Genomic DNA, 144179 nt, shown 5'->3' on the forward strand with positions numbered 1-144179 from the left:
CTGCTGTGTTAATAGTGCACTGTTCAAAATAAAAAGGATTATCCAGAAACAGATTATTATGAACCACCCCATTCTTAATATAATTGTAAGGTTATTATAGAATTTCAGGGTCCGATCAAATCAGTGTATCTCCATTCAGTAAAGCTATGCTGATTTGCCACAGTTGAGGGTATGATTTTATGATAGGATCTTAATTTTATTTTTGAGTAAAACTGTATTATAGAAACTATATTATAGAAACACAAGAAAGCATTAAACAGGTTTGTACCTTACTGCAGAGATCCAAAAAGCTCAAGGATAACTTTCATGTAACACCAAAACATGACAGTGTGGATTCTAAACACCTCCAAATTGAGAAAAATTATGATTTGCACAAGCTAGTTTCGAGTTACTTTTTTAAAGATGAAATTATTGGTATTTTATATTACAAAATACAAATATAGACAGAAAGAAAAATGAGACAAGATATCTAATATATTACATAGCAGAGCTGCAAAATATAAGGTAAATTGTAAAAAAAAACTTCCAATTTTTTCATTACAGATCACTTTTCTATTGACCATGGGTGTTTTTTGTTTGTCTAGTTTTGCTTCATTTTATGAAACTTCTGTAAACAACCCTAATAAAAATTGCTTTCAGTAAAACATGCTAGCAAATGACAAAGCACATGGGTCTCCCAGAGAGGAATAGACTTTTTGGAGGGGAAAAATGGGGAAGCAGTGAAAAAAATTAAAAAGAGATTCTAATGGATGAGATCTGAACTCTTCAAGGAGGAGGAGCAGATGAAACCAGGACAAACAAGAGCATAGGTTAGTTGAGGTTCTTGGAACTGAGACATCTAATCAAAAAAGCAAACTGAACACTGAACCTTTGTGTTTCAAAATCACTTTAGGTATCCCATTTTGTGTGCATTTTACCTTTCTAGCTCAGAAAGAAAAACTTTAAAAAAAGTAAAAACCCCAAACACCCTTTTAATGGAAAGTAAATGGCATACTTTAAAGTCTCACTAAATCAAAATTCTTTTGTTGTTTGATTAGGAATGCGTTTGAGAGTCTGAACACTTTCTTTCAAACATGTTTGCTTATTTCCCCTCCTCTCCACATTGTCTGTCTCTGATGCCTGGATTTTGGAGCACTCTTTTTACTCCTTAAACAGCTGCTGTCAAGGACTACAATAAAAAGGAGAACTATAATAGGCAGAGTATTCTACTGAGTCTTTTTCTTTATATACATAACCATTATATCTTCTGACAGCCCTTATGATTAATACTGTCATTTTAAGTCAATGAAATTGATCCTGTCATCACCTTTGAAAAATGAAGACAACCAGAAAAAAAAGTTCATTTCTAGGGTTTACAAAGGAGATGTAGAAATTTAACAATGGGTCAAATGTGGATGTCAAGCAAAAAGTAAATTCATTCTTGGTATGTTGTTTACCACAGACCTCTGTCAACTATGCCTAATTACATAACAAAATACCTTGCACTTTATCACAGTCTAAATCTATAGTTCCTAACACACATTGGTCAGTAACATTCTTCAACAACATGGAGAGTATTTGCACACAGTTCGCAGTGAACCATATGTTGTTAGTCATTTGTCATCCCTAGTTTAAAGCCTCAAATTCTTCTGCTCCTATACAGAACTAGTGGAATTATCAGGCCATGTCAATTACCAGGAAATGACACAGAACAACCTTCAAACTGAACAATTTTATTAAACATGAAAATATTTGTAATTAAAAGTAACAGGGAACCACACACTGCATCTTTCCCAAATTTTTCTTTCCTTCTCTCAGGCTACATCTAGACTGCTGCTTTTTCTCGGAATAAGCTACACAAATTGCACACCACAATTTGCATACCTTTTTCCATCTACACCGGACCAAATTTTGGAAAAATCTCCTCTTTCAGAAGAGCCTTTCTTCCTCCTGGAATGAGGAAGACAGAGCTTCAGAAAGAGTGCGTCCGCTCTTCCACAAAAAATGTTGGAAGAGCAGACGCGTTTCCTGTACGCAGCGGAGTTTTTGGTATCCCAGAAAAACTCCATAGTCTAGACATAGCTCAGTGTTTTTTCATCTTTCTCACAGTACATAAATGTCCAGAGGAAGTATATCTTCTTTGGCTTTAGTCACTGGGTGCTTTTTTCAGTAACAACGTGTGTCTTCTTTCGATTTTCTTTTGCTGCATGAGTGAAACATTCTTTTTGAAAAATTGCATTTTTGACTGAATTGATAGCCCAAGCCTTTAATTCTAATGTTTCAGTACACGAGCTTCTGGCTATTATAGATGTGTATTGAGTTTCATAGACTTTTGGTTGTGATAATTTAGGTTTAGATTGCAGATAATGTTAGAGCATTAGACAATATATAGTCTGACAGCAGTCATAAAAAAGGCATTTGTTACAGCATTGTTTCGTGTTAGTAAATGGTGTGTCCACAAATGTTTGCAAAACATAAAAAATGCCAATATTTTAATGATGCAATAAGATTGAATCAAATAAAAAAGCCCATATCGCTGTGACAAGAAAATTTATTCCAGAACAAAGGCAGTAGAATTTAAATTAAAAGTTTTATGGAAAAGAATAGCATGCTTAGAGAAAGAGAGAGAGAGAGAGAGAAAGAGCAAGAGAGAGAGAAAGAGAGAGAAGAAGAAGAATGCTATTCTTTTCCATAGATATAAAAATATATCTCTAACTATAAGTGTGTGTGAGTGTGTGTGTGCTACATTGATTATATATAGTACATGGCATCATTAGTATATATTATTTCAATCATTTCCAGATGGCTTAAGATTTTATTTTGACTTTGCAGTTATAAATGTTATTTGGATAGGTTTCATTGAGGGAAAGGGATAGAAGGAATGATTACCTGAGTAATAGAACTATATACCAAAGTAATAAATATTTGGCATCATATAGATGAAATGCAAATCCAAAGTCCTGAACACTTAACAGTAATTAAAAAATCTATGGTATCACAAGAATCGGGTGATCATTTGAATCTGAGCACTACTTAAATGGCCCTTATTACCATAGTATGGGGAAGTGAGGCTCACAATTGCTAATGTATCTTAGCCCTCACAACATCTTTTTTTGTGTTATTCTCAGTTTTTACAGGTGGGAAACTGAAGCCCGGAGTATATCACGTTTCATAATTTCATAGACTTTAATGCTAAAAAGGACCAAAGTCATCTCCTTTGACTTCATGTAGCACTGGTCTTTACATGTCACTCTAATCTCCCTATATGGAACCCTATGACTTTAGTTAAACTAAAGCATCTCAGTCGTCAGAAGAGTAATCTGTGTGTCACAGGGAAAGCACAGGAGGAACTGGAGTACCACTAATCTCTGAGGTTCCTGCAATGGCAGGGAATTGATTAGCTGTGATATAGACAGCAGGCAAGCCACACTCCATGCTGCAGAGGAAGAAAAAAACTTCAAGATCCTGGTCAACCTGACCTGGGGGAAGTAACTTCCTGACCAGGTGAGGAACTAAAGCAAGAGGTTATATTATAATAATTGTCTTAATGCAGAGCTGTGTTGTGAATGCTGGGGACAATGCAGGCCATTTTCTTTTCCCTGTGGTCCATGAAATAAAGGAATGAACAGGGAGATTCATAAATTCACAGATCCCAAGATCAGAAGAAACCATGACAACTATCCAGCCCAACTGCCTATCCACACAGACCATAGAATTTCTCATAGAAGCTGAATTGAAACATCTCTTTAGATTTAGTATGCTATCTAATCTCATTTTAAAGACTCCAAACAATGGTGGATCTACCACCAACCCTGGTAATTTGTTCCAATATTGAATTACCTTCACTGCAAGGAGATTCCATCTTATCTGAATTTATCTAACTTCAACTTTCAGCCACTTGGATCTTGTTATGTCTGTATCAGCATGACTGAAAAGCTCCTCACTATAGGATATATTTTACATGTGTAAATTCCTATATACCACAATCAAGTCACCTCTCAATCCTTGATTCCATAAGCTAAATAAGGTGAGCTCCTTAATTATCAATTTTATTAAAGCTTGTTTTCCAGCCTCTGTATCATGCTGTGCCCTTCTTTGAATTCATTCTGGTATTCCCACTTCTCATTATTAAATGACTGATGAGTTTTCAGGAGTATTTGCAAATTCTGTACTGGATAAAGTTAGTCCAGTATCTATTTTAGTTTTTCTACATAAGCCCTGTGACCTGACACCCTAGAAAGTAAGTAGGTCACTATTGGTACCTGTTGGTGAAGAGCATCCAGAGTTGCTTCAGGGCTCCATGTAAACAGAGGATCCACATAGACAGAGGTTCCATGGGGGAGGGAACTGTCTGACGGCATCTGTAGATGTGCAGAGAGACGACTAAAAAAGGTCAGTTCTCATTTGCCTTGTTTTTTGGAGCTTTATTGTCAAAAATCAATTACATTTTAAGTGTTTGAGTAATAAAAAGTTGTCCTCACTGCTGGGTAACTGAAGGCCAAGAGAACTGTACCACATGTACCTGGATTACCTTGCCCGATGCCTCCATTTTCCACACCTGGGTTGTGGAGCTGGGAGCAAAGGAGCTAGACTTCAGCTGGGAGTGCATCCCAGGTAGTAAGAACTCTGGCTGAGGGTCCTGTACACCATAGATCCCCCTCAAGGTCTGTGAACAAACTGGGGCCTTTAGGCTTAAGCCGAATGGAGAAATAGAGGCACATGCCTTAAAGTAAGTGACAATGGTACAGGTAGTTTTACTAATATCCGCCATACATCTACTTCTGTAAAACTGCATTTGCACAAGTTGGTTCTCAAACCAAGAAACACCACTTTAGTGTTCCCTCAATAAAAAACAAAGGGTGAGTATGTGCTTCCAAAACTTAAAATATGAGCAGCTTTATGTTCTTCTCCAATTGCACAGCAACTTTCTTTCCCTCTCCACTTTGAGGAGCCAGCTGTGTGTTAACAGGCGCGTTGTGTAGAAATAAGATTTTAATCAGTAAGAAATGTGAACTTCAACCAGCAGAATGTACAAACTTTTGCATGCTTCGAAGGGGAGACCTGTGGAATAACTGAGTAACAGGCACTATCTAGAGTGAAATTTGTTCTGAGTCTGATTGTGTTGGCATCTGTAAGAGAGAAAGAGATCTTTAAGCATCAAAATCATACTTTAAATGTTATTTTTGTTTTCAAAAGACTCCCTAAAGACTGAAAACAGATAGCACAGGAAGATGGATCAAGCAATAAAATATCCACAAATCTAACTGTCAGCCAGAATACTGACCCTCTGATATTTTAAATTATTCAAGGTCAGTCATTCTCAAAATACCACTTTTCAAAGGTATGTTTTCTCCCCTTTTATTTTAATTAAGCTAGCAGGTGAACTTTTGTGCCTGGAACATACCTTCAGAAGTTAAAAAAAAAACAGAAGAAAGTGCCAGAGATCTGTGTCTAGAGAATGGGTTTCTATGTACTTTAAAACCTGCACTAAGGACCACATCCAATGGGCTACTCCCAGTCTTACACAACCACCTTAAAGTATCCCCAAAGTTACAATTTTGTTCAACTTTCAGTTAAAAGCCAGCACTTATAAGCAGCCCATTTTTACTCAACCATTTGGCTGTTGCCTGAGACATGCTTCAGTTGATACCTCAGAAAAATAAGCATGCTTGTAGGGTGAGTGTTCATTAAGTTTCCGTACCTCTAATGAAAATTAGAGACTTGCAAATGTCTCATCTAGTATTTTTTTCATATTGAGAAATTAAACCACATTTAAAGTGCTATAGTCTGATGGTGTGTATTTTGGCTAAGAAATAGGAAATAGACTGTTCCAAATACAGTCAATGGCAAAACTCCCTCTTACTTCACTGACAGTAAGATTGGACCCAATAGTGTTGTCATAGCAGATTCTTTTGCCATTTTGTAGGTTTAAATGTGTGTTTAGAATAGTCAGCTGGGCAAAAGCTCTTACTTTTTAAGACAGCTTTTTCCCATCTTTTTTATTTTAATTCTGAGAGAGGATTGAGAAATGTGTACACAAAAAGCAAGTTAATGACACAAAGGTGATGTACACAATATCAATAGCACTCCAGAATGCTAGTTTTAAGAGTCATCAATAGCCAAATACTGCAAATATCCCACCTATTCTAAATTAAGATATCAAAACTTCTTTAAGAAAGGCAAATCCATCTGCAAAATGGTAGCTGGTAAGATTGTTTCAGAAACACCAACAATATCACAATTACAGCTAGATAAAGAGGCACAGCAAACACACTCCCATAGTCTCAGAAAGATCTGAGCTTACAAAGATTAAGGAAGGAAAACTCTGGGAAATGCAGTTGAAGAAATATCCTTAAAGATTATTCTACTTCACATCAGTTGTGGAAAAATCAATAGAAAACTACACATGAACAAGTTCTGTGTGAAAAAATCCTTATAAAAATAACCTGGAGCAAATGCAAGCAAGTTTGAAAACCAGCCCCATGATGTTGGTTGTCATTAAAATGCTACCAGCAGTGGATTTAAGTCCTGAGCTCAGCTGACTTTCAGAAGCATTCTACAGAGGGCGGGCTGGAATGGAACATGTCAGTTTCTATTAGGTGGTGAGAAAATGCAAGGCACGCATGATATTGTTCAGGTTAACCCAAGTGATCATATCTCATATGACAGAAAATGACATCACCTCCTGAACCTTATTTCAGTATCAATGGAGAAAATAAAAATGCTGCTGCTTTTGCTGTATCTTTCTGTTTTAGGTGTTCAGGAGTGGTAGCCTGGAGTTGGAATTCTTACTACACCTTGGCTTCTCCCCAAATCAGATACAGTGCATACCTACAAAGGAAAAAATGAACAATTATGTTTTTTCTATGAGTTATCTCTTATGTTATGTTTTTAAATATTTTAATAATATTGTGCTGGTATATATTTGACAAATCTCATTGAAATACGCTCTCTTGTGGCTGAATATGACTAGCACAGTTTTGTTAATAATAATCCAAATTATTGTAAAATCTTGGAGCCAGGGACTATCAGTCGGTTGATATTTGTATAGTGCCTAGCACATTGGAGCCTCTAAGTTAATTGGCCTCTGCAGTGAGGCAGAGTGGAGAGCAAGAGACCATTTCACTCCTCCTGGTAGCAGAGCTAAAACCAACTCGGCTCCCTGATGCTTAGTTGGGGCTGGAGCACTGGAGGGAGTAGACAACATATCCAGATAGCTGGGATCTCAACAGCATCCCAAACTAGGCCCTAAGTGGATCTGCACCCTGTGGCTGGAGGAAACAAATGAGTTCCCAGAGAAGGTGACAGGACTCATCAGACAAATGCCCTAAGGAGCTGTGGAGCTGTGCCAGCAGCTGAGTATCCTAAGGAGACAGAAGACCTTTGGATTGCAGAGACCTACAAGTAGACTGCGGTAGCAGGTCGCCCAGGGGAACCAGACTCTGGTCCTGTTTTGCTGATGGAGTGTGAGTCAGTGTCTTGTGGTGGTATTCCCCACTGAGCCAGGGTGGAACACTCTACCCATTGCTAGGGATTTTGGCTGGCATGCAGTAGAGTCAGCTGGGCCCCATATACCTATCCCTATTATGCGCCTTAGGCCCTAGAGGGCTGTGTTCATTTACTTACCTACCAAGCCAGGATGCCAGACCCCAGATTGCTTTGTCTGCTGTGCTTGCTCTGCCCCTGCCTAAAGGGCCCAGAGCTGATAGATTGTGAGCTTCCCTGCCCAGGGAGCCAAAACTCCATTATAGACTGTTAAGTACTGTTGTTCCCAACCAGAAGGTGCTGGGCTATAGACCGTTTGTATTCTAAAATTTCCAGAGGGCTGGAATTTCTCCTACAAACTTGACTTGCAGTCTGCCTGTAAGTGAGTCAGAATGGCCTCCCTCCCCTACTTGAGGGTGAGGGACCACTACAGCCTCCTAACACTACTGCAATATTAGTAATAACTTATATTACTAATAAATTATCCCTTCAAATTTTACTCACTTGAAATCCCTATTCATCTCAATGAAATTTTGGATGAGTAAACACTTCAGGATTTGAGTCATAGCTTATTAATCTGCGAGTGTATTTTTTAAGATTTATGGCCAAAATAATTCCAGATAAGTGATCACATCTTACAGTACTATTACTGGATGAAGAAGATCCAAGGATAAGCCATTTTTCATCCTACAATACAACTTGATCATATATTGTTTAGGATAGGGATGGGAAAACACTTAGTAAGAAGATTTATTCATTGCAAGTCTGTTTTCCATTGGCTAGCAACTATGATTCTATGTCACATGATCTCATGTTTCCTGGCAATGTTTGAATCTTGTACTTTGCATGGACTTGCAAAGAACATGATGAGTATGAATATGGATGGCAGCTTGATGGACCTGAAAGATCCTTCTCCAAGTTCTCCAAGACTATTTCTTCAACTGTTTTTCAGTCAATCTCAGGAGAGTTTTGTTTTTCAGCATGAAGCCCATTAATATTATTTTTCGTTGCAAATGTTAATAATGTCAGGGTTCTGATTTTTTTAAAAGTCAGAATTACAACTACATGAGCAAAAATGCCTGTGCATTTTGTGATTCATTTGTGTTCAATTACTACAAACATAAATCAAGTTTATGTGCATGTGAATGACCATAAAAAAATTAGGCATATATATGTGTATGCAAATACTGGCATTCTGAAAAAAATCAGACTTTGAAGATGTGTGGTAATTTAAGATCTTCCAAAAGTGCAATCACATACAAATTACAAGGTAGAGTAGGCTTCCTGTGAAATCCTGGGCAAGTCACTTTAGTCCTGCAAACAAAAGCTTAACTGTATGCATGCAGGTAGCCCCAATGAAATTAATAGTGTTCCTCTTTTGCATAAAGTTAAGTGCATTTCCTAGTATTTGCAGAATTGAGGACTTAGTTTCTCTGTGCTTCTTTTAAAGTGGCATAAAATAATAATCCTCTACATCACAGGACTGTTAAAAGGGTGTATTTATTGTTTGTGAGGTAAAAATATACGATGGTGAAGTTCACTCTAGACCAGTGGTTTTCCAACTATGGGTCGTGACACAGTACTGGGTCATAGATTATCAGGCACAGGAACTCATTGCTGCAGGATGATCAGGTGACTAGTGATGGTGTAAAGGCAAACTACCTCCCTGGCCTGGCACCACAAACTGTGCTGCAGCCCAGAAGCAGACAGCAGCAGGCTGAATTTCTACATGGTGGCAGTGGGAGATAATGTGGGTTCTGTGCACTGACCCTTATCTGAGCACTAACTCGAACTCCCATGGGCTGGAATTTACTGCTGGCTGCTTCTGGGATGCAGCATGGTCAGCGGTGCCAGGACAGGCAGGAAGCCTGCCTTAGCACCTTCTGCTGACTGGGAGCTGCTCGATGTAAGCCCCTCCTGCACCAGCTCTAACCCCCCCACCCCAAAGCTGGAGCTCCCTCCTATACCCCAAATCTCTCATCCTCAGCCCCACCCCGGAGCCCATAATCTAGTCAAATTATGTTGGGTCATGGGCATCAACAATTTTCTTCAACGGGGTCATGAGAAAAAAAGTTTGAAAACCACTGCTCTAGGCAAACTGATACCGCCTCTCCCTGCCAATGAAAACAGGCCAGAGATACTTGGACTTACCTTCAAACACTTCACATTGAAGAAAAGCTGTTACTTTGGACCTTAGAATTGTTGTACATCTTCTGGCCTTTTAGGGATTTCTCCAGGGCCTCTTTCACAATTCTTTGGATGAGGACTGACTGCAAACCACCCTCATCCCATTGTAACAATGAAAAGAGAATAGGCATGATGGGGACAGTAGGAAAGAGAAGATGAAGATGGAAATCACTGACTATTTGGCTGAAAAATTATAGCCCCTTTAACCCACCAAGAACAAAACATATTGTTGAGAATGGGGCAAAGACAAAAGCTAAGACATTTGGACTGCATTAACTGTTCAGTGGGAGGGAATTTAAAACAAAAGGTCTCTTGCCAAAGACTGCATGTTTGGCTGCTTTTTAAAAACCTATGGTTGTCATAAAGCTTAATGTTATGATGTTTTCAATTAGTTTAAAAGCTTTTTTTATTGTTCATTTTTATTATAATTTAGTTATTTTGTAACTTTTATTGGAATAAGTCTAGATTTATTTAAAGGGTTTTGAAAAAAAGTACTATACGGAGTTTTTTCAAGTAATATAAATAATGTATGAAATTGTCTTGGTGTATATGGTTTAAGTTTTGAAAGTCTATTTATAATTTCATTGAATAATATTCATTGAACACTCATTATTCATATAGGACCTGTTCTTGCAAAATGTGAGTTTTATCTGACTTCAGTGGGAATTGAGGACACTCAGAAGCTGCAGGATTTAGTCTCTGACTGTGATGCAAAAAATTGAAATACTTAAAATTTGAATGGATTTCTGTGCATGTCAGATTTTATATGGGGATTTCTCTCATCTCTTTTTAGGATTTTGGGTAGTTTACTGTAGACTATTCAAGTTGTGTTAACTTTCTTATATAATCATTTCATTTTCAGATTTGCATTTCTATTTTGTTTTAACACTAGGTTTTGTATATTTCATTCATTTTCTATTTAATTTATGGTTTTAAAATTCTGATAAACAACTAGAACAGCAAGAATGTAGTACCATTATGCTTGGGTAACACAAATCACACACTCTATAGCAGTGGTTGTGAACCAGCATAGAAGTCTTCCTGGTGGTACATCAAAACTTTGCCTAGTTTTACAATTGGCTACATAAAAAGCAATAGCAAAGTCAATACAAAATACATTTTGATACAGACAAAATGAGAAAGTAAGCACATTTTCAGTTATAGTGTGATGTGACATTTTTGTATTTTTATGCCTGATTTTAGAAAGAAAGAAAGAAAGAAAGAAAGAAAGAAAGAAAGAAAGAAAGAAAGAAAGAAAGAAAGAAAGAAAGAAAGAAAGAAAGAAAGAAAGAAAGAAAGAAAGAAAGAAAGAAAGAAAGAAAGAAAGAAAGAAAAAGAAAATATTTTTGTGAGGGAGGAGCAGAAAGAAGATAGGAGTAGGGAAGCGGATAAAAGGAATGGAGTGGCTGAGGTGGCGGAGGATGCAGCTGAAGACGGAAGTGGGGACAGAAATGTCCACATTTGGGGATAATTTACTTGGGATGATGAATGAAGATTGTCATGCTAATTTATACAAGTTTTGCTCAAGGAACTGAAACATGCTACTTGTCCTATGTGCCCAACCCAATCCAATTAAAGCATCTTAAATTCAGAATGCTGAATGACATACACTCTCACTGAACTTTTTGTAAATGATCTACAGGCCAAGGATTATTTATTTTAATTATTCACCACATAGTAAATTCGAGAAGATTATAAGCTTCCTATGGACAATTCCCAAATGGAAAAAGAGGCAAAACTGAATGAAAAATTAGTTGCATAATTCTACAACTGTTATGTCTCATGAAAAAATGAATTAGAAGGATAAACTTGTTTTGTTTTAGCTTCAAGGCCATAAGAAGACAGGGAATTTTACACTTCCACTAATGCACAAAAATATTCTTTTTTTCCCAACCCACAAATAATATTTACTCTGTTTTTAGTAATGCAGGGATTTTTAAAAAAAAACTTCTTGAACTAAACAAGACAACATACAGGAAAGCACTCAAAAACCAGCACCTTGACATAGTAAAGCTACATACCAGGATTGACAGCCTCAGTGTTGGAAAAATGCAAGTAATAAATCCAAGGATAAGGAAACATTAAAAGATTCAGAGTCTGGTTTTTCTAAGCATCCAAAGAAGCGGATACCCATTCAATCTCCTGGCCCTCCATCTCCAAATATCACCTGCCCCCTACATTCCACAACAGGCAATATGAAAAATTTTGCCTCTTCCCCCCAACATCCCTCAGGTCTCCCCTACCTGGTTTTATCTTCTTCATCCTATACCTGCCCAGAATATATCATCTTTTGAAGGCGTATTTTCTTTTTCACATAGGCCTGAAATAACAAGAATGTAAAGGGCTTTTGATGACCCTTCTGATCGCATGGAGCAGGCTCAAGTAATCAAGGAATTGGAAGAAATATGACACTGACCATGAGATGAAACCCAGTTTTCCAAGTTTGAAACACACTGAACGAAGCTTCTCTAAAATTTTTGCTGATATCCAGAAATGGTGGCTGGTGCAGTTTTCAGAGAGGAAGGAAAAAGATTGCATCCATCTTTTAACATGAAAAAATGGCATAAAACAGTGTTTTGATGGAAGATCTGCAACTCAGCAGGGACACATTTGAATGTTCACATTTCTGCAATGCATTTCCTGCCACTCAACTAGTTTTGTACAATACCAAGAAAGAAGCAGCAATATTATTAAAAGTGAAGGGGTGAGATTTGTTTAAGATTTCAAGTTTGCTAAAACAGAAAGAAAGAGTTCAACAGCACTGTTTAAAGCAAAGAAACTACACGCTTAACTTCACAGTGTCCTTATTACTGATTGAATGCTTTAGCACTCTGATTTCCTTTCCCAGAATATGAAATCAGATCACAGAAGGGAATAAAAGATCCCAGAGAGAGGAAGAGAGAAAGAGAGAGAAAGACCATTACTGACGGAAGCCATGTGTCATTAATTCAGTTATAAATTATTAGCTGAAAGCAGCCTCTCAGCATTTGTGTTTGATGAACAAAAATTGATTGCTTCAAGGACATTTCAATCCTTTTGATGTTACCATCTTTTAGTCCACCACGAATCTGAATCCTTAACAGAATGATTATAGCATTATAGTAATCCTAAGAGCCAATACTAAAGGATTTGGAAGAGAAACAGAGATCAATAGTTTGAAAAAAGCATGTCTTTTCGAGTTGACAGAGCTGTCTAGTCTGATAGTGAACCTGAAAAAAATAAGTGGGGACTAAGCACACAAGCAATCGTGCAGACTGAGCTAAGCTGAGATGATGAGCCATTTTTCTGAACTGTTGAATACACCATGGAGAGCTGAATATTTCCAAAGGATTTAAGCAAAACTAATGGCAACGAAAAGGATATTTTACCAACAATAAAAGAAAAGTTTTAGAAATATGTTGGGACTGTTTTCAGAGCTTTGTGGGTTATTCTGGAGGTTGGCATGTTCTGTGGGGTCAACATTTGTGCTTAGACTTGGAGATTATTTGAACTGGGATTTGAGGGAACATTGTCTTAATGACTGTCTTCCTTTTAGCCTCTTTGAAATCTAGAATCTGGGCCATATTCCAACACAGAGATGAAAGCTTAGTTCTCTCAACAATCTGATCATGAGATATACAGTAGACAGCAAAACCATACATCCTTACGCTGTAATTTCTACCAAAGTCAAAGAAGTGTTTAAACCATGCAAACAATTGGTAATATCTATATGATAACCAGGTTGTAAGTAACTACGTTTTTTCTCAGTTCTTGTGCTCGCAAATGAGTCAAAAGCTAAAGCCCTCCTCAGCAGTTCAAGGATTAGCATAAATTTATACTTTGAAGGAGGAAAAGTACAGCAATGCAACAGTGGGGTATTGTTAAAGATCATCATTAAAATGGAGGGAAGAAAGTACCAAAAAAAAAGAAAAAAAGCTTCACAACAGAACACTGCAGACCCATATGATGTTTAGTAGATATTCAGCAATTCTTTTGGTGTGCTAAACAACAGATTAACTTGATAGAATTCACGTGAAAAATTCAGAGAACTTCATAGGCAACACATCTGGAGAGCATCCAGGGGCAAATCATGAATAGCTAAGTAATATATTTCAATAGAAAGACATGTAGTGATAATTTATTGTTTGTAAGAAGGGCTGTGAACCAACCATTAATTCTAATGTGAAAACTTTTAAAAAAATTATTTGAAGGATAAATACAGGACTCTTTGCAATCACATTTCTATGGTGATACATATACCAAGACACATTCCCTCTCCATAAAATATGCCATTATAAACACTGTTTTAAAGGGTTTTAAAAAAATTCTATGTGCTCCTGCATAAGAAAATGAAAGAAAAAAAAGTGCATGCTGTACCTTCTAAGCTACCACAGATGCTTCCCTTTATGGTACATAGTTTTAAAACTTGGCTTGTATTTTCATATTTCTTACATCTGTAAGAGTAGCACAAATTAAATGCACATTAAAAACATGATTTCTGAACATTGTGTTGGAGCAGATTTCACCCATTTATTCTGAAGCTGTGCCCGGTAATATGCAAGCTTTATGTTTAACCCTTATCTCAAGCTGTTTAAAATGTTTTGTAGCTGTTCTTGTCTAAATGAATAAAAAGGAGGAGAAGCAGGAGCAGGCATAAATAACAGCTGCCTGAGAGCAGACAGCAAAATTGATAGAACTACAAATGGTAGCCACCTGTATCAGGGAACTAAAAGAAAAGTATTCATTGGAGGAGAGTGACAGGGAAACTGACAGCAAAGAACAGAAATAGCAATGGGAGGCATCTTTAAAAAGCTTTTCTTTAATCATCAAGTGCCACCTTAGAACCATGAATGAAGGCTTTTGAACATAAATAGCAGGACACATTCTATATGCAGCCATAGTACATCTGACTTCAGTGGGGTTGTAAGATGTTACTGAGGGCAGAATTTGGCCCACTGTGTAAGTTATATGCTTCATGCCTGATTTTTCAGTATGTGTTCCTTTGCAAAGTTGTTCTTCTTCCCCCTCCCTCCACTCCCTGCATATGTAATTTCCATTCAGGAGAGCTAACAGGATAATTGCCAGGCCTCTGGACAATATGGGGGTGGAGGGGTCCGCTCTGGAAGGAGTGGGGCCTAGGGTGAAAGGGGAAGCCTGGACAGCTTGGCAATCCCCCCCACCCCCAGCCCAGAAGCCATCCAGAGCACATGGCCTGGTGCTCCTGCAATGACTCTAAAGGGCTCGGGGCTCCAGCCAATGGCATCAGGGAACCCCAGATGCTTTAGAATCACCGGGCTCTGAGGCAGTTGCCCCCTTTATACCTTCCCCCCTCATCGACAGACCTGCTCACATTTGAATAGGAGAGCCTCTGATGACTGTGACTGTCAGTGGGGTACCCATAACTGACATTCATCTCATTACACCTGCCTCGAGAGAGAGGAACCTTTTTGATACCACCAGCCTTTCAAGCACTCTCCTCTGGGCTATGCTAGCCCTAATTTATCCTTGCAGGCGGACATTAGGTGTATCACAATCCATGAGTCCCTTTGAATCATCCCGTGATAGCTAGTCGATTAAATTGGCTACTCACAAATATTCCAGCTTGTCTGTACCCAAAGGTGCAGTGTACCTCAACTAATTATTTTTACCTTTAATCACCGTTCCTATAAACCACACACAACTTGAAATAAAACAAAAGTTGATATATTTTTAAAAGAATAAAGACTTTACTAGAAGAGAGAAAAAATAACGGAAACAACTAACTACAGCTCAGAACAAAATAATAAAATGCAAACCTCAGTCTATACTTATCAATAGTCGTATTTTCTATATACTCTCTGGTGTGAAATTCTCTAGTCTAGCAACATCCATGGTCTGGTGGGACCATGGATATTGCTGGACCAAAGAGCCCAGGTGGCTGGGAGTGGGGGGTCAACTGGGAGTCCAGCAGCAGAGAGATCAGCAGACGGGGGCCAGTGGTTGGGACTGGAGCAAGGTCGGCATCTGGGAGCCCAGCTGAGGTCAGGAGCATAGATGAGTTGGGGGGGTGTAGCTGGCTGGGTGCAGAACTTGGTGGCTGATGCCAGGAGTGGGGTCGGCAGCTGGGAGGGGAACCTGGCACTTGGGGCCAGTGGCTAGGAAGGGAGCCCCACCAGGAGGCTAGGAGCCCCTCAGGAGAGCCCACAGGCCAACTGCAGAGGTGGAAGGCATTGACCTCCCCTGATCCAATTCTCTTGTTTGGGACCAGTTAGGTCCGGAGGGTGCAGACCAGGGAGGCCAAGTCCCAGGGAGGGGATGAGAGGATGTTGATACTGAATTCAAAGACAAGAAGCCAGGTTATACACTCATAGGGCTATGGAGCACAGGCATAGAAGTACTGTGGACAACTGCATTAGAACCTGCCCTTCTAATGCTGGGGGTTTAGGGAAAGCCATATGTTATCCTGTGTTAGTGTTGCTGAAACTAATAGCTGTAGTTCCACAACATCTCAGTTTAAGGTCTGAACATTGTAGTCAACAATTCTCCTCTCCTTCTAGCCCCCTGCTCACTGTGTCTCAAACTCAATCTCACACACACACATACGGAACCAAAATACAGGACTATGTAGCACTTTAAAGACTAACAAGATGGTTTATTAGATGATGAGCTTTCGTGGGCCTGACCCACTTCCTCAGATCAAGTAGTGGAAGAAAATAGTCACAACCATATATACCAAAGGATACAATTTAAAAAAATGAACACATATGAAAAGGACAAATCACATTTCAGAACAGAAGGAGGTGCAGGGGGGGAAGGAAGGTAAATGTCTGTGAGTTAATGATATTAGAGGTGATAATTGGGGAAGCTATCTTTGTAATGGGTAAGGTAGTTGGTGTCTTTGTTGAGCCCCCCGCGGTGTGTTGAATTTTAGCATGAATGACAGTTCAGAGGATTCTCTTTCAAGTGCAGATTTGAAAGTCTTCTGGAGTAGGATGCAGGTGATTAGGTCATTGAGACAGTGTCCTTTCTGGTTGAAATGGCAAGAAACTTTTTTCTTTGTGATCCTGTCTAATGTCTGTTTTGTGGGCATTGAGCCTGTGGCGAAGTGTCTGAAACATTTTGTTTTGTTTTGTTTCAGCTACACCAGACTAACACAGCTACATTTCTATCACTATTCTACATACGGAACCAGAAGGCTTGTTATGCTGCTACTCAACAGAAGCAGCTTTCCAGATGGCCTGACTTGATATGCGACCCTCCCCTTTCCAATTATATGGTACCATATCCTGCAGCCCAGACACAGAACCAAGCAAATTGACTTTCAAGCAAAACTCTCACTGACATCAAAGAGTGCTTACCCTAATTTTTCCTATGTAGTTTTCTTCCCTTCTACAAATGGTTCCTATGATATTTTGTCATACGTTACTCATATCAGCAGCTGCTGCAACTATGGAACTCCTTGGGGTTTATAGTTCCCACCATGCCCCCTTCCCAACTTGGTCTTCCATTCAGAGAGGCAGAAAATGCTACTCCTTAGCAAACATAGCATGGCACCAGATCCTGAGAGATGCATAGAAACTTTCCTCCACATATTTTCTGCAGATTAGCACCTTTCTGTCTCACAGTCTGGCATCACAGCATTTTGCCTTTACCTGACCCCTATAGCATAATGAGTAGCTGTTAGTAAAATTCTGCAGAATACTGCTGGGCAGGTCTACAGCCCCATATGATTTTATTATAAGTCCCTTTGATCCATTTTTTTAATACTGTGAGTGATATAATACATGTTTTTAAACAGTCTTTTATGTGTACATAAGCTAGGTTTGCATTCTGGCCAGGACAGTTTCTCTTCCAAAAAAAATGTATACCATTTCCACGGTATCTGTTTAAACTATTCCTCATAGACAGTCATATATTCTAGCATTCACTTCTATTGCCTGCAGTGGGAGCTTATATAATTTGTTTTATAAATGAAGGAAGAGAAAGAAAAATAAAATACCTATAAAACAAGAAAAATCAGTTACTGGCAACTTAATTTATTCCATGACATTGACAGATTATTATTTTAATTATATATATAATTAAAGATGCTCTGTGCCCTATGGAACTTGCCATTTAAATATTTGAGAAGATTCTTTTAAAAGATTACTTCCATAAAATATCTTAAAGTAGTCATTCTGCAGAAGAGTTTAGTTAAACTACATTTATTCCTGAGAAAATAGTAACACTCATGGGCTGTGTCTACATTGGCACCCCTTTCTGGAAAAGGGATGCTAATGTAGACTTGAAAGTAGGAATAATAAATCCTCCGGAAAAGGCTTTATTTTCCGGAGAATAACGTCTAGACTGGCGCTTTTCTCCGGCTTTTCCCCAAGCCGGAAAAAAGCGGCAGCCATGTTAATGCAAATGCTGCGGGGGATATTTAAATCCCCCGCGGATTTGCCTATTCCAACGTGCTACATTAGCATCCCTTTTCCGGAAGGGATGCCAGTGTAGACGTAGCCATGTTGTATATAAATCCATGTATTTTGATGGTACCAACTGATGGAAAAGTAACATTTGAAATTTGTAAAGAAAATGCAGAACTTATACATGTACATAATTTAGGAGCCCATCATTATGTGTGCATAACACCTGCAAAAGTCAATTATTTGTGCAGTCAACACCGGTAGGGCAGCTCTATGCAAGGTATGTATTAAAGTGTACTCCTCCAGCAATGTCTTTGAAGGATGAACTCGGCAAGATTTCTTCACCACTTTGAGTTTGTATCATCACCCACTGTGATGATACACAGACAACCATTAAAAGTCAACATTAATCTGCAAATAGCACATGGTATCTGAGATACATCCGTTATCCCTTATTGTATGCATACTTTTGGTTAACTTATGGTCATTACATCAGGGTTGTACTGTAATACTTTACCTATTTCTCAGACATATTGCATGTGTCTTAATATTGAGATTTTACTTTGAGATTTCCAGCTGAAAGGAGTTATGTTTTATGTGTGAAAGGTGTTATTGAATACTGCTGTACATCATGCAATTATGGGCAATATGAGATGCAGAAAATGTGTAATCAAAACACAACCACTCATCTTCAGAAATATGTAACAAGTGCTTTTGATCCAATGGTCTCTGAGAGCTTCATGTAGTTTTTTGTTGCTGGGAATTTGGAGCATCACAAGTATTTATTTTGGGGGAAAATTATGTTTCTTCATCCACTTTTGTTCACTATGAGTTAAAGAACAATAAACTATATTCACAAAAAACTTAATGGTTGATCCACCAACTAGGAAAAAAAACAAAAATTGTCAGCAGTATGAAAAAAGCTTTAAAGTCTGGAAGGGATATAAAATCATAATAATGAAAAATAAAGTGTTTCAGCTGTGAGATACTGACTTCATGCCAGTACTGATGGAGTCTATAAGGCTCTACAGGGAGAAAACTCAGAGTTTCTGAATCAGGGATAAAAAATTAATAGAATTTTCATGTACCACATTCTTTTTAGGTAGTGCCAGGTTACTGAAGTGAAGGTCAATTAAAGGATTTTGGAGAATCCACTCTGGTACTGTTTTATTTGGAATAAAGGGGAAATTCAGCATATAATGTATACTTCAGTAGGGTCTGTAGCATATTTCAACCCGTATTACCAGTTTGGTGTGACAAGCCGTTTTATCCATTATTTAATAAAAACTATGCAACTAAGTATCGTATGACTATATACATAGATAATATATAAAGAATGTACATTAAAGTAATGTTAAAGTTGGAAAGTCAAGCACTCAGATGTTAAGAAATGCTAGAATTAAGGTTGCATGTGTAACCTTAAATCAGCCCTCTTATATATCTGCATTATAATAAATCTTTAATTATATAATTTCCATAATACCTATTTCATTGAATGTATAGACTGGACAATGATCACTGAATATGTAGCCATTCAGCATTAATTTTTATCCTCTTCATTCAATGTGTAGCCCCTATGCCATGTCAATAGAACACCAGCAAAACTTTGCTCAGGATACAGATTTATTGTAGGCCTGTTAAGCGATTCAAAACTTAACTGCAATCAATTGTGTGCACTGCCCCTTTGAAACACTGCAGCATTTCAAAGAGGCAGCTTGTTAGGAGCTGGGGATCAGCTGGAGTGCTCAGCTGATCCCAGCTCCACATTGTGCTACGTCTTTGAAGCATCTATCCTGATTATTCAGAGTATTTGGTATTTTTATAGGATTTTACATGTTCAAAGCACAGCTCCAATTGACCTCAGTTGCAGTTTGTGTGCTTCTGCACTTCTGCACAGAAAGCCTTCAGGGTCTCAAAGGCAGCAGAAAATTAGGGACTCACTATTAGTGACACCCTGGAGAAATTTAATTTACTTGACTACAGGAATTCTGTAGCAGAGATTGAGATAGAATCCAGTTCTCAAGGCGGCATTCAATTGTCATAACCATCAGACCTTCCTTTCTCTTCCAGCAATCCTTTGCCTCATTCCCTACACACCTTCTAAATTTTGGCAAGACATAAGGCGGAGGATATAACAAACAGCATCAGTCACTACAGAATTTTGATTGATCCCCTATGCATTGTGTAGCCACTGCAATGAATGAGGTGGGCATCTTATGGAAACAATAGCATGTGATCATGTAATTAAAGACTGAATCATAATGTGTATGCACATGGTGGCAAATTAATGCCTCAGAAGCAATTTTATGGCATTTTCTAATTTTTGAATGGTCAGATTTGCAATCTGTGTTCTTTTACTGTATTTTGGGGCATCATTTCCTCCATTTTAAACAAAGCAAGTTAAAAAAACCAGAAATTCCATGATGTGGAACAATATTGAGATTCACCTAGGTCATCAGTAGGAGATTGCCATTCTGTCTATGGACCAGCAGTAGAGAGAGATGACACAATTTTTCAGTGGGGTTTTCAAGGCAGGAGAGTAACACTGGGATTTAGGAATCCTGGATTTTGTTCCAGATTCTGGAGGGAAATGTGCCCTAGTGATCTGTCTTTCCATCCCAGCTTTCTTGCCTGTCCCCTCTGTTCCTGTCTCCTAGTAGGAATTGACATACATGAATAGCATAGCTGGAGTTGACATACCTTAAGTCGAGTTATTGTGGTCTCTCCACTGTGTGGGGCTAATGGGAGAAACTCTCCTGTTGATTTGCCTTACTGTTCTTGTTCAAGATGGAGTAACAGGATCAACAGAAGAGTGATCTGTGGTTAATTTGGCAGGTCTTCACTGGATCTGTTAATTCGACCTCTGGTGGATCAATCTCAGAGTGTCAATCTGGGCTGTAGTGTACATGTAGCCAAAATCTTATAATGGGAAGTATCCAGAAAACTTAGTTGTAGGGCTAAGTGTAAGCATTGATATCCTGCATCACCACCACTGCCAATCATATAGAATCAGGCTTTATAGGCTAGATGTGTCTTAAAAGCCCTATGTCTTTTAGGGCATGTCTACACAACAGAGATAAAGCCAAAATTAGCTACGCAACTTGAGCTACATCAATTGTGTAACTTAAGTTGAAATAGCTTATTTTGGCTTTTGGCACTGTCTACATAGGAGCAAGTCCAAGAAAGAGCATTCTTCCTTCGACTCCCTTACTCCTTTAAAATGAGGATTACAGAAGTCAGAGTAAAAAGTCCTCTAGCTCAACATTATTTTGACATTATGTTGAAATAACTGCTTGTAGTGTAGACACGGACTATGTTATTTTGGAATAATGTCAGTTATTCAAAAATAACACTGCTGTGTAGATGTACCCTATGAGCCATTCTACTACCTCCTGTGGCTAGAGGGAATCCACCATTAGCTGCATCTGAGCTCCTGCTACCTCAGGAGACAAAGAGCTGAAATCTCCTAATTTGAAGTGCTGAAAATACACTCTTGACTGTCTTTCTATGGCTCTTATTGAGTTCTCCATGGTTAGAGTCCACCCAGAGAGATCCAACCAGGAGCATTCTAGTCAGAGAGACAAAATCCGTGGAGCATAGCTTACCTACCCACTCATGCGCATGAACTTGGTGCTATGGCTAGAGCAATAGCTAGCAGCATTCAGAACAATCCCCAGCCCAATGATAACAGGCAGGAGCAACTAATGCTAGACATCCAGCTATGGGTTAGCAGTTCAGCCAGACCATCTGTCAGCTGACTGCTAAAAGCAGCCAGAGACTACTCCTGGCCCAAAGCAAAGCCAGAGGCTAAATACCCTGCCACAACTCATCGCCCAGAAATATCTTCAAAGAGACATTAGAATTACAGTAAAACTCCAATAGTCCGGCATCCAATAGTCCGGCACTCCTGATAGTCCGGTATCAAAATGGCAAGTACCTAGTGAGTGAGCTTCGGCAAAAAATGAATCACAAGGTAACAGCGGCAGCAGCTGAACTGAGCAAAAAGGGTAAAAAAGGCTTAAAAAAACTAAAACATTACAGTATACTGTATACAGTATGTACAATAAAAAAAGGTTAAGAACACTTTATATACAGTATATAATGTATATAGTATATATATAACCAGTTTATAGTACCTCCTGATAGTCCACCATATCTGATAATCCAGCACCACCTAGGTCCCATAGGTTCCGGATTATCGGAAGTCTACCGTATCTGGACAGAACCCTAGGAAAGTGCTTGAACCAGCTAATAGCATACAAATTCCGGATTTTCTAATGCTTGAAGAAGCCTTATTAGTCTAAAATTCTAATAATTGGGTTATTTGCTGTAATTTGTGCATGCATGTTCATCAACTGTACAAATTAGAACATCAAGTCAGCTGCATAAAAATCTAGATTTCTGAACCTTCAGCTGTAATAGGCATGTTATACACTTTGATCTATACAAGGAAACCATATAATGCCAATGAAGGCATGGGCATATGGACTAAGGGCAAAGTATGGCTCCCTATATTGTCTAAGCTTCAGGGTGTAGTCAAGTTAGACTGTACAGGATAAACTTTAAAAACAACAAATGGTCTGGTAACACTTTATAGACTAACAAAACTTGTAGATGGTATCATAGACTTTCATGGGCACAGCCCACTTCTTCAGATGATTAGAGTTTTGAGTTTAGGATGTGCAGACCTAGATCTGTTGTGAGCTTCCTCTTAGAAAAGGTGCCCTCCTAACCAACTTTACATTCTAGGTCAAAATCTCAGGTGGTATAAACTGTAGTCAATTATTGTATTCTGTGGTGATACATTACTTCACAATTGTTGAAGAGTCCTTTATCTAATTTTTAAAAGATTTATCTAAGTCCTGAATGACAGCAGTGGGTTGATACTCTGGGTAGTGCAGCATTTGTGAAGTACAATATTTTGGAGGAAATTACTCTTTCTGAAAGAAACTCCTAAAATATTTCATAACTGTAATTTCAATTAACTGAAAATTAAGTAGAAATGTTGAAGAATGGAAATAGACAGTGCTCTTACCTTCTTAGCAGATCATTCAGTGTGACACTGATACTGAAATAGTATTTTTCATTTTTCTAGCCATACAAATGGAACTAGTTAATTTGCATTAGAATTCATCTTTTCATTCTGTGAAGTATATTTCCAATGGGTAAAAGAGGTGGCATGGACCTTTTGTTACAAATGGGGGATAGAATCAGATGTAGTGTTGTTCCCCAGTCTTTATCCAGTGAAGATGAGTTTATTCTTTTATCCAAGGTCAACTATGATTTTTTTGCAACGTTGCAAGTGATGTCATAATTTGCTTTAGGCAAATTTTACATATAGTTAAGCACTAAAATTGGTAAGGTAGTGGGCCATATACTTGTGCTGATATTCAGACAGACACTGACAGAACAGATACCATGAGAAGAGGCACCAGAGTCCACATCGGTTACTGAAGCTACTAGAGCACAAACACAGAAGTGCAGAGATCTGCAGAAGATCCCGAAGCCATTATTACTTTGCATGCTGATTAGCTCTTACTGATTTTCTGAGGGAAATGATTGCATACTGCAGCTGTCTTCCAGCTTCATCCTTTTGCAGTTCAGACCCATCTTTAAAATCTCTTATGGGAGCATGATCCCATGGAAGTTTCCTTTCCCTCTGACAAGGTATATTCTTATTTCATCTCTTCTGTTCCAAAAATGTATGGTCCTTCATGCTTTCCCCCTTGATTATATGTAACAAAAAGAAGCAGACACCATGTCAATGACATATCAGAACCAGTGATAGAAATGTAGACATGTTAGTCCTGGGCAGCAGGCACGCGATGCACGCGTGTCTCCGCCCCCGGGCGCACAGCCTATGTGTGGCCCCATCTCCCGGGGCTCTGCGTGACCCCCGGCCCTGGGCGCACGATGCCTGATGGCAGCTCTAAGGGGCGCCGCATGGCCCCCGGACCCAGGCATGCAGCGCCTGATGGCAGCTATAAGAGGCTCCACACAGCCAGGCGCGCTACTCCCCTTACAGCTGCCATGAGGCACCCCCCATAGGTTGGCACCCCAGGCAGCTGCCCGGCTAGCCTTCCCTTAATCCGGCCTTGATCAGAACACCAAACCAAGACTCAAACCAGAAGCATATTCGGCTTTTATATATCTCATAGTTATCTTCTTCCTAGGGTTAGAAGAGTTACTTTTTTTCCCCCAGCCTCCTACAATTTATCCCTCTACTTTGGGGGATTATCTTTGAATATCACATTCAATCTGTTGCAATTCTCTAGTTACCACTGGAAAAAAAATTATCTTCCCCGGGCAGTTTTGGTATGTTTTCCATCTGTCATTAAAAAGAATAATATTATGATGTTATCCATTCTATTTTGCATAAATCCTTTGACTTCAATGGGTCTGATTCTCATTTACACTTTAAGACCCTTTTAAGCTGCCAAAGCAGTATGAAACGACCTTAATATACATAAGAATCAGGCCCAGTAAATTCATCAATTTAATACTTTAATACTTTTCAGTTTGCTAAAGTTTGTTGCATGGGAAAATCAAGGTTAGCACTATCATTGTAAGAAAGAGATAATTATATTTTAGTGATTAAATCATAAAAGACCTATGGGCAAAATGACTGAATCAAATACATTAATTGTACAGTACAGATTGTACAATGATGTTTTATATAATGCTTTTTGTTCTCAGGTTGTCTCACTGCTCTTTCTGAAGTAATTACGACGCAAAAGGTTGTATTAATATGGAGTTAAGACTGCTAATGTCTGTTCCTAATACAAACTACAATTTAAAAAAAAAATTTTTTTAAATCTAAGATTCAATCATAAACTAGAAATCACGCTCTTTTTCATTAATAATATTGCAAGCAATACAAGCCCAGAAATAGGAATACATATTCAACATTTAGCATCCAGAACATTCATACAGGAACTTGAATGCGTTGAGATGTAACTCAAAGAGGGAAAGTTGGCAGAATATGTCATAGAATTTCTAACTTTTCCTGGCAAACCACAAGAAATTGACAGTTTTTTATTTGATGTCTCAGTGAAAGACAAAAAATAAAAGCTTCTACAGTATTCATTGAACATTTTTTTGTACAACAAATATGTGTGACATCCTTCTTTTTATGATACCATATATGCAATATAAAACTAACCAACTGATAATAATATCTTGTTTAATAATTATATTTAGAACTCACCGCATTTGCTTTTCCATTTGCTAACAAAAGGCTAGAAATATTGTTTGCTGTCGGTGAAGTTTTGACCCACAATAAACAATTCAATGTGTGTTCTGTCATTGACTTCAGTGGAACAATGATTTTACACTGTAATACTGAAGATATTAAGGAAAAAGTTTAACTGGTGGAGTGCAAATGATTAAACAGTGTGTGCAGTGTTTTCTTTTTTAGGCCTTTTCAATGAAGAAATCAGGATAAATATCATTCTTCTGCAACAATTAGATTGATCGGCAAAGAGCCAGACAAATTCTTGAGTACTATGTACATTGAGGAGTCAGTGATGAGGATGTTCCACCCTATGCTGTGATTTTGTGCTATCCATCAGCATGAAGAGTAGGGCTGGCCAACTATTATTAATAAGAGAGAACATTTTCGGAAAATATTATTTTTCATCAAATAAATTAGCTAAATAGTTTTTCTAATCTTCAATCTGATCTAGCAGAACTGTTTCCCCTTCTATTCTTGCTTAACTATTTTCACAAGAATTTTTTAGTAAGTTCAATTTGTAGAATCTTCACGACTGGTGATGATGTGACATACAAAAATAACACAATTTGGTTTTCATTACTTGGGTGAGTTTTACACATAAGGAATTTGATATAGAATTAATGAGACACAATAAACATGAAACTCTACTTTAAATTGCAGCTAACTTAGATTAGATTGCTTACATTGTTCATGTCAGATTGACCAGTATATCCACCATGAAAAGTTATATATTAAAGAAAGAGGTATTCCTTTTTTTTATTTTCAAATACACTTTCAATAGATTTCCTGCAGGAAGGGAACTTTTGTTAGTTTATCTACAAAGAAGAAAAAGTTTATTTACAGTTTCTTTTGTATTTGTTTATCAGATTTGCACAGAAGCTACATGATGTCTTTGGATGAAACCTGTTGTAGCAGACTAAAGTTATCTATGCCTTTCTGGAATGCAAAGAGTTTTGAGTCCATTTGCTTGGATACAGCATCTAGGGCTGAGTGAATCTGAAAAATCATCCAAGATTTAGAAAAGTTTGAATGAACCCACAAATACAATTAGAGTAATTAGCTACTGGAATAGTTTACATAAGGAATGTGGTAGATTCACTATCCCTTGGAGTCTTTAAATCAAGACTGGATATTTTTCTGAAAATATACTTTACCTCAACCACAAGTTATTGATCCCAGTGGAGGAATTAGTAAGTGAAGTTCTATGGCCTGTTTATGGAGGAGATCAGGTTAGATTATTATACTGATCCCTTCTGGCTTTAAAAATCTATGGAAAACATTTGGATCTTTATCCAAATTGCATTTTTTTATTTTCTATCTTGCTGTCTCACTAGTCCCATTCACACATGGCAATGTTTAAGTCTTGCTTCCAAAAAACACCCATGCTCTGCTTCTCATACTGATGATCCCTGTGAAAATATACCATAACTTCAGGAATAAGAGAAAACTTCACTAGCTGGAAGAAAAAGAGATGTACCCTACTGCATTCACATGTAAAATATACTACTGCTTTTCAACAGAAAACATGATGGAAAGATCCTATTAGAGAGTGAGCTCATCAGTTCAGTGGTGGCCAAGTATTCACATATAAAGTAGCTCCTGGTAAAGGGACTGAACTCCCACCATTCTGGGGTCCAATGATCTGTGTAAAAAACTTCCTAGAGCATGGCAAGTCTGTTTGAGTTACACAACTTTTGTTTTATTTGGATATTGTTTCTAATCTAGATGCCTTTTGGATTTATGCTGCTACCTGTGCTTTCAGTTTACTATCTTCCACTGCTTAATATCTGTTCTTTGATCAGTCACTCTGTTTGCACTAACCTAGAAGTGCTTCACCATTTTAGATGATAGCCTGATGACCTTACCTTGTCTGGCAACTAGTGACTGTGAAAGAGCTAACTGGCTAGTGTTCTCTTGTTGGTCCCATATTGCCCTGAAGAGTCTCCAGACAAAAAAAGTCTCAGGGCATGTCTTTCAGTAATCGGGTTTGGTTCTTTAAAGGATTTGAAACCACAGACAGAGGAATGCTTCTTTTTAGGGTTAAACAAAGATTTTTATTTTCTATTTACTTTTATAATTAATTTTTCATTTAAATCAATTCGCTATCTTTGGTTCTTTTAAGATAGCATAACATACAAATAAAAAGTAGAAGAACAGTCCAGTTAAAAAACAAGAAATAATAACTCCTCCTACAACTATACCCTCCAGATTTACCTTTGAATAGTTTGTGGAGTTATCAAACATATAATACTCACATTAAGACAGATAGAAGCATTGTTTAGATTCAGGAGATATTCTTTTCTTTCTGTCTTTCCTTTTGGATTTTTCGTTGCAACTTACGACCGGTGTTCCCCTTTTGGAGCTTATGTGCGGCAGTGAGATTCAGTGCCGGGGAGGGAGCCCTGGTTGATCAGACCTGGCTTTTTGAATTTGCAACCCGTCCACTCTTGGTCTGTTCCGTTCAACCTTATATACCATGTTTCCGGTATTCCTCTACCTTCCTGACAATGCTGACGTTAGATTTTTGTTGTCTCATTCTGCCCTTTCAAAACTTTCGTCTGCTCCATTTGGGGTTATCAGCATTTTGTTGTATATTGCAGTCTGTGTTACTTTACTTCCCTAAAAATGGGGTTATTGTTGGTCATCCAATCAAATTTTGGTTTTTTTTGCTTACATCTCCTATATCTCTATAATGTATCCTTGCTTTACACTTTAAACTAAACCGGTGCTCATTTGACATATTCTGCGTAGGTCCCAATACTTTCCCTTCACAATGTCTACATTAGAAACATGACAGCCGAACACGTGCAGCATTTCAGTTGCATTGCTGTGGCATAGAAACTTACTGCAGTGAAGGAAGGGGCTCTTCCATCACTGCAGTAAATCTACCTCTCTAAGAAGCAGTAGATAGATCAACAGAAGCAGCCGTCCATCAGCCTCGCACTGTCTGCACTGGAACTGAGGTCAGCTTCACTATGTCTTTCAGGGATGCAAGCTAGGTCAACCTAAGTTTTAAGATATAGACTAGGCCTCAGATTCCTCTTCTTGGAAACAATGCATTTGTGTTAGTGGATCCCTTATCACTCTCAAGGGGCAATCAGAAGACACTGTATTCTCTATGGTGGTCACTTGAACCTTGTTGAGTAAGATAAAAAGAGATAATCAGCTTCGGATTCTTTTTCTATTGACAACCAATGAAATCTTCACTTTTTAATGACATTGGATCTATGGGTGAGTCGAATCAGAGTAGGGAGTGTGAATGCTGTTGTTGCCAACAGTCTATGGTACAGATGGAGAGATTTATTTTTGAATATGGTCATTGTCCTCTGCCTTCAGCTGGAACAGATTATTTCCAACAATTTTGAAAGGTCATTTGGTGCGTTTTTGTGTCAGCATTGTCAAGGATTTATGGTTAGGAAGAAAAGGTCAATAATGCACACAAAATGGCTTGCCAAGATGAGTTGTGATCCACTAGTGGATTGTTCTCCTACAAAGCTCCACTGAACTGTGGATAACATACAAAAATCCACTTATTAAATTGCTCCTATACTTGACCAAAGGGTATTTTCCCACTAAAATATAAAACAATAAAACTAGATTAAAACTGAACAGCAAATACATTAAAGGACATTATCCCCATGGTAATGTTTTATTTCATATGACCCACCAATGTGAAAATATGGGATTAAGCTAATTTTCTTCATTGCTATAGATATATATGTATGCATCCAATTCTACTTGATGTGACATGACAATGTCCAGCTCCTGTCTTTTGCTCTGCTTACACAGACTTGGAGACCTTCACTTGTTAAGCACCGCAGTGCAGTTTATTTATATTTGCTTTTCCCGTCATGTTACTGATTCATACACCATATTATTTACAGTTTCTCCTAAGTCCTTCACCAAGAAGAAGCAAGAGAAGGGATCTTTCTCCTCAGACCTCTTTTTTGGTTCTGCCTCTGCTAGCTTGTTTCCCCTCTTCAGCACTTCCTTTGTGCTTTCTTATACCTCCTCAGTTAATGGACCAAATGGCTTATTAGTCTCCCCTCTAATTCACTTCTTAGGCCCCATCATGTTCTCTTCGGAGGGAATTAATTGGTGTTTACATGACCCCAAGTGATGGATCAGGCATTGGGTCCAAACACTCTGTCACACTTCACCATGAGGTTTCTTGTAGCACTAGTAACATATTGCAGTTTATCATAACAACAGATTGGTGTTACAGTATAAATTTGGGGTGGCACCTATACAACATGGATGTCAATGGAATTGTAACATCTTACTCCAGTTGAGAATCTGCTTCTTAGGGTCTACTTCTGCTGTCACTCACACGGTTGTTATTGGTGCTGTACCATAATTAGCTCAATGTAATAAAGAACAGAATCAGGGCTTTACTTTTTAGGGTCAACCATGGTTTGACTGTCAATTTGCTTTAATTAGGTTTATTTTTTACCATCCCAAAGAAACGAAAGAAAAGCAAGCATAAGTAACTGACACTCTATGATTCTATTTGCATGTGTTATTCAGGCTTTACTTGCCCTATTTCTATAGTATTTATTATTTCTTTATTAAACTGGAATGAAGAGAGGTGCATTATAGAGCTGTCTGCATTTAGTCATAATTCTTAAGTGCTCATTTAAATGTCAAGCAAATGTTGGTGGTTCAGTTTGGTCCAGATAACCCATTAAAGGTATGCTATAAAATTAATACAAGAATTTACTTTGAAATTGGAGAATGTTTTCCAACTACCAGTATTTCCTGATTCTATGTGATAAATATTGTGATTGTGGCATTTTGATATTTATTTTGGCCAATAGAAGTAGAAAGAAGGAAGAAGAGAAGCACCCATACAAACAAAAGAAATTATTTTGAACCACAAAAAAGACTCACTTCAAGTTTTGGAAAAGACGAGATTTTATTCTTTGCTTTACCCAAATGGATTTTCCTAGTTCAAATGTTTTAATTGGATACTCTGAATCCACAAAGTACTTCGAGATGTGCTTAACAGTGCCTTAATTGGGCCTGAAGTGTGTACTTAAAGGTAAGGACATACTTATTTGTCTGAATGCCTGTAGCAGGTAACTGTCATTGATCAAGGACATCCATAAGCTGGCCAAAAAGATTGACCCAGGAAAAAGCTTGTTTTGGTTTAGATAGGAAGTGTCCTTGCTCACAAAGAATTGGACACATAAGTTCTGTTTCTGAAACCTCTGTTCATACTGAATAGTACTTTACTGTAAGAGCAGTCCTATTAATGTCAATGGGATTACTTATGGAGTAAAGTGCTAACCAAAGTGAGTAAGAAAATCAGAGTCTGGCCCATAAGTTAAAAACTCTGCCATTTCTTATAATAGTTTTGAAGCAGATCTTAACCAGTCTGGCTTCAGACCCTGTTGATGTTTTTCTCCAAGGTAAATAACTGTATATTGCAGTGTTTTCTTAATAACCCTCCCCTTTTCTGAAATCTGGTTAATTAATGTCAAGTTCAAAACACCACCAAAATCTTCACCCAGCCATCCTACCTGGCTCACAATCTCTAGTCCTGTCCCTATTCAAGCTTTCCTCCAGCAGACACATATCTTTGTATAACACAACTCACACAGCTCTTACTCAAGTCTCTATGGGTACGTCTATACAACAGGGCTATCGTTGAATTAAGCTACGCAACTTCAGCTACATCAACTGCATAGCTGAAGTCAAAATAGCTTAACTTGGCTTTTGGCGTTGTCTACACAGCAGGAAGTCAAAGGAAGAACAGTCTTCCTCTGACTTTCCTTACTCCTCATAAAACAAGAGTTACCATGAGTTGGAGTAAGAAGTCCTCCAGCTCAACGTTATTTCAAAATAAAGGCTTGCAGTGCAGATAGCCCTTTTTATTGCCCAGGAGACCCAGTTTTGAATCACATGCTCCTGTCACAGAGACTTATTGCTTTCACCTGGGCTAATCCTGACATAGGTGCAGCTGAGCCCCAATCCTCACCCCCTTAAAGGACCAGCTCCTCCAACCTACCATGACAAACTTATTTATAGAGTTTCTGTCTGCTGCATTATTAATGCAATCCGTGGTTTGCTGTGTCTCTAACTCACTCTCTTGAGGAATATAAGCAATTGAATAACAAATTATAAGAGAAAGAATGTTTGGGAGATATTATTAATATACATCTGCATTTGCCTTTTAGAGACTGGTGTAGGAACAGAGAGAATTCTTACCTTTTATTATTATACATCTTATGGAAAATAGGCGAACATGGAACTTTTGTTTTGTTTATTCAAAGCAGAGACTGTTTCACCTTTGAGCCAGAAAGCCCTGCATAGCCAGGAAAGGCAGGAAGAAGTCATGTTTCCACTTTCAGGACTGAAGACAGAATGCTTTGTGCATTTCTAAGAAAAAGCTATCAGTCTAACTTGGCCAAAATACTTGCCTCAGATCTACCCATGACAGTTTAAAAATTAGTAAGGATAATCTGATCAATTAAAACCAGCTGTGGTTTGATTTACAATGACTGTACAACATCTCAGAATTAGAGTGCTCAGTGGGTGTTGTTGTCAATGGCTGGTTTACAGTCATTGTGCATGCATTACACACATTGAATCTGAGTTATTGTTTTTTACACAATCTTAAATCAGGAGTAATTGAATTAATGTCAATGGAGCTAAATTGGAATAAAACCAATGTCAGACTTGAACCAGTTCATAAGTGTATCTAGGCGGATGGATTCTGAAGTCAGTGGAGTTAGTCCAGATTTACATTAGTGTAACTGAGATCAGATGAAGCCTCATTTCCTCTGTCATATGATAAAGAATAGCATTGTCTTAAATCATCCCTGCTGATTGCTGTCATCTCAGTGCCGTATCCCTTAGCCTTCCAAATATTAACCATAGATCAGTGAGGAGACACTCACAGCAGCTGGAACTAAGAAAAAAAAAGCCAGGCTATAATTTGAGTCTTCAAAGACACATTTGTGGAGAGCAAAAACAAAGGCAGATTTGGTTTGACATGGAAATGTCGTCAAGTTATTATGTAAGAAAAATAAGGAATTCTGGTGGTTGATTCAGACAGCCAGTTTAGAACATGTTGTAGCCAGGCACCATTTCTACAGCTTTGAGTCTGTACTAGAATGTGGCACCAGTTTGTCCAGCTTACAATTGTGGGTCAGAATTAGCCAGAATTTGCTTGAAGTAGAGTGGAAAGTTCCAGCAAGGCCCACTTCCCACAGCCACAAAGAGCTACAGATTGCAATACCTAAGCTGAATTCTTGAAAAGCACCTGGGATATATAACCTCACCCCTGAGATGCTGAAGACAAGTGAGAGTATTTTTGTACCATAGCTACATAGGCTCACCCATCTGGTACACTGATACCTTCTGCTGTGACTGGAAAAGGGTATTGTTTGGCCTCTTAAAAAAAAGTTATTCACAGATTCATAGATTCTGAGGCCAGAAGGGACCATTGTGACCAACTGTTCTGATGATATAACACAGACCACAGAATTTCTCCAGAATAATTTGTAAAGCAAATGTTTTAGCAAAACAGACAGAGTTGACTTGAAAATTGTTAGTGATGGAGAATATACTACAACTCTTGGTAAACTGTCCCATTATTTTTTACTGTCACTACTAAAAATGAATGCCATATTTGTTTAACTTGAACTTCCACCCATTGGGTTACATTATACATTTTTGTTAAATTTAAGAACCCACTCTTAAATATTTCCCCATGTACATATCTATAGACTATAGAGGTTGAACTATCAAGGTGTTGTTAGAGAAGAAACAGGTGAAGGGGCAATAAAGCAGTTCCATTTACCCCATCCGCTCCTAGGTTGTCTGTTTCTTCTCTAATATCTAGCATCACAAACAGGATCCCAGGGGAGAGTTGTGCCCGATCATCACGTCCCGATGGATCGCATGGGTAAGTCTGATGGGCTTTTTACTGCAACAACTATTAGGGATTTTATTAACAAGTTGGTGGGGAAATGGGAGGGGATCCTTATGTGGATCCCTCAGGGGATCCGAGATTAATATGCATGGGCAATAAAGCAATTACTTTTATCTCTTCTGCTCCTGGGTCACCTGTTTCTCCTCTAACAGGTATCACACACTGTTGCACAGTGCACAACACTTTTATAGACATCCTTCCAACCTTTGCATCTAACAAGCTTCTATGATCTGAGAAGGAAACTTGGAAAGATCATGTCAGTGATAGAAGAGTTCTGTAATGAAACAGACAGTTGTGTATGAGTAAATTGCAGATAAGTGGGATAGTTTCCTGGGAGTTCAGCAAGGCTGCATGCTGCCACCATCATTGTTCAACACTGGCAATGATTGCTTAATGGATAAATTTGAGGAGGCAGCTATTGATGGCATTCAGCTGAACACAGGTTTGCTCTGAGACCTCAAATGTGCCAATGACACTGCTTTGTTGGTTTAGTTTGATTAAGTTGCTTGTTGGGCAAGAAGGGTTGGTTTATGTGGCTTTTGCAAGAAAAAGCACACATTGGTTTCACTATAAATCTGATTAAAACTAAGTTCCTGGTCATTACCTGGTGTGACAGACTGCTGACTAAGCCAGAGCTCTGCCACTACAGCCTGGCTAAAAAGGCCAATTGCAGGCAGCTGAGCAAGCCCAGGCCTGAAGGGCTAATGGAAGCAGATGTGGGCCTCATTAGCCAAAGGACTATCTAAGGCAGCTAGAGGGGAAGTGAAGAGAGAAGAGCCAGGGGAGGAGCTGGGAGCCAGGATGTGTCTGAGTGTGCTAGAAGGAGAGGCTGACTGAGTTTACTGCAATCTACAACTCAGTCAATAGAAGGTGGTAGGAAGCTGACTATAAAAGGCACGGGTGACTGTGCCAGAAAGGGATGATTTTTGGTATCCCAGGGCAAGGTATCCCAGGGCAAGGGGCCTGAGCGAGGACTTTGCTACTCTGGTCATTACCATCCATCACTCTCCAACTCTAGATTACACACATGGTCAAACCCAGTGCTTACCTCTATCAGTAATGGGTCACTTTTGGCAGCTTTCTTGATGCAGACATATTATTAGAATGGAAGACCAATGAATTACAACTTTTTTTTTTATTACCAAGAGATGCTGCTACATGGGCAGTTATCATATGGTCATCAAAAACTTCAATGATGTGAGTTTATCACTAATGATGGACACAGACTGACTAGCAGTCAGTTAAGAACCAACCTAGACATTGATCCAGATGGCACTCACTCTATAAACTTTGTCTTGGTGATGACAATGAACTGAGTCCCAAAGACTGTGAAACTGGGCTCTAAATGTGCACACAGACAAGTTTAACAACATTTGCAATTTCTGCCCTTATTGCAGTTTGCTCTTTGGTAACCACAAGGCCACCATTGGAAAAAAACTTTATGAGAATGTCATCAACTGTCATATGAGAGAGGTTTCAAAATATAAAGAATTTGAAGAATATCTTTCTTTCTGGATCATTTGTGAGTAACCCTGTCATAATGAAGATCTAAATGAATTGTTTAACCACTGCTAATAGAACCTGTGATATGCATTATTACTGAGACAGAAATTATTTAATATTTTCCTAGCCAGTCAGACTGGGCTGTATCGTCCTTTCATGTTGAGACAATGACCATTTAGTTCAGTACATTTTATTTTCTCGCACATGAAGGGCTTGATCCAGTGCTCCTTACGCGGGCAAAACTGCTGCTGCAGTTATGGAGGTTTTATAATTAAGGAGTGGGGAACTGGGCAGGTTTATAAGAATATTGTAAATGAATCTGTAGCTTGGAGTAAAATGATTCAACCAAAATCAAACAAAACAAGCAACCCGCTCCCTCCCGCCTCCCTCCGCCCGTCTTGGTCTTGGTCTTGGTCTTGGCCTGGAACATTTCTGTTTAAAAACTAAAAAAGTTTAATTACACAACTTCCTTCCCAACTTCCTTTTTTGTCCTTTCTTCTACTTGTCTCAAAATGGTAGCAGTCAATCTCCAGACTGATCTATAGATACAATTATTCTTTACTTTCCTGTATCTCTTTATATTCCTTTCTAAGATCCAAATGACTCCTACCTTAGTTAATATATTCTCTTCTTCTATGATCTGCAGATATCTACTAGGCAAAAGCCAACTTGAATTCAAATTTGTGCAGTTTGTGGCTTCTTCATGTCAGAGGTGAATGATTCATCCTAAAGTTCTCCTGGTTTGATGAAGCCCTAAAGATTACCAGGCTAGAGTGCAGGAGCAAACTCAGATTAGCAAAAAAATGCCAGATCTACTTAGAACCTGATAATCCATGATGGGAATATCAGCAAGGAAAGTGAACCTATTAGGAACATGAAGAAACAGTCAGGATCTAGGGACCTACTAGGGATCTAGGCAAATGGAATTTAAAAAAAAAAGTCAGGAAAAAAATTACAAAAAATCATCACAGAGTCAAGGATGTTGGCCTGTGAGAAAATGCTGAAAGTGAGAAAGTGTTTGGGATCTGGTTTGGGAAGAAGCAATAAGGGAAAACATGAGTTGGGGTGGAAGGACAGTTTAGAGTGATAATGCACTGGGAAAGGATGAGGGACAGCAAAGGATAGAATAGGCTGAAGATTTTAAAGAACTCATAGTCATGTAATCTCCCCCAAAATGAAAGGAGGGATTTAGAGCTGTGCTCAACATTAGTCTAATTCTGCTCCCACTGGATTCAATAATAAAATGCCCATTGACTTCAGTGGCCGCAGAGATAGGCCAACAGTGAGCACTTTTGAAAATCCCACCCCTAAAAATGTATTTCAACCAAAATGAATCTTCTGGGGTCAGTTGATCACCAGTTTTGAAGACTGCCTTTTATACCATTTCACTTGGGTAAGATATCAGTAAATTCCTGTTTTCTCTAGTGTACACAGTATAACATAATTTATAGTCTAATGCAGATGCTAAATTATCTGAATCTCCATTCTGTTGCACATAATTTACATTGTCTGTAGCAAATAAAAAGATAAGTGCAATCCATATTGCAAATGCATTATATCATGGGGAATTTGCAGCCTCTTTTCCTGGTTCTGTTTCACCTCATGGAACTTATATTGCAATTGTAATCATGTCTGATTTACAGGATAAATATCTTCTTGATAATTGCAACAGGACTGTAAATTGGTCTGTTTGTGGAGACAGTATTATGGCATTCTTAATTAAATCTCTAATAAATACTTCAATATACAGCTTTCTTAGAAATAATGAAAATCATCCAAAGGAGTACAGTAAAATAAGGCCATTGCACTAAAACACACATAAAATCTTCTCTCATTTAGCATCTATCAAGCAACACAGCCTTAGTTACGTATCAATAAATTTTAAAAAATCAATTGGACTGAAATTCAATAATCCACAAACAAATGTGTCCTAAAGCTAGCCTCAAACAAAATCACAAATCCAATAAAGGGAGGCTTAGGATCAGTGGCTACCCATACTTAGCAGTCAAATCGAGTAGATATGGCCTAAATTCTGATCTCAGTTTCATGGGCATACAACCAGCATAATTCCGCTGAAATCAGTTTGGGGAGTCATGTAATTAGTGAAGTAAACTATGCGCTGTGTTATATTTTCAGCCTTGCTCCTGCCTTCTTGCAGATTCCAGTGCCTCAAATGGCAAAACCAGTATGACCAATTAGCTGAGAATTCCTCACATGAAAGGCTAGCAGTTTCGGAAAAGCTCAGTCATCTTCCTTTGGCCTTTGAAAAAACAGGTACAACCCGAATAACTTCAGCTATTTACAGCCAGAACTTCAGATGGTGTCAATTGGCATAGCTTCATTGAGATATGTGGCGGTATAGCAACCAATAGAGGATAGGTCACTTACAGTGCTTATAATGGACAATAATTAAAAATGGCCACTGAAAACTCCACAACACTCTGTAAAGCCCTAGGCTGGTCACATTGTACTAAGGGTTCTTTCATTTTAGCCCTTCCTTGTCAGATTAATAAGCTATTATTGAATGTGAATGAATTCCTGGTATCTTCATAACATAGTGTAAAATCATTTAAATGAATATAATGAATGGTGCAAATCACAGAGAAAATGGTTGATTTTAAGGGTCTCAAAGTGCTATGCATTTGTTTTGGACTAAACAGCTAACTAATTCTCTCCTTCCTACTGCCCACCTTTGGTTTCTGAAATTATTTCTAAACATCCATTTGTTGGATTTCAGTTCAGAAACATCGATGGCACTTTAAAAATTAAAATGTATACTGTTTATTTTTGCTGTACACCACTCAGTCTTTATCTTGATCATTAAATTAATCATCAACCGCTGTTTAAAGAAATTTCAAATTATGTGAGAGCAACTATATTTCACCACTCCCCAGGAAGCTGTTACCAAATGCAATGCTACAGTATACAAACATAAATGATTCCTTGTGGCTGGAGGTAAATTGAAAACATTAACTGAGGTCTGTCCAAAAAGAGTTTCTTGTGATAAATTACAACTTCTTGAAACAGACACTCCCAAGTGAATGAATATGTTTTAAGAAAAGCAGCTGAAATATGTAGCATGAGCCAAACCTTTTATAGTGTCCTCCAGAAAAATAACCTCTTCAGTTCATTTTGTGCAGTATGTAAATTGAACTTAATGAATAAAAGGCTAGATCCTGTGAAGTGCTAAGAGGCTCTGCAGTTCAAAGCATTATATACCCTTAAACTACAGACAGCTTTTAAGCCTACCCATCCTCCACTGAATAATCTCAGGTAGAATTGTTAAATGTATGCTCAGCCACCAAATACAAGTCACTTAAGCAAACAGTGAAGCACCTTGGTGAAGGCAATTGCATGGTCTGAATACCATCAACTGACACTTCTGTTCCGTGACCCTCTCAGGTCTTAGAAATGGTCTTTTCAAATTCCAAGTCTTGCTGTATTGATTTTAATCAGCAGCTTTTTCCTCAGAGCCTCATTTCAAAAATAGCCCTGTCAGAATTCTACTGTCTATCCAAAGTTTTATCACAGGGTTTTTATTCATGTTTGAAACCATTCGACTAAATGACCTGGCCAGGAGTGAGGAGTAAAGGGGGTTTGGATATGTGGGGGGTTTTCTTCCATTTATTTTTTTAATTCTGTTTGTTTTGAGCATGAGTAAATCTCTCTCCATTTATTAATACTTTGGTATATTCCATTCTGTTTTGGAGAGACATATTACATTGCTTCAGGGGCCTAAACTTTACACATCCTGGGTGAAAGCCTGGCCCCACAAAGCCAGGTGACTTCAGTAATGCCAGCATTTCACCCCAACCTTTAAATGCAGAGGGGTACACTAAAGAGAACTCTCAGACTATACGTACATGTGTAAACTCTTTAACTGGTCCAATTAACTAAACATTAGTGAAGCTACAGGATTCCTTGGACAGCCTTCCCTCAATGAGCACATTAGGGGTCAGAGTGTACCCAGCTCTGTATGGGTGCTTTAAGAGAAGGGGAAAGAGGGAATAAGATGCCATCTACATGCAAGCACACACACGCATGCTTGCACTCTCTCTGTCTCTCATATGTCTGTAAGACACATTGGGCTAGACTTTCTGTTACATTCTTCAGAAACTACAGCTCAAAGTGCAACCCAACAGGAAAGGTAACTTAAAAACCACCTGTGCACCTCTTGAAGTGTAATGCTCTTGACATGAGTTAGAACATTCTTTTCACATTCCTAAGTGAAACTATAAAAATTTTAAGGAGTGTTTTGTTTGTTGATTGGGTTAATAACTAAATTAAAGAAAGTTACCAGGAAATCCTCACCAGAAACAGAATGGTTTCCTGATGGCTGCATGGATTTTGCCAAGAACCATTTTAAGGTTTCCTTTTAGTTTCCTTTAAGGTTGCCATATGGAATTACTCCATGCAAAGAAACTGACTTACTACAAAAACTGAACAAAGCTCAGATTATTTACTATATTCCTAAACCATTGGCTGTTTTGCATCTCTACCCCATCAGAGCTAATTCCATCAGTAAATGCCACACATATTAAGTTCTAAAGCATAGCTATAAAAAGGCCATGTCGTTGTACACAAAGTTGGCTATTTGAATGATGCACAAAACAAAGCAAAACTATAGTGCAGTATTTGCATGCAGGCGTTCTCAAAGATTGCTGGCACCTGCAGTTTAGCATATTTACTGCTGTGATCAGAAAGATTGATCACAGGAAGCCAAAGCTTCAATTCAGCTAGAAAAATAAGAATCAGCTGTTTTCTATGAACAGTCTGTCTGATAACCAACCTGACAAAACTGCAAGCAGTTTCTCTTGAGCTAAGAACATTTTCATACTGGGGAGGATACAAATAATCACTCTAATACTTTGCAGTTGTTTTGTCAGATCAGATAGGAAGAAATAGCTTTAAAAAAGGCCTCAGATTTTGTGGGTAAAAATGACAGTGGTCAGACAGCTAAACACATGAGTTTTGTTTTTAATTTAGGTGGTTATATGAATTAATACTCTGTTTCACCCACATCTGATGACATTGAAATTAAAAGCTCCATGAAATTAAAAGCACCCTTTAAAAATGTATGTTAAACATCTACTAAAAAATCACACAATTATCCTATCTAGAGTCATCACCATGGTGTCAAGGAGCTGGATTATTTCTGCAAAATAACTGATAACAAATCTACTGTCTGTTAATGGGATTAGGAAGGGTTTTTTTCTGGGAGGCACTTGTTATATTCATACTATTAAATCTAGTAAGGGATTGATTGTGGCTTTAAAGCACTGCCCCACAAGGAGGGTGCACCCTTGGCTACACCCTTTAAGAGGGATCAGTGTGTACTTCCCAACTGTAGCATTCAGTCTGTTCTGCTGGGCAATGTTGGAGATGATGGGAACATGGACTCACATTCTCCATGCGCTGAACCTTTGCACTACTTTAAGCCACCCACTCTTGGCCTCCTTGCAGTCAGATGGAAAAGGAATAATGGGACACATTACATTTCACAGATCCAGAACTAAAGGACAACTAAGAGACCCATATAACAAGCACAATTAACAGCCTGAAGTCTACTCTCATTTGTGCCAGGATGAAACTGGCCCTGGGCTGCCTCCAGGATCAGAGAGAGGGAAAGCTGTCAGAAAGCCAGCTATGCCTCTTCCACTTCCATGTGCATCCAGTGATCTGAGACTCTAGCCCTAAATTTTGAGGGAACATTTGAATTTATGGACCTGATTTTAAAAGGAATGTTAACCAAGCTTTCCCTTTTGCGCATACAATTTCACTATGGTCTCAAATAAATGTGGATGCAAGTGATGTCTGGCTCCTTGGACCTAAAAATTGTATCTGTTACATTCAATTTTTTTTCATTTCCCCTTTATTATTTCCTATTTGCATCAGCAAAATGGTGAGTACAAAGCAGGAAGTCTTTTCAAAAAAATAAGGCCCTAGAAACAGCAAGCAGCAAGTGGAGACATACTTCAAGCAGTCGGCTGACTATTGCATTTGAGCTCCAACCAATCAGCAGGTGTGTCTGGTAATAGTAGCCACATTTCATTTCTGCAGCATTCCTAGAAACTGACATGATAGTTCCAGAAATTACATGAAAGCATTGGATAATAGTGCTGTGATATACTAACTCTCTCAACTACAAGTCTTAGACACCTTAGCATAGCAGCTTAGTATCGTTATCTAATGGAGGCTTCATGTATGCTACAAAGTTTAACCTGAGTGATATAATATTTCAAAAACACCTAGGCTATGTCTACACTCACGGTTTCTTGTGCAAGTATAGCCATTCTTGAGCAAGAATCCGCAGAGCATCTACACTGCCCGCCTGCTCTTGCACAAGGAAATTTACAGTATGATGTGGTAAGAGAGGGCTGCTTGCGCAAGAGCTACACTCTTTCTTAACAGGTGTAAGCCCTCTTGCACAGGAGCTCTTGTGCAAGAGGGCAGTGTGGACACTCGGCAGGGATTTCTTGTGCAAGAAAGCCCGATGGCTAAAATAGCCGTCAAAGCTTTCTTGCGCAAGAGAGCATCCACACTGCCATGGGAGCTCTTGCACAAAAGCACAGCGCGCACATGGCAGTGTGGACGGTTTCTTGCACAAGACTTCTTACACAAGAACCCTTACACAAGATGTTCTTGCGCAAGAAGCCGCGAGTGTAGACATAGTCTTATACTGGGATTGTTTTCAGAAGCACTCTGTGTTGACCTAACAGTGCTCTCATTGATGCCAAGTCCATGCTTGAGCTGCACTGGAAAGCAGGGCTTAACCACCATGTTGACGCATCTGTACTGTGTGATGTACCGCTAAATCAGAATGTAAGAATATACAGCCGGTCCCAAAGTTACAAACTCATCGACTTACAACCGTTTGTAAGTCAAACCAAACTCCTAATACAGCCGGTCCCTGAGTTACGAACAAAATCCGCTCTTATGAACAGCGCAGCCGTACGTAAGTGAATGTAATCCAATTTATGAACAGATAGAGTTACAACTTAGTGTTTGGTACGTAACTCGTTCGTAAGTCAGGGACCGGTTGTACCTCATATGCAGGCTTCCTAGAGCCCTTATCTGCCATTTTAGGACTTGGTTCGTGGTGGGTTGTGCAAGAATTTGTCTGGCTCTCCATCAGGAGTCAACTAGAAGTGTTTTGTGTGGTATTTAGCTCACCAACGCATCCAACCAAGCCATTTTGTGTCCACACCATGCCAGCAGCTAGAAACATCAACATAAATCTCTCTGTGATGGCAGAACTTCTCCACCTCATGCTGTCAGTCCTATTTCTCGACTCAGTCAGAGCATCTACAAGTCACTGGTGGACATTGTCAGGTCAAAAACAGCCACTGAAAAGGCGTCTTGCCAAATGGGATGGTACTATCCTAGTTCATTATGGTAACTATGGTTTGTAACCTATCATTTAAATCAGCTTCGGTACTCAACAACTGGAACATAGCTAATGTAATTCCAATATTTAAAAAGTGCTCTTGTGGCGATCCCAGTTATTACAGACCAGTAAGTCTAACGTCAGTACTGGGCAAATTAGTTGAAACAATAGTAAAGAATAAAATTGTCAAACACATAGAAGAACATAATTTGTTGGGCAAAAGTCAACATGCTTTCTGTAAAGGGAAATCATGTCTCACTAATCTATTAGAGTTCTTTGAAGGGGTCAACAGACGTGTACAAGGGGGATCCAGTAGATACAGTGTACTGTACTTACATCTCCAGAAAGCCTTTGACACAGTCCCTCACCAAAGGCTCTTATGTAAATTAAGTTGTCATGGGATAAAAGGGAAGATCCTTTCATGGACTGAGAACTGGTTAAAAGACAGGAAACAAAGGGTAGGTATAAATGGTAAATTTTCAGAATGGAGAGGGGGTAACTAGTAGTATTCCCCAAGGGTCAGTCCTAGGACCAATCCTATTCAACATATTCATAAATGATCTAGAAAAAGGAGTAAACAGTGAGGTGGCAAATTTTGCAGACGATACTAAACTGCTCAAGGTAGTTAAGACCAAAGCAGACTGTGAAGAACTTCAAAAAGATCTCACCAAACTAAGTGACCGGGCAACAAAATGACGAATGAAATTTAATGTGGATAAATGTAAAGTAATGCACATTAGGAAAAATAACCCCAACTCTACATGCAATACGACGGGTACTAATTTAGCTACAACTAATCAGGAAAGAGATCTTGGAGTCATCGTGGATAGTTCTCTGGAGATGTCCATGCAGTGTGCAGCGGCAGTCAAAAAAGCAAGCAGGCTGTTAGGAATAATTAAAAAAGGGATAGAAAATAAGACGGAGAATATCTTATTGCCCTTATATAAATCCATGGTACACCCACATCTTGAATACTGTGTACAGATGTGGTCTCCTTACCTCAACCAAGATATTTTGGCATTGGAAAGGGTTCAGAAAAGGGCAACTGAAATGATTAGGGGTTTGGAACGGGTCCCATATGAGGAGTGATTAAAGAGACTGGGACTTTTCAGCTTGCAAAAGAGGAGACTAAGGGGGGATATGATAGAGGTATATAAAATCATGAGTGATATGGAGAAAGTGAATAAGGAAAAGTTATTTACGTGTTCCCATAATATAAGAACTAAGGGCCACTAAATGAAATTAATGGGCAGCAGGTTTAAAACAAATAAAAGGAAGTTCTTCTTCACACAGCGCATAGTCAATCTGTGGAACTCGTTGCCTGAGGAGGTTCTGAAGGACTATAACAGGGTTTAAAAGAGAACTAGATAAATCATGGAGGTTAAGCCCATAAATGGCTATTAGCCAGTATGGGTAAGGAATGGTATCCCCAGCCTGTGTTTGTCAGAGGGTGGAGATGAATGGCAGGAGAGAGCTCGCTTGATCATTACCTGTTCAATTCACTCCCTCTGGGGCACCTGGTATTGGCCACTGTTGGCAGACAGGATACTGGGCTGGATCAACCTTTGGTCTGACCCAGTATGGCCATTCTTATGTTATGTAGTTGTGATCCAGCTGCTCATGCCTGTTGCCTTAGTTGCACATTCTCCCTACTAGACCAGTGATTCTGGCACAGGCCCACAAGCACAGACTCATGGAATCACATCATCTGTGAACATGGGTTTATCACCAGTGGGTCCGGAACTTTTGCATAAAGAAGCCGACATTCCTAGAGGTTTGCGATCAACTTGCCCCAACCCACATGCCTCCGCTGCAATGAAATCCACATGAGGAAGCCACACTGGGCCAGAAGGAGGTCAGTGTAGTGCTGTCTGGCAGCTGGCTACCTCAATCTGCTACATGTCCACGGTTAACCAGTTTGGAGTTGGCAAATCAACTATAAGGGCTGGTGTGGCAGAAGTTTTTGAGGCACTCAGGGAACGTGAAGTATGCAAAAGTGGTGGGTATTACAAATGTTGCCGAAAGAACTGGCTTGTTTTGAGAAAATGAATCTTCCAAAAGATGAGACTCCTGTGCTTCTTGTATGCCCACCACCAGGAGCATGTGAGTACATATACCGCAAAGGGTACTACTCCATCATTAAGCAGGCTCTGGTGTTCACAGGAACACCTTCATAGACAGTCATATAGGCTGCACTGACAGGGAGCATTATGAAGTTGTGCTGTTTATGGGTATGAGGTAGTTGTGGGATTTTAAAAAATCTGTTGATGTGATATAGTGTGCATTTTGTAAATAAAGGCAATCTACTTCAACTCACACTTTGTAAATTACTGGGATGACAGTTATTACATTTTTATTATGAAATGTATTGAGAAGAGGCATATGATGACACACTATTTCTGCCACTTTTAAAATATTTTAATATTTATTATTAATAAAACTTACTAATGTAGTTGCGTTTGCAAATTCCACACATTGTTTTACACTTGTATTTACATACCAGTCTGAGAATCAAAAAGGCTGAGCAGCTGCAATCAACATGTACAACACAATAACCAATTTCAGTGCCAAAACACTGAAAGATGCATGTTACTAAAATGACATGGATAACTATATATCAGCGTCCTCTGTCCCTATGTTCTCCTTGGAGTTTGCAGAACATTTTACATATATGTCCTGTGACTGGACTAGAGTGGAGGAATGTTCAGGGTTCATGTCTCCATTCCATGTGCTACTGTTCATTGCCTGTGACACAGTACAGCCAACTCCTGAATTGTCCAAAGGCTACATAGTTTGCAGAGCAGACGAATGCGGAAGGGACTCGGCATGAGGCAGGAGCTGAAAGTAGCTGCGGAACCTACAGTCTGGTCACCATGAACACATATAATTGTTAAAATAGCTCTTTCTGCTATACAATGTTGTCCTCCCTCAATCTGCATTCATGCTCCTTGAACCCCTCTGCCAATCTCTCCTTGTTCTGTGCAATCTCTCTATCAACCCTTCTTGCATCTTTAGCCTTCTGATACTCAACCTGTTCCTTTTAGAACTCTATCTGTTGATTTGTTCTATCTATAATCTCTCCCATCTACTCATCTTAGAGTCTCTATTTCCCTACTTGCAATAAGTGTGTCTGCTCCTCCAGACTTCTTGTGCAGTGCATTTGCCCTGTGTAGGTAGAAAGGCCTTGAAAGGAAATGAAAGAGCACATTATTCTCTTACCTTGAGACAAAATTACATTTTCCACTCTATCAAAGGGGCTGCTATAATTCATAGTCAAGATATGATATTTTTATCAAGAGGCTTCAGTTTATTCCCCCATTTCCTCCCTGCCACCCTCAGAAAATCAGTTACTTCAGATGTCCTATAGAGCAGCACTGAACGCCATCACACATAGTGGTGAGATATGGATACAAAATTCAGCTGAAATGAATTCTAATTCCCCTGTATTTTTTTCAGAGTGGGAGGGACTCAGAAGGCATACCTTTGAAGGTTCTAATCACTGTCTATGGTTTTTCAATCCTTTCAAGCTGGGCAAGCTCTGAAGAACATTGATGCTCTGGAAGTCTGCAAGTGGAATCATCTGACCATTACTGGGCTATGCTAAGGAGATATTTATGCAACTAGGCTGTGTCTAAACTGGCCAGTTTTTCCGGAAAATCAGCCGCTTTTCCGGAAAAACTTGCCAGCTGTCTACACTGGCCGCTTGAATTTCCACAAAAGCACTGACGATCTCATGTTTTTGCGGAAATACTATGCTGCTCCCGTTCAGGCAAAAGGGCCAGCGTAGACAGCCCAGATTTGTTTTCCGCAAAAAAGCCCCAATTGTAAAAATGGCGATCGGGGCTTTTTTGCGGAAAAGCGCGTCTAGATTAGCACAGACGCTTTTCCGCAAAAAGTGCTTTTGCGGAAAAGCATCCGTGCCAATCTAGACGCTCTGTTCTGAAAATGCTTTTAATGGAAAACTTTTCCGTTAAAAGCATTTCCAGAAAATCATGCCAGTCTAGACATAGCTCTAGTGACAGACTGACCAGCATATCTCAGTGTGCCCGAGGCTCATAAGTTACAGAACTGGCCCCTGTAAGTATTCCCTGCTCTGGGAGTTCCTACTTTATGAGAAGTTTCTTTCATCACTAGGAAGTTAAAGTGAAAAATCCTGAAAATCAACAGGTTATTGATTTGGCATGGAGAAGCAGTACTGCCTCCTTACTACGCAAGTGACTGCCAACACAACCAGCCAGCCAACTTCCACTCTAATTTGGATTCATAAATTTAAGCCACCTATGAACCAAATGCACACTTTCATTTTTTTTTTATTCAGCCAACAGATATTTGGGGGTTCGTTTATAAGCTGCCTGGGACAGTGTAGGCATGAGTGATGTAGCCTATCAAGTTGCTTGCCTATTATGCTAATAATATGGTTGTGTTGATTTAGATTAATTCATTAATATATGAATAGGTAGATTTAATATAGAGGTAATAGTTAACAGCTGTAATGCAAGAAATCTGCTAAAGGTTGTAACGGGCCATTTGCAAGATCAGCAGAAACTAAGGTTAGCAATTTTCTGTGGTTGAGACACAGATCTCAAACACAGATCATAGCTTATTTATAGCCTCCCTGGACTGAAAGGGGGAACTTATGTCTTTGACCTTTCACCTGCATAGGATGGTAGGGAAAATACCCTCAGACTCAACAGATGCATCATTATATAAATATCCCAAAATAACTGGTTCAGGCTGAGCTGAGTAATCAGGACACAGCATGTGATAGATGATCACAAAGGTCCATGGTAATAAATAGACATATATGATAATAAGTTGAAAGCAATAATATATTGGAAAAGGACACTTCAACATCCCCTACAGAATATGCATCAAACATGTCCGCATCAGCATCACATATTATAAAAGTGGGACCCCACCCTAGGGGCAACAGGGACAAGAAGATGTAGTCCTTGAAAGTGCCAGAATGATGGCCCCTGGTGATGATGGGGAAGGGGAAGTGGAAGGTAAGGAGGAAGATGATGTGCTAACACCTAAGATTGTTCTAGAAGGAACAATGTAAGTATATGGTATAGAAATATGGATGTACATTCCCTATGGGTATGTCTACACTACAGAGTTAGTTCGAACTAACTTAGTTCGAATTAGTTAATTCAAACTAAGCTAATTCGAACTAACGCGTCTAGAACTAAAAACTAGTTCGAATTAGCGTTTTGCTAATTCGAACTAGCATGTCCACATTGAGTGGACCCTGAACAGGGCTTAAGGATGGCCGGAAGCAGTGCCGGCAGGGCATCAGAGGAGGACTTACAGCGTGGAGATGCTGTCTCAGGCTAGCCGAGGGCTGCGCTTAAAGGGACCCGACCCCCACCCCGGACAGACAGTTCTCAGGGGTGCCCCGCTTGAAAACCTGTCGTGGCTTGGAGTGCCCGGAGTGCCCACACTGGGCACATCACAGCACTCGGCCATCAGACCGGCTGCACTTGCCGCAGGCTGCCATCTGGGGAGAGGGGGCAATTGGGGGGCTGCAGGAAAGCTTCCACCCCCAGAAGCCCACAGAGCCAGCCCAGTCCTCCCCTTCGGGGGCTCGTACCCCATTCCTCCCTCACCTCCTTCCACTTACCCTTCCCTAGCCCCTCTTCTTATTGATGTACAAAATAAAGATAACGTTTCTTCCAACATTGACTCTGTGTTTATTGAACAAAACTGGGGGAGACTGGGAAAAGGAGGTGGGAGAGGGGAAGAGAAAGGCTGGGAGAGGGGAGGGCAACTAACATGATCAGGGGTTGGGAACAGGTCCCAGATGAAGAGAGGCTACAGAGACTGGGACTGTTCAGCTTAGAAAAGAGGAGATGGAGCGGGGACAGGATAGAGGTCTCTAAAAGCAGGGGTTGGGTGGAGAGGGTGCATTCATAAAAGTTCTTCATGAGTTCCCATAAAGAAGGATTAGAGGACACCAAAGGAAAGGACTGGGTAGCAGGCTTGAAACTAGTAAGAGAAAGTTGTTCTTGACAAAGCAAATAGTTAACCTGTGGAACTCCTTGCTGCAGGAGGCTGTGAAGGCTACAACTAGAACAGAGTTTAAAGGGAAGTGAGATCAAGTCATGGAGGTTGGGTCCATGGAGTAGTCTTAGCCAGGGGGTAGGAGTGCTGTCCCTGCCCAAAGTTTGTGGAAGGCTGGAGAGGGATGGCATGAGACAAATGGCTTGGTCACTGTCTTCGGTCCATCCCCTCCAGGGTCCCTAGTGTTGGCCGCTGTCGGCAGACAGGCTACTGGGCTAGATGGACCTTTGGTCTGACCCAGGACGGCCATTGTAAGCTCAGGGCTCAGGGTCGGGGGTCTCAGTGGACCCCCTTGATTTTCATGCACACCTGCTCCTGGGTGGCCAGGCTGGCAGCTCTCCTGCCCTAGCTGGCCACTTACCTGTGCCTAGTGCAGAGATCGTGGACGAGGTCCAAGATGTCTGCACTAGCCCAGGAAGGTGCCCGCCTCTTGCGGTCCCGGGCAAGCTCCCGGGAGCCGCCAGCCTGGTCCCGGGAAGAGGGGGTGGGCTGGGGGACATCAGGTGGCTGGTTCGAGCCGTGCCAGGTGCAGGGTCTGCTGGCTGGGTGCTGGCAGGCTTGCACCTGGCACGGGCACCGTAGCCAACCCGTGCCCCTTTAAGGGGTCCGGGGCCGGGAGGGGGGCAATAGAGTTTCCCTGGTGTTGGCCAGAGTGGCCACCATGGAAAGCTGGGGAGGGCTAGCCTCCCACTAGTTCGAATTAAGGGGCTACACACCCCTTAATTCGAACTAGTAAGTTCGAACTAGGCTTAATCCTCGTAAAATGAGGTTTTCCTAGTTCGAACTAAGCGCTCCGCTAGTTCGATTTAAATTCGAACTAGCGGAGCGCTAGTGTAGCGCCTATGAATGTTAGTTCGAACTAACGTCCGTTAGTTCGAACTAACATTGTAGTGTAGACATACCCTCTCTTATGAAATTGGGGTGTTTGTGACTGTGCTAACTGTATTAATAAACTATATTTGTAAATATACAAGAGTTTATATAGCATGAGTGTTGCAACTGTGCACATCAGGGTTCCCAACCACAGTATAATTGAATACTGGGCCTGATCCTGGAACAAAGAACCTGTCAACCCTAAAGGCAGTAATTAGAATTAAAACGTAATATTAGATCAGGCAATAGTGATTTATCGTGTGCTCTGTTAAATGGGAGGGGAATGTAAGGCTTTTAATTGAGGAGTCCTAATCCCTAATTATAACAAACAAGCCATTAATTAATAAAAAAACATAACTGATGTTCAACTGTTTTCCTCATTTCAGTGTCAGATGAGAAGTGAAGGAGTAGGGAATGTGAGGGGAATGGTACGGGCTCCATCTGAAATGGAACCATAGCGGCTACATCTACACTGGCATGTTTTTCCGGAAATGCTTTTAACGGAAAAGTTTTCCGTTAAAAGCATTTTCGGAAAAGCGCGTCTACATTGGCAGGATGCTTTTCCGCAAAAGCACTTTTTGTGGAATAGCGTCCGTGGCCAATCTAGACGCACTTTTCCTCAAAAAAGCCCCGATCGACATTTTCACAATCAGGGCTTTTTGGCGGAAAACAAATCTCTGCTGTCTACACTGGCCCTTTTGTGCAAAAGTTTTTCGGAAAAAGACTTTTGCACGAACGGGAGCAGCATAGTATTTCCGCAAAAGCACTGACAATCTTACATGAGATCGTCAGTGCTTTTGCGGAAATTCAAGCAGCCAGTGTAGACAGCTGGCACGTTTTTCCGCAAAAGCAGATGATTTTGCGGAAAAACTTGCCAGTCTAGACACAGCCAGCTTGTATTCAGAAGTCAATAAGACCCTAAAGCATATGGTATGCCCACATCTTGAATACTGTGTACAGATGTGGTCTCCTCACCTCAACCGAGATATTTTGGCATTGGAAAGGGTTCAGAAAAGGGCAACTAAAATTATTAGGGGTTTGGAACGGGTCCCATATGAAGAGAGGCTAAAGGGATTAGGACTTTTCAGTTTAGAAAAGAGGAGACTGAGGGGGGATATGATAGAGGTCTATAAAATCATGAGTGGTGAGGAGAGGGTGAATAAAGAAAAGTTATTTATTAGTTCCCATAACAGAAGAACTAGAGGACACCAAATGAAATTAATGGGTAGCAGGTTTAAAACTTATAAAATAAAGTTCTTCTTCACACAGTGCATAATCAACCTGTGGAACTCCTTGCCAGAGGAGGATGTGAAGGCTAGAACTATAACAGAGTTTAAAGAGAAGCTAGATAATTTCATGGAGGTTAGGTCCATAAAAGGCTATTAGCCAAGGGGTAGGAATGGTGTCCCCAGTCTCTGTTTGTCAGAGGCTGGAGATGGATGGCACAAGACAAATCGCTGATCATTGTCTTCTGTCCACCTCCTCTGGGGCACTTGGCACTGGCCACTGTCGGCAGACAGGCTACTGGGCTAGACGGACCTTTGGCCTGACCCAGTACGGCCGTTTTTATGTTCTTATGTTCTAAGCTGGAAATCCCTCCTAGCCACATTTAGCAACAACTAGCAGGGCAGCAACAACTTACCCAACTTCAGCTCTGACTCTAGTTCCAGTGTTTGCTTTGATGCCAGGTCCCCAGCAGGCTGCTCCCCAGAGCCAGCTCCATCAGCATAGCCTCTTTGATTACCAGATGGAAAACAAAAGTCACTTCTTGCCCTTCATCCAATGGTTGGCTCTGACAGTGCCTCTGACTGGAGATTATAAGGCTGCCATCCTTGCTCAGCAGATTGTCATAAAACACCGTGAGTTCAATGTTCCCAGGAGCTAATCAAATTTTGTGCAAATGAGGCAAGAAGATGTGAAGGTCCCAGAGGTGGCATTTGACAATAGTCTTCAACTTCTGTATTTGCTCTCTGCCATTACACAGCTCTGTCTGCTCAGATATAGCTTTGTAGACATGTCCATTTCTTTTTCTCTTGTTGATACTGAGGGATAGTCTTTTCTCACACCAGAGATAACCAGGCTCTGGCTGTGTTCCTGTGCGGTCAGCTAGCAACACGCTTGCCATTGCTAATACCCTTGAGAGTTAACTGTTTTAAGTTGAGCAGTCCATATGGAAATAAATGGTTAAATGCCAAGCTGCTACATTTGAACCAGGAGGTTGCTTCTGGTTTGTGGAATGTGTGTAGGAAGTTTGGGAATGGAAGAGCTGGGAATCCAGTGGGCTTTAGGATAGCATTGGTGGACTCTCCAGACCGGCAACCCAGACTTCAGCTGCATCCATACTGCAAACATGCCTGGACTTTGACCTATCTCACTGTAAGACTCAGACTCTGACCCACTCCACTAACAGGATCCATAGGCCCAAGTCCAGAGGAGTTCCATGTCCAAGTGAGGCTGATTTCCATATGGAGGGAAGTGGAACTTGGGCTTACACTTGAGTCATAACCTAGACTTAGTGTTGCATGGAAACACACTCTGAGAGTTTTACCATTGACTTCAATGGGACCAGAGTTGGCGAGTGGTGAGCGCTTCTGAAAAGCCAATATTTACTGTTTTTTTAAAAAAAGATTTGTCACAGCTACAACGAGACCTAAATGCTGTTTATGGAAAGCTTGCACTTAACATTGTTTCCTCTTTTTTTATATAGGACCAGATACTTTTTTAAATTTCAGAGGGATGAATTGTGATAAATATCAACTGGTCCAAGTAGTAGGTGGTAGACTACCACATGATGAACTGTGTACTTAGATGCTGGCTTCTCATTTTGCCACAGGATGCTTGACCCTCCCACTCCGCTCCAGGCCCCATCCCCAAAACACCTCTTCTCCCAAGTTCTTGGCCTCCACCACTTCTTGCTTCTGCTCCACCCCTACCACACCTTCTCTTCTTTCCGGAGCTTGATTGCCACTAATCAGCTTTTCACTGCACTTTGAAAGTGATGGGAGGGAGGAGGATAAGCAGATAAACATGGATCTGCTGGCATAAAAAAGGCATAGGGGAGGAGGTAGAGGAGCAACCACTGTGCCAGTGGGTGCTCCACACACCCATTAATTTTTTTCTGTGAGTGTTCCAATCCTGTGGGTGCTCCATCCTAAAGACTGTACCTACATAGCCAAGGTACAGACTTTAGGATGAAAGCAACGTGGGGAGGGTTGTAGCTGCAGGAAGCATGTGTCCGCACATTCTGTGCAGCTAATCTTAATCACCCTCACAAAGGCCTGAGTTAGTGCATTCCCTTTGCAGTCTGCAGTCATTGCATTGTAGGGACTTCAGGTAAGGTGAGAGAGATGGACTGCAGACACCAAAAGATTCCATGGACCGGGGAAGACCAAATCATACTAGGAATTGGGCAGTGGCAGTGGATGGCACTTCAGTACAGCCGCCATATAATATGTATAATATGACTGATAACTGGAGTGTTACTTGAGATGTCTCAGCCTCACCGCATCCTAACCTCCAGTAGTCCTTGGTTTTGGGATTTTAAGTGGGCTATAAACTGCAGACTATAAATGAAGAATAAAATGTAACTATGCTCATTTATTTAGATAGATGAATTTCAAAGGCATGTGCCAGTGGTGCAACTTACCATTTCAATATACTTTGTTCAAAATATGAAGCCACTTAATTGGGATGCAATGGACTTCTCCTGTATATCCTTTAAATTCCAGGGTATTCATCAGCTGATTAAAAAGCCTTCAAAAATGTTTCTGTATAAAGGACTGTCCTTAGCTTAAACACTCATGAAACCAGACAAAAACTGAATATTGGTAACTATATTTTAAACAAAAAAATCTTCACATAATAAATACATCTTATGCACATTACCTTCAAATTTACTTCAGAAAGCTATTTACAATATAAATAATTATAAATGGGAACACTTTGCAAGATATTGTTAACATAGCTAAATTGTGTTTCCTACATTACATTCCAAAGGAAAACTTCAAATTACAGATGTTATGCTACAATGTCACTAGAACCTATACATTGCAAGGCATGGCATTTGACATGTTAGCAATCTATGTCTTTTTTCATAAATATAATCCATTGGGTTGAGGGGCTTTGGGTTTGTTTGGATTTGCTGGTCAAACTCAAATATGAACTTGTGTCATTTCTGAAGTGCCTTTTTCTAGTTTTATGTGCTGAAATATTTACTATTGGAAAAAACCCATCACTTTAAAATAACTTTTCCCTGCTGACTTTGTTTCTTTAGAAAAGGAACTGCTGTAGGGTTTTATGTGTTAATGAGATTCTAAACTTCCCACTTTTTTTAGTGTCTAAGAGCGAAATTACATGCAGTCAACATTTCAAGAAATACAAATGTTTAAAATTATATTTTAAACCCTAGAATCTTATGCTGACCATTTGAATGACAAGGTTAAGTAGTGGATACAACCATTCAAAAAATCTTTGTTTCTTTCTCTAATGCCTATATGTTTGATCTTTCCTTTCATGTGTAATCCCAAGGCAGGAGCCATAAATTAAACTTCTTTCAGAAAGGGGTGCATTCTTACCAGTTAGAGCTGAGATTTATCCACACAACTCTCATGTGCATTTCACACTACGGTGAAATTTCCTCACATTGTTTTTCATTGTCAGACACTCCAGATACGCTTTTCTGTGAAAGGTAGAGGCACTGTCACTCATCATTCTGCAGAAAATTCTACTTCATTTTCTTTGTCCAAAAAAAATAACAACCTTTAGAACATCAACCTATAAAAATAGGCCTACATGCTCTGAGGGTCTTAATAATAACAAATTCAATTACATATATGATATCAGAGTGATAGTGCAGCACTGCTGGGTATTTTAACTCCTGACAGATTATTTAATAACCATAATTAATACAAAATATTTAAAATAGATGTTCTAGTTATGTGAATATCACAGTTTGGATGACTTTGGAGCTAACCAGTGTGTATTTCTGTGTGGAAATAAATTCCTCACCCCTGCTCTTCTTCAAGCCAATAGCAAAATCTCCATTTCCTTCAATGGGAGCAGGACACAGCCATATACTGCCATATGTAAATTTAAGGGAATTCCATGGAAAGACCAGAATTGAAATACATTAGTCATAACTAACTTCAAAACACCCATAACTGGGTCTGTTCGTGGAATTATTTTGTGTGCAGTAACCTCAATTGAAGCCAAAATGAACTTTCATGGGGGAGATCTGCAGAACCATTCTGATAGCTATGAGTCCGCTGAACTTTGGTACTGCAACTGAAAGTTGATGCTGCAACTAAAAGTTGGTCAGCTTTTCCAGGGCATCCATACATTTGGCAGAAACTTTGCAAGCCCATTTATCTGCATAGTTTAGGTACCATCGATACTTTTCAGATAAATGGTGCTTCTGGTCATCAGGAAAATTATTGAATTTGTGCTTCAGGCCAGGAGAGAGATAATAGATTCTGATAAGAGGAGGGTTTTGCCAGTTAAATTGTGTTGGACAAATAGGACTTTACTGGACTACACTGAGTGGTAATACTTGTAAGAATATCATCCAAAACCATGCAAAGTTGGCTACTCCCCAGAAGATGAAAGCACAGTAAAATGTTCTTGGACTTTGGCGCCCACCAAAGTTTAGACCAGCCCACATTTTTCTATCCCTATTCAAAGCATGTATAGAAAAAACAATCTTCATTATTAACACGTGCCATTTGGGGGTATTTCTCTTTACAGTTTTCATATCTTCCAGGTGCACAGAAACCTAGTGCCAAGTCACTAAGAGCCAAATTCTGCTAGATAACCACCTTACAAATATACCCATTGAAATCAGTAGGGCTACTTGAGGAGTAAGGTTTTTTACTGTAATTTAAGAATGTGTATAAGACTCTGGCCTTAAACATGTACAGTGTGCCCACTGAGTGCAACTGAGAGACAGTTTCACTATTCTAACATCAAATAATGACATAGAAGGTTTGATCCAGAGCCCACTGAACTCAATGAAAAGACTCCCACTGGTTTTAACAAGTTTTTGATAATTGTCATAAGTAGCTTGCAGTTTTTATTAGCATATTCACTTGTTACTATGTTTGTTGACATAATGCTAGTAGGATATAAAAATGCTAGCTCGCTACAGTGCAATTAGCACTTGTGGGACTGAAATGTATAAATGATAGCAATGCCTTAAAGTGATACATTTGAAAAATATAAAGGCAAATACTGTATCTTGCATTTTCACATTTTCTGGAATTGCTCATCTCAGTTTTTTAAATGTACATTCCTTGAAGGAGGTTGAGGATTTTTATATTTAATCACTGAGGTTAAGTGGGGAATTGAACTAAATATGAAGTTCATTAAAATATGTCATACAATAATCATTAATGTTGTGAACAAGTGTAAGCTTTTTGCCCTACAGGAAAGTACATGTTATACCACTCACAGTAATGAATGCTGTAGTTAAGAGTTGCAAACTGAAGCAGGATATAGCATGCTGCAGGTTCCCAAACTTACAGAAAATTATACTTACAAATCATTGGTAATAATTTTTCAAAATCCCATTAAATGCTCCTTACTAGCTTTAAAGTTAAGTGAATTTTTTTCCCTCAAAGTTGACCCTTTAAGGGAGCAGTATGGCCAATCAGATAGCCCATAAGAGACAAGTGCCTCCAGTCAATGACAATGGTGCTCTAAGAAGGAGCAATAATTGCCTCCATCTTGTATGAGGAATGAACAAGTGTCAGTCTTGCTTTTCACATGACATGGCTGCAGATGGAGGGCATCAAATTATGGTACTGATATTTTCAGTACTATGTTTATTACATTGCACTCTCCTGTGTTTGCCATTGTAGTGTAATAAAACTATGAAAAGTCTCAGAACAAGTGAAATTTAATTTAGCAATAGTTGCTTGGAAACTTTTATTCTATATGGGATCACAGTAAATAGTAACAGTGAATCTTTATTGCATGGATTGCTTGCTTTTCTCTTAGATTAAGAATATAAGCAAACTGTTATAGTAATTTATGAAGGTGCCTTTCATACTGTAATATAGTATAATATTAATATTTTCTTATAGTCACTTATGTAATGTACTGGCAGCATGCCAAGTGACATATGCGATCAGGTAATTCTATTCTATTTTACTCACCAAATCATATTTTAATACTGTACAATGAGGCTCCAAATAAAAAGCTGTTAATAATATAGGTGTAAACTAAATAAAGATGTATTCAGAACTGGACTTATCAAAAATACCCTCTTGTTTCTAATTTTTTAGGAATATACAAAATAGTGGGGTTGAAAAATCTATTTTGGTCCATCCTCCCCTTCGAATTAGCAATTGTTAGTTTTTTCCCAACAGCATTAAATACTGGCCTCATTTTTCATGTTTTTAAAAAATTGTTTATACTAGCTGCTCCTGTTTATGACTTTTATCATTCATTCAACTCACTAGGTTTCATGTATAGGTAATAGAATTCTCTCCAATTTTGTTTTGTTGTCATTTGTCCTTAACTAACACTTAATGCCCCTTAGCTCTAATCTACCACTAATTCAAATAATTTTATATTGTTATCTAACCTCTCTTCCATGCAGAACTCTGTGCACCACAGTGATGTTCCCTCTGAATCATTCCTTTTTCAAAGGCGACAGACCCAGTTTATGTAAATACTTACTAGATCTTTCATTCTCTTTATCTTTCGGCTTTGTGCTCTGTTCACCTTTTCTATTATGAGCTTTAGATTATAAAGGCCAGATTGTAACATCTTTTCTCCTGTAGACTAGTATATTTCAGTATGAATGATCACTCTGAAGTCAAATGAATTGCTTGTGGTATAAAAGTATCACAATCTGCCTCAAAGTGATCAGAACTGTATATAGCAATATTCAAAGTTTGGCTGTATAATTTTCTTGGTCTTCAAGAAAATTTCTACTTGGTGACTCAGCGTTATTCTTCTTATTATTATTTTGCTACCAATTATCCTTGCTTTGAAGGTTGATACTTTTGTAATTTATCCAAACCCCTGGAGCAACCTTCTACCTGGTGGATTGTGTTTTATGACCATTGACAGGAAATGCCCATATATCTAGCTCCTTAATGTTACAAATCCAGCCATTCATCAGTGCTCATCTCATTTTTATAATCCTCAATCCCCCTTCCCCATATTCCAGTTTGGTATAAACAGGAGGGTCTGGTTCAGCTCCCACTGAAATCACTGGAGAGAAGGATTGTGTCAGTGACTGTTACCATGATCTTCCCTAACTGCCTTTTTAAGTGCAGATATTATATTAGCTTGTCTCCCTGCTCATAACTTTTTTAAACGTATCTACTTATCTCCTTTGACACATCTCTTAATGTAGGGCAGTTTCCTGCAGGGTCTAATGCCGTAGTCAGTCATCAGACGCTGGGGTTCCTTATTCCCCACATTTTCTCAAGACCCTGATTTTTCTTGTAGTATCTTTTCTCTCTTCCTTCCCCTGGCTATCATGTGACTGTTTCTGATATCTCTTCTGCTAATGAGAATCTATGGTTTTTTCGAAATCACACCCATCACTTCAGTCCACAAATTACCTCTTCCAACTCTGAGTCCTTACAATCACCTTCACTTTCTTAACATGCCCAAAATGTTCTGAGAATTTATCACAGCCATCCTGCAGTCTTCACTTTGTCTGTCTTTGTCTCTTGTATTCATACGTTAACACAGCTATGTTTTATAGTCCTTATAGTCACATTTCCAGTAGTTTTATAAAGTTCCTCCTATGCCTCCATTTCATTCCTGATTACCTCAGCCACATGGAACATTGTTTTTCCTCATAGCATATTTATATTTACATGGTATACACCATTATGGAATTAAACTAATCCATCTTGGATCACTTTCAAACATCTCATGCACTCATCCAGAATGTGATTACAATTCAAAGTATCTTCCTGTTACAATCATATCCTCTGCATTGCTCTAAACTGGGCTGAGAAATCTCCCCTTTCTGATTCCTTCTTTTAAATATTGCATGAGCAAGCACTCCAATAACCCATCATACTATGTCATTCAATTTATGTCTTGCAAGCCAAGCAAGTGTGTAACTATGTGTGTGGCTATTCAAGGAAGTAACAATTCTGAATATTTCTCTCTTTTTTCCTCCCCTTTAGCTAGTCGTAGATGCTTTACACCACTGAGCAACATAACATAGCGAGAAATAAACAAATCAATAAATGTATCCATGTTTGTGTGCATTTTGAAAAGACATGTGAGCCACATTTTTGCGTGTAAAGAATGCATAGCTGTTTGGTGACTAAGACCTGTGGGGTGCATGAATTCAGACCATCTACCCTTGGCAGTATTTTCATCAACTGACTCCAACACAATATGCACAAATTGCTCATCTGGCCTGCCACACTGTGCTCCCAACCTAGGCCTCCCCCATCTTCTTCTCTAGATAATGTGGCAACAACTTTGACTTTAGTGCCATTCACTATAATCCTGAATGCCAGTGCATTTGTTTTTACAGTAATGTGTCAAATCACTCATTCCCCAGTACCTTCAGTTATTCTCTCTAGTGCAGCGTGGTATATCAAATGCTGGTAACAAGGGCATTAAAATGTATATATCTTCCAATTATATTTTAAACATTTTTAGAGCACAAAATACTTTAAAAAAAACCCATCAGCTTCCATTGGTTATTATAACGGATGTCCCCTTGTGTCCTTGTGCTGGATCTTGCTGCATCCTTAAGTGAGAAGTCACATCAAAGTGTGATCCATTACAGCCCAAGGAATAGTTTCTAATGGTTTCACTGTCATATAGATGCTCCAGAGCATATCCAGTTAACGTGTACGCATGCTTGTCAAAGTACTGCCTGTGAGAAGTGTAATAGTTTGGAGAAGCACCTGGATGGTCCCCTGTGGTTTGATGAGGGGACATGTCTGAATGCAGGTAGTTTTTAGCTAATATCAAACTAGATTTAGAAATGCGGTCAGAATTTGGGCTACTTATCCTAGACAGTGTTGTGGGACTGTTGTCATAGTCGTTTTCGTGCGGGCTCATAATCTTTCCATCTCGTTGCTGAACGTGTTCACAAGGAGAGGTGTTGGCAACTGTAGGAACCCGACAGACATCCCCCGTCAACTGCTGTTGCTGGTAATTTGCAAAACAAATAGAGTGCTTTTTCCCTGCTCCATTAATGGAGACTAGCTGATCCGGGGTTGTTTTCTGTAGCTGAAGCCTGTTTTCTTCTTCTTTAATCATTTGCTGGGTAGCTCTTATTAGAGTTTCAATTTTGCTGGGCTCATGTGGACTACTTTGATACTGCTCAGTACGGTATCGGTCTCCTGATTCACTAGCAGAGCCAGGATCTGGGGAGCTAACAACACTCTCCTCATCCCAGTGTCCTCTCCCTGCAGAATAGACAAAAAAAAGGAACAAGCCATCAGGCCTGGTTTGTACAACAATCTCAGAAAGAAGATAAACAACCTAAAATCCTCTTTTTAATTGACAGTGTTGCTTTATTCTGTTTATCGTTTGCATTACAGCATCATCTGGTGACACAAATTGAGATGAATGCCCCATTGCACATAAAAGACAGTCAGACCCTTATGCAAGAAGTATACAAGAGAATCAAAATAAGTACTCCTATCCCCATTCAACAGATGAGGAACAGAAAGTGGCTGAACTGGTGTCATAAAAGAAGACCAAAGAAAAGCTAAGAATTCAAAACAGGTCTGAGTCTCAGTCAGATGCTTTAACCTCAAGAACATTCTTCCTAGCATGTAAGTGTTACTGTCAAGGTAGGCTAATTGAGCTAATTAATCCAAATGTTTCTGCTTGAGCTCTTAATGAAATACTTCTGCAAAGGATATAAAATGTCAATTGGGCATAAAACTGCAATTCAGTCTTTCTAAGTTTCTAGTCCTGGGTCTATCACCACTAGCCTTTACGTAATCAATGAACATTTAGCACTATCACCTGTAATATGCAGGTAATGCTTCTTCTTCACAAGGGAGTTTGGGGAGAAATTATGTTTGATCATATTTTGAACACATAGGCCTGATCTTCGATGATGGACCAGTTTTCAGGAATTTGGGCATGTAATTAGCACCAACAGTGAATTACAAAGTACAGTTGGCAGCAGTTAACTGTCTAAGCACCACTCTGTACCCAGAAAAATCAGAGTGAATTGATGCGCATCAGAAAATCAGACCCGCAAAAGGCTATATTTATTCATTTTAATTATTATTATTATTATTTATTAGATGGTGCTCTTTAACCCCTTCTGTGCTTTAAGACACAGGATTTTTGTGTGGTCTTACAAAGTACATTATATGTGTTGTCTGGCAATGCCAATAAAAAAGAAATAACAAAACAGTTGCCTTTCTATTCATAGATGCAAGTTAGTGCCGTATTTAGTTTTATAATGCAAGAACACTTGCTGTCTAAAACTTTTAGAATAGGAAAATTTAAACCTGCCTACCTGAAGTTTCCCTTTCTTCACATAATAAGACCCACAAATCTATTGCAGGGAGTGTTTTAGTTGACATGCTGTGCAGGGGATGGAATCAAATCCATCTAATAAACCATCTTGTTAGTCTTTAAAGTGCTACATAGACCTGTATTTTGTTTTAGTAAGAGGATAGTGACTCTATCACTGAGGTACCTAACAACTGACACAATTTCCACGACCAAGAAGGATACAGAGACATTATAAGAATGTAACTGTTAAAAAAAACCTGCAAATATGCAGGCTCATTGCAGAGCACAAGATGACATCTGCAAAATACTGAATGCTGTGTTTTACCTCAACTTATATAAATTATACTGTCTGGTTGTGAAGGCAGGATTCATGGACCTTATTACTCAAAGAAAGAACATTTTCAGGTAAGCAGAGATACATTTTTATATTCTCTTTTGCACTATCGTCCATATTAAGAATGTAAAGGACTAGTCGATTATCCGATAAGCACTAGTTGATTATCCGATTATCAGATAGTTGAGTCAACTAGTCATTTCCCCCCCCCCCCCTTTGCTGCCTCTATCAGATAGAGGCAACAAAGGGATGAAAGAGGGGATACTTCAAAGCGGCAGTGCTACACAGCTGAGCTTGGGCTCTGTGCACTGCTGAAACACCGCCTCAGTGTTTCAAAGGGGCGCTGCTTTGAAATGCCGAAGCGGCATTTCAAAGGGGAAGCACCGCTCAGCTGAACCTGCTGTATGGCACTGCCCCTTTGAAATGCCGCCACGGTATTTCAAAGCAGCAGCTGTGTGGAGCTCGGGGTCAGCTGGGGAATCCATCAACTACTCGACTAGTAAATTACTTGATATTTAACATTCTTAGTTCATATATCTGTGAGAGTGAGATGTTATCACCAGTGTGCTGCTAGTGTCGTTGATAAAGTTAGAAACTGGGGGCAAATACTATGGACATTCCATTCTCTGTGTATATCAGGAGTGCTACACTCTGCTGAAGGAAGCGTTGGCTAGCTGCGTGCTCATCTCCGTATTGTCCAAGCACCTCACAAATATTAACTTAGCCTTAAGATGCACTTATGAAACCCAGAATTATTATTTATCTGCATTGCAGTCACATCCAGAGGCCCCAGGCAGGATTAGGACTCCATTGTGCTGATCACTATACAAAGAATAAACAGAAGAGAGTCCTTTCTCAGAGTTCTTAAAACTAATATCCCCGTTTTAGAGATAGGAACTGAAATTTATCAAAATTATTGACCAGATTCTGATTGCTTTGCTCACACTGGGCAGCCCTCCCAAATGGGCCCATTGGCTTCACATGGATGCTTATGGAGAAAGGTACTATTCAAAACAAGTGAAAGTGTCGGTAACTGTCCCAAAGGGATTATTGTGTAAGTGTTCTTCCTCAGAGGTTAAGGGGCTCTATGTCATGAAAGAAGACAACAATAGCTTTGTTTGTTCTGGTTCTTGCTTGTTTAAAAGAGACTTGGTGGATATATTATCTGTCATGACCAAAATACACCCATTGTCCATGGAGAAAATCAGTGGCTTGAGTCCACAACAAATTTTCTGCCAGAGACACATTCCCTGGATTATCTGTGATCCCCCCAAAAATGAACCATACTTCCAGGCTGGCAGCATTGGCATAATGAAGCACTTTTCCCACTTTCACTGATAATGCTCAGTATAAGACATTTTTAAGTGTGTTCAAATGTTTAAACTCAAGCACTGATCTGCTGCTGTCTAATCTCTTTTTAAATCTTTTTTAACAGGCTGGTGTAGGCCTTTGCACTCCTTTTAAGAGGAGATTGGTGTTATAGTTACTTATGTATAGTGAGATAGAATTTTATAAGAGACCTAGATACAGATTCATTTTCTATTCTAACTCAACCTATCCAGGAAAGAAATGGGACAGGGTGAAAGTCAGAGTAGAAAATAAATCCATATCTAGGCCTCTTACAAAATTCTAATGAGTATCTCTTCTGGACAGGTTCAAGACATATTTGTCCAATATGAAGAGTGACCATTGTTCTGCACACTGGAAAAAATGTGATACTAAGGAGGCTGAATATTGCTTGCTAAACTACAGCCTCCTCCAGCCTGTTCTTCCTCTCTCTAATTTAACTGTTGTGCTTCTAGTTGTACAAGAAAAGGCTATTACATTTGAAATGTGGATTTTACTCTCTTCTTTACTGCCTACCTAAAAGACTAGTGTTCTTTCGTCTTGTCCCAATACTCCAGCTCCCCGCCTCATCCCAAAATTTGTCAATTTTCCAGAATGCTTTCTGGCAAGAGTATTTTGAAATACATGAGAGATGTTTTCTTACACTTGTGTTTTCTATGATAGAAGTCACACATAGAGATTATGTCTACATTTCTCATTCTTGTGCAAGAAGATATGCAAATGAAGCATGGCGATGAATATTGCCGTGCCTCATTTGCATACCAAATGAGCCGCCATTCTGCACAAGGGGCTTTTGTCTACACTGCTCCTTCTTGTGCAAAAGCCCCTTGCGCAAAAATGAAAGCTAATTAGGTATGCAAATGAGGCATGGCAATATTTATCGCTGCACCTCATTTGCATATCTTCTTGCGCAAGAATGCGCAATGTAGTAGGCACAACCAGAATGTTGTATTGTGACCTGTTGTTCTTGTTGATAAATGGAGTGCCTCTAGGGATGCATCTAAAACCAAGATGATTTTTTAGACAAAGTGACCTAGACCACAAGCTTTCTTGGTCTTGTGGAGGATAAGATATTATAACATATGTGTCCATAAAAAGGTAAAGTATACAAAATATTTGGAAGCAGCTGAAGCCCTCAAGGTTGGCCAAAGTGGCCACATAATTTCTTCTAAGGCCTAAATCAGGAATCCTAAGAAGAAAATCTGCTTTATGAAATCACTATGCCCTTTACATGGAGAAAAGAACTGAGTTCATTTTGGGGGAAAACAATACATTTTATGCAGACATAGTTATATTTTGGAACTTGTTGCCTTGTTTGTTCACTCTGTCTTGGCTTTGGAGGAGACTCCCATATCTCCTAAGTGACATTTGCCAGGGCTTCATGAAGAGGTTCTAGTTTAGATCCAGATGAGAAATATTTTGTGGTCTTTTCTGCGGAAATGTAAGAGATTAATTCCTGTTGTTCGGAAATACCATTCCCTCCCTCCTTTAAGTGCTCTGGTCTTCTGGTCCTGATCTATGTGGGAATAGATTGGAGTTGCCACTTGCTGTGTCTCAGCATGGCCTGCCCTGACACAAGGGGCCTAAGTGACTCCTGTCTGGAATGAACCATTACTGTGGAACCTGCCCACAAAAAGAGGAAAGAAGCATAGAAGCACATTAATTTTGCTTTCCCCTCCTTGGCTTTGACCACCATTATAAGCCTGTGCCTGGGTCACAATGCACTATCACCACTCAAGTACACCTCAGAGAAAACAGAAAATCACATTCTTACCCTAAAGAACAGCTCTGAAAGCAAAGGTCAAATGTTTTAAGTCAGTTTAAAGGGGAATTGTTTGGGGGAAAGACTGATGTTCCTCAGAGGTGTGGTTTGGAACTGCCAGTCTGCAACTGTGGAGGCAGAATTAAACTGGTAGGTTCTTCAGAACATGAGGCATTCACTTCCTGATAGTGACTGACAGGTCTCATTCTGCCCCCAAAGCTACATTCAGGCTGAAGATCCACTGTAATAGGTCTGTGGAACTGAAGCACCTGGAATAAAAGTTAAACTAACAAACAAATCAAAACCAAGCTCTATTAGCAGCTTTATTTGATTGCCTTTAGTAAAAAAAAAAAGTGATAAATATATTTTATCTTATCTGTAAGGATTACACTATATCCATAAAAATATTTCTATATTACCCCATTAGCATGATCACCAACACTTACAACATGAGAAATATATATATGTAGCTGTATGTTTATAGCTACTAGGTTACACCAAGTACTGCAATACAGTTCTTTTCTCAACATTTACAACTACTGCTACAATGGACTTTCACAAATAGTCTAAATAGTCTGTCATTATCTCTCCATCTCATGGCATCTTTTGGGGGGGATTTGTATACGAAACATCTGCTGCACAAGGTAACTTGTTATGGATAATCCTCAAAAAGTTTGGAAGTACAATTTGATTTGGATAAGCACCCGATGTTCTGAGTGTTTATGTAAATTTTAGCCAAATCTCTTGACTCTATCAAATCAAGACCAGGGCTCTTTTGAAGTTTCCGATATTCCTTTCCTTTGTCTGGCTGGAATTACTTGGAAAATAGCCTTTCTTGTTTTTTTCAGCATTTTTACTTTTAGCCCATGACAGGACCATTGGAAGGGATCAAAGCTTAAAAAACAAAAAAAGAACGATTTTCCTTTTTTTGTTTTTTGGGGGTTTGTTTGTTTGTTTGTTTTGCAAATTACAAAAAATATTAAATTTGGGTTTGGTGCTGAAAAAAAGTTTGGATTAGATTTTATTTTATCCAAACTTGCACCAATTCTCTCAAATTAATAAAATATGTATAGTAAATGCACATCTTCACATTTGCTAAGATTTTAATATGTGTTCCAAACTCAATTACACAGATAAAAAAATTGAATACATAGAATATTTTATTATTAGGGCCTATGTCATCAAAACCCAGACTTGCACTTTCACAACTCCCACTTCAGACACACAAATCCTGACTTGAGCACACACCTTGGGAGTCACATGCATACAAGTTGTGCATGTCTAAGTCATTCCTTTGAAATTGTAGCCCTATACTGCTATAGTACCGTTTCAATAAATACTTATCTCTTACCATGTATCCTGTGCACTGAAGTGATGTGGGGCATGCTGTTTTCATATGTTTCTCTGCTTTCAGGGGAAATTTTTGTCAGTGGCAATGTTGTACGAGAACCCCACCAAGTATCCCTTCCAGGCTGAGGTGTGCCCAGGAAATATCTACCAGCCTCACACCTGCCTCCTTCACAGGCCTGAGTATGGAAATGTCTATCATCAGTCAACCTGGAATGGTCCAATGCAAAACCATAGCAGAGAGAGCTGCGGTCTGAGTACTGTCTATAAGCACAGGAAACATCGTGGTGCTGAGAGCTTGGTCTTTCGGCAGGTTCCATTAGTTGTGGAGAGGCAGTATCAGTTAGTGGACTTCCACCCCATTGGCTCTCATGGTCAGATTCAGATCTTTCTGTGTGAAATCCAGAGTACTGTAACACAAAAGGAAAGGAAGAGGAATAACTAAACCTGAACAAGACAACATAAGCAACTAGACTGGGGGGAAAGTTACTCTTCCTCTCATGGGGTCTCATCTCACAGTCTTTCGCCATACAGCATTCTGAGATGAGCCCATACCTGACAAGACAGACCTGAGAAAAGTCTGAAAACATCCCACTCTCCCCTTTAAAAAAATCCTCTTATAACATGATAAGTATAGCATGCAACATTCAATTGATATTCAACAGTTCTATACTTCAGCTCCCTCTTCCATTCAAAAACATTTTAAAATGCACAGAAATAAACTCTCTCTTTGAACATGCTCCCATCTCCAGACCAAAATTGAACTTATTTTGAAATTCCTATTTCATGTTCCCTAACTTTTGCACATATTTCGTTTTCTTACCTGTGGTGGCTGGTCTTCTCAGAGTTTCCTTTCTCAACTACAGTGGATGGAAAGGAAGGTTCTGGTGCACTCGAGGATTTCAAAATACTGTGGAGAAAAGCTCCATCATGCTCCTAAGTTTTAAAGCAGAGGATCCACAGGACCCAAAAGGATTACACTGCCCTGCTGCATGAAGGCAAGGAAACAAACCACTGGCACCTATTTCCAGAGGAGGAGACCATTTACCAGAGCAGGGAGAGAGAGCTATTAGGTCTCTATTGAGAATAATACTGAATGATGGGGAGGCAAACACAAAAGACAGATAGAATCAGCACCTACCAAAGGGGAGGAAGAGGTATGGGGCCAGTTGCAGCAATGAGGGTTGTGCATAGCAGGAGTTAAAGATAAAGCTACATTTGAAGATAAAGCATATGAATTTCTGGATGTTTTTCTGAATAAGTAATGCTTATTTGAGCTTATATATCTTTCTATGGGCCCTCAAAACATATGAATAAACTTGTTACATCAGCTATATCCAAGATCATGGAGTGGTACGGGACCAAAAATGCAACTCTCACCTCTCTAGTACTGCACATCAATGCCACAAATTAATATGTTTAAAAAAACCTATAATTCTCAACTCCTTTCCCCCTGCAAATACTCAATAACCTTTTTCTTTGGTACAAAGCAAATCGCTTTCCTAAAAACATAAGCTACCTTTTCTTTCATCAAACTGAGTTGCTACGAAACTCCTCATTATCACCCAGAATCATAGCTTATGCACTTACCAATCAAAAGTACTGACCATATGTTTGACTTCAGGAAAGTTAAACCATCTGTGCAACTCCAGCAGTTGAACTATTTGTGCAGAGAAAGGGGGGCAGGGTTTTGTGTGTGTGTGTTTAATTGCTTATTTCTGCAGCATATTGAGTTATGAACTTTGTTTGCTGACAAAAAGGCTAACATGAGTTTAAGCAAGAAATGGTAGCAGCTTTGCGCACCCCGGTCATGTTTTGTTATTTGTTCACCAAAGAAAATACAACGTAAAATATAGGGATGTAATAGTGTAGTCAATTAACTGATAAGCACAAGCTTATAGGTTAATGCTATAGATTATACACATTTCTGACCCCCGACCTCCCATCCCTCTTGTTAGTAATATTTTTAGCGGGCTGGCCAGGAGCCATGCTCAGCCCTGGCTCATGCCAGGTCTGGGACCTACCCCCACTACAGCTCTGCATTTAAAGTGTATTACCAGCCAGGAAGGCAGGCATCCCAGTTCAGTTCCAGCTCATGCCGGGTCCAGAAGCTCAGCTCCCCACACTCCCTGGACAGGGGCTGCTGCTATCTCATGCTGCTGCCTCTGTATCAGTGCAGGGCGATAGGCAGCCGGTTCATGGGGGATGCTGGTTTTTAAATCGGCTCCCCTCTTGGACCCGCTCCAGCCTGCAGCATAGATTAGCAGAGGGCTCCTCAGGAGTGGGGCCAGAGCGCACTGATTGCTGGCCCCACCCCCAGGACTATAGAATATTTGAGTAACCAATAAGAATTCATAAGGTTAATCGACTATTAAATTAACCGATATTTAACATCCCTAGTAAAAGACCTACGAAAGGATTTACACAGGATGGAGTAAGTGACTAACAGTCCAGTACAACTCTATTTATCTCACAGTCTTAGGAGACACCAGACCCTTTCAGATACATAGGCTACGTCTACACTGGCCCCTTTTCCGAAAGGGGCATGCTAATTTTCAACTTCAGAATAGGGAAATCCATGGGGGATTTAAATATCCCCTGCGGGATTTAAATAAAGATGTCCGCCACTTTTTTCTGGCTTGGGGAAAAGCCGGAAAAAAGCGTCTAGACTGGCCCGATCCTTCGGAATAAAGCCCTATTCCGGAGGATCTCTTATTCCTACTTTGAAAGAATAAGAGATCCTCTGGAATAGGGCTTTATTCCGGAGGATCGGGCCAGTCTAGACTCTTTTTTCCGGCTTTTCCCCAAGCCGGAAAAAAGCGGCGGACATCTTTATTTAAATCCCGCAGGGGATATTTAAATCCCCCACGGATTTCCCTATTCTGAAGTTGAAAATTAGCATGCCCCTTTCGGAAAAGGGGCCAGTGTAGACGTAGCTATAGGGTTTTAGATGAAGGTGAGGGAACAACAAGGAACAAATTAGGCCCTTTAAAATCAGCCAGTCTGGAAAATCATCCAAGATTCTCAGCCTGGCTTTTTGGCCTTTGTTGGCTAAGATCAAGTGTAGTACCATAATTGGAATAGAGCATATTATACCTTACCCTATCTTAGCTCACATAAATGGACTTCAGTTATCTATGAATTTTAGTTAATTGGTACAGCATTGTGTGCCAACTAGCAAAACTCTTCTCTGCAGGGCTGGCCTTACCATGAAGTGAACTGAGGCGGCCACCTCAGGTGTCAGACTGTCGGGGAGGAAGGGAGGTGACACTAGGACCCAGAGTGTAGAAAATTGTGTCTGCTGCTGGCGCATATGTATTCTCTCTGCTCTAGAGAGAGGGCATCATTTGAGCTCCCCGCCTCAGGTGACAAAATGTTGTGGGACGGCTCTGCTTCTCTGCACTTCTTAGCATGAAAAATCCTCAAACTTTTCTGTGAAAGGACATTTTCATTAGAGCTTGTTTTGAAATTTTTTCATACAAAAATAAATAGTCAAAAATGGCTTTTCAACAAAAACAAATGTTTCCACACAACAATTTAGTTGGGACAATTATTTTCATTTTTTCCACACAAAAATGGAAACAAAAAAGTTGATATTGCTTTGATAAAAGTTTTCACTAAACACAAAAAATGCTTTTCAGTTCCATTTTTGGACTGTGATGTTCAAAAAATGTATACAAAGTAAAACTATTTCAATATTTAAAAAATAATTTGGGGGGAGGAGGAGCTCACATATAAAATAACTGGCATTATACCTGGTTGGGAATTTTTTGTCAAAATTATTTTCCAAGTGGAAACTGAAATTTTCCTCAGGAATGGGCAATGGGAACTTCAGGTTCCCCTGCAATTACTTTCATGAGGAAATGCTGTACAATGGGAAAATGAAGCTGTTTCCTGACTAGAAATGAAGTGTTTTAACATTCCCAAAATCAGAAAGTTTCATCTCAATCAAGAATGTTTCCAACTAGCAATTTTTCAGAATTCCCGTTCCATAAAAATTTTTTAAATTTCAACTTTTCATTTCAATTTGGGGTAACGACAAAATGTTGAAATTTCTCACAGGGTGAAAATTCTAAATTTTGCTCGGCATTAATGGGTATTTTTTTTCTTTCTGGTTCTATTGTGGGACTACATTGCTGCCAACATGGAAAGTGTTTTTTTCCCCTACTGATATATTTGTGTTGCAATCAAAGTTAATTTGACATCTGTGAAGATCTTCAAATTCAACAAGTCTCACACACTTAGCTCACAGAGCAGGGAACCGTTCCATACGGCGCATAGCCAGTGTGTCAGAAATGCACCAGGTAATGGCCATATAGCAAAGTAACCAAAAACAGCAAGACTTTGTGCATGTTCTTTGTACTTAGTGTAAAAAATGGTGATTTGATATCTGATATAGTACAGCTGCTAGGGTCATGGCCAAATTAAACTAATACAATTTGTGGCTTACATGATCTAGAAAGCCTGCCTGTATATGAATGCGTATCCTCAGCCCATAGCCCAGGCACACATAAGCCTAAAACATTTTCTTTTACAGCTTCTCCACTGGGCATTGTCAAGCTGTCTCTACTACTGCCTTCCCATCCTGATGTCATCTGGGAACACGATGTTCACCAGTGGGGAACTCGTAAGTGTGACTTTCCATAATGGTAATTGTAGAAGGGATATAAAGCAGCACTTCCATGCTCTGCTGAAACCGATATGAAAATGGCATCTCTCTCATTAGAAATAGGCACAATTAACTCAAGTGATGAAAGGACACAGAAAATGGAGTTTGATTTCAAGAGCAATATGGCCAATCAGAAGCAGTGAAACCAATTGTTTTCTGTAAAGAAACGGCTCTGGCATAATTGGAAGTTGTCCGCTTTACTCATTTTTCTCCATGTCTGCTCTCAGGTAGTACTTTTTAAATATGTGGCTTGTCTAGTAAAATTAGGACATTAAGATTGGGGCAAGATGAAGGACTTCTTTGGTCTGAGGCAACGCCTGAAATCAGTCATACCTTCCAAAGCTAAAAATATTGCTGGCAGAAAAGGAACAACAATGAATTCAAATGATCTATTTCAGACCATTTCCAGTCTTCCAACTGCTTCCTGCTGGGCTGCCAGCTCCTGACAGACTGACCTGGCACTTCCAGACAACAGAGCTGTGTTCCAAAGTGCTAGTTCAGTGTGCCAGTTTGATAAGAAGTGATCAGAAAGGGATCATTTAGACTCCGTGATGTGCCTTTTATTTAAGAAGAGGTAGAAAGAGGAAGAAATCAATCCTCCCATGGCTATCTAAAGATCAGTTTAAGAGAAGCCATAAAAATGTTATTAGGCTACTATAAACTAAAATATTTTTGTCACTTCTCCCACCAGACATACACCTGACCTCTCATTCCATAACAGTGAATGCAGGTGTCTCACTGGCCTCAGCCTCCATCCTTCCATAGATAGCTTCACACATAATGCCAGATGTTCATGCAATGGATGTTACAGTTACCTAAGTTTCTGGCAGCCTGCTCAGGTTTTTATCATTATAAACTGTTAAATATATAGTGAAATCCTCTCAAAGTGAAGTCCTCTTTTCCATGAAAAACTTTCACTATATGAGGCATTAGCAGCTTTTTCTCTTGATTTGTGTCTTAGCCATGAGAAAAAACATCACAGATGCGGGCTGCATTGTACTAAGAACATATGCATGCTTTTAAATCACTTTTATCTTACTTTTTACTAATGTAACCCTGAAATGTAAAATATGTTCTTTTTGAATTCACTATTATGGGCAGAACAGATGGTGAAAGGCTTAGATTAAAGTAATACAGCATGTCCATTAAAATAACCCCCACTGCTAGTGAGTCTTCACCAGATCAGGAGTTATGTTTACTATAAAAAAAGGGCTTTGCTCTGCTATTTAGAATACATCGGTAGTTGCCAAAGCTTTAGGCTACAGAAAGAAACCGTAAACAAATGAGAGGCTGTTGACCACTGGGCCCTATTCTAATGTGCTTACATAGCCCTTTAAAACAGTGGGTGATCTGGCTGCATGAGAATGAATGTGGGCTAGAAAATGAATCCCAACCATTCCTTTTAGAGCAAACATAAAGCAAAATTGGCATCAACATCAATTGCATGGCAGCTTAGCAATTATTAATGTGCACTTATAGAACAATGTTATTACTACAGTAAAAAATATATGGTCTAATAATGACTAAAAATCTGACAACTATTGAATACAGCCTTAGCCAAAGAGAACTACGGAAGAGGTTTAAATGCAGCAATAAAGGCTGATCAAAATCTGACTGCAAAATGTTTCCCTCAGAGGTTGGAACTTTCAACTTTTTCTTTAAGAGATCATTATTAATAGAAGATTAAACTCCAAAGCAGCTGTTCAGAGGACACAATTAAAATGTTTTTCCAATCCTGTTGTTATTTTCTATGTACAGAATAAATGAAGCCCCAGGCTAGCTCTTTGGGATACCGAATAAATGATGTCCACAGCTAGATTTTGGGAAAACCCAGACAGTAATGGAGCAGAGAAGGAGAAAAGAGGTATCTTTAAGCCAACTCAGTCTTTCCATTCTCTAATAACCTCTCGTCCTTCTTTCTTCTAACACCTTTTCCTGTATTTAATCTCAGAACTTCTATAATCAGGCTGCACAAACAGAGCAGGAGCATTCAGACAGCAGCAAACCTCATAATCATATAATGGATATTGGGCTGCGCTATCATTTGACAGCACCTTCTCCCACCCTGAAGCAGGCTTTGCAGGTCCCTGTTCTGCTATAGTCAATGTAAATTAAACACATTTTGACAAACACCTGCTGCAATTCAACAACATAATTTTTAGTGAGAAAGGTTCTAGCAGAAGGACTCTTTTCTTCAAGTATCTTGGTCTACCTTGGTCAGCATTAAAAGGAGGTGCAAGAAAAATGTTATCACTGTGTTAAATGAGCCAACCACCACCTGCCCAAGTAATGACCAGCAACTGAGATTTATTAAAATCTATTTGACTTCCAGTCCCCAACTTATGTAGCTGCCCTAGTGGTACACAGCTGGCAAAGGAGCAGATTCTCAGGCATCACTCAGTAAAGCATATTTTCCCGTTTTTCTTCCAAGAATAAGGAAGCAAGGCAATAAAAAAGGAAAAATACGCAAACATAAAAACTCTGCAGTACCATCACAATACCCATTGACAGCTGGGTAACCCAAAGGATCTCCATGTCCAATGGCACTAATTTTAGTAAGAAACCCATCCCAAAAAACTAGGCTCTACATGTGAGCCAAAACCCCTATCGTCACTTTACAACCATGCCTTTGAGTCACTCTCCAATTCTCCACAACTAAGTGGCAGATTATGTGGGCTGAAAACTGATGGGCACAGGCAATACCACCTGCTCCAAGTTCTTTACAACAGCTTTGGTTGGTCTTTCAACAGTTTCTTCGGTGACTGGAAGGGACGAGGTACAGACAAGCTGCCAGCATTGCTTGTAGTGGGGTGCTACAAAGAACAGTACAACCATTTTTAAGGAGATTGGCAACTAGCAGTGTTACAGTTTTATGTCTGTGACTTTACTGCCAAGTTTAGCTGGTAATGAGGATGTAATTAGAATTGGGAACTAAATACCCATTCAGGCAATAATCACTATTAAATTAAAGGGTTTCTAAAGAAAAAAGTTGGTTGTAAGGAGGAGGAATCTGTATGGATACTAATTTCAGGCTTGAGAAAGAGAGCTAAACACTTAATTGGGAATATTTTGTACACACAATTTCTCAAAACTTTAAACACATTTTATTAGCATTGTTTATTGTGAGCATTCCAGAGGGAAGACAATTCTAGACAAAGCTCTGCTGAGTAACACCCAATGTAATGTGACCAAAATAGGAAGAAAGTAAATATAATGGCCATTTTCAAAACTGGGTTCACAAAGTTTGGAGCTTAAGTTCACCCTGAAGTGCCCAAATAAGGAGCCCCATTATCAAAAGTGCTTAATACCCAGCAGCTTTCACTGCAGTGACTTAAAACTGCTGGATCCTAAGCACTTTTGAAAAATAGGCCATTTATTTAAGCACCACAATATGAATTTAGACTCCTAACTTTAAGAACCCAGTTCTGAAAATACTTATCTTGCAGGGAGACAATATCAAGAGTTAACACTATAGGACTGGACTTGAAGGCATCCACAACTATCTGACTATCAACCATTTACTCATGTAAGTATCTCCACTAAGCTCATGGGACTCTTCGTATGAGTTAGACCCATAGCATAGGGCTCAATATTTGGTAGCCACAACAGTTTGCATGCTTGATAAACCATATTTTCCTGATCAAATATTGGGTTCTGTACAGCCAAAGACTTTTGCAAGCACCTCTTTGGAGGTCCATTGGAAATTTGACTCTATATAACAGATTTTCTTAAATATAATCCTGAATCTGATAAATGGGAAATTAAAGTCTTTTGAAACCTAACACCATCTGCCTATGTTTATTCTTCCCATTTACAGCTTTGTGCCTGGAAGAATCTTCTTCCTCTCCAGTTCACCAAGCCATCTCATCCTAATCCCTCCTAGAAACTCTTTTACTTCATTTCACCACTAATCTCCACTCATATGCTTCCTACTGCCTTTCCTTCTCCAGCTTATTATACAGCTAGAAAAACAGTTCCAGTCCTCAAGATCTTATAGTCTATGGGCCTGATTCTGCTAGCCTTCACTCATACTGAGGGGCACTTTCCTTATCCAATTCTAATTTCATGTTTGAAAGTCATCCTAGACCAAAAACACATCCCTGTCCTAAAAACACATCCCTGTCCTCAAGATCTTATAGTCTATGGGCCTGATTCTGCTAGCCTTCACTCATACTGAGGTGCACTTTCCTTATCCAATTCTAATTTCATGTTTGAAAGTCATCCTAGACCAAATTATGAAGTAAGGAAAGCTTTGTAATATAAGCATCTTGTTCAGATAGCTACCTGTGGATACGGTGATGTCCTTGATTTTGACTTGGTGCTTGAGAGCCGTGATTTGCTTCCCTTTCTATTGTCTGTTATGGTTGGAGTTGAATTTGCATATGAGAATGATGGCTTGGTTGCTGTCACTTGATCCAAGGAGAGTTGTAGTCCTTTATATTCGGTATCCCTATTAAGGCAGAAATAGAATACATAAACTCAGTCCATATCTTAACCTGACATGTTTTCCTCATAGTGGTTGGAAACAATTAGTATTAGGGAAGGGTAATCACATCCAGGACAACTGAATAGTTTTAGTTTTTTCTACAATAGGTATTTATTGAAAAACCCTGACAATGCAATTAATGTTTTATTCTATAGGGAAATAGTGGACTCAGAAGTAGAACTGATCAGAGAAACTTTGACAGAACCATATTCCATTGGAATATAGGATTCTTTTGAATTCAAAACACGTCATAATATTGAGTTGATTCCAGAATTTCATTTTGGAAGGGAAAAAAAGGATAAAAGTTTTGCAAGTATTGAAACAGAGTTTTATGACATTTTTGAAACAAGATAGTTCAGTCAACCCAAAATTAGTGTTTTTTTTTTCTGGAATTTTCCTTCAGAGCATTTCAGAATTTTCAGGTTTCATTCTGATTCAGTGTCAGACTTTGAAATTTCACAATCTTTCACAAAACAGAGCTCCCATCTTTTGCATAGCATTACTCAAAAGATGTATAGACAAGTACATGCAACAAATGCTGTGCTATGCAGTTATCATTTATATCAGAGAATAACAGTGACATAGATGACCGGATTCTCCAAATAATCACATACACATGATCAAAGCTTTGTTCAAAGAGGATGTTAATTACAGTTGTTGTTTTATAATAAATTCATTCAGGACACTGTTACTGAGGCATAATAATCCACCACTCCCAGAAATATGCATATGTCACTGTCTAGTTAAGAGTTGGCTGTAGCGTCGGTGTTACACATTTAAAAAATTACTTTCCTGTGACTAAAAACAATGAGAAGTCCAGTGGAACCTAGAAGACTAATGTTTATTTGAGAATAACCTTTTGTAGGTCAAAATCACTTTGTCAGCTGCATGGAATGGAAATCACAAAGTAGGGAGTATAGAAAGACACAAATAAATAGATATAGATATAGATATAGATATAGATATAGATATAGATATAGATATAGATATAGATATAGATATATCCCTAACTCTGATTTCCACTACATACATCTAATAAAAGGGTTTTGACCCACAAAAGCTTATGACCAAATAAATCTGTTAGTCTTTAAGTTGCCATAGGACTCCTCACTGTTTTTATAGGTACAAACTTACATGACTATCTCTCTGAGATTTTCCTATGACTATGTCTTGGCTCTAAAAAGTGTCTACTCAAAAGTGCCATTCATCATTCCCAAGTATTCACAATTGAGTCATATTTCTTACTATGTTTGTGGACCTTAAAACTTTCACAAATTATCCAACCCAAAATGTACTACTGTATTCATTATTCTCCTGTTTAAAGATCTTCAGTTATCCAATCTGGGAGAATAAAAAAAGAATGCCATGAAACTTAAATGACCAATCACTGAGTAGTCAAAACTACCAGTTCACAAAATAAGAAGGTTATTCATTCCAATTTTTTAATGAACAGTTTAAAATAACAAATGCATTCTAAGAAAATCAACAATAGTTCACACTGATTTGCTACCCAAAATAGGAGACAAATTCTTAAAACTGTGCCCTTGATCTATGAGACTCTATGAGGGGAATAGGAAGTGAGCAACTCCTGTCTCACCATATGATCATACAGAGCCTACTCTGATCATGGCTTGCGGAGAAGGAAGAAAAAAGGCTGCATTCCTCATCCTGCCTCCCACAAACCAGGGCGATGGCTCTGTGTCACCTTTGTGCCAGTCAATAGAGCAAGAGGAGGACAGGGGAGCAATTCATTTCTGGACCAGTACAGTTGCACGCTTCTTCATACTCAGGACTGAAACTATAGGTTTAGACTAGCCCTTTACGAAAACTATTAATAACAAATCATTCAACAATCTCTACCTGCTATATCCTGAACCATAATCATGTATACATTGATGTAAACCATGCCAGTTAAAAATATACATGAACTGTGCCCCAGCTTCTGCATTTCTCTGCTTAGTACAATGAAACTCTTTCAAATAAATACCATGGCTGCAGGAACAAACCTGATAAATGACTAAAAGCGTTCATATATTCAAATGATTAAACATAATGAATCTCTGAATAGCTATATAAATAAACCTGCTGAACAGACAAATTAATGTATGGTCAATACATCTATTTCCAGACTAAAACTTGTTTGTACCAGGTAATCAACAAAGCTGTTAGTAGAACAGATTTCCTATTGAAGGACTTGTCTCTCTAAAAGAAACATACCGTACAGTATAAATGAGTCACTGTAATTAGAACAGTAGCTGAGTACAGTATCTCCAGTTTACAATAGACAGATGTTTCCACAGTGTATAATTAATGTTTTGTAATGCTTAGCTGCTTCTTTAAGGAATTCATTTCTCCAAATGTTGACTTTAATAGAGACGGGCCTGTGTCACATTTCAATCTGTGTTTTATACATCCCAAATATTTTGAGCCTTTGGATCCAGGATTTTCACGTGGCTTATTAGAAAAGTAAAGCATAGCAACAAAATTTTATGACTAATTTTTATCCTCATTAATTTTGGGAGTGTTTGGTTTCAGGACTGTGGTACAAGCCTATCTCTATGCACATGTGAACTGTTTCTGCACAGATAAGTGCTATCAATTTTCTGTTTGATTGCGTGAAAGATCAAATGTAACATTAAAATGAAGAATGATAGCATTCTTTATGTTTAATTATAAAACATCACAATGTGTAATCGATGGTCCTCCAAAAATGTTCATAACTTCCAACTCTGACCAACACCTTCCTTGTGGCAACAAGACTGCAGGGGAAATTAATATTAGAACAAAACTAAGAAGACAAGATGGTCACAACATTACTGGTAAGCACTGAGGTCGTTTTATTAGCATCTCTATCTCCTTCTTCTTTGTAGCTATACAATTTCAATGGCTAATTTAACTCTGTTGGCTACCTACTGTTCCTACTACACTGTTCCTACTACAACCTAGCCCTGTCAGCTCCATGTCTATCCTGGAACAGAATCTTCTATTCATACCTTCTGATCATAACAAAGAAGATAAAAGATGGGAAGAAATGGCCCCCACTACTATAACACCAATATTTTCAAACAACTTTGAACCCCAATAGCTCATTTCTTTCCTAATCTCCACTATCACTGGGTTGAGAATACGTCCCACAAGAATACTGTATGCTAGGATAGATCCTAAAGCTAACTGCTCAGTGATTAACCTGTGTAACCAGAGAAGGAGGAAATAGTAGCCTAAAGCTCCTGCAGCTGAATGCAAAGTCAGTGGTCACCATTTATGATCTCATTTTTGGATGGAGAACATGTCCCTGCTTGCATCACTAAGACAAGGTTCAATATCACCTACAACTCTATCCTGGCACTGTTAGTCCCCACAGGATACTACATCACAACTCAAGACAGACTTCAAAATGCACCAGAAAAAAAGACAAGACAGTGAGTACTGGTTCTGCTCCTTTTCAGTGTGAGATGCAGAAGACATTTCAGCTCAGACACAATCACATTTGATTGAATCCATATGATCTGGGAGGCAGAGGCTCACAGAAACATCAGACCGCTAGTGGGGTACATAACTAGCTGAAAACTATCATTTCATGGATGAATGTCCAGAGTTGCTGCCCTCCATGGTATCAGAATCCCCCAGATTCCTTTTCTTCAACTACCTCAACTTTCATAGACTGTCTCAGTGACACCATAGCATTCAATCTCATGGCCCACCTGAAAACCATATAATTCTCCCAATTAGTCTATACATGCAACCAGACATTATGTCAGACCTTAGCTCTGGATACGGGAGATATCACCAAAATATTATTGTCCTGGTCTTGTAACCATCTATCCAGCCAGTGGCCAGAGCTTCCCTTTCTCCAATAGGGTATTTGTCTGCTCCTGAAAATATCAAGAACTTTCTCAATTTCCAAGACATCATATTTGAACAAGCCACCCAAGTAGAAGGCAAGTGCACCAAGGAGTTAGTGCAATAGTAGTCACTGTTCTCCACATCTATTCATGGCTTGGCCACTCAACCACAGTGTCAATAACATCACTATAGTTCACAGATGAACTACAGCAGAGTAAGTACACAAGCAAAAACTCAAAATGGCAATTATGCAAAAATACATTCTGACTCCCTGGCCAGTTTTGCTATTTTGCATAGTGAGGAGGCTAGTCAATACAGACACCAGACCAAGCACTGACTGCTGTGAAGAGCTGTCTCTACTGAAAAGATCAACCAAGTATATAATAAGCCAAGTGGTGGGAAAACGCAGTCCCTAACTAGGTTGTATCATCCAGCCCCTCACCCATGATAAGTTTGGTCCCATCACATGTGCCAAAGCTCAGGAAGTTCTGAAAAATACCAAGGCTACAGGTCAAAAATATCCATGCTCCTCTTGGCTAATAAAAGCCCATGGATAACTATGCCTGCAATTAACAGAAGTAATCAATGCCCTTCTACCAAACTCCTTAGAAAATTCAATAATTATCCAAGTCCTTGAGAAGGCAGCATCCTGAAGCTCTCTCCAGCTACTGTCCTGTCTCCAGCTTCCCATTCCTGGGAAAAATAGGTAAAAATGTAGTAACCACCAATCTCTAACATGTGACATCAAACAACATCCTGAATACTTCACACTCAGGGTTCACACTCGAAGCACAGCAGAGATATCTCTAGTAACACCAAACAATAAACTCCTTGTGCCCTGGACCCAGGTTAGAACTTCATGGTCATGCTGTTGGACTTCTTTGTAGACTTTGACAGAGCAGACCACAAGGTCCTATTGCCTTCCCATGATGGTGTTAACCAACTGCAAATGAAAGTTAAAAGTGGTGTGACAGTATTGTTCCAAGAAGGTCCTGCCACAGAGCAGCTGCCAGGCATGCTCCTCTATGGAGGATCTGCTTAAAAGTGAGCTTTAGAAGGCAGTCAGGAGATGAGTGCTTCAAGAAGGCAGAGAAGCAGTAGCTGCTAAAGCAAGTGATCTACAGGAGAAGGACCAAACTTGTGAGTAAGACGAGGCTGGGTGCTTGACCCTGCTCCTTTTCCCCCTTCTCCCTCACCAGATGAAACAACTGGACTCAGAGTGAGATGGGAAGCCTCCATGCACAGCTCTTTCCTTGAGGAAAAGGCTGGAGCAGAAGGTTTCTACAGTAATTCAACCCCAACCTGAATTGACATAATTGACATACAACCTGATGTGACATAAGAGGAGTGACACTCATGCAAAAAATGTATTACTTATGAAATAAAAGTTCGGGGGAATCCCAAGAACACAGCCTTTTGATGGATTCTTTCATGACTGACCCTTCTTTTACATCATTTCCATATGCGTCAATATGGTAATAAAAGCTTCTCTGGGGACCACAACTGCTCTATCAAAAAACAGAATATAGTCTAGTAATTTATGGAGAAAACATATAGAAGTGTAAGCTGGGGTTGAATTACTGCATGCTATCAGCCAGCTAAAAGGAGAGAGCTGCCCTGGGGGTAGGTGTGCTCACTTGAAGGCTATGTCTACACTTGCGGCTTCTTGTGCAAGAACATCTTGTGCAAGGGTTCTTGTGCAAGAAGTCTTGAGCAAGAAAACGTCCACACTGCCATGTGAAAGCTGTGCTTTTGCGCAAGAGCACCCATGGCAGTGTGAATGCTCTCTTGCGCAAGAAAACTCTGATGGCCATTTTAGCCATAGGGCTTTCTTGCACAAGAAATCCCTGCCAAGCGTACACACTGCCCCCTTGCGCAAGAGCTCCAGCGCAAGAGGGCTTACACATATTAAAAAATTGCATAACTCTTGCACAAGAAGCCCTCTCTTACCACGCCGTAGTGTAAATTTTCTTGCACAAGAGCGGGCGGGCAGTGTGGACACTCTGCAGATTCTTGTTCAAAAACAGCCATACTTGCACAGGAAGCCGCGAGTGTAGACATAACCCAATTATTGAGCTCTGCAAGATAATTAACTGTTAACTGTTGATATGTAAATACAGCTCATGCCAAGAGGGGGAAGGAATCCGAGGTGTGGTTATGTAAATCCAATTCAGCCAGAGCTGATGGAGGATTAGTGTTGGAATGGAATGTGGTGTGTTGTAACTAATTTGGGGCTGTTGTGGGGTCACAAATCATGCGGGAACTGTAAAATATAACACAAGTGCTTACAGGAGAGACACCATCATTGTAAGAGTTCTCAGAGGAACAAGCCTTCCCCCTGCCAGAGTTGACTGACCTGAGTTGGGGCGGGGGGGGGGGGAGAGAGGTCTTGAGGCAGCCTGCTTCATGCCTGCCAGGTGTGAGCTGTAAGACTGGCTCAACCTGCCCCTTCCCTCCTGGTTTTAAGGACAGACCTAAAGCAGACTTCATGACGAGTCTTTTTGCTAGTTCAGTGGAAGCTGGAATCTTTGGCCAGCCTAGGTTGTGGCTAAAGAGTTGAAATCACTAAGGGTATGTCTACACTACCCCGCTAGTTTGAACTAGCAGGGTAATGTAGGCATACCGCACTTGCAAATGAAGCCCGGGATTTGAATTTCCCGGGCTTCATTTGCATAAGCGGGGAGCCGCCATTTTTAAAACCCCGCTGGTTCGAACCCCGTGCAGCATGGCTACACGGGGCTCGAACTAGGTAGTTTGGACTAGGATTCCTATTCCGAACTACCTAGTTCGAGCCCCGTGTAGCCGCGCTGCACGGGGTTCGAACCAGCGGGGTTTTAAAAATGGCGGCTCCCCGCTTATGCAAACGAAGCCCGGGAAATTCAAATCCCGGGCTTCATTTGCAAGTGCGGTATGCCTACATTACCCTCCTAGTTCGAACTAGGAGGGTAGTGTAGACATATGCTAAGAGCTGAAATCACTGGTTTGGCCAGGAGCCAGACTCATTGCAGCCAGTGGAGCAGCTGGTGGGAACAATTGGCGGGCGGCCGGTAGGCACGGTGGTAGGCGGCCAGAGGTGTGGTTAGCAGTGTGGCTGGTGGGAACGACCTGCGGGCGGCAGGTAGGAGCAGCACAAAGGTGGCATAGCCTCAGGTTCAAGGAGTAGAGTCATCAGGATGATGTGTCAGGGTCTGCACTGACTGGACAGAGCTGTAAGTGGGGCATTTGATGTGGGGTACGGAAAAAGTTTGGGTAAGTGAATCGAACCCTTACCTTGTTAGACTGGTGAGCCTGAGAGGCAAAAGACATTGCTCAATCCTTTTGAGCTGGGACAGTTAATTGTGGGGGAGGGTGCTAAGAACTGTGTTTGTGGTATTTTCCCAAGATAATGCCATGTGACTTCTCTCTCTTTTTCATTAAAAGTTTATTTTCTACACTCAGACTCTGTGCTTGTAAGTGGGGAAGCATTGCCTCTCAGAGAGGCCCATGGGTGTGTGAATTTCCCAGGGTACTGAGTGGGGGCTTGAGCTGGTTCTGTGTGAGATGGACCCCTAAATATTGAACCTGGCCCTGGTTGCTGCCGGGCCTACCCGGCGGAAGGGTTACAGAAGTACTGGGACAAACACTGGTTCACAAAAGTTTAAAAGGTACTAACTTGTCAATTCTTACACCCAGATACACATCTGTATTGATACATTATAACCCTATGCTAGCATGGGAGTTTAACTTAGCAGCATTAATACCACACTAATTATGCAAACATTATATCAGCACTAGGCAATCTGTAGCAGTGGCTTACCTCTCTGTTGTGGTACTGTGGCTATTGGCTCAGGTTCCTTCATTGGGTAATTTATCTATCCTGCTCAACCCAGGCTCCACCTATTCTGGAATACAACAGGAAATCCTCCCACCTTTGCCACAGAGAATCTGTGAAAGGAACTTTCTTTCTCCACCTCCTGCCAGAAGTCTGGTTTTGAGCCCCCAGAAGAGATCACCAGGTTCAAATTCTATGCCCTTTACACCTCTTTACTCCTGCCGGGGCCTTACTAGAAAGGGCCAGAAATTTTCTCCTTCCACAGTCTCTTTGTTCTTCAGGAAATGAGGGTATTTATATCATCTAGCACTTCTTCTCAGTTCTCCTGCTATAACAGCTAATTCCCATGAGCCTTGAGAACTACTACAGCTCCCAGAATTCCCCTACCCCATGCTAAAGCAAGAAAAAATCCTGGGCTATGCCTACACTGGCGGTTTCTTGCACAAGACCATCTTGCACAAGGGTTCTTGTGCAAGGAGTCTTGTGCAAGAAAACGTCCACACTGCCATGTGCAAGCAGTGCTTTTGCGCAAGAGCACCAATGGCAGTGTGGATGCTCTCTTGCGCAAGAAAGCTCTGATGGCCATTTTAGCCATAGGGCTTTCTTGCACAAGAAATCCCTGCCGAGCGTCCACACTGCCCTCTTGCGCAAGAGCTCCTGTGCAAGAGGGCTTAAACCTGTTAAAAAAGAGCATAGCTCTTGTGCAAGAAGCCCTCTCTTAACACACAGTACTGTACATTTCCTTGCGCAAGAGTGGGTAGGCAGTGTGGACGCTCTGCAGATTCTTGCGCAAGAACGGCCATACTTGCACAAGAAGCCGCAAGTGTAGACATAGCCCTGTTGTTTTTCTTAAAGGGCCAGTATGCCCTGTTACACAACCCATATCAGTGCCTTGAAATAGCATTAATCCATTAACAGAATGTAAAGATCATTAACACCATACGATGAGTCTTTTGTATTATCTGAACATAAATGTAAGTGGATATCAGTACAATAGGGTTATGCATTGTAAACATGATCACATAACATTACTGATGAGATGTGGCAAGCATCTGTTCCCACAGCAGAAAGTGTGTTTTAGTTTTAATTGTTCAATATATTGGTCATCAAGTTATTGAGCCATTCATTGAATCCACTAATTACATATAGTCATTCCCTGCACTTATACACAGATATTGTATTGTTGTTTTTAAAATAACATATTACTGCAATTGGCACATCTGTAGGTTAGTGGCCCTAAAAAACTGTTTCTGCTAATGACATAAAATGAAATAGAAATGGGAACGTTAAACAGAAATAATAAAGAAAACCCACATTGCTGGAGGTGCACTGTTATCCATATTCAGTCTGTTTCACTGAGTTCTTCATTCAGTTTAATTATACTAGGAGCAAGAAAAAAGTCTGTTTTCTTCGTATGCAAGCACTGTGCTATAATAAATCTTTGTTCTACTTTTGAAAAAATGTCCACTTGTATCATTGCTGCTTTCTACCCCCTCTCAGTGTTGAGGAAGCCTCATTTAGCTGATGAATAAAAGGAAAACAGATTCTTGCTCTTTGTTGTCTCCATCACTTTCCGAAGTAGCAGATGGCACAACAGACTGGACAGCTTTCTCATCTGTTATGGCCCATGCTCCTGTACAGAGTATCTCAGCAATGGGGGGAAAGAGCCAGTTGCTTACAAGATATGTCAGGAGGGAGTTTCATGTAACCTTCCTTAATGTTGTCAGTAGAGATGGGTGAACCACTTGTGATTAAAAATCAAAACAAAAAAAAACAAAAAAAACACACCTCTTCATCTTAAATGCTAAGAAAACTCTGTCTAAATTTCAAAAACATTTTTTGAAGTCTCCTACCTGCCTTCCTTTTATTTTTCAGTTTAACACACCTCTGTACTTCCAAGTGCAAGGCAAGTGCCAATATACAATGAGAAAGGCTGCTCTCTGGCATTTCTCACCTGCCCAGAAACAGGAAGTATCAGACATATTGCAAGAAACTCAGCTCTTGTGATAATTCCAAGCTAAAGGCCCAATTCTGCACCCATTTAAGCCAAGGACAAAAATCAATGAGATCAAGAGCAGACTTTAGATTTGGATACACATGGTCTTCATTTACTTTGCATCAGTATCCAAATTTTACAATTCTTACCTGAATGAAAAGAACCTCTGAACCTTTTGCAGTTCCCTCATCACCTGTTACCAGACTTCGGTGGAGTTCTCTTGTCTGACCTTGGGCTAATCACTTCACCTCTCTGTGCCTCAGTTTCCCCATCTGCAAATTGGGATAATGATACTGACCCTCCTTTGTAACACACTTTTAGATGAAAAGCACCACACAGGCTTGATGCAAAGTCCAACTGAAGTAAATAAAAAGCTTCCTTTGACACAGTAGGCTTTGGATTAGGCCCTTCCAGAGATTATTTATTATTATTGTAGTTAATAATAAGAATAGTTTTGGTGTCTATAGTGGTGTAAAGTAGTCTCAGTCACTGAGTTCCAGGCATTTCTTTCTTCGTAAGTAGCATTAAGAAGTTGGCATTTGTAGCATACTGCCTGTGGGGACAGACATATCTTCTCCCATCAAGAGTCACACATTGCAAATCACATCAGTGTATTTAGCCTGAAGAATCTCCAAACACTGAAGAATCTCCAAACTAAGAACTTGTCTATCCAGTGCAGCAGTGTGTCTCAGAAGAGAGTGAAGTCTAATGCATGCCAATGTGTCATATACTAACTGGCCCATACCCTGACATGGCAAACTAAAAACTCCTTACTCTGTGTTGATGTAGTACTATCTGAAATGGGTCAGCAGGGTCTATATGGGCCAGTCAGTACACAACACATTGGTGTGCATTAGAACTCTCATCCCACTAATGAACACTACCATACCACGTTAACAAGCCCAAATGGGCTGTATGAAAGAAATGGTGTTTTCAGGAAAACTCAAGCATGATGTTTCCTATAAAAGGAACATTTAGATGCCTGCAGATGTTTTCAAAAAGCTACTGACAGGCAATTTTTGTATTTTTCCTGCTTGGTGTCATCATGCAGATTGTCAGTCACTCCTGCTGTCAAATGGGTTTTACTCATAAAAACGTATGCCCAAATAAATGAGAGGGTATGTCTACACTTGCGCCCTCTTTTGAGAGAGGAATGCAAATGAAGACATTGCAAATGGAGCCGGGATTTAAATATCCCGCGCTTCATTTGCATATTCGCGTTATCATGCTATTTCGAAATAGCGCTATTTCAAAATAACAGATGCTGTTAAGACGCGGTTATTTCGAGAGAAAACCTTTCTCTTGAAATACCTGGTAAACCTCAATGTATGAGGAATAAGGGTTATTTCAAGAGAAGGGTTTTCTCTCAAAATAGCCACATCTTAACAGCATCTGTTATTTCAAAATAGCGCTATTTTAAAATAGCGCCATAAAGTGAATAGGCAAATGAAGCATGGGATATTTAAATTCTGGCTCCATTTGCAATTTCAAATGTCTTCATTTGCATCTCTCTCTTGAAAGAGGGTGCAAGTGTAGACATACTCTTAGTCTTTAAGGTGCCACAGGACTCCTCATTGTTTGGAGGTTTTTTTTAGTTGGATATAAGATAAATGTGACCTCTAGATCATCTTGGCACAGCTATATACCCAACAATCAGGAGATGCAGCTTGTTGTTCCCATCTATGTGTACACACAGAAGTAGTATGATTGGCTGCCAAAAAGCAATGCTTTGTATGCTTGATTTCGTGAGATTTTGACTAAATTAAAGTGTATTGCAAGGATCTATAATTGTTTTACTAACAAAATTCTTATGATAGTTTAGGATAATTATATACCACTACCATCTACATCTGTGCTTGCATGTAACATGGAAAAAATGTACCATGCGTAAAATAAATGTAACAAAATATGATACTAATTTCTTTCTATGATGTGAGTCTATAAAAAGTATATCTTTCAAATGCAAGGTGTCTCAGAACACAGTGGGCCAAAATCACATCTGGTATATATCCAGTGATTGTGTAAGTAAATGGAGCAATATGTATTTGTGTATACCTCTTGAAGGCTTTGGATATTAGAACCTGCTTGATAATGAGAAAGTTGGCTAAGGGAAAGGCTGTCTGCTATGCATTGTGAAGAGTGCCATGAGAACTCTAATGTCTACTTGGACAGTCACCAAATACATAAAGAAAGGAACTTAGTTCCACATTTCATCTGACAGCGGCTCAACAATGAAGAATCTCATGGCACACCCCTACAAAGTCTGCACTGGAAATGTTGTTGGATTGATTGACTTTTTATAACATTGTTGTCCATTATTTTCAATTCATACTTTTTTTAAAAAAAGCACATGGCAGGATGATCTAAAACCCTATTAAATAAAGGGGAAATTGAATTTTGTCTTTAAAAAATGTTTGGAGTTTTTTAAATTGAGCTTTGGTTGTATTCTCACATCAGTGTGTCAAGATTTATGCATGTACAATAATTCCTATTAGTATTAATGGTACACTAGCATAGATATAAATTCTCACACATCAGCATGAGAATATTCCCATTTTACTGTTGAACAGGCTATACTTTTTTGCTTCGCTCTTTATTAATGACATGTTTATATGCTAAAATTATTATTTTAATACAGGTTGAACCTCTCTGGTCTGGCAACCTTCATTGTCCAGCATGATTATAGTTAGCCGGATGTTCACTATCATGGGTGTGACCAAGTTTCAGTGATCCCATAAAGTTTGTTTACAGCCACCACTCCTAGCTCTCAGTGTTCTATGCTGTTGTTTAGCTCTATTTTACTAAGAAATGTACTCTAACAGCCCAGTAAGCCGTGGAAGTGTTGGTAATGGTGCTAGACAATATTGACTTCCCCATGGTTCAGCACTGGCCAGGTCCAGAGGGTGCTGGAGTAGAGAAGTTCAATCTGTACCATTGACTCTTTTAAGATACTGATCAGGGACCCTTGAAATCTAGGTTCAAGCCCCAGTTCTCCCATAGACATAGAAGCTGACAAAATTGCTGGGACCTGGGGCAAAGCTAGAGGGGGAAATCCATGCTCCCGTAAGGTGTAGGGCCTTGAGCAAGAGGGGCAAAGCTGGGGCAGCCAGCCCTCAGCACCAGACAGACCTGCCACCACTTCTCTTCCCCATCAGCCCTTAGTGCCTCCCAGAATATGTCACACAGGGATCTGGTGGTGATTTAAAGGGCCTAGGGCTCCAGCTGCTGCAGTAGCAGCACCTGTGGCAGGAAGCCCTGGGCCTTTTGAATTTCCAGGCCCAGATATATTTGCTCCTTTTGCCCTCCCTTCATCCCCGGTTAGTGGGCCTGCCTACACAGTTCCTATATGACCTTTGCCAAGTTTCTAAGTGAAATTTTCTAAGAGCAATTTTCAGAAGTACTTAGCATTGGCCCACATATGCTCCCATTGTAGTCAATGGAGTTTTACCAATTAGTCCTAAGGGATCAAAGTTAAGCACGCAGAGCTCTGGCAAGTCCCACATGTAATTGTTCTATCTCAGGCCCCCCCATGTGTGAAAATAGAGATAACATTTCCTTTCTCCAATCCTTTGTCTCTCTTGTCTATTTCAAACGTAGGCTCTGTGGGGCAGGCTCTGCAAAGACTCTCTCTTGTTACCAGTGTAAATGACATAGCAAAACAGGGCCCTGATCTCATTTGTGGCTTCTATGTGCTACTGTAGCACAAGTCTTATGGAGCAGGGACCATCTTTTTTTCTCTCTTTGTATAGTCTCCAGCACAATGGAGTCTGGTCCAGAACCAGGGCTCCTAGGAACCATAGCAGTGGTGGCAACCTGTGGCCCATGAGCCACATGAGAGCTCTGTGTGAGGCCCATGAGGCATTTTGTTCACTATTGCCCATGTGCAGGGTTGTCAGATTCTGATGGTTTCCATCTGCATAGTTTTTTTCCTATGAGTATTATTAAAGCAATACACACATAAAACAAGAGCATGGGACGCAAGGCGCGTTCTGATTGCACACAACTTTGATGCTCTCTCTGCTATGATTCAGCTGGCACATCCTGTAAATTCTAGGTACACATGTGCTGTTATCAAACTAATTCTATCCTGAGAGACTGTCTTGGTTACTACAATCTTGCAGCCCACTGAGATTAAAGAGGACTACTCATGCAGCTCACTCACTAGCCGAGGTTGGCCATCACGGTTTTATAGTCATGCAAATTAATATATTATTATTAAATGTATTTACAGAAAGCAGTACCAAAGCCACTGTTGATGCCAAGTGTTTCTTATTATTTGAGAATCTCCATATATTTAACCGAAATGTTTTTGACTATATCCTATACTGTTTATCCTTGATTAAACTCTTCTAGATAGTTAATCATTAATGATTTCTTTACAGTTACTGTGCAAACAGTTCATTCACATCTATGACATATCAAATTTCAGAGACATGTTCTTTAATTGGTTTCATTTATTTCTAATCTGCTTAAGCCCTCACCACTGTAATGCTTGACTAAATATACATTAGACTCTCTTATTTAAACTGCTAAAATAAATTTGAGGTGTATTCTATGAATAAAAATACTTGTTTGAACACATGTATTACCACAGTTATTATGTACCTATCTGAGCAGAAACTATTAGAAATAACTCAATAAATAAGCATTTGTGATGTTTATGCAAAAAAGAGGTTTCAGAATGGTAGCTTTAGATTTTTTGGCATAGATTTCCAAACATAAAAGGCAAAACTTATACTCCTAAGTCCACAGCTAGGAACTTAAATAAATAGGTCTGGTTTTCAAAAGTGACGAGCAACTAGCAGCTTCCATTAGTTTCAACAGAAGATATGGCAAGCTCAAAGATCCCTAATTTAAAATCAATACAATTATTTAGAGGTGAGATATTCCCTCCCACTCAGTCACCTTTACACCTAAACAGAAGCATTTCTGGCAGTAAGAGGATTCTTGTACAGGTACTGCGAACAGTGCCTTCCCAGGGCCTATTTGCAAGACCTGGACAAGGGTAAGGCTGGGAATGAGAGGGGCATTCCAGGGGTCAGAGAGAATTGCAGAAGATCCTCACAGCACTATAATTCATACTGAAGCCTGGGAAGGCTACTGTAATTTTAACAGACCCAGAGAGCTAGTTAAGTTACTCCAGGAGCTTCTGCAGCACCTGTAGCAGCCAAAGATTGGACAGGTACCAGGATGACTTAAAACCACACTAGCCCCTTACCCATTGGGCTGTAACTTTTGTGCTGCACTTACTTCTTAGAAGCACAGCACAGACTCTCATCCTAGGCACCTAAATTTGGACTGAAGAGTCCAAAGTCAGGCTCCTATTTTTGAAACTCTTGGCCTTTGTTCCCTTACCAAGCAAGTAGGACAACAGTTTATAATTTCTGCATTCACCACAGAGCACTCTCCAGACAGTAAGACTCTACCACATGGCATTGAGGTCACTGATAATAAACACAGGGCCTGGTATAAGCAGGTGCAGCTCCCACACATTCCTACCAAACAAATTCACTGTTATAGGTTACACAGCATGTGCAGATTGGCCGGGTATAAATGGAAAAACCATGTAGCTTGCACTAATTTTGACTGGACCTTCAATGGGTGTGCAAAATGAGTGCAACTTATATGCTGAAGGAACAGAAAGAAGATGTAGCAAGAAATGTAATATAGGTTGTAAAATAAAGCAGGGTGACATGTTCTATTTTACATCCTCCTTCTAACTGCTATTCCTGCTATCTGTCTCCTGATGCTTAAAGTTGGTTGGGGATTTTCTAATTAAACATTTTTTCATCTGCAAAGTTTCTCAGGGGCAGAATGCAATTTCTGGTCTACTCCTGAGAGAGATACCCTGACTCCAAAATAGTCATAAGAATGGTCATACTGGGTCAGGCCAAAGGTCCATCTAGCCCAGTATCCTGTCTGCTGACAGTGGCCAGTGCCAGATGCCCCTGAGGGAGTGAACAGAAACAGGTAATCATCAAGGGTATGTCTACACTACCCTCCTATTTCGAAATAGGAGGGTAACGTAGGCATACCGCAATTGCAAATGAAGCCCGGGATTTGAATTTCCCAGGCTTCATTTGCATAAGCCGGGCGCCGCCATTTTTAAATCCCGGCTGGTTCGAACCCCGTGCCGCGCGGCTACACGCGGCACGAACTAGGTAGTTCGAACTAGGCTTCCTAGTTCGAACTACTGTTACTCCTCATTCCACGAGTAACAGTAGTTCGAACTAGGAAGCCTAGTTCGAACTACCTAGTTCGTGCCGCATGTAGCCGCAATTGCGGTATGCCTACATTACCCTCCTATTTCGAAATAGGAGGGTAGTGTAGACATACCCCAAGTGATCCCTCTTCAGTCATCCAGTTCCAGCTTCTGACAAACAGAGGCTAAGGACACCATTCCTAAACATCCTGGACCTAACCTTCATGAATATGTCTACTTCTTTTCTGAACCCCGTTAAAGTCCTAGCCTTCACCACATCCTCTGGCAAGGAATCAATAGCTCAGTAGTTAGGGCACTCTTGTAGGATGTGGAAGTTTCAGATCAAGTTGCCACTCTCTCTTATTCAGTCTCCCTTATTTAAAGGTTTCAGTTTTGTTCTGCATCAGAACAAGAATCCATGTTGAAACCCCAATAATTTTTGGCTAACCAGAATTCTGATTTTTGAACCATCCATACTGAGACTGTAAGTTACATTCTTTTTGCACACTCACTGAAGTCATAAATTGTTATAAGATACTTTTCTTTATTATTTGCACCCACTCACTTTTACAACCTATAGTGTAACTTGCACCACTGTGAATTTCACTACTGAAGCTGGCCCATTATGCCTACAGCCAAACATTACAAACAATTTTTGTCACCAGTGGTTGGTTAGAGGCTATTTTACAATTCATCTAATAAAATCATTACAACTATTAGCAAGAAATTATGTTGCTTCTCCAACATACTTAGCATTTTAAACTTATGGTGAGACATTGAAAGTAAGTCTATTGGAAGCTGAACAGGTGCAAAGGAACCGTTACTAGGTAATAAAATGTTACAAGATAATAGGTACAGAATATCTAATGCACATTTCCAAGCATATAAATACAATTTAAAAGATCATAATAATGTCAAGCTACTATCCTTTTATATTCAGTTCCAGTTTTCTAGATAGCACACTGAGGACCCACTCTTACAAGATGCTAAACACCTGGCAGGATTAAGTCCTCAATCAACTGTCAATTTGTACTTTGCTACTTTTTTTTTAACTCCTTCAACCAGATTTAATATCATCCAAATAATACCGGGACTATTATAACCCAGGTTTGATTAATAGTCTTTGATGAGTCTGATTTACACGTGCAGTACAAATTATGTCTCTAGCATACTAGTATGTCTCTAGTGTACTTGTCAGGCTGCTTGATGTAACGTCCCATTATTACAACTCTACAATCTATACCTCCGTGAGCATTATTTCAAACTTTATTGAAATAATTCTGGTAACTAAATGTATAGAGACCCAATCCTACAACCTCACCGAGGTCCCTGTCCAGAATGCTTCACTCAGAGAATGGCCTCACTGACTTTAATGGCACTGTCCTTGAATAAGGAGAGCTGGATTAATTTATTGGTCCTTACTCAGGCAAAATATCTGAGAACTAACTACCTAAGGAAAAACTCAGTGAGGACTATATTATTTTGTTCTGCGTGTGCAACAGTAATGGGACTTTGTTTGTGCACAGCTTTTGGCTGTATTTTGAATAACCAGGGCTCTTAGATGGAGGAGAGAACCAGAGTTTTAAAAATAGCAGCACTGCAGGCCCCCAACACCAGAGGACCAGAACAGGATAGCCTACTCCCCGGCCAGAAGGCTGCCCTCTGGACACATCATTCTTATATCTGTGTTGGGTAACTTTAAAGAACTTCACTCTGGGTCAACTCAAAGTAAAGAGATATACCTGAACATCGATTAACCAGACACTTCAGTCACCAGAGCTGTGCTGAAACTTCAGCACTGTAAGGGCAGTTAATTTTAATATTGTTGGTATACTGTTGCCCCAGAGATTTTCACACAGTGGGCTGAAGGTGAAAACTATAGCTGTTCTTTATTCAGCTACAACAAAGCAGTAATAACATGCTTAAATCCACCCTTACTCAGCAAAGCTGATAAAAATGTGCTGAACCTTAGGCATGTGGTTAAGTCTCACTGACTGCAAAATTGACATCACTGGAATTGAAACACATGCTTAAATATTATTTAAGCTTGACTTTAATTCAGAGCTGATTATGTGCTCAAATGCTTTGCTAAACTGAGGCCTGAACGCTATATACCGTGTTATTTTCCCATGTTACTTAATTGTGCTAAATGGCTGATATTAAAGGACACCAACAGCAAATAATTAGGCATTTTTAAAATCGTGTGATTAACATCTGACTTTAGTCAGCACTGAAGTTTTCAGAAAGGTCAGCTGCTGTATCCTTTTTCACAAAGGTTCCACTAGTATTCCCTCTGAAGCAAATGAGGCTACTTCTGGAGTAGCTTATTCATAGTGAGAATGGGTATCAGAATCCTGTTCATGCCCACAAGTTAAAATAGATCACATCTGAGGTAGAGTCTTGACACAGTTAAAAAGGAGAAAAGAGATTAGCTAGTTAGCACTTAATTTAGGGCATGTTTGTCAGTAGGCAGATCCTGCAGCAGAGCCAATCTCCAGGAAATTTAATGAGCGTAACTGACCTGTAAGGATACATCTGCACAGCCAAAGAAAGCCCATTTCAGCTGACTCAGACTCATGAGTTGTGGGGCTATGTCGTTGCTGGGTAGACTTCTGGGCTTAGGTGAAGCCCAGGTTCTAACCCTGTGATGTGGGAGGGCCCTAGAACTTGAGCCTGGTCCAAGCCCAGAATTCTACACTGAGTCTGAGTCCTGAAAACCTGAGTTGGCTGGCACAGCCATGGGGTTTTCTTTGGTTTGTCAACAAAGCCTCGTAAGCTGCCAGACAGGCTACACTGCCTGATTGTTGGGAAGAGTCAGCAGACTGGCTCTTAAGTTCAATGGCTGCTCACACCATGATTTGCCCATGGCTCTATTACCTCATGCCTTGCCTTTCTCCAAGTAACCCAGTCCTGACCCTTGGTTTCAATGCCTGACTTCTGGTCCTGGCTTCTGACTCCAATTCTGACCCTGTTCCAACCACTACACACAACCACCCATATCCCAGTCACTAACATTGTGTGTGTGTGTGTGTGTATATATATATATATATATATATATATATATATATATATACACACACACACACACACAGAGAGAGAGAGAGAGAGAGAGAAAGTGCAAGTGCAATGAGGGAGACAAAAAAGATGAAATCTGAAATCAGAAGCAAAATAATAGTTTGTTTTTGAAAAAATAAGTCACTAGTTTTGAATACTCAAAGTGACTCATGAAAATTACAGTGAAACCATTTGCAAAACAAAGACATGGTAAACCCATACTGAGCCAAGGCTCACAATAGAATGATGAGAGCATGCACAAAAGAGACTAAGGAAACAGGGGAGCCCAAACTTGTAAAATTGCTAAGGAATACAATGTTACAGTATCAGCCCAGGAGCAATGGGCTAATTGCCTTCCTCCTGCCACTTCCACAAAAACACCTAACAAATGTTGCACAAGAGATCAAGAAGTGGTTTACTTAGAAGGTGTTTTCCAGATGCTGCACAGCCTCTTTTGTACACCATAGAACGTGGCAGCAGTTGGAGACCAGCATGACCTTGCTGTGGTAGGGGAGAGATGTGTATATGGATAATAGAAATCCCCTGGCTGCTCCTCCACCTAGCCTTCTGCTACCATCAAGCCCTTGCTGCACTGTCACAGAGAGAGGCTCCATAATGCTGTTCAGAGTTTGTAACTTATGTCCTTTCCCATTCCATCCAGCCAGCAGAACTAATGATGCTCTTTAGGGTTTCTATTCCTACCAGCCTGCAGAGGCCTAAGGGGATTGTACCATTTGGCCCAGTAAGAGAGGGAAAAGGAAAGCGGATTTGAACCAAAGAGAAACATGTAAGAAACCTTGCCAGACACTGCAGCACAATGCAAAGCAGTTGCAGCATCCACCAAGCAACTTGAAAAAAACAGAATGTTCAAGTTTTATCATCTGATGGGACACAAACTAACAAACTGCAGTCTGAGGACAAGACTTATAACTGTAAATGGAAGCATGAAGGAGAAATTCTGAAACACCACTCTGGTCCCTTATTATGCAGCTGGTGGAATTACTATTAGGAAGCATGGCTGAATCTTTTCAAAGCTTGGCAATCCATGTTTCCGTGATGGCATAATTGACAGTGAAGTGCATTAGGGGATTCTATTATTAGCGTTAAAAAAAATCCCTTGGGAAAGAGGCATGGGAGCAGATTTATTTTGCATATAACAATGGTCAAAAGTTCAGAAAAAAATTAAAGAAGGAAAAAATCCTCTGAAGTAAACAGGAGTTTTATATGAATAAGAATTTCAAGACTTAGCCCATAGTTTTTAATGATTTGGTCATTAATGTCATCTAGCTTAAAACCAAGAGAAAGAATTTGGAGTGAATTAAAACGGTAGCTAACCTGCATGAAGAACTGAAATAACATGTTGTGGACATTGGGAAAGCTAACGGTGGACAAACAAAATACTGATGAGAGTAGCTCAACATTGCTCTAATTAGATGCAATATTTTAATTATCTTTCTCTGCACTATGTATAACAATACTTCCATCACTCAGTGGTATTACTCATAAATAAAGTACCCCATATGTGGAAGTGCAGAAGTTAAGCCTGTTAGTTGCAAGTAATGAACATTACTGTTGTATTCCTCAAGACCTCCATTTTTAGTTTTTACTCATTTTGTAATAAAAAATACTGAAGATATACACATAATAACATAAGAACAGCTATATTGGTTCAGACCAAAGGTCCATCTAGCCCAGTATCCTGTCTTCCAACAGTGGCTAATGCCAGATGCCTCAAAGGGAGTGAACACACCAGGTAATCATCAAGTGATCCCTTCAATGTCACCCATTTCCAGCCTCTGAAAAACAGAGAAAAACATTCCTGCTCATCCTGACTAATAAGAATTGATGGACCTAACCTCTCTGAATGTATTTGGTAATTTGTTAAACCTTGTTAAAGTACGGGTCTTCACTACATCCTCTGGCAAGGAGTTCCACAGACTGTTCACTGCATGAAGAAATACTTCTTTTTGTTTTAAACCTGCTACCCATTAATTTCATTTGGTGACCTCTAGTTCTTGTGTTATGGGAACAAGTAAATAACTTTTTCTTATTCACTTTCTCCACACCTATCATGATTTTATGGACCTCTATCATATCCCCCCTTAATTTCCTTCTTTCTAGGCTAAAAAATCCCAGTCTTTTTAATCTGTCTTCATATGGCACCTGTTCCAAATCCCTAATCATTTTTGTTGCCCTTTTCTGAACCTTTTCCAATGCCAAGATATCTTTTTTTAAAAGAGTTGACCACATCTGTACGCAGTGTTCAAGAGGCAGGCGTGCTATGGATTTATACCGGAGTAATAAGATATTATCTGTCTTATTCTCTATCCTTTTTTTAATAATTCTTAACAGTTTGCTTTTTTGACTGCTGCTGCACATTGAGTGGATGTTTTCAGATGTGCATATACATGTGTACATACAGTTAATAAACAATTCATGAAATAATGTACAGCAATCTCTTACTTTTCACTATTTGTTGCTTTTTTCCTGTATTCCCATTCTCAGTGTTAACTCCTATATTTACCTAAACTATAAAATTAATTTGCACAGATTTTCACCTTTTGTTTTTGTAATAACACAAATTCCCAGAAAATTTGAAACACTACTTAAAGAAAGTCTTTGTATATTCCCTATACCATATACTGTTTCATATGCATACTTGATTGATAAAGGGGGTACACTGTGTTATAGGGAATATATATGCATAGTATGGTGAAAAGATGGACATTGCATCAGCCCCTAATACCCTAGTAGAGAGATGGGAACATCATTGAATCAGGATGGTGAGGAACCACTGGGTTTATGCTAATATAAATATAATGGATGGGAAACCCCATAAAGGAAGAGGTTAAAATAGAGGCCACAGGAATCCGTCTGCCCCCAGAGTTGTGATAATGGATTTATCTCCCATTAACACTTAAGGTACTTCTACACAGCAGCGTCATTTCAGAATAATGTCAGTTAATCTGAAATAACCAAGCATGTGTCTACACTGCAAGCCATTATTTCAAAATAATGTCGCGCTGGAAGACTTCTTACTCCAGCTCCTGATAACCCTCATTAAGATTGTTCTTCCTTTGAATTTCAGATGTGTCGACAGCACCAAAAGCCAAGTTAAGCTACTTCAATTTAAGCTACGCAATTGACGTAGCTCAAGTTGCGTAGTTTATTCCAACTTTAGCCCTGCTGTGTAGACATATCCTCAAAGCCCACTTATTCTGGATGTGTATAGAGTTAGTGAATTTCACCCACTATGCAAAATAGTAGATTTGATTGTGTAGTTAATTTTTAAAAATATGATAACAGAAGACTACAAAATATACTAAAGTTAAAAGGCATATTTTATAGATGCAATTAACAATTAATTTACCTAATCTTCATTTGATCTGTCATGAGCTAAAATTTGTTTATATGATAGTTATTTTTTGAATGATCTTTCATACAAATTGCATACTTCAATTTGTGCTTCTAATCAGCCTGTTACATAATACAAGATAATTTGAAGATGGCAACTGGGACTTGTATGTACTATATTATCATAACAGAGATTATGTGCAATTAAGCATCTAATCCAATTTATCTGTATATGTTAGTATTACAGCTGCTATTTTAAATGATAAAAAAATTAAACATATACAGCAAAAGCTCTCCAACATTCTCTAGGGGTAAATTATTATAATATTTGCTGCTCAAAAAGCTAAAAGACCTTCACTTTATATTATCCATTTGTTTTAAAAAGGTGGTTTTTTTTGTTTGGGTGGGTTTTTTTTTTTTTTTTTTTTTTTTTTTTTTTTTGCAGTTTAAGTAAAAACTAAAACTTCAGTAGTTGCTGTCTATATTAATTGAAATATACTTGAATTTCCTTTAAGATAAACATAAAGAGCTGATAATAATATGAAAATTAGGTACATGGAACAAATAAGAAAAAAATATTTATTTTACATCTAATCTTCCTTGTATCAACTGCAATTAAAAAAAAAACAGTAAATCTGAATATTTTAAAATAAAACTCCAGTGCCTTATTTGGATTTTTTTTAATTGAGCAAACTCTTTTTTTATCATTTCTATCATATCTATCTTTATCTTTCTTCTTGCATTTTTGCACAATCTTAGGCATTCAGCTGCATCAAGTACAGGTTACTGATTTATATTGTCTATATTTTTTCTGCCTTGTATGTCACTGCTTGATTTTGATACTGCTTTGGCTTTTACACGTGTAAAACGTGTGCAGGTCAATTACTTTTAGTCTAAAGACAGTAAGATCAGACTGTAATATTTGTACTCATGCTCAATAGTAGTACCTTACTCACTCAACATTCTCACTGAAATCAGTTGGTCCATTCCAGACATAAAGTATTATTCAAAGTGAGTAAGGGCAAAATAGTGTGAAATATCTTTCTGTAAAGCTGTGATCCCTTTTTTATTGTTGTTTATCAAAATGGAGTGAGAGAGAGCAGCTAGAGTATATCCAAAGTAAAATTCTATACTTGAAATTAACATATCACTCTGCAATCCTAATCATGGCACAATATTATTTTGAGCCACAAAAATCAATTTGTTTGCATTTCTCATACCTTTAAGTTAAATGTACACCAATTTATTTGCAAAGAACTAGTCAAGAAATCTTCCTAGTTCTCCTCTAAGCAGATCCCTTCTAGCTGATTTTATATCATTATTCAGCTGTTTTTTGCGTGTGTGGTATGTCTCTGCCAAGAACTGCATCTGTACAAGTGATTTTCCATATATCAAAAGTATGAAAAGAACCCACACTATACACACATACATCACAGCTGTTCTTGGTTTAGTGGAATAATCCAGTACCATCTTTAAAGGAGATTTAGTAACTACAGAATTTATATTAGAATAAAGATGATTAAAAATGGCATACTTTGAGAGCAACAGAATAACCTTTATTCTGATTTTTTGAAATCCAGTTCCATAATATTGATCAGATCCAAAGTCCACTGAAGCCAAGTGGGGCCCTTTTCCCAATATATTTTCAGTCCTTATGTTCCACATTTAAGTGATAAAACACTGACAAGCAGGAGTCATTATGAATAGTTGATAGAGACAAATAACTGAACTCCACATAATGTAAATTCAGCAAACCCCCGCCCCCTGAATCTCCTAAATGTGAACTTTCTTCTACAATACCTTTCCTCCACTTCTGACTGATAGTCACAGTGTTTCTGAGGTTGGCTATATCTCATTTGTAAAAAGCCATCCACTTAACTACCAGCAAAGTACTATGAAACAGAATATTGTCTGTTCTTCTCACTTAGCTTCCCAACTGCAGGCTATCAGTAGACTAAAAAGGGCAATAAATGATGTGCGTGTCTTGGGAATCTGTTGTGGTTATTATTATTGTGGTAACTTTACTGCAGAAAAATATTATATGATTTCTTGTTCGACACAGCACTAATGAAGAGATGGTCAGACTTGATTGAACCTCCGGGATCTAGACATACCAAAACAAGGTTTTAATGTAGTCATGGTGTCTTTGCATTGTGAATTTCAGCCTTACAGAGCACATGGCAGTTGTAGTAGCCCATAATAGACATCACTGCATTTGCCATCTGCCTTTGACATAAGCTGGTTTTTCTTTCTATTTTTGCACTTGAGACGATTAATTAAAGAGCTTTGAGAGATGCTTAAATAACTCAATACATAGTAAAGTTGCTACATAATCCATTGTTTTAGGGAAAACACGTCAGGGTCTTGTTTAATAAATAATTTTCTAATCAAGGGCAGTCTGGCTGAAAATGCATCACAATAGAAATGTATTTCAATATGTATATTACATTATGGGAAAAGGAAAAGACATCACCTGACATTAAAAATATCAACAAACAATTGAAATTAAAGAAATGGGATTGCTGTCTATTTTTCACACACACACACTGTACTCAAGGGCTCATTCTATTTCCATAGAAGACAAATGGAGTTTTTCCATTGACTTCAAAAGGAGAAAGACTGGCTCCCCTACTGTTCTCCAATAGCTGATGATTGGGAAATATTTTAAGCCTCTTGGAGGCCTGCTTGATCCATTTCTGGGTGTTCTCACTGAGCTGCTTGTATTTAAAGGTGTGTGTTTAAACACAGCTCACTTATCGCTCTATCACGTTAGAGAGAAGGGACATACAGAACACATTTATGCTCAGATTTGCTGCTACCATGGAGAATCAATACAACTCTACTTAATTGGCTAAAACAATGTAAATCAGCCCTTTGCAACCAGATGTAGGATGTCCACAGCAAACAAACTGCAACCTGTTCATTGTGAAAACAGACCCTGAACCACTCAATGATATATTATCCACTGCCTTAGGCACATTTTTAGTGATCAAACCATTTGTATACAGCAAAAGATACTGAATTGTATATGGATATAACAGTAGGTCCAGTGTTGTTGTTTTTACCCAGAATACAGAATGCCCACTAAGTCACTGGGAATTTCACCTGAGAAAGGACTGAAAAATCAGTCCCAATGTGATTTACACCATTTTTACACCTCTTGTTTCCCCTCTCTTCCCAGTAAAACACATAACTATTCTGGTGATTAAATCCTTTCCTTCACAATCGCTGTTCTGTTTCTGTTACACACTGGAATAGTTGTAATGCAGAGCAAACAAGTGACAGAATCAATAGGAAAAGGCTATCCAGTTATTCCCAAGCAAACGGAACAGACTTTTTCAAAATGATCAAAAACAGAAATTAATTATCCAGAGGGAGGTTTCATTTACATGCCGATTATTTAACATAGTGATTTTGGATCAAATATGACTCCTAATCACTGGTCCCCACAGGAAAACATGCCTAATACTTGTGATGCCTCTGACACATAGAGCACCTTACCATGATATATATATTTTTTGAAAAATTGTTACGATCCACAAACACATTTCTTTGTTGCTAAACATTCATGGTACATGAGTGTTTAAACCTACAAAATATATTTGGACCTCACACCTTGTGTTTAATTGAAAAGTCTAACATTTGTGAAGTAAAGGCATTGGCGGGACTTGGAATGCAGAGATATAAATGTATGTAAGAGCTATGATGTGTGTGTTGTGTCAATCCCTGCATTATCCCAGTCTTGTTGCTGCTAGGTAAATGGCAGAATTTATACTTCTACTTTTTTTTTAGGCGAATCAAGAGGAAATTCCTAACTACCAGTTCTGAAAGTAGAAGTCCAGCTAAGGAAGAAAACAAAGTGATTTCCCCATATAAAGGAATGTTCACCCAAACCAAATTCATATTATTCCTCTATGTGGTTTTATATTGGTCTCCATACTGAATCAAGCAAAGAATACATACTTTTATTATTGGTTACAGTTACTAATGATCATAGATTTAACTCTGTAGTGCTGACACACTTGTTTATAAACAGCCTCCCTCATCCAAGCAAATGCATTCTCCTTGGAAGAGTACTATTTGCAAAATCAAAGTCACTGTTTCCAAATAAACAGCTTCGTTTTCATATCTGCCTTAAAATGATCTGCCAAACAATTAATTACCTATGTATACATTAAATGCCCAAAAATAAAATAATTCTGCTTTAAGACTGCCAACCACTGTAACATGTTTATCCATTTTGTGGGAGAGGAATTTAGCTTATCCATTTTCAAAAGTTTAATCAAAGTGAAGAATGAGAGAATCAGCGGAGGACTATAAGTATGTACATGTGCTGGTTTGCTGCACTTACAGTAATCATGAAAGATTTCTTCACTACCAAAAGACAAACAAGTCACATGACTTGAATGACATATCACTTCTGCACACAGCAATCACTTTTTCCATAAAAATAATATTAATATCATCATAATCAATTCCAACCAACCTGCTAGAGATAATTATAATACATCTATTGGACCTAGATATTGTGGTTTATTCAACAGGTACCACACAGGTATGATACTACTTCAATACCCAAGTACAATGGGATGAATTAAGAAACACAGCCAAGATTTTCAGCATTAGCTCTAACCCTTTTTGTTTTGGGGGGAGGAGGAGGGAGTAGGTTAAACTGAGAACCTTCTGGTCACTTAAGCCTTCTTTGTGGTTCAATATAAGGATCACTGTCTCAGAACAAAAAAGAAATTGCTGGGCTTTGATAGAGACTCTGGATGATATTAAGAACTTCAAACCCCAGATTTTTGAAAAGAAAAACAGATGTCCTGTTTGTTAAATATAAATAACTCCGTACGTTGAAACCTTTTTTTTTCTGATGCTGCATTAAATTTTATTTAAAGGCTGGGTACATTTAAATTGTAAAAAGAGAGCAAGAGAGCTGAATATGTGGGTGACAAACCTCTAAATCTTTTCCCTAGCAAAAAAGGAAAAGAGAAAAGTCAGACGAGAACCTTTCATCGAGATGAAAGTCCTCCCTGGATTTCCCAGCCAGCCTGATGAGTCTGCCCTGGTCTGTTGAAGGAGGGAGTGGATTTAGGAGGCCTGGGACATGAGGCAGAGGGAGACCACCTGGCTGTGGAGCTAGGGGTGCTCTACCACACTTCCATGTGGTGAGGAAGGTCCCCTTTGTCTCCATGCATTTCTATAGGGCCTTTCCTTTCTGCACAATTTAGAGCAACCCCTGGGTTCACTTACGTGAGGACGTAGTTGACACTGACTATGCAGTGTGGCCGTGAGGACCTGCTGTTGTGCACGATAGTGGCATAGCTCTGCACCCACACCCAGCCGCCGTGTTTGGCCAGGAAGCGGTAATATTTGGTGGTCACTTGCCCTTTCACCAGCACTGCAGAAGAGAAAAAAATAGAAGGAAAAGCAACTCAGAGGAGTACTACAGCTCCCTGCAGTCAGTCCCTCCTCCAGCAGGGTTACCCACCCACTGAGAAAGCCGTTGTCCTTTCAGTTTGCCAGAGCTCAGATAAAGGGTTATGCTGTTTCTCAAGGAGGCTAGTTTGAGGATGATAGGTGATTTAGTGAAGGCAAAAATACAGACCTGGGCATCATGTGAGTGTGTTTTGGGGAGTGATCCAATGCCCACTGAAATTAATGAGGAGGGGCCACTGATATCAGTGGTGTGGGATTAGCACAGGTAAATTCATATCTGGAAATTTTCAAAGAACAACTAATCTCCTCACTTATTTCTTTCCAAACAATTCATGACACCACAGTTACAAATAATACTAATAATTGTAACAGAATCCAGGGGAAACTAGGTGTCATTGTTGCACAAAAATAAATAATAATGCAGCCCACTACTGGGAAAGGGGATATACTTTCCGATCTCGCAATCATCAAGTTTTTGTAAAAAAAAGAAAATGATTTGGCTTCCACTTGTGCCTATTATGTTACCTGAAAATGGGAAGAAAACTTCCAGGAAACTAATATCTGTTTCATCCTTTTCCTTTGTGCCTTACTGTCTGCGTGATATTTGAAATACGAATCGGAGCTAGGAATCGGATTATTAAGGTTCAAAGAGATGGTCGCTTAGGGTTGCTGTGACGCGATGGGTGTGGAAAAGGGGGACCTGGATTTTACTGCCCTGCTGTTTTGGAGCAGGAAAAATAGATTCCCAACTGAAACGTCCCAGATTTGCTCGGTTTAGCTCTTTCCTCGTAACGGGTTGCAGAGGGAAAATATCGGTCAGTTAACTGCAGCTGCTCCCCTGTGCATTACGCTCCCCATCCTGTTCCAGCTCTTACCCGCTCCGATTTTGTCCTAGTGGCGTTTGTGCTTTCCCTTCGCCGGGGCTGGCTAGGTGTAAATCAAATAAAAACCCAGGTCCCGGTCTAGAGGGAGAAAGCTAAACTAAAGTCAGGCCTGAGAGGAGCTGGAGGCGGAGGGGGGGGGCGGAGGTTACTCCGGTGCGTAGCAAGCAGTGCGTTAGCAAACGGGGCTCCTTACACAAATGGTGAGCGCAGCGCAAGTGGAAAGTGTCACAGCCATGGACGTGGTGGTAAAGGGTCTTCTCGATCAGGTCCTGCGGCTCGTAACCTGTCAGCTCAGCCACCCTGTGGAGGAGAGAGAGCCAGAAGCGTGCCCCAGTGAGTGCCCCAGTGAGTGAGCGCCGCCTGGAGGAACGCGTGGTGGCGTCTGAGAAGAGAAACGCGCTACCTGGAATCTAAGAAGATGAGCTTCATGTCCAGGCTGGCCCGGAACATGAACATATTGCTGTGCAGCTTGATCTCCGTCACCGCGCTGGGAGGCAGCGAGTGGCCCACAGCGACCAAGCCAACGTTCTGGTAGCAGCCATCGAAGGGGGACATGTCCAGGCTGTACTGGCGGATCTTCAGGTAGCCGCTGCAATGAATGACCTGCCAGGCACAAGACGGGGACGCTTCACGCCCTGCCTACACTGGGAAAGCAGCGTGCAGCCCTACCCACGGGAACGGGTGGACCCCTTCACGGCAGCCAGCCAGCGCCCAAAGCACTCAGCCCACTGGAGAGTAGCTCCGTGTGGCGGGAATGGGCCTGTTACCATGGCCCTGGTGTAAGAACTGAACAGAGAGACATTCTTTGAACGGCTTTGGGACCCTGATCCAAAGCCCACTGAAGTCGGGGGAGGAGGGGCGGGTTCCCACCGATGTGAGTGGGATTGGGATCGGGATCAAGACCTAGCTGAGCTTTTATTATTCCTGGAAACACTGTGACATTCAGAAAGATGCAGAAGTGCCGGGGCGTTCACAACTTGTATTTGTTATTTCACACACGCATGATGTGGGTGAGGTTAGATGAGGTGTGTACATATACAGCTAGAACTGTGTTCATTCACTGGATCCGGCGCGGTTATGGGATATCTATGCGGGTATAGATGTATACACATTCCACTCACATCTACATAGTAGGTACATATATATTGCTGTTATTAGAATGCCCTCTTTCTGCAGGAACTCACAGCGATGTGGTTGTGTTCGTGAATTTAATCTCACAACATCTCTTTGAGGCAAGTTCCCCATTTTTCTGACAAGATGGCTGATGCAAAGAGATGTTGCGAGGCAAACACCACGAGACGTCTGAGAGATCCAGGAGAGCTGAGCAGAGGGACATAAAACTAAAACTCGGAGGAGGTATGTAACGAAATCTTAGACTAGGAGTACTGCAACTAATTTCAGAAAGATTGTAAAGACTCAGAAGTCCAGCCTACAAGATCCACAGGAACAGGGGAACTTCAGTGGCTTTCGCTTGGTTTCTACCCTCCTGCGAACTCGGGGGATTTGGCTGCGTTTGCGTGTGTGTGTCAAGTGTACTAGTTTCTCTGCAACTCAAAGAGAAACCGTGAGCCTGAACGCGACCCCCAGACTTTAAAAACGTCCTGCCAGCTGATCCCGCTCAAACAGGCTGAGCTCTTACTCTGGCTGCGAGTCCCCAGACCTGAGCGCCTAGCCCCGCCCCGCACGCCCACTACGCGGTTCTGTAGCATGCCCTTCCCACCCCCGGGAGCAGAAACTGCGGAGGGCTCCTATCCACGCACCTTGTACCCCCCGCAGGTCAGCCCCGCATTCCGCTTAGCCAAGACGCATTTCATCCTCAGGAAAAAGGAGCGCTCGATCTCGTACTCTAGGGAAAGAGGCAGAGGCACCAGTGAGAGTAGGGCAGCGGGGCCTGGTGGCAGCTGATGGCTCGCCCTCCAGGGCGGCAGAACCCAAACCCGCCCGCGCGCGGAGTGCTCAGTACTACCCTGCACGAAGTGAGAGTGATAGGGCTGGTGAGCTGTGAGCACCGCCGTCATCTCATCGTGGTCCGCCGGGTGGATGTACTCGTAAATGCTGTTTCCGGTCAGCTCTACCTGTGAAGGAAGGAGGGGAGGGGGAGCTTCATTTTCCTAGCCATTGACACAAGTCGCATGGGGTACCGCTCTAGAAACCAGCCCGGACAGTCACATTGCCCTGGCTTTGCCATTCACATCAGCGCTGGGTGCGGCCAGTCGCTCAGAGGCACGTGTGTCCGTCTCCTACCGAAAATACAAGGCTACAGGTATCGTGCCCCTGTCACACGCCCACGTAAGCGGGTCACCTGTCCACTTACCTGTGATAAACCCAGGTGAACGGAGGCCGTCTCTGAAATGTACATGATCTTGCCGTCTGGAGCCACAACAAATATGAAACCATCCAAGGTCTATAGGGGGGGAAAGACACCAAATATCTGTGAACTGCGAGCGTCTGGGTTTGATTTAGCAAATCGGGGATTCCAGCTTGGCTTGCATTATTAAAAAAATTGGAGGGGGCAGGAAGCTGGAACATCCTTTCAATAGATCCGCTTACAGGACCCGGGGTATACATAACGCCCCTCAAAACAGGGGGCCTTGTTTGAAACGGCTCAGTGATTAAATGTGGCAATGAATCGACCTAAGACTCAAAAGCAGAAAGAATAGAAACTCACAGCGGTAAGGGCTTCCCAGCCTCGGCTTTGCTGATAGTTCCCACTGGAAATACTGAACACTTCCATCCCCATCTACTATTTCAGTAGAGACTTTAACTCTTAAATATTTGCATAAGAGACTTCTGCGAACAAGGGAAGATCTGAAACTCTCCGCAATGTAAATAGTGTTTGAAAGGGACCAAACTATTTAAAAGGGCCGTAAGATTAAACAGGTAGATGTTAGTAAGCGTTATTTGTGTGCACTCAGAGAAGAACAGGCCTCTGTTTATTAGAGGCAGGTATAAAATGCTGCAAGACCTCAAAGTACCAAATGCCTGAATAGCTAATAGTGTAAACACTAATTTCCATTTGTCAATCCTTTAGGCAACAGTGAGTTTTCAATAGTGTCGTAGGCGAATTAATATTTGCTGTGCCCTTAAATCATTCGTGTTTATTCTCACTATCCTGGGAGGGGCGTTCTAAAGCCTGTGTGAGCACCTTTAATATATGCTCCTCAAAATAGCCTCCTGAATCCTCTACGGTTTCTCCCACTTTTGTGTTCACCTTGCACCACTTTAAAGAAATGTGTCTGTTTGTCCCCAGATTTCTCTGAACAAAAAAAGAATAGTCACCAGTGTTGTCACCCTGCTAATTGACAAGGCTGTTCAGATTAGGAACGAAATCACCCTACCACTTTCTTCATGGGACACATGCAGTGACCACGAGCAAGCTGAGATGCGCAGCGCTGTGTATCGCGATAGACGTAAAGGATCGCGACAAATAACGTTCCAATAAAAATCAAGAAATTCCACCACGCTGTTCACAAGTCTGCACTATCTTTTTGTGAAACACGTGAACAGTTAAAGATTAGACAAGGGAATAATTAAAAGCTCAGAATACGGTACGATCTCTTTAATCATTAATACCAAATTGCTCTCGTTTCCAGGCCAGTACCTGCAAAAGATGGGATCCCAGTTCCCGTCCAACATTATCCAAAGAGCTGGTTCGACTAGTATGGCCCCAAGCTTCTCCAAGTCCTGTTTATTTAAGACACACAAAAAGTTAAGGTGAGACGACAAGATACAAATTTTCATTGGGCTGTTAGGAATTATTTATTTTCTTGTCTTTGTTTAAATTTCAAACATGTTAAAGCACGTTCTAGCAGTTGAACAAGAAGAAATGATTCCTTTGTTGATATTTTTAATAAAATCTAATTCCTGTTTGGGGTTGGCGGTGTATCCGTATTGAAACTAACAGTAAAGTTCACTAATCAGGATTTAGAAAAAAACGCCATTCAATCCGGACAAAAGCTTCTAGAAAGTTGTCCCCTGGAAGAAAATATATCTTTCTTTCTCACCTCATTGAAAAATTACGGAACAACAGGGCGAGGTATCAATATGAGACACCCCCTCTCGAAAGAAAGAAAGAAAGAAAGAAAGAAAGAAAGAAAGAAAGAAAGAAAGAAAGAAAGAAAGAAAGAAAGAAAGAAAGAAAGAAAGAAAGAAAGAAAGAAAGAAAGAAAGAAAGAAAGAAAGAAAGAAAATCTTCCATTTCAACAGAATGGTTCGGCTAACAGGCCGTGAAGAGAGTTCAGAATGATTCAATGTTATAAAGCCAATCAAAGTGTTATTCAGTATTATTCGATTACACACGGATAAGTCAGATGTGTGAGTACTCTCCCAGAAACGAATACGTTTTATTATTTGTGCAAAACATCGTAAGATATTAACAGGCTGACCAGGCTATATTTGGGGTTGGCTTTAAATGTAACCCTGGCCAAGATCATTTTCTGATTTGATCAGAGACCTGGTGTGAATAAAGCCCCTATCCTTCCTCCATGCCTCATCTATCCATCTGCTGCAATGTGCCCCGAGAATGCAAGATTAGGCTCCTGTGTTTTATTAAGACGTCCTTACACCTTAGCACATCCCAAACCTGCTGAAAGTAAAACTGCCCTCCTCCTTCCCGCAGCTGCAATGCCAGGCCAGCACTAAAACACGCCGGGCAGCGCAGACATGTACTGCCAAAACGGGTGCAGTAATCAAGGTACCTACTACCATCTCCCCCGCAACATACAGACCCCCATCCCCGCGCACCGAGGATATGCTCTCCCTTCTCTGTGAATGATCTGCTTCTAATAGGACTCGACCACGAGTCTCCCGTGTGTGATGTGTGTAATGTGCCAGTTTGTGCTTGTCCCCTACATGCAGAGGGCTAGGGGGACGAGGCGGCCGGAGTGGCTCCTGTGCCGGAGTTGAAAGGCGGTACCATAATTCCTCAATGCTGCTGCTGAGATCATTCCAACTTGGTGATTAAAGCCTTTTACGCTTACACCATTAAACAAGGCTTAGCGGGACCTCCCCCCCCCCCCAAAAAAAAAGTGATTGGTGACCGCGGAGAGCAAATCGCCAGGAGGCGAGCCCGGGGTCCCAGCAGGGATGGCCTACCGCCGAATTAACCTTTTAAAAGCTCCTCGCGGGTTGTTTGTCGCTTAGTCAGATACAGACAAACAAGGGGTGGAAATGGAGGCAACGAGGAGCAGTTGGCTCTTCCTCCTCCCGTCCCCCATTGACCGGGCTCACCTGAGTGTTTACACATCTAAATAAAGCGAACGATTTCTCCACCGCTATTCAAACACTGCAGCGCCCACTCTAAGGCCTTGTATTCTCTCACTCTCTCTCCTGCCCCCTTGTTTCCACTTCTTCTCGTCACCCCTGCGTCGAGGTGTCGGTCCTCCCCCCTTACCATCTCTCCCCTGCTCCCTTCGCAGTGCTCCACAAGAGTCTCTATCCTTAAATCCCCACTTCTTTCCCTTCTCTTTACATCCCTCCCCTTCCTCTCCAGACCCCCATCTCTCCTCTCCTTTAAAGGGGGTACTACCCCTCCTCTCCTCAATTTTCCCTCGGTCAGGGGCCTTGATCAATTGCCTTAACCTCCCCCCACTTCCCCTCCCCCTCCACACACACACTAGATCCTTCGTCTTGCCCTGCGACCGGTAGCAGGGTCCCTGGGATTAGTTCCTTCTGTTCAATGGGTACCCAAGGACGTCGCAGAGTCCCGGGATAAAGGGCTATAGGAGCAGTCTGCGCCTTCCGCGCTTCTATAATAGCTGACAATTGTGTCGCCCACCCCACCCCCCGACAGCAATCGCTACCTCTCCCCGTTACACAGCAAACCAGCTAGAGACGCACTGACTTCCCTGCCTTTTACTTCCCAAAAGCAGCAGTACACGAGCTCGTTCACGCTACTGTGGCGGGGAAGACACGGCAAAGGATACAAGCTGTGGAAAGCGTCCGATCAAATTAGCAGGCGCCACATTTCTGCTTGAAATTAACCAGCACTAACATTGTCCGCTAAAGGTTGCCTCGCTTCCAGAGTGAGACCGAAAATTCCTCTCTGAAATGTTGATTGAGTTCACTTTTAGGAGGGTTGGTTTGTTCGTGTTTAATAACAAAGCTCGTTAAAATAAGACAAAAAGCATCACCCTGCATAAGATGTAGGATTCCTGCATTTGATACAGCGGCAGAGCCCCTTATTTCGGTTCTAAGTTGTTTATTAAACCGAGTTAACGGGTCTAATTATTCTGCTCCTGAAAGGCAAAATATCCCTACCCTCGCTGGTTAATGAATAGCCCATCTACATTACAAGTTAACTTTTTTCATGAACCCATTTTTTTTCACGGAGCACTGCACTTCTTTTTTATGTGTCAGGTGGAAACCTTTCGTTGTTGACTGTGTCTAAGTTAATGTTTTATAATTAAATGTTTTCACTGGTCTACCTCAACCATCAGCTTTTCGAAAACCTAACACATGCGAGAGCTTATTTGCACTTCCCAGATGTTTCAGGGCTTTCAAGTTAGAAACTATTTTTATTCATTGCCAATCCTCCCCCGTCCCCGTATTGGTATCCTGATGCCATTTAAAATTATGTTTTTAAAGGGTTGTTCAGGCAAAATTCTTCACTGATTTAACTTTTTAATCTGTCTGTCTATTCGTTTTAACATCCGATTTCCTTTTTAGCGGGGGAGGAGGGGATAAACTGTGATTTCTTGCACTTGACCTACCGCAGAAAATTCCACAAATCCTTTGATTGTCTATTTAAAACAAAACAAGGAAATCAGCTTCCCTTTTGCTTCAGGATTACACTGGAAACAAGATCTAAAGATTCTCTTGTAATTTGGAGAGGCCAGCAGAATAATAGGTTTGGAATAGAAACAAGCAGCTTTGTGAGGGGAAGGATAACTAAAGCGCTTTTAGGCAAAGGATTTTCCCAGCTAAAGTGGCCGAAGACAAAGCAAAACATAATCTATTTTGGAAGATTTCCAAGATATGCCACATTAACCTCAGTAGATAAAATTTGCTTTCCTCCCCGAGCCCCCCATCTCCATCAAAGTCTGGTTTATCATATTTACATAAGTAGCCTTAGAAGGGATGTATCTATTATAGATCTAAGGCGCTAGCTGGCTCACATTTCATCTGAAAAATATAGGCGAAGTTTGACTGTTGCTTTATATATGATGCATTATAGAACTATTTCCATTAAAATACCCCCTGACCCATGGATTACCTCAATGGACTGGCTGCACGGGCTTTGTAATTTCCTGAAAATGAGATTTCGATTTATAAAACAAGAAACCAATTAGTAACCAAATGAGGCGAAGTAGATCCACTAAAATTGACCTAATCCCACAGGCACCATTTAGGCCAGTTCTTGGCGAATGAGTGATGAGCCAGTCTACCGTGGGCTCAAGGCATCATCCAGCTGTGTTATTGCAAGCAGCAAAAATAAATTGATCGAGCTTTTCCTTCGGAATGAATTTTCGACTCTTGACAAAATATAGATTATAGCCCCTCCATAACAACCTCCTCCACTCGAGGTTATTTCTTATAAGAAGATGAACAATTTAGGCTACAAGAAACTGCCCATATTCAAGAGAGAGCGGGAAGCATTCTAGCCAACCTACAATGTTGCTTCGGCTCTTAAACCAAACCAGTGCCTAGGAGGAATAGGACCTAGACTCTATCGTGTTTGGGGCAAAGGACGCTGACTCAGCCTTTATTTTAATAGCTGCTCCGTGGAAAGGCATTTAGACACTTTGAAGGCCACGGAAAGCATTCTTCTGGGCTTTCTGGTGGCTCTGTGTTAGCCGCACTAGCTGAGTCATGTTTCATTGCTATCCAGCCACTCCCAGACGGCTGGAGAATCCTGTTCACACTGATACCTCCCTCCCCAACGCTTTAAGACACAATAGCTTTTTAAATAGCAATCTAAAGGGGGGGTGAATATCTCTAAAGACTGATAAATAGGTCTTGCCCAATGACATTTTGGCTGCAATACACGAGCGCTTGTTTTCTATCCAAGGGTGAAACCTCCAGGTAAGGGTGGCAAAGCAATGGAAGAAGGTTTCCCTCCCCATCGCTTTTAATTTGATCTAGGAAAAATAACCCGGGGAGAGGGCAGGAAAATGGGGTTCCAAAAAGCACATGCATCTTTTTAGCCCTGGCTGATCTCGTAGGCCGGGAATCAATCTGTGAGTCTCTGCAGCTATGAAGACCTCACTGCCCTCTCATTCCTTTGTTTGGGAGTAGGGAATGGGCAGACATACAAGCCCTCCTTATCTTCTTTGTTTTTACTCGCTGGCTTTTAAAATCATTCGTTCCCCAGTAAAGTCTTGATCATAATAGCAGTAGCAGCAAACTTCGCGCTCCAGCTTGGAAATCACTCTCAGTGCACTAAAAACAATGGTTAAGATGTGACTAAGGGAGGTGGCTTCAGACACCTGAAAGGGATTTTCTTTTCAGAGTAGCGGGCTAGTCACGTCCAGAAAAATTAGGCACCTTTTTGCTACGCCCTTTATCCTCAGTTACAACTAACTTTGGAAGAGTGATTGCCTTTTGGGGGGGGAGGAATGCATTTCCAGGCTGCTCTCTGGAAGTCTGTAATGCTGAGTACAAAAATTAAACAATGCCAGCAACACAATCCTCCTAGAATAGGTTCACTAGACAGATCTCTTTGGTTAGGTGTAGGGGTCTCACGGCCAGATAGATTTAACATATCACTGGTTTATTTCAAATGCGACAAAAATACAATGAACATGGTCAAATAAAGTGCGATTATTTAATAGCATTTGAGCCCCGATTTCCAATCTTTACTCGGGCAAAGTAGCAGTCGCTTTTGCCTGAAACTGCGGTAATCCTGATTTTCTCTCCTACATATTGAATAAAACACATCTATCGAATTAGCCTTCAACTCGAACAGATCCTTCTTTGCCTGCACAGTGCAAACCTCTCGAGGAGTTGAATAGAGACTTGCCCCTAAGTAAAGGCTACTGAATCGGGCCCATATAGGGCTTGTGGTCCTCGGTCTGGTCAAATAAATACATAAAATCAATGGGCTCGCCCCTGAAGGCAAAAAGATTGGGGGTTTTTTCCGGACAGGTGTAGGACCGGAAGGGACCTCCACGGGTCATTTTTTGCCTGAGCAAGGACTGCTAATCAGGCCCCAAGCTGGATCTCAGAAAACAAAGTGGTGTGATGGAATCAAAATAGCATGCCTATGGGGGAGGGGCGCATCGCACGCCTGAATTCGGGGCGTGCTGTTCTGTTAGGGTGTCCTATCGGTCTTGATTCGGATTCGGTTTCCTCCGCAAATCTGCCGGGCGCACACACCTAGCCAGAGAGAGATGGAATGATACAGGCAGCCGTGACACCCAGAGAGAACCCCCAGCTACCTACTGTTTGGCGCCGGCCCCCCGCCCCCTGCGTCTTCGCAGTGGGAGCCTACACATGGGTGCGGAGGGGCACAAAGAGGGGGGGGGAGGAGAAGGCTGTGCTGAGCGAGCCCAGCGAAATCTGCAGAGGAGACGTACGCGACCCAGCCCTGTAAGCAGCAGCACCTTCCCTTCCCCATATGTTGCTTCCCATGCAGCCTGCCAGGTGAAGCCCTCATAAAGCTTTATGGGTGCACAGGCAGTTGAGCCAGGAGCCCAACGCAGCTCGTAAAGCAGTACCGCTCGTGCTTCCGGATCGCCCCCCCCCAGCAGCTGGGCTACTTTCTTATCTCTCTGGCTGCACTTTCGGGATGGGCAGCTAACCATAGGGCCATTTCTCCCGTTCCAAGCTAGAACCTCACCAGCCAGTGCACAACCACCACCACAAAGGCACTGGTGTTGCAACCCGAGCCCACGAGCCGTTTAATTGGTTTACTACACATGCCTTGGTTTGCTACCTTCTAGCATAGAGCCCTGCCATGGCTGATTTCTTTGCTAATATTACAGCCACTGGCAAAGGAGAGCTACAGTCCCAGACAGATGAGGCTGCGTGCAAGGATCGAATCCTCGTTGGAGGGTCCAGATGAAATTAAAGTATTTTTTTAAAAGCTGCTCGTTTCGAAGTGTCTGCGAATGCCGTTGCCAAATATTTATGGAGCGACCCGCTAAACCAAATGCATTCGCTTGAAACAAAGATTAAGTTAATAGCCGCATTTATTTCCTACAGAAAGGCTGCCTACACGGATCCACTATATAGCCAAATACCAGCATTTTGCTTCTAATACATACAGAGCAATGTAATGACACTTCCCAAAGTAAGCCAAGATCTGCAAGCCAAACTAAAACGACAGGCAATTCAAGCAGATCGGTATTATAACAGAATCCAAAATCAGATCTTATTTTGCTCATAGGCAACTATCCTGACAACGACTGCTCCGAGTTATTATTTCACATGGCATTTGTATGAATGCTAAAAAGCATCCTCCAGAGTTTTTTTAAGTAATTTTTATTAGCGAAAGAGAGAGGCTGGTTCTGAAGAAAATAAGATTTCACCATTGATCGGCTATACGCTTTCTGGTACATAAATCTGCCTTTGCAACTGTTATGAAAAAACTTTAGCTCTGCACTTCACATTTTAAGTCCACATCAAAACTAGAATTAAACACAGGGGCAGCGTGGAGAGTAAACTGCAGCTTAAAGGCTTTTAAATGAGAAAAACTTCTGTAAGAAAATAAACATTGAAACCTAATGCTCAATCATTTCCCCTAGCCGTAAGAAAAACAGCATTAAATCACCTATCCACGTGGGAAACGGATTTTTTTCTGTTAGTCTTTTAGTCCCTAAAATAAAACAAGATTAAGGATTTCAGTATGGAAATGTTAGCCATTATTATTCTGAAAAGGTTTATTTGAACAGCGCCCTGTGCTTGAATCTGTGAATTTAAGCATCTTTCTATATAGACTGCCTACAAACGCACAACAATGTTCACGATCAGTTCCCTAAACTATCTTCGCAATAAGACAATAGCATGGACTGATCAGAATATATTAAAGTGGCACGTATTCATTTCAGCTGGTTTAGGTTCCTTTAGTTCTCTTTCTACGAAAAAAATAATAATATACGCTTAGTTGCATACACCTGAAATGGGTTGTTTCTTAAAATAAATTTTTGAGCTATTTGCTTACACGGGGGGATGTGGGAGCCTTGCAGTTTTCTGAAGCTGTATTAAATTCGGCGTTTCAACTATGTAATGGGAAATCGCGATTTCAGGGCCATATCTTGTCGTCGGCTTGTTTTTAAAAGCACAACTCCCTCCTGGATTAAACATGGAGTTGTGCTTAAAAATTGATGGCTCAGTACGACCTCTCAGTGATTTACCAGGACTGAAGGCCTTCCAAAAATTAGCCGGCCACTGAAAGCTCCTGTTTGTCTTTCTCCAGGGAGGTTTAACTCCCTGGACCAAAAGGATGCCAGTTGACCAAGCCGTTGTTTTCAACTAAAACAGAGTTTCCCCTTGAGAGGTTTAATTTACAGCAGACTTGTGAAGGGGAAAAACGGAAAATGTTATTTTTATTGGTATTGAAGAATTCAGTTGCATCTTAAATATGAATCAAGGAGAATAACGATGCAATTCATTTAAAATCTTTGCTTACTATAATATAATGTTCGCTTTCTTTCTTACATCAGGCGTGCTGAGTTGTATTCGATATACAATTATTCATATTTTCCAAATAATTGCACCATGATACCTCTCGATCCATCCACCCACTCCCTTTATTTTATTCGTAAAACATTGTCCCTCTTAAAATAAATCATTCAATTTTTATCTACATACTGATTACAGTATATAAAAGCTGTTTGGAAAGAATTATACACAGAAAGATGTTCGCACATTATTTTGCTATTTGTGTATCTGTATCTTTCTACAATCTATAATCAGGTTAATCCGTTCACCGATAATCACTGCCCAGACAGATTTGAAATCATTATTTTAAGAGGTAAGTTGTTTTAGGAGTTGCATAAGAGCTGATAAAGACAGGTAAAGTTATTTCAACCAGACATTTAAATAATAGGGTTGTGACGTAGAAAGCCTTAGGATAAGCCCCAAAGTTTGTATCATTACCCTTCCCAGGGGAAACATGAGAAGGTTCCCCCTTTAAATATCTCTTCTCTCTCTGCACCCAGCCACCTACTTCAGTAACCACAGAAAATGCCCCCAAAGAGCCCCTCAGCTCCGAACTGAGACTGATTCCGTCTCAGGCTAGCTCCTTACTGATGGCCTGGCAGGTCTCGCCAATGGCTTCGTTCTGCTAAACGCGTGAGTTTCGAGGTCATCAATAACATGGGAAATAAATGACGGACCTGGCGTGAGGGCCCCGCTTCCACACCTGCATAAACACACGCAGCTGCACAGAGCCCGGAGGTCGGCGCCGAACCTAATCCGGATTCATCTCGCTAGAAAGAAGCAGTGGCCAGTGTACGCGTGTGCCCGAGTGTTTACACGAGCGCTCGCTCAACGCGGCGGCAACAGAAAAGCTGTAAGAGGGAGAATAGATTGTACCTGGCTCTGGCAGCAGAAACAAGCCCGGGTTCTGGGTCTGTCCCATACAGCTGGCGGGCCAAATGCACAGAGCGGGGGGAAGAGAGGCTGTGTTGCTCTAAATCTACAAATTCCAGCCCCTACACGCGCGTCTCTGTCTCCCACCCTCACAACTTCATTTGTTTCCCAAGTTATTGATGACGCTCCTGGAGAACGAAGCTGGAAAGACCTTCGCTCCCTGCAGCCTTAGCATTACTATTTTAATTTGCACTTTGCTATTAATTAGACACCGCAGGGTTTGCTACCTTAACGCTCCCCCCACCCCCCCCACTTTAGCTTCCTCCCCGATCTCCGCGCACAAACTGGCATCTGTTTTGGACAGCAGCAGCTCCGGTTTGGTGCACTTTGCCACGCGATTCCCCAGTGCATTCAAACATTCTGCTTTGGCACCGAGGGCCGGGGAGCGGCTATTCTTCTCTTCCAGTGATTATTCACAGCCTACAAGCAACACCATATGCTTCTTCTGATCAAACAACCCGCTACAGAGGCACCAATAATTGACGAGACCTGCTCGAAAGCACGCAGAAAGGTAGCCTACTGAGACTGCAGGAGTTGACAAATCATTGCTAATAATCCTTTTAGGAACATCACGGCCGTCGGAGTTTGCAATAGCTTTATTTTTATAAAGTACGCGTTGACAGTATAAAGGACAACTCGATCTCTTTTTAAACAGAAGGCAGCCTAGTCTAATGATATTCAAGCCGGCCAATCACAGACACAGTAGGAATGTGCAGTTTCATTTAATTTGTTACCTTTCAGGTGCTACAGCTTTGATTCATCTCCTCCTCGCTTGGTTTCAAGTTATTAGGAGATGGATTTGTATTGCTTAAAGAAATTACTTCCAAATACAATAGATTAGAAGTTACTGTCAAGATTGAGTTTTTTTAAGCAGTTTTAAACACGAAACAAACTTTAAACATTTTCCCGTATCCAAATACAGACATTAATTTTAAAAGTATGAATAGTTGACCGGTATAAATTTAAATCTATAACGCACTACTTCGATTTTTAATCGCAATTTTCAATTTAAAAAATGCAAAGACTAATATATTGCACTACTTTTTTCCAGCTCCTGATAAAATAACATACGCTCAATCGAATTGTCTTCATTTGTAAAACACAATAGCTTGGAGGTGTCAAAGCTGTATATGTGATTCATGTTATTAATTCGATCGGCAGAATTTCCCGTTCCATTTTTTTCTCTTCCACATACACGTTACTCCTTTCAGATATTCTTTAAAATATTCTTACAGATTTTGCACTTATTTTTCTGTCCCATTATGAGCGAAAGATTCAAAACACAAGCGAATTTTATATAGCTCCTCTTAATTTTAAACGATGAATAGTCTCCCTTAACTTTTCCTAGTGTTTGCTTTTCTCAGCAGCAGATCTAGACACTTTAAAGATTAACTTTAAATCCTAGATTTGTTAAACGGCAAGACTTAAAGTATATACGAAATTCCGAACCCCAGTTTTACTAGACAGACTAGACTGATCCTTCTTTCATTCAGAACAACGAAAAGTTTGCCACTGACTTCAATGGGAATAGGATCAGGCCCAAACTTGGACCGTATTTTCAGAGTGTTAAGGGATTTTCAATTCTTCTCGATGGAGAATTTCTATTAAATATTTCGGAGACCATTTAACCTCACCAAAGTCCTAATGACGTTCAGAGCAGGAGACACCACAGTCATGATGCAATCAAGGTTTGTTTGGATTATTTATTTGTATAGCATTGTACCTGTAAACTGTGGTTCAGTTCTTGAACTAAGGCTTTAGGACTTTGCATAGACTTATGTAAATATTTACCCTTATATTAACTCCCCTTCATATACCTATAAATATGGGTGGATTGCCCTTTTTGTTCTACACGTGCTTCGCAAGGGATGTAGATCTTAGAGAGTAGAAAAGAAAAAGTCATGTTTGTTTTAGTAGAACACGCAGCTGAGCTCAGTATCTTGAAGTGTTGACAAAAGCACTGTTGGTCCCCAACCAAACAGGTCCCATATGTACTGAAGTGAAGTGAAAGTATTTACGACAGAGAAAAGGGAGAACACAGAACACCTTCCTTCAGGAATTATACAGGCCAGATGAAATTTACATAAGAATAAACGATCATCTGGACTGGAATTTGAATGGAGGCAAATATTCATTTTCAGTAAAGTCACCTACCTTCAGGAAAAACCACCCTCATTTTTAAATAGCTGGTGGTGAGTCTGATTATTGATGCTTTATCCAGCTGAGAGGTGATAGCGGAGGGCAAAGGCAGTAATTTAGCCAGTTCATAAAATTCACTGTTTTCTTTCTCCCGTCTAGTCCGGGCAGCATTTTTGGACTTCTCTTTCATTGTGTTTTTTCCCCCTTTCCTTCTTAAAATGTAAGCTCCACAGATTCATCCAAAGAGGGAGGAAACTTTCAATTACAATTCATCTTCTGGAAACATCAAACATTGTTTTTGAATGCAGCGATTATTCGTCTAAATCTTTAAATGGTATGGAAAAGATTCAAGACCAAGCGTGATAATTAAAAAAAAAACACTCAAAAATAACGTTAACTGAATGCAAATGGACAGAAAGAGGCTCAAGGCAGCTCAGAGTGCCCAAGTAACTGAAGAGAGAGCTAAATGCCTGCACCACACAGCAACCAAAGCAAGGTATTCTGTCCTTTTCTTCTACCCATTGCTGCAAACATTGCTTCTCGAAAAAGAGACATAATCCTCTCTTTTTTCCCCTTTTTGTTCCTGCTGTCAATCCGATGCCTGAAATGACTGGCCTTTGGCTCCTTCAGTGGGTAACAGGTACTGCTTACTTCCTTCGTGCCACTGTGAAGACAACAGCATTCCTGGGATGAGAGATCTGTTTCACAATGCCACACATAATAAACATGTTATTAAATCTTAAAATAATCACCAAGAAACCTCCTCTTACGAGTTAATTTTCTCACCATTTTCTCACGTGGGCTCACAATGGAAAGTGTATATTTACATCTCAGCTGGGTAGCGACAGAGCAGGAGAAGAAAAAAAATACATGTTCGTATATTCTCCACCCACATTTAGGCTGCACAGACAAACATTTTATGACCAAAATGAAATGACATGTTTTTATTTAAAGACGAGAGATCATCTACACTCTGCATTACAAATTAACCAGATTGTTTCTCTCTTTAAATGTTAGCAGACCAGAAATCCCTAACACATTAGCAGGTCCGCAGAAAAGTGCAAACCGTGAGTCCGAATGAATGTTTATTTTTCCCCTTCTTCTCTTAATTCAACGTTGTGGGGGCTAGAGTCAGATTTCTAAATCAGTCCTCTAGCCAATTAACAAAAGTTGCATTTCTAGATTCTCTGGAGGCATGCTATCCTCCCGCCCTGCCTAGGAATCGAGGTAGCAACAGTATATTCAATTAAAGAGCGACGAGGTCCAAACTAGACTCGGCGCAGAGACAGAACTAGAGAAAAAAGAAGTTACATCAGGGCAACGCACAGCAAAATTAGACAGACCCGAATCATTCCTCTCTTGTAGAGGTAACGTTGCCACTGGTTTGAGGCTGATCTTTCACTTACCTCTGGTCCCCGCTCGCGGCAGCCTGCGGAAAGCTCTCAGGGTGAGGAGCCCAACTCTTTAATTGAAATCATTAATACCAACAGAAGGAAAGTTGGCTTCTCTCACTGCTTCTCACGCAGATGAGTGGACACATATGGCTTCCTTCCCGTCCCCTTTATGTGGCTTCGGACTCTCCCTCTCCAGCATTGGGGACGAAACTGATATTAATGAAGGAGCCCTAATTTGAGGCTGAGAAATGCCTAATAACTTCTTTATAGCTAAAAGGCTTTTAGCACAACTTCATTTCTCTCCCTGCCTCAGCCTAGCCCTCCCTTAATGCCACTCAAAGGTCCACCTCGCCTCCTATTGGTCCCAGTCTCTCAAAGGTCGGTCTCCCACTGGCTGAGAGGCAGGGTGACGCCACCGCGTTCTGGACACACACCCCTTTACCCTTGTGCGGGGCTGGGGCGGCAGCGTCCGCCCTCTGACCTCCCGGCTCCCGGTGCCCCTAATGAGCGGGTGCTGGGAAAGGCAAGTTGCCGCGGCTCGGACACACCGGCCCGCCGGCGGGGACTGCTCTATGCAGCGCTATGTCTGGCCTGCGGCTGGGCCTGTGGTGATCGGGTGCTTGGGAAAGGATGGTGCGCTGCGGCTCCCAGCCTGTGCGATCCGGTCCAGCGCCCCACCTGAGGCTCCAGTCTTAGGGCTGGTGCTGAGCAGCGGGAGAGATCCACAACCGGGCAGTCACCGCTGACCACCTCCCCTGCAAGCTGCAGGGTCTCCCTGGTGGCGCTCACTCAGTAAGAGCCTCGCGGGGCTCGATCCCTCTTCTGTAGGACGCTGACAGTATTTCAAGCCACTTTTCGCCAACGTCAGCAGCCGTGCTTGGTGGGAGAGGGAAATCCGCGCAGGCATGTTACCTTCTAACCGCACAACCTGGGGTACAGCAGAGTCCAAAGCTGTCAGTCTCTGTGACAACGTGCACTGAGGCTGGCTGGCAGGAGAGAAACGATCCGGGCGGGCTCCTAGATACACACTCTGCTGAATCCCTTATCACGGGAGTTAGACACTTTACAACCACCTGAAAGTGAATTCAAGTCATGGTGGGCGGGGGGAGTTTCCTTCCTAGTGAGTAAAAACTGGGAGATCTTCGTAACTGTTTTGAAAAAGCCAGGCAGCTCTCACGAACAGCGCATTATTGAAGGAGTGGATTCATCCTGAAAACAGTTCGTTTAAACCACAGACACGTGAACACTTTTTTTTAACCTGAAAATAAATGCCAAAGATCAGCCCAGGGACTGAATGGAGGAATGTATGTATTTCAAATTAAATCACAGTGACCACATTGCCCTCCACGCGACGTATTTGCAAAAAGAAACGATTTTGCGTTCGAATGAACGAAAGTGTTTACGAAATATCCTCCAGAACACACAAACAGCTTTTACTTCAAGTCTCCAGTGTCTTTCAGTCTGCGAGATGCCACTTGCAGTTCGCTACTTACCGCTTTAAACCCTCGTTTGCCTAAAAGCTTTCCCTCTATTCGTTTTGGTAAAAAAAGTGGGCATAACAGTGCAAGTAGTACAGGCACTATTTGAGAAGCTAGACTTTTTCTTCCATCAGATACATGTGCCCCTCAGTCTCAAATTTTATTTTGAATTTTTTCCTATTTAAGCAACACATTGCTAAACAAACACAAACTCGACACATCCAGTGCAGTTAGGGATCTGACAGACGCCCATTTTAAAGGGCTTGCTGCTGTGTGTGTGTGGGAGGGTGGAGAGAGAAAATGCTGGATTTCAAACGTTTACCTCCACTGTTGCTATGAACTAACGTTCAAATGTTTGTTACAAATACTGACATCTGCCTCCGGGTTCCTCTGAGAGGGTGACTCAGGCTATTTAGACATCTGGGCAACAACTGGACTAGCATTGCCAGGTATCTCGTGAGGTACATGCCAGCTAGAACCGTATCAAGCCTTTTCACGCCGGTTCTGAATAAGGTTCAGGTTGCGGATTTAAACGAGGAAATCATGAGCACCACGCCCTGGAAAATTGCATAAAGCACCAGCGTTTACAGTAATGTGCACATGCATTAGCTAACCAAAGTGTGCAGGACCTACTCTCTTCCTCACAACAACTTTCGATGTGGGAGAGAGGGGGTAGAATGTTTCTAAAAGCTCAGGACAGTGTAGCACTTTAAAGACTAACAAGATGGTTTATTAGATGATGAGCTTTCGTGGGCCAGACCCACTTACTCAGATCAAAAATGCGTTTTTGATCTGAGGAAATGCGTTTTTGATCTGAGGAAGTGGGTCTGGCCCACGAAAGCTCATCATCTAATAAACCATCTTGTTAGTCTTTAAAGTGCTACATTGTCCTGCATTTTGCTTCAGCTACCCCAGACTAACACAGCTACATTTCTATCTCTAAAAGCTCAAGTACTGTGAGTAGATGAGTCCCAAAAACGTGCATTCAATTTTATTTTTTATAAAGAATAAGATCGTGAAAGTAGTGGCATATAAAGGGCATTTATTCAGCTTTCAAAGAAATACGAACCGCAATGGACAAGAGCATTTCTAATCAACGCCCCTATTTTATTCTAACAGATGTCAGAGTCAACCACTGAACTATTAGAAAATCCAGGCATTTTTAGTTAATTTTACAGAAATAGTTGGAGTAAACATAAGCAGTGCCCTCAAGTAACTTTTGTGTGGAGAGATCATGACCGGTATAGAGAGAAATCCTATACTTCTGTGGACAATAGCAAAATTGCTATGTAGGGCTGCAGATCAATCGAAAGACCGATGTCATGGTGGGCTAACCAAGGCTGGTCTAGTGGCCCAGTGAAGCTCATTTATCCGAGAAGGGAGTAGATTAATTTGTTTAAGAAACGGAGTGAATGCATCAGGGTACCGGGGTAAATCCAGAGCATACAACCCCTTGGGCCACCGTTTGCAAAAGGAAGAGGGCACTCCCAGTTGAAGACACACCGGTGAGAGCAAGTTTTGAATGGCAAGGGAAAAAACCAGGTTATTGAATAGACAGAGCTCTTTCTGGTTCACCTGAAGCTTCTCCACGCGCCCTGTGGGCAGCCCGGGGCGGGCAGGCGAGATGTAACTTGGCAGTGTGAACGCTCGGATCCAGCACAGTCTGCTCCTGCTGTCAGACCCTGCGCTGTAGCGAGCGCAGGGAGCAGACACTGGGGGGGGGGGGGGTATAATGGCTTGTAACCCTCTCAGCTGTGCCAAGTTCACCTCAATTCCTCCACAGCGGAGCCAACGCTGGGAAATTAGTCTTCTGGCTCCCAGTTCGCGGTTCACTGGAAACTAGGGACCGTTCTCAGATCGGCCTGGGAAAAATCCCCGGCTCGTGTCACAAACGGGCTTCGGAGCGCCCGCAAGCCGAAAGGTGTGCGCCGCAGCACCCTCGGTTCAACGCACAGTCAGCCAGGCTGGCTGGCCGAGACCCGCTGGGGCAGCGCCGTTCCTCCACCCGCGCATTCGCCGGGGCTTAGATTCGCTCATCGGTGTGTGAATTAGGGGACCGCGTTGTTGCTCCCAAAGGGCAGTTTCTGAATGGAAAGCAAAAGCCTTGCGAGCGCCCTGAAACTGCTGCTGTGTTTGTGCGCTGGAGACTGACAGGCTCGGGATTTCGAGCGAATTGCTCTGGCCAGCCCCAGGTTTGCTTCCAGAAATAGACTCTGGTCCCAAACCCCTGGTCGAGGAACGCAGCACCCGCCAGTGTCTGCATTAAGGCATCGCCCGGAGGCTGCCCTGAGTCTTAGCGAGCTAAGGGCACGTTTCCTTTCGCGGAGCTACAGCACCTCAGGGACTGGCAATGAGTTGTATGAGACCCATCATTTAGCGACGGCACATGCCCCAGAACTAACCGATGCCGTTAGAGACGCTTTGTACAGTGTGAGCATCCGCGTCTCCTTCCAGGCTGTCTTGAAATAAATACCCCTCGTCAATGCACTTTGGTTCGTTCAGAAGCAATTAACTGATCTGGGCTGCCCACCCCTTTTTGTGGGCTACGCACTTATTCCTCCTTTTCAGCTGATGGGAGGTTGTCCAGCAAAGCAGGAACGCGAGAAAGCGAAGTCTCTTTAACCAGACATGTAACAGTTGCTAGACACTACAAAGCTAGCCTGTAGCTCTGTAAATATCACTTAAAATAATTACTGGACTGTTGCGAAATTAGATTAACGGCTATAAACATGCCCCGGCATTTCTGTCACTTATTTAATAGAACTTGGTCTATATACACCCTTCAAAACACTAGCCAACCAACCAAAAAACCCCACAATGCCACGGTGCGGCATTTCTCTTCACCGCGTCTGCTCCTGACTTCTAGTTCTTCTTTCGCTTCCACGTGACAAAATTGTTTACATTCGTGTTTCCCCCGAGCCCGTTCTTCTTAGCGCTGATCTGTTTAATACTCTATTGATAATCAAATTGTATACAGTTGATTGTTGCATTGAATAAGGGACACAACATAAAATCTACGTGGTTAATACAGGCTACGCACCCATGCGCTTTCCTCTCTGTGTTTACACACAAAGCCTGTCTTTTGACTCTCAGACCCAGGCAGAAGCTGGAAAACTCACACAGCCGAGTTATTGCCACAACCCCGCATTTTGTTGCACTACACTACCGCACTGCCTCACACTGCAGCCACGTTCCTGTACCGGCGCTCAGAGGCAGTCTACAGCCCAACCGGCGGTGAGTGTTTGGTCCCGAAAGTTCGTATCTTCACTACACAGAGTGAATTTTTTTTCAGTCAACTGCTGGACAATTCTTGGTTGGGTGGGCTTCAGGAATTAACCCAAGTGGTATGGGTAGAGGCACATACACACGCCGTGAGAAATCCACAGCGTACGTTCCCATTATTTAAACTGCCAATGACCTCTCCCCTTTCGCACTTCCTGGCGCTGTTTATCTTTTCTGGAAGAGGGGCACATTTCCGCATGGGCAACAGCTTGTGCCCTTCTTTACGATTTATGTCCCTCTTCCCAAAAGTGAAGTAGCCCGGGAGCCTGAGTAACCACGATCGTTTCTATCTCTCCTTTAGCATGTACGTTAAAAAAATGCAAGTATCCTTCCTCGGCAGTTGGAGAGTCCCTTCCAGAGGCTGCTGAGGAGCACAATGACGAATTCCCACGGCATGCAACACACGGTGCATGTAAAGAAAAAACCACCGCTCCCCAGAGCTGCTACATACACTCCAGTGACTGATCCCCTGAAGAATTCAGAGTGAGTGGTTGGGAGAACTGAAATGTAAAGATCTGTCCTGAAATTCCTGGGCCGTTTCCTCTTTGTGACCACGCAAAACTTCCCCAAAGTTAATACCAGCAGAGCTACGTGCGCACTCGGCCTTTCCCGTTGAGTGTGTGTGTGTATATAAACACACACACACACACACACACACACACACACACACCCGAGTTCCCGGGACAGTGTGCGCAAAACACAGCGCAGCGCGGGGGTCTGAAGCGCAGCGCAGTTGGGAAACACGTGCCTGTTGTGCGCTCCCGGGGGGCTGGTCTGGAAACTGCGAGTTTCCTTCCAACAGGGCCAGCGGCCGCTCCCCGCACATGCCCCAACGTGTCATTTTTATCAGCTCCGGGTTGAAGTCCTTATTAGTTTCCTCTCACCTGCAGAGCGGCCGGGAGGACGCTAGTGAGGTGGGAAGAGGGGCCCGCACGCAGGGGGAAAACACTGCTTTCACTTTGGGTAAAATGGGATTTTAGTGCTAAGTAGCCGGCAGCCAAGGAAGGACCAGGAGCAAGCAGATCTGCTAGGGGAAAGTGTGTGGGGGGGGGGGCTGCAAGACTGGACTGGATCGCATTCAATTACATGGGGAAAGGGGAACAAAATGAAACAGTGGAGTAAATAAGATAGTTACTCCTAGGCCTGATGGATGTTAATAGCACCCCATATTCAGAAACATGGAAGCCAAACATTTTAAGTACATGTCACAGGGTCAAAGTTGCAGGGGAGCTGCTGGGTGACAGGGGTATCCCTGTGTAGCGATTCTTGGAAGCAGATATTAGAATCCATTTTTGATTCAGTACAGGTACTGTTACCACTTATGTTGACATTGGCAAAGAGGGTGGGATTGGCTTTTGGGGGGAGGGCGGGGAAGGAAAACATCCAGCAAAGAGATAACCTTATGAATAACAAAATACAGGACTATGTAGCACTTTAAAGACTAACAAGATGGTTTATTAGATGATGAGCTTTCGTGGGCCAGACCCACTTCCTCAGATCAAATAGTGGAAGAAAATAGTCACAACCATATATACCAAAGGATACAATTAAAAAAAAGTGAACGCATATGAAAAGGAGAAATCACATTTCAGAACAGAAGGGAGATGCGGGGGTGAGGGGTGAGGAAGGTAAATGTCTGTGAGCTAATGGTATTAGAGGTAATAATTGGGGAAACTATCTTGGTAATGGGTAAGGTAGTTGGTGTCTTTGTTGAGCCCAACACGTAGAATGTCGAATCTTAGCATGAATGACAGTTCAGAGGATTCCCTTTCAAGTGCAGATTTGAAAGGCTTCTGGAGTAGGATGCAGGTGATTAGGTTGTTGAGACAGTGTCCTTTCTGGTTGAAATGGCAAGAAACTGTTTTTTCTTTGTGATCTTGTCTATCATCTGTATTGTGGGCATTAATCCTTTGGCGAAGTGTCTGAGATGTTTGTCCAATGTACATAGCAGACGGACACTTTCGGCACATAATAGCAAATTATATTTCTGGATGCGCAGGAATATGTATTCTTGATCTTATAACTCACTTGGTTAGGTCCAATAATGGTATCAGCAGAGTGAATATGTGGACAAATCTGGCAACAAGGTTTGTTGCAAGGGAAGGTACCAGGGTTGATATTAGTGTGGTATGTCCTGTGGTTGTTGGTAAGAATCATCTTGAGGGTAGGTGGTTGTCTATAGGAGACTACAATCTTTCTGAATTGTTTCCATGTTTCTGAATATAATGTGCTATTAACATCCATCAGGCCTAGCCAGAGGAGTAACTATCTTATTTATTCCAGATTTCATTTTGTTCCCTTTTCTCCATGCAATTGAATCTCTCTGGAATCTTTATATCCATATACAATCCCTTTCCATAGACAATCTTGATCACAGACTTTCCTTGTAGCTGCCTTCTCTTAGTTTTCTGGGGAAGGCTCCTACTTCCATACCCAGACCAAGCTGAATTCTGCTGAGTCTGTGGGAACACTCAGTTGGCTGTCAGCAAGGTGGCCACGTTGATAGGAGAGAGTGCATTGTTCTTTAGGCAGGGTTGAGCAACAGTGTGTTCCTGTCTGTTCAAGAGGAGGACACAGGATGGATCACATGGCGGCCTTGGGGTTTAGCCTTGTTGTTTGGTGCATAAGCATACCAAAGGATAACAGCTCCTGGTTTCAGAGACCTGACACTTCTCCCTTATTGCCCATGAACATTAGTAGGAGAAGGAACAAGTCACTTTGCTGAGAAAAGTGTTTCCTTCCAGGTCTTGACTCCTTACCAAGCTCTGAACCACAGCTAGTTGCACTAGCGCAACTACTTTCATTCTTATGCACCAGTACAACTGTAGCCACACATCAGGTTTGCTCCTGGGTCCAGCCTTTCCCTATCATGGAAATCTCCTTTCCCAGGGCCTGGCTCTCATTAGCAAATAAATGATTACATTAGCTGGGGACTCTGGGGGCAGGGAATCTGTCAGCAGAAGTGTGTGTAAATTTCAGCACCCCAAAGAGTAATGTGCAAAAGCAGGAACAGCTTCAGGGGCTGTTTTTTGTGATTGAGCAGATAATGTGTCTATTGGTGAACTCAAATTATGTCAGAGCATTTCTTTATGGACAATGGATAAGAACGGCATACACCAAATGGGGTTGGAAAAAAACTTAAAACACAACAAATGGTCCTGCAGCACCTTAGAAATGAACAAAAAATGTTCCTGATAGTATCCTGAGCTTACGTGGGCACAATCCACTTTCTCAGATGAATGGAAAAAGGGGTCTAGAGGTACAAATAAATAGCAGAAAAAGAGGAGCAATGAGGAGGAAAAGGGAGGGAATCCCTTGTCAATTAAAGTGTCTGTGCTTAATGAGGCTAATGGAGTGTAAGGAGAAGTGCCCAATACTTAGCTAAAGAATGGGGTAGACACACTTAGTATTAAGTATAAACACTTGGTATTTTAGATTAAATCAGTAACACAAAATGCATCTTGTCCTACACCCGGCAAGCTACAATCCTTTCTTCCAGAATCACCACCTTAGAAAACCCCAGGGAGAAAAAAATAACCCATAGAGGCAGGGCTCTACCAAGTTCACGGTCTATTTTGGTCAATTTTATAGGATTTTAAAATATTAAATTTAATTTCAGCTATTTAAATATGAAATTTGAGGTAATTGTAATTGTAGGGCTTTTGGCCTCAAAAGGAGCTGGGGGCAGGAAAGTACAAGGTTATTGTAGAATGGGTTGCAGTATTGCTACCCTTACTTCTGCATTGCTGCTGACAGTGATGCTGACTTTGGAGCTGGGCAGTTGGAGAGTGGAAGCTGTTGGCCAGGCTCTCAGCTCTGAAGACAGAGCCCCCACCAGCAGCAGTGCAGAAGTAAGGCTGGCATGGTATGCTATTGCCACCCATACTTTTGCACTAGTACTGACAGGGGGCTGCCCGCAGAGCCGAGTGCCTGGCCAACAGATGCTGCTCCTTGGCTGCCCAGTCCTGGAAGCCTTGCAGGTACAGATTTCAATACAGATTACAATAACCTTGTGACTTCTCTGCAACTCCATATTGGTCCAGGTGGGCCAATCTGAGAAATGCTGGTCTCCCCCGTGAAATCTGTATAGTACAGGATGAAAGCACATAACAAAAAAGAGATTTCAGGAAGGGAGACCAGATTTCATGCTCTGAATTTGGTAATTCAATCTCCCTCAGATCAGGCAGGGCAGGAAGAATCAGAATGAACTATAGATGATAGAACATCCTAGGAGAGAGAGAGCATACAACAATCCTATGTTTTATCGTCATAAACGTTTTTACAGTTTGCCATCATTCAGCTTTAAGGCAAGCAATGAAATATTCCTTTAATTTCTGTGCAGGATTTGGGGAAAAATCTTACAAGTTTCTCACTTGCACCTTGTGTTTATATTTACAGATATATGGGGAGCTGATGGCAACCACTTAAGTTAGATTGCCTAACCTTCCCATTTTTTAAAAGATTCTTGAGGCCTTTCACAAGAAGCTGGATCACCTGCACTGTTTGCAGAAGGCCTTTGAAAATAGTCAGGGAGAAAGCCTCAGGCTACATTTATACTACCCCCTCTTGTGCAAAAGAGTATGAAAACGAGGCAAAGTGTGAAATATTGCTGCACCTCATTTGCATAATTAATTAGGATCTGTTTTTGCATAAGAGGCTTTTGCACAAAAAGGAGCCATCTACACTGCTCCTTTTTGTGCAAAAAACCCCTCTTGCGCAAGAGCCATTCTTCCTCATTAATTATGCAAATGAGGTGGAGTGATAGTCCACGCTTTGCCTCATTTGCATATTTTTTGTTCAAGAGGGGGCAGTGTAGTCATAGCCTCAGAGAGTCTCCCTATCACTGAAATTTCATTGAGATTTGATTCTTGGAAACTGTTCAGAGTTGTTATTTCCCTATTGGGATTTGTGGTATGAATGCTATATATTGGCAGCATGCCTCAATCCTGGAACCTTCTAAGGTCAGGCCCTCGCTGCTGCATCACTCTACATCTCATGCCAGAGCAGCTGTACTGGTGATTGGGAGTAGCAATGGGAGGAGGAAAGAAATTAGGTTTTGCCCAAACAATACAGGGCCCCAGCAACTTAGCTCCTTGTCCCTCCAGGGCAAGCACCTTACAACCCTACAGGTATAGGGAGAAGAAAGACATGTCAGATTCTTCTCCAGCCAGAACCCAGTACATTGTCCCCAGCATTTGCCCCTCTGGGGTCCCACTTGGTTCAGACTCACAGCCCATATACACACATTTCAACTTCCCATCCCTGAACAGACACACATACCTACAGGGGAGCTGGAACAATGGACGTAGTGGGGGTGCTGAGAGCAAATGAACCCAACTGTAAACCTGTATCTGGGGGAAACCACTTAATGCCGAGGGGGTGCTCTAGTCCCAGCACCTATGAATACCAATACTTGGAAACCAGGAGAGTCTGGGGTTAGATTCAGTTCTCCTGCTGACTGACGTTAATTGATCTGTGTCCTTCACAACTCTGATTTTTAAGCAGTGCCTCCTACCACACAGAGGGATTATCTAACCAGGGGCTAGAACCTGGTTCTTTAACATGTCAGCCCCAAATCCCAATCACTTAGTGACCTACCTTTGGGAATGAACAGGCTGTATAATTTAACATTTATGCTATGGTGGTGCCCATAAGCCTTAATCAGGATCAGCGTCCAATTTTGCCAAGCACAGTATAGATGCAGCCACTTTTTCTTTGGCTGTGCTGTTTGTAAAACGAGGCTGCTCTTTCATAGGTAGCTCACAGTTTCAATCTGTTATGCATCCACTTATGAGGGGTGGGGAACTTTGGGTCAGAGGCCACTGACCCACAGAAAAATCAGTTGGGAGTCGGGGACTGTGGGGAGGCGGGGCGGTGTTTGGAGTGCCAGCACGGGCTCCCCAAATTCTGGGGGAGGCCCCAAGCCTAGGAGTCCAGATCCAGGCAACTAAGGGGCCACATCCAGCCTCCAGACCTTAGGTTCCCCATATATGCACTAAAGTCTGCTTCACTGGGGCCAGAACCTGCCGGACAGTCAGCTGATACAGTTAGTTTAATAGCACGAGTGATAGCGTTTGATGCTGAGGTTCGGGAATCAGACCCTTGAGGATACCTTCTTGCAGGAGGTATGTTGTAGTTGTACATAATACACATTATCTTTCCTTTATCTCCACCCATGAAAATTACACCCTCCCCTCACACACGCACATTAAAATCATGTTGTTTGGGTTGCACAGCCAAATAAGGAAACATTCAGAGTTAAGATTGCTCATGCAATTATGCAGTCTGCTATGGTGTGTAATTACATGACCGCATATTACTTCCCCTTTCCCCACTGAGGACCCCTGCCTCATTCAGTGCCCAGGATGACCACTGCTCAGGCAGTGAGGCAGCTGTTCAATACTTCTGTTCATCCTCATCATTCAATGCATGGCTTTATGCCTTATTTAGTGGCGTGACTGCTTCTGAGCAGCTGCACGAGGGCCAGCCACTTGTGGGAAGGTTACGTAGGAATCCTGCTGCCAGGGTCTAAGGAGCACCTGACCCATGAGGAAAGGAAAAGTCTATTCAAGATGACTGCAGTTTTCATAGGAACTTGGTGGTCTCCTTGAATCTGAGTGTTTTGTAGGAAACTGTGTGCATGTGAGTACTCAACAGAATTTTGCTCAAGTGCAGATGTCTGTCTACACAGATCCATTTGCAGAAATGGCGCCTTAGAGTGCTGGATAGATGTGTATCATGTTGCATAATACACTGCTGGAAGTAGCTCAGATACTATAGGGGTCAATCAGAGGGGAAGCTGTGTTAGTCTATATTGGCAAAAACAAGGAGTCGTCCGATGGTACCTTAAAGACTAACACATTTATCTGGGCATAAGCTTTTGTGGGTAAAAACCACTTAATCAGATGCATGGAGCCATGCATCTAACAAAGTCATTTTAACCTACGAAAGTTTATGCACAAATAAATCTGTTAGTCTTTAAGGTGCCATAGGACTCCTCCTTGTTTTTACAGTCATCAGTGCCAAATAAAAACTGACACAGAATAGAATCTCATTGAGGCAGGGATTCCAGCTTTCTTTATACAGTACTTGGCACAGTGGGACTCCAATCCCGATGAGGGCTTCTTGGCACTATTGTAGCATACATGTTAAAATACTAAAACAATGACAAACAAATACTGTTAGCGCCCCAGACAACACTACAGTTAAATCATCAATTACTTTCTAATATTTTCTCTCATCTCATCATGATTTCAGGGAAGTTTGCTCCAAGTAAATGAAACTCAGTGATTATCATATTGGGAGTCTGAAGAATTGACCACACCCATTTCTAAAATCCACCAATCAAAATACTGACATATCAACTAATAATGTAAGAGCCAGGTACTAACCAGTCATAGACTGGAATTAACAGAACCATGCCACTCATCAGGAGATTCAGAAAAGAGGACACATGGTTTGCACAAAACAATTAGTATTAAAATAGTGGTTAGGTTTTTTTCTTAAGTTAAGAAAAACCTGTCCATGAGAATATACATATTAGGCATTTGATATGACATTTATGGTCTCTCATGAAAAGATACCTGCAGACTCATTTGTGAAGATAAATGTTGCATCAGACCTGTGTCATCATGTATTCTCTCTGCATTAGTAGGTGTTTATGAAAAAAATCCTTGACCACAAGTTCATTCTTCTAGCCACTTGAAACCTAAGCAGAAAACATAGTTTTATATTTAGATTTTAACTTGGATATCTCAGCCCAGACATTGAATAGCAACTTTCCCTGGAAAGTAACATGTCTTGTGCAGACAGTTCCTTTTGTGCTACAGAAAGGAATAATAATGAGAGAGTATTCCAGCAGGAGGAGCTGGTTTAGAAACAAATGGATTCCATGGCAACTCCTGACTCCACATGACACCTAATAACTAGCATTTGTGTTAGAGATTATCTGTGTTACCTTCAGTTCTTTATATAAGGGTTCCTCCTTGCAAATCACAGAAAGTGAGCTTTTATCTATAGCATACATTTATGATTAAGCATAAATGAAGAGGTGGGTGGGTGTCTACTTTAAACAAATGCCCAGGCAAGCTATTTTAGATGGGTCTGGTTCATATTTTTTGATCCATCTCAAAGATGAAATATTTACTGAGAAACATGCTGACCTGGCTGGGGAAGTACTGCATAGGATGAAAACCCTGGTACTGCAAATGGACATGGTAGAAGGCAGAAAAGAGACACAGGAGAATATCAAAGGTTTCCACTGGTTTACACATTTACCTTCAGCCCTGTTGGATGCATTCACAATACAAGAATAACCATATCAAATCAGACCAATGTCCTGACTCTAACAGTAGCAAATACATCAGTGGTACCTTGCAATGGACAATTATAAACTCCTCTGCCCATCAGGGAGTTGTATCATAACCTCCATTGGTATATCCTTTTCCTTTTTTATCCCACCTAATGTAACTGTGGATTTCCTCCCTATCTATCCAAGTGTCTTCTCCCTTTGTAATTCCATACAGACCAACATGACCTGACCACTACTGTAGCTGAAGGGGGAGGGAGGGAGATATGTGCTCCCACGTAAACAAGTGAAAAGGCAATTAATTGTACCACCTCACCTTCCATAGGAATGACTGAGCATTCTTTGTACTTGATCATTTCTTCAGTCCTGTTTTAATGTCAGTCAAAGGAATCTAGTTGAAATTAAGCCCAGGCAATGGAGGTTTCATACAGAGACTTCCTTGCAGTCATGTCATTGCGTCCCTGCTATTTCTCCTCTAAAGCTGTTGTCATTATCCCATTTCTTCTTCCTCCTCTGAGAAATGGCAACTGCAGTAGCATTCCAAATACATCATGTGCTTCCCAAACACACAGAATGACACAGTCCCTGTCTTAGATAGTTTATACAGTAACAGAAGGCATGATGCAATATGCAAGAGCTGCATCTTTAGGTGAGGTAGCATGAGCAGATGGGGTTTACAAGCTAAAGGTCTTGTTACAAAAACATGTTCTATATCATCTATAAAACCCTTCTCTACTCCCGTTAACCCACTAAAATCCCCTTCCAGGGCAAAGTGCCCACTTACCCAGGAGATAGTCGGACAGGGTCTCCTGCTTCACGTCATGCAATTGGGTCCATTTGGCCTTTCTGCTCTCTGACCATATGAGGTGGTCATCACAGGTGACATGAGGTGGTCATCACAGGAACAAAACCACAAGCTGTCAGGCTCTAGGGGTATGTCTACACTACCCTCCTAGTTCGAACTAGGAGGGTAATGTAGGCATACCGCACTTGCAAATGAAGCCCGGGATTTGAATTTCCCGGGCTTCATTTGCATAAGCCGGGCGCCGCCATTTTAAAATCCTGGCTCGTTCAAACCCCGTGCCATGCGGCTACATGCGGCACGGACTAGGTAGTTCGGACTAGGCTTCCTAGTTCGAACTACCGTTACTCCTCATTCCACGAGGAGTAACGGTAGTTCGGACTAGGAAGCCTAGTCCGAACTACCTAGTCCATGCTGCGTGTAGCCGCACGGCACAGGGTTCGAACGAGCGGGGATTTAAAAATGGAAGCACCCAGCTTATGCAAATGAAGCCCGGGAAATTCAAATCCCGGGCTTCATTTGCAAGTGCGGTATGCCTACATTACCCTCCTAGTTCGAACTAGGAGGGTAGTGTAGACATACCCCATGTGTGTCATGGGACCTGGAGGCCGTAAAAATCTGGGTCCCTCAAAATAAAGCCTCTCTCCTTCTGCTGTCATCTACTACTCTATAAACTGAAGGTCGCGCTCCCGGAGTTCAATCCAGTGCTAAAGGTCACACTTCCCTCCACAGGTCTGAGACTCTCATTTCTCAATAAGAAAAAGTCTTGCTAGCAATATATGGTCCTAACCTGATTTACTATAGCACTTGTTGGAGCAAAGTTCAGTTACATCCCCTGGGGATTGCCCAGTTTTCTCAGCATTTCCCAGCCCAAAAGGGCAGCAAAGAAAATGCTGGTCAACTTTACTGATTGCTAATAGGCTGCACTAATTGTAGTACAGAACTTCTGGACCCACTATTCATTGCAGAGTGGGGTTGTTTCCACACCAGGTGTGCATGGTGGGTTGCATTACATTAGGTAAAATACATAGGTTCAAAGTGCTAAAGATGTCAACATAACCACATCCTTGCTCAACATTTTACAGGGGCTGGAGCTTGATGTACAGAGACCTCAGCCTGCTAAGTTCCACAGCCAACCCTATTGAGAATCCTTATAACCTTTTATTCAAGATACAGAAAAGAAGCAATGACAAGTAAAGTGTTAAGCAAGGTATTTCTTGTTAACTACATCCCTTGTTCCCTTTTTCTTCAGCTGGAGAGCACTTTTAAAAAGGAAAAAAAATCCACCCCTGTTACAATCACTTGAAAGGTATTAAAGAGGGTAATAACTGTCCTTTTGGGGAAAAGAGAAGCTAGATCAGATGAACTGTACTTATCATTGTTGCTGCTGCTAAATCTGATGCTGTTTCTTAGAAGAGAAAACAAGACGAACAGATGAAAAGGAAGAGGAAAAAACAGCACACACAGGAAAAGGAGCTGCTAGTTCTGGTTTGACTTTCACTCGCAACTTCACTGCTTGACAAAAAACAAACAAACAAAACAAAACAAAAAGAACACAACATTGGTCTTATCAGTCAGAAAGCTGACAAACGTGTGTCAGCATTGTTATGGTTAGGGCACTGCTTTTAACTGTCTCTTTGCACAAAGGCTAGCAGTAGCGTTGAAAAAATATGTAGTCTTGGATGACTACCCAGCTACTTATCAAACAGAAGGAAAAATGAGAGAGATAAGAAAAAGACCAAATAAAGAGGGAAGAAAAAGGATGCATGTGGGGTACAGGGATGCAATGTCTCACTTCCCCAGTGTTATTCACAAGTCACTTGTCATCTAGGTCCCTCTCTCTGGGCTGGCCAGGATATCTCAAGGACAAAGAGGGTTGGGGTACCAGGAAATGGTGGATGTGGCAACCATGATGGTGAAGCTCATGCCTTCTCCTTTCAGTTAACCAGCATCTTGTAAGCCAGCTACCCTCTTCCCCTGACCCTCAATCAGAGCATCCCAAGAGTGGAGTAATGGGTGGCGTAGTCATTCAATAGTGTGGCTTACTTTCCACCACATACATTTTGATTCTCTGCTTTCCAGTTCCACACTTTTCTTCACAGAATACATGAATTCTATCACTCTATAGAATTTGTTTGAATACATTCAGGCTGTCTCATTTCTGCACCTCTCCCCTTCAACTTTTACTCTTCGAGGTGAGGTTGACACTTTATAAACATTCATTCATGTTTTATTTCTCCAGTCAGGGCAATTTTTTTTAATACCACAATAGTAGCTAGCTCTTCCTGATGCAGGGGGACCCAGAGTTCATACAGATTTTTCAGAGCCTCCCAGCCGGCTGCCCTCTTTTTACTAAATCTTAGTAATCTGCAGTCACTTGGAATGATTATCCACGTGCTTCACTGACCCAGCTAGCAACTTGTCAGCATCTCTTTTTACTCTGTACCTTGAATCTGGTGCCCCAGCAAAAGAACCTGTTAGCCCATCTTCCCTGTTCACACTTCATTCTCACCAGAGGCCAGAACTTTTTCTCATCTTCTAGAATGGAGTACTGTGAATGACCCTCTCCTTCAGATTTTTAACATTTTCCCCCTCCTCCCCCCAAAAGCAAAGTCGACTGCTTCCCCATCCCATTGCTGTTATGATGGCCCAAACACAACATTTTCCTGAGGCTGTCAAGGAAGGATAGTCCAATGGTTAAGGCAGTGACCTGGCATGCAGGAGATCAGATTCAATGCTTGCCTCTGCCAGTGGCTTCCTGCGTGACCTTGGGCAAGTCACTTGTTCACCCTGTACAAGGGTGTTCGCTCCTTGTGTATAAAAATGAGATGATTAAGCACCCTTTCTTCTACTCTCAGCCTGTTTTGTTTATTATTTGTAAGCTTTTGGGGAACAAAGAGCTGGCTCTTGCTTTGGGAAAATAGGGTCCTGAGTTCATTGACATCTTTTAGGAGTTACCATCTAGAGATCAATAATAAAACAAATCAATACATAATGATATTCAGGATTCCTCAGAAGCAGGGGCAGCCACTCATAGCTTTTAAAGGGGCCATTGCTCCACAGTATTCTTGGATGGGAGTCCAAACTTCCCCCCTTGTTAGGGATGCACCCCTTTGGGATGGTTGTTCTATTTTTAACACAAGGATTTTCCATCCACTTTGTTTTTTATAAAATACACTTTGTAAATAAACTTTTTCTAGTCCTGACTGTCCTGCTGGTAATTTTCCTTTAGTAGGAATGACTGTCAGGTATGAACACATTTTTAAAACATTACCAAGCTATCTAATTTAGGAAAATGTTATTGATTATATATAAGAAACATTAGAAAATACATCTGTAGCTGTTAATCTCTGAATGGTAGGTTTGAGCAAGGGACTAGATGTTTAGATGATTGCTGTTGTCTATTAGCCAAATCCTTTGAAAGTGATATTAGAACCTGAATTTGATCCATCAATAACATATGTTGAGAATACATTTCATCTTCTAGCCACTCAAGCTTTAGCAAAGGATAATGCATCAACAGAAAAGGAGCTTTGTCATGTTCTTTAAATTACTTTTCAGTAGGTGGTGATGGAGAGAAAGTTTTAGAGCTAGATCCTGCAAACTGCTTTATATATAAGGACCCCTACTTCTAGATGGAGCCACATTGAGTCATTCACTAAGTTACTGCAACTGTTCCTTTAGACTTCCCCTACATGGCTTGGCACTGTACTGTTGTTTTTTTAAATTAAAAAACAAAGTATTTGGATTGCCTCTTATTGTCTGCTTTTCATTTGTCCAGTTATACTGAATTTATATCTTAAGTACCCCATTTGGACCCTTCCATTATTTCTAGGGATGACTGGAACAAAGCCCTTTTTTCTTTAAAGTTTAACATGGCATCAAATGGGAGAATTGGCACGAGAATTTTTGAAGTGGTTCATCCCTTTTGTTGTTGTTGAAACATGTAACTATGAAATATTTGGAGCAGGTCTATTCCATCACAGGATTATGGGAGTCTCCTCTGAACACTACCCCTTTGTACCCTTCCAAGGATGTGGTGCATAGGGCCTGATCCAAAGCCCAATGAGCCCCATGGGGGAATCTTTCTTTCCCTTGACACTACTAGGCTTGGGCTCAGAGCATTGGAGAGTAACTCTCCTGCTAAGTAACTATTTCAAAAAGATTAGTCATGGGGAGGCTGGGGGCAGATGGCTTGTTTTCTTATTACTTTATTTTACAATTAAGGGTAGCCCCTCATATTTTGAGGTGTATTTAAGGTAAAAAACCCACCCTATTTTTAGTTTAAGAATTAAACTGCTTAGGGTTTTATGTAGAGGAGTGTGGCCCAGATCATTTTATATTATACAACCACTTTGCTACCGCACTGCCTGCAGACTGTTGTCTCAAACCCAGCAAAACAAGACTGGAATGTCCTGATATCCCTCCATCCTATTCATGAGTGACAAGCTAGTTCCTCATTAAAGCTGGCGAAGCAACTTTTTTCAGACAACAAGCAAAAGTTGCCTTGCGGCAACATAGATTGTCGTGAAGGAAATCAACAGGCAATTTATTTACAACAAGAATAGGATGCTACCTGACTACAAATGCCTTCCCCATACCCTTTAAAGTGAACGGTCTGGAAACAGAAGACTAGTGACTAAGGTCCTGCTCCTGCAAACATTTATGCACATGTTTAACTTTACTAACATGTGTGGTCCCACTGAAGTCACTGAACTGATCACAACAGCAAACTTAAGCATGTTCATGAGTGTTCACAGGATCAGGGCTCAAGCATCAATCCTTGGGAAATTTTGCTTCTCCGTTAGCTTCAATGAGCTTTGGAGCAGGCCCAAAGTGTGTAATCATGGGAGACCCATTTACATTTTTCAATAGTAATAATTAAAAGGATGTGCTATTCTTGAATGTTTTTGTGACAATTCTCCCATTTCTCACCTGGATCTGTCTTAGTACTTAGGATATGACTGAAGGATCTGCCTTTTCCATCACGAATTAATATACATAAAACTAATTCTCTGTACATTAGCAAACTAAAATTAATTATCTTATGATTTTCTAAAATGATGTTAGAGTCACAGTGCATTCAGCTTGCCTAACCCCAGAAATGTTTTCTCTTAGTCAAAGCACTATAGGTGCTTACGGTAGTATCACTGTTTTACATTTTGTTGTTATATTGAATGGACAAACCTAATCCTGAGAAATTAGAAACATTTTGTGGCTCTCTGGGGCTGGATTAAGAGAATTATTGATTTATTGTAGTTCACTAAGATTTCAGGTCATTTCTCAAACAAAAATACTTTCAATCATCATCAATTTTTTAAATGACTTGCTAGAGCTTTCTCTTACCTGAACCATGAGTTTAAATAAGATTAATAAAATCATATATTCATTTGGAATACACTGAGAAGGGTAGTTTATAGCACAGTCTGGTTAAGTCTAGAGATGTTTAGAACTGGAAAGTCAAGAAATTTCATTCAGATGGTTGGATGATGTCGCTGTAACCCAGTCAAATTTACCCAAAGGACATGCAAAGTTCATTCTAAACAAGCCTTTGTTCAATTTGAACATGTGTGTCAGAATACAGCCTAGATAGAATGTATTTTTCCTTCTTTTCTCTAACTTTAAACTGCCAGCATCCTCTCCTCTTTCTCTTCCTCTGCAGGTAGCTGCTGTAAAATGCTACCCACTGGAAAATTAAGTGCTCTGCAAATTGGATCTCTAAGTCAAGTCTTCAGGGTTCTTGTGATATTTCTTCCTTTATCCCCTGCTCCCCCCTCACAGAGACAGTGTGACATGACCAGAAAATGTGTTGTAAAGTCAAACTCTCATCAATTCTCAGAGGTCCTTGGATTATAGTATGAGAATGCAGTAATCAGCTAATGAATACATCTGAGAGAGCCTAGAAAAACCCACCTGTTGAGCAAGCACTCTCATTTTTCCTTCAAGTTTTAAGTTCATGACCAGTGTTGCAATAAGCCTCAATGGGGTGCATGTTAGATAGCTATTACTGGATGTGTCGGATACATCGGGCAGTGTGATGCCAAAACGAGAGAGTCTACAACCACTTCAGGTGTGCAACAATCATGTGCTATTGCACCCTCAGGTGTAACTTATTGCTATTAGAGTGCAGTTCATTTTAAAGAAGAAAATACTATTGTGAAAGATGAGTGATTCATGAGTGAGGAGGGAGGGTGCCAGTGTCAGGTTAAGCAACATATCATTCCATTCTGAAAAATAAGCCATCATAGAAGGCTAACAGCTGGCAAACTACTCTGAACACCCTCACCCAAGCGTAATTCATTTTTAATTATTTGATAACATTTCAGAACATAGATTGCAATGTGCCTCACAGAAATAATACATGAGGGTACTACAAACCCTCAGCTAATAAACCTTTGAGGAGAACTGGTGAGAGACTGACACTTTTGGTGCAGAGTAATGAGGTTCTGCTTTGTGCAGGGTGATTGTGTTTTCTGAAAGCAAAGGTCTGAATCAGTTAGAAATGTATGAGCCACAAGAACTGTGGTGGGGCTTTGGTTAGGTTGGATCTGTGCCCCATTAAGTGTTAATCTGCCACAGTTTTAATACATTGTTCAGTTCTGGGTATTTTAGCTCCAGGGAAGGAATTAAGGGAGAGTGACACACATTGATTTGGGGCTAGAGTGACTGATTAATACATGAGGATGTACAGTGCAGCTTGGATAAGCAATGGCTCAAGGCATGATCCAAAATCCATTGAAGTAAATAGGGAGTTTTCATCAAGTTCAGTGGGCTGTGGAGTGTGTGCATTTGGGGGAATGATAAGCTTCTACAAATGTTTGAAGAGGGTAAACATCAGGATGGAAAGCAGTATGTCAGGTGGAAAAAGGGGCATAACTTAAAGCAATAGGATCACATTACAATAATTCAGGCTATTTAGAATAACTGCTTGATGGTAAGTTCTATTAGGGTATGTGTACACTACCCTGCTAGTTCGAACTAGCGGGGTAATGTAGGCATACCGCACTTGCAAATGAAGCCCGGGATTTGAATTTCCCGGGCTTCATTTGCATAAGCGGGGAGCCGCCATTTTTAAAACCCCGCTGGTTCGAACCCCGTGCAGCGCGGCTACACGGGGCTCGAACTAGGTAGTTCGAACTAGGATTCCTATTCCGAACTACCGGTACACCTTGTGGAATCCTAGTTCGAACTACCTAGTTCGAGCCCCGTGTAGCCACGCTGCACGGGGTTCGAACCAGCGGGGTTTTAAAAATGGTGGCTCCCCGCTTATGCAAATGAAGCCCGGGAAATTCAAATCCCGGGCTTCATTTGCAAGTGCGGTATGCCTACATTACCCTAGTTCGAACTAGGAGGGTAGTGTAGACATACCCTTAGATTGTTTAACCTAAGTCTCCAATGGTTCAGATGGAAATCCAAGGCATGGAGCACTTTATACTATTAGAAAGGACAAAGCATTAGAAAAAGTTCATTAGGGAAATATCATGCTGTGGGTCTTTTCTTTCTCTAAGGGTGCATCTACATTGCACCCTCAACTCGAAATAAGCTAAAATAAGTTGTGCAATTTGTGCTATGCAAATTGCATAGCATATTTTGGGTATATTCAAAATAGCGTATTTCACAATTTGGCGCTATCTACACAGGGCCAAATTTCAAAATAACTCTCTATTCCAAAATTCCCCTACCAGGACGTCAGAATAAGCCGCCCATTATTTCAAAATCTATTTTGAAATAATGGGCTGCTTCAATAGACATAGAATAGCTATTTCAGGATACTTCCAGTGTCCCAAAATAGCTCCACAGTATAGACGTAGCCTAGATGGCCTGGTTCTTTCACTGTTCTCCAAGCTCCTACTTCAGAATCATTTAAGAAAATAAGGCTTAATTGCAGAATCCTCACAATGGCAAAGATGAACATTTAACAGTGTTTGATATTGCTGCAATATTTCATTGAATAATTAGTCTCCAATGAGCTGGATTTGCTGTCAAACTGAATTATGAAGGGGGCTTGCCATGTGTTATTGACATCAGAAGCAAGTTTAACCCATGAAAAGGAGGAAAGCATCTCTGGAAACTAAATGAGAAAGCAAATAATCACCTCACATTAGTAATATATGCCAACTAAATGAATTATTTTAGGTCCAAAGTTCTAATATGATAGTGGGTCAAGAATATTATTTAAACCTATGACATAAAATGCAATTAGAAAAAATATTCAGTGCTTCATGTTCCCCTGTTGAAGATGCACCTCTCTACTGTGCCGCCAACGAATAACTATTATGGCACATCTGTAAGATAGTTTGGGATCATAATATAAAAACATAGGGTACGTCTAGACTACCTGCCTTTTTTGAAAGAGTCTTTTTCGAAAGATAATTTTGAAAAAGCCTCTTTCGAAAACGAGCATCTGCATTGCACTAAGCGGATTGAAAAAGCGATCCGCTTTTTCGAAAAAGAGCATCCAGACAAAATTATGTCTCTGTCAAAAAAAGGGCACCTGGAAACACTTCTACCAGGGCATGGGGGCAGCCTTTACTTCCGAGTCCTGCAGCATGCTCTTTGCAGAGACGTGTGCTTTAAGGGACCCCCCTGAACAGCTATTCCTCTGCTCCTGCAGCTGGCTTGCCTACCTCCTAGAGGGACAGCAAAGCTTCTGCAGTGCTTGCTTGGAGTGCCCTGCTTTGTGGGACACCACAGCATTTTTTTTTCCATGGTTGGTTTTTGTGCTTTGAACTGCTTTTTTTCCATGGAGCCGGAGCTGCCCCTGGGCAGGTGATGGCCCCACACTGTCATGCTTCAAGTTCTGCTGCAACTCCATGAGACCTTCATGATGTTCATGCCAGGTCTGGATTCTGAACCCAGCCTTCAGCCCCTCGCTCTGGCTGCAGCAACACTGTTCTTGCCACCGAACTTCTTCCACGAAAGACGATTTTGGAGGCTGGAGACAAATTCAGATCACGGTCATAAAAGGCGTTATTCCTCATAAAATGAGGTTTATCGCTGTCGACAAAACTGCCACGTACTTTCGATTTACTTTCAAAAGAATGCTGCAGTAGCGTAGACGTGGGTGAAGTTTTTTTGAAAAAAGTCAACTTTTTTCAAAAAAAGTGCAGTCTAGACACACCCATAGAGAGAGAGAGAGAGAGCGAGTGAGCAAGTGTGGGATTTTCAGAACTCAGAATCAGCCTTAGTCTGTTGCTATTACAGTCAATGGAAGCTCTACCTTGTAATGGACTACAGTGAAGAGAGGGGCTTCTCCCCCTCCTGACTTTACACATCTTCCAAAGGCAGGCAGCTTTGATATTTTATGGAGGTTGTGCTAGCAACTGGGTAAAATAATATCTGCACAGCTTTTTCAACTAAATATGGACACCCTTTGGCTGAAGTGGCCTATTGCGTGTTGGGAGTAACAGGAGAATTCACATAGTGATGCCCCAATTGGGACAGTGATTATTTCCCTTCCCACCCAAAGCCCAGCCTCCTGTACCCACAGCTTCCTCACACACACACACACACACACACACACACACACACACACACACACACACACACACACACACACACACACACACACACACACACACACACACACACACACACACACCCCTCTTTCCTGTGCAGTAGAACCTTGCCAGTTGTGCTGTCTAGGGTGCATCCAGAACTCTGAAAACAGGGTTAGAACTGGTCCTAATTGAGCTACTACCAAGGGAAGCAGTGGGCCTTACATTTTTTCTGTACTTTATATTCCAATTCTTTCTGTATGACAAGCTTTGAGCTAAGGAAAGGCCAGAAGAAATTTCAAAGGTATAAAAATATCAGAGTAGTGAAGTCTGCTGCATACTCTCAATTAAGGCTTAAACTCCATCAATGTATTCTGGGTTTATTAAGAGATATTTTATTTGGCTCTTCTTGCTGAGTGAATTACAGAGTAGAATCTTGTAATGAAATAAAATATTAATACTTTTGGTCTATATTTAGACTGAGGGTGGGAGATAATTTTATTCCTTAAATACAAAAATGATTAGACAATGTAAGATTGAAGGGAAAGGGCTGATCTCAGTTTTACAACACCCAAAGCAGAGAAGATTATGATTTTCCAGGTCTATAAAAATCACAAGAAAGGGTTTATTATGAGGACTCATTAACTCTGAGAGCAGTGGATTCAAATTACATTGAGAGGGACCATGGAACTTATTAGATTCGAGTGCAAGACTCTTTGTAAACATATTTAATTGCTATGAAAGATAATCACTGTGGAGAATCCTTCCTCTATAGAGCTTGTTACCTCTTTCTAGGTTGAATCCTCTATATGAATTATTTACACAGAGATTTAACTGGCAGAAAACACCACAGTTTCTTCCAAAAGTTGTTCTTGGAATAAAAGTTCCCCTCATGTTCAAAGACATGGATGTTTAATGTCACACTGCCCCCAGTATGTGACATTAATAACAATGAATCTTTCATCCCCAAATGTCCCAAAATACTTTACAATACTGTGTGGCCAATGTCTCTGTTGGTGTAACTTTACTGATGTAAAAAACGTTACATCAGTAGAAAATCTGGTGTTTTATCTGTGCAGCACCAGTGAAATCTAGTAGTCTCGGGACTAAGGACTATAAGTAAGATTAATAAGTTAATACATCTTTTTAAAAAATGTAAACTTGAATATTAGGCAGACGGGGTAGAGTCACACATGGCTGACAGTATGGACATTAGGGTGAAGATGCAGAAGTTGAATGGCATGAGGGCTATTCTCAGAAAGACTCTGCTTACCCTCCTACTACAACACACAAAAAAAACCCCTTTCTGTGCAACCTATAGGCTTTCCAGCCAGTTTCAGAAGATCTTTCCCCTCCATTACATTAATTTATATTGTTTTGTTATCCACCATCATACAAGAGAGATATTTCGCCCCATCTACCACAAGTTATCCAATCACTTACCTAGTTGTATGTTTTCTTTCCTCCTGCAGCCTTTGCATATTCTCATGTAGTATCTAGAGGCTAGAATAGTCAGTTGCTGCACTACTGTTGGGACTCTATTCCATCCAGGTTCTTATACCACACATCACGGTAGCAGCTCAGTGGCCGTCCAGTGGTGCCTTATGTAATGTGACTACCATGCTGTCCCATGTTGCTTGTTCTCTCAAACTCTCACCAGAGGGAAAAGCATATGCAGCATTTTGCTTGGATAGTGGTTTTGCTGTTATACAAATATACCTGCTGCTAGGTG

At 40.8% G+C, this 144179-nt stretch overlaps 1 protein-coding gene across 5 annotated transcripts; it reads right to left on the reverse strand.

Moving 5' to 3' along the window:
• Positions 1-52834: 52834 nt before the first annotated feature.
• SIM1 (SIM bHLH transcription factor 1) lies at positions 52835-120085 on the reverse strand. Of its 5 annotated transcripts, XM_075923930.2 has the most exons (12): positions 119093-120083; positions 117702-118350; positions 106615-106697; positions 105328-105417; positions 104980-105088; positions 104774-104859; positions 103417-103616; positions 103207-103313; positions 101944-102091; positions 74229-74394; positions 65280-65685; positions 52835-59413 (listed from the first exon to the last, which is right to left on the reverse strand). In XM_075923930.2, the coding sequence occupies exons 2-12, from the start codon at positions 117874-117876 to the stop codon at positions 58683-58685; spliced, it is 2301 nt and encodes a 766-aa protein (XP_075780045.1). In that variant the 5' UTR covers positions 117877-118350; positions 119093-120083; the 3' UTR covers positions 52835-58682. The 5 variants fall into 5 exon arrangements, with proteins under 5 accessions (XP_075780045.1, XP_075780042.1, XP_075780046.1 ...); XM_075923927.2 differs by having other exon boundaries at positions 104774-105088; positions 119093-120085; XM_075923931.2 differs by lacking the exons at positions 117702-118350; positions 119093-120083 and adding an exon at positions 115491-116012 and having other exon boundaries at positions 104774-105088.
• Positions 120086-144179: the final 24094 nt, after the last annotated feature.

This window comes from Pelodiscus sinensis, chromosome 3 (genome assembly GCF_052426305.1).
Source record: "Pelodiscus sinensis isolate ZL-2025 chromosome 3, ASM5242630v1, whole genome shotgun sequence".
Classification (NCBI taxonomy): domain Eukaryota; kingdom Metazoa; phylum Chordata; order Testudines; family Trionychidae; genus Pelodiscus; species Pelodiscus sinensis.

What these genes read in the sequence shown, in the direction of transcription:
- SIM1 (XM_075923927.2), bottom strand. Translation starts at nt 117,876, where the DNA reads ATGAAAGAGAAGTCCAAAAATGCTGCCCGGACTAGACGGGAGAAAGAA. An exon ending in GAGGGTGGTTTTTCCTGAAG is followed by an intron (nt 106,698 to 117,701) that starts GTAGGTGACTTT and finishes TTAAATAAACAG; the next exon opens with GACTTGGAGAAGCTTGGGGC. An exon ending in TTCACCTGGGTTTATCACAG is followed by an intron (nt 105,089 to 105,327) that starts GTAAGTGGACAG and finishes CTTCCTTCACAG; the next exon opens with GTAGAGCTGACCGGAAACAG.